A 144,179-nucleotide genomic window follows, 5' to 3' on the forward strand; every position below is an offset into this window, starting at 1 on the left:
TTGTTGATTTCTTTTTTTTCGTGTACTGACCAGGCCGAAGGAACGTGCGAGAGATAATATAGACGTGGTGTAGTGTTATATTGATCTGTGCGTTCGGTGCGCTGGTAGCCCAGACAGGTGACGAAGATATTCAGCCTGAGCTATACACAAAACAAAATTCAACAGAGAACTTAATCTTTTGGTTTTGTCATATTTTTAATTTTTGACTGATTTCTTTCCACGCTCTTTGCCACGTACGGTCTATAGTGAAGAAGATCATCATATCACGTCGTTGGCAAACCATCAAGGGTCGGGTCATCGAAGGAATCCAGCTGGTCGGAAAATAAGGCGATCCGGTGTTGGACCTGTTTTCAAGCAGAGGAAAAGGGACTAAGGAAGCAATGACACTGCAAAAGATGGCCGAACGAGTGAGTATGAATTTCACCACACTTAAACACCTAAGTGAAAACAGCACATTTAACCCTGTAATTCCCAACACATACAAGTCAACGGAGATTCTCTGGTCACTCTGCTGGTCCAGGCATATGCTTATGATAAGTTATGCATAGAAGTGTTTTCAAAAAAACAAAAAAACGCTTAGTAATGCTAGCAAAATTAGTGTCTACATTTGAGGAGAGCATTTCAAAGTCAGAGCACTTGGAAACACTTGCTAGCACAAGGAAGGCAGAGGAAGTTACCTCCCATTGCCAGTGTTATGTGGAAAATATGAAACAAATCCACACACTGGAAACAGAATTACGAGATAGGGTTGAGTGCTCAGCTGAGAGGGGCAAGCAGATATGTATGTTGGAATCTAGGATCTCGGAGAAGGAGACCTATTATTCCGATATGGACAAAGAGCTCCTCTATCTGTACACAGAGATCAATCAATTTAAGAATAGAGTCGCATCCACAGATGTGTTGGTATCAACACTTAAAGGCCCCGTCACACTAAGCAACATCGCTAGCAACATCGCTGGTAACGAACAACTTTTGTGACGTTGCTAGCGATGTTGCTGTGTGTGACATCCAGCAACAACCTGGCCCCTGCTGTGAGGTCCTTGGTTGTTGCTGAATGTCCTGGGCCATTTTTTAGTTGTTGCTGTCCTGCTGTGAAGCACAGATCGCTGTGTGTGACAGCGAGACAGCAACAACTAATGTGCAGTGAGCAGGGAGCCAGCTTCTGCTGAGGCTGGTAACTAATGTAAACATCGGGTAACCAAGAAGCCCTGTCCTTGGTTACCCGATATTTACCTTTGATACCAGCCTCCTCCGCTCTCACTGCCTGTGCTGCCGGCTCCTAATCTGTGCACAGATAGCTGCAGCACACATCAGGCAATTAACCCGATGTGTGCTGTAACTAGGAGAGCAAGGAGCCAGCGCTCAGTGTGCGCTGCTCCCTGCTCTGTGCACATTTAGCTGCAGCACACATCGGGTTAATTAACCTGATGTGTGCTGTAACTAGGAGACTGGGGGCTGGTCACTGGTTGCTGGTGAGCTCACCAGCAACTCGTGTAGCCACGCTCCAGCGATCCCTGCCAGGTCAGGTTGCTGGTGGGATCGCTGGAGCGTCGCAGTGTGACAGCTCACCAGCAACCTCCTAGCAACTTACCAGCGATCCCTATCGTTGTTGGGATCGCTGGTAAGTTGCTTAGTGTGACTGGACCTTTAGGCCCCGTCACACTAAGCAACATCGCTAGCAACATCGCTGGTAACGAACAACTTTTGTGACGTTGCTAGCGATGTTGCTGTGTGTGACATCCAGCAACAACCTGGCCCCTGCTGTGAGGTCGTTGGTTGTTGCTGAATGTCCTGGGCCATTTTTTAGTTGTTGCTGTCCTGCTGTGAAGCACAGATCGCTGTGTGTGACAGCGAGACAGCAACAACTAATGTGCAGTGAGCAGGGAGCCAGCTTCTGCGGAGGCTGGTAACCAATGTAAACATCGGGTAACCAAGAAGCCCTGTCCTTGGTTACCCGATATTTACCTTTGATACCAGCCTCCGCCGCTCTCACTGCCTGTGCTGCCGGCTCCTGCTCTGTGCACATGTAGCTGCAGCACACATCAGGTAATTAACCCGATGTGTGCTGTAGCCAGGAGAGCAAGGAGCCAGCACTAAGCAGTGTGCGCTGCTCCCTGCTCTGTGCACATTTAGCTGCAGCACACATCGGGTTAATTAACCTGATGTGTGCTGTAACTAGGAGACTGGGGGCTGGTCACTGGTTGCTGGTGAGCTCACCAGCAACTCGTGTAGCCACGCTCCAGCGATCCCTGCCAGGTCAGGTTGCTGGTGGGATCGCTGGAGCGTCGCAGTGTGACAGCTCACCAGCAACCTCCTAGCAACTTACCAGCGATCCCTATCGTTGTTGGGATCGCTGGTAAGTTGCTTAGTGTGACTGGACCTTTAGAGAAGATCTGGCTGCAAAAAGCAATTCATTGCGGATTTGCAACAGGTTATCTCTAATCTGTCACGGCCTGATATGAATAGCATGTCACCCGTGCCCACGAAACAGGTTTGTGTTTTGGGAACGGCACAGGAGGAGACAGTGTCCACGCCTCCTAGGGATCATAGATTCAGAGACCAGGGGACAGGTGGAACGGTCACTACAGTTTACTCCAACAACAATGGAGGACAGACGTAGCAGCCGATTCCAGGGTCAGGACTACAGTTGGAGATGTGAAAGTAGGTGGGATGCAAATCCCACCACTTCCATTCTACCAAATTGTTCAAAAAGACAGGAGGAATTTTATCCGAACCATAAAAGTATGGAAAGGATACATTTCCTGTTCCGGATTTGCAAGGAGATCCCAAAATACGATCCCAATGTAGACCCGTTTACCTCATGCGATATCTTTGAGGGTCATTGCAATAAATATTCGGTGGCCCCTGAATATCGCATGGAATTGTTCAAATTGTGGTTGCCTACACATCTCAAATCAGAGGTATGAGGCAACGTGTAAAGCACATCCCAGAAATGGTCAGTACCATAGTGAGGAAGAGCACCTTTCTTTACTTATGACACTGACTACGGGACACCAGGACGTTACTCCGGATATCCTGACAAAGTTCAAGCCAACAATAAACGATGAGCCTTTGTCTCTGTGTAGTCGGTTTGAAGCTATGTACAGGAAAGTCACAATGGATCAAGGAATCGTGATTCCACAAGGCATGATCCACATGTTTGTGGAGAAATTCCCATACCTTGATACCACAATTCGGCTGAGTGCAGCGAGGGAACTGTCGCTCACTGATGCAGCCATGATTATTGAGCAGTGTAGACAAGATCTATTGCACAATAAAAAGTCCATCAAAATTAGGCAGTAGTGCCTGTATATGTTAAATCGCAAGATGAACGTGCACACCATGCTAAAAGCTCCAGAGTTTTGCCCTATATCGGGCAAAGAGGGGGAATACATGGTCCTATTAACGAATGTAAAAGTAAAGTAGTGAAAAGTACATCACTACTAATAGAAGAATTTAAAATTTCTAAAGAAAACAAACCAGGCCCAAAATATAGCATGGCATGTGTAAGATGCTATGCTTGTAATGGATTAGGTCACATAGCCAGGTTTTGTAAATGGTCAGGGAGTAAACTAGAGAGGAAACATGGTTCTGTTCAGTGTTTTAAATGTCATCTTTTTGGACATATTGCGAGGAACTGTAAGTCCAGCAATATCGTCAGGGGGAGTAGACATGTAAAGCATCAGAATAGGCAGAAAGGTGTGTTTTTCTCATGTGTGGTCCCACAAATACAACAATATGCCTGTGTGACAAACAGGGAAGACATATGCAACTGAAGACCCTGTCGCACACACAGATCTGCCATGGATTTGTCTGTGTGTGTGTGACAGGGCCTTAAGGCCTTGATTTGAGATAACAGGCCCATAGTTATTATTTTGGGCTATACAATATTGTGTGTATACAGTTGTTTTTTTTAATAGTTTATAGGTTTGAATATATTAAGTTGTCTTGTATTTAGGTATTTTATTTTTGCTTGGTCATTATCATTAGCTTTTGATAACAAATAATAGTTAGATTTGTGAGGTCTAGACAAGCTGGAAGAATAGTGTAATGTGTAATCTTAAGGTGGTGTCACACACAGCGACGGCGACAACGACGTCGCTGCTACGTCACCATTTTCTGTGACGTAGCAGCGACGTCCCGTCGCTGTCGCTGTGTGTGACATCCAGCAATGACCTGGCCCCTGCTGTAAGGTCGCCGCTCGTTGCTGAATGTCCTGCTTCATTTTTTGCTCGTTGCTCTCCCGCTGTGAAGCAGACATCGCTGTGTGTGACAGCGAGAGAGCGACGAACTGAAGCGTGCAGGGAGCAGGAGTCGGCTTCTGGCAGCCTGCGGTAAGCTGTAGCGAAGGTAAACAATGGGTAACCATGAAGCCCTTTCCTTGGTTACCCGATATTTCCATTAGTTACTAGCACTGCCGCTCTCACTCTGCCAGTGCCGGCTCCCTGTTCCCTGCTTTCCTAGCCAGGGTGCACATCGGGTTAATTACCCATTGTGTACTCCTTCTACGTGAGCAGGGAGCAGGCATGGCAGCGTGAGAGCACACCGCTTAGCGCTGGCTCCCTGCACACATAGCTGGAGTACATGTGGCGCCCTAGACTAGCCAGGTAGCCACATGAATAACACTCACACCCCCACCCCCCTGGCAGAAACACCAGAGTCAGACACAAAATCCTTGTTGCCTCCCTCCAGGGGCTGATGTCCACACCAGGTGGGGTGGAGCCAAGCGGTTGGCCCCACCCACTGAGGAGTTCACAGGCCTGGAGGCGGGAAAAGGAAGCAGTTAGTTTAGTTGTGGCAGTGAAAGTGAGAGGAGCTACTGCTGGAGCCCAGGCACTGACAGTAAGGTTGGCAGACGGTGGTGGCCGTCTGCAGGAGTGGTGGATCGACGCGGAACCGTAGGACCGGGGTCGGGCGGTGGCCCGCCGGTACCGAACCGGGGAGCGAAGTGAAGCCAGCACACACAGGCAGGGCCTGCAGACCCCGACCAGGCTTGGAGCCGCCGACAAAGGTCAAATCCGTTAGTGACCGGTACCACAGGGTTTCCTAACAACCAAAGACCCGTTAGAAGGCAACCGTCCGCACCAGAGGATATACAGCTACCGCCAGAAGCTAGAGATCCAAGGGCCAGCGCCTGCGGGCAAAACGGGCTCCTCTGGCACCTATACGCCAGGGGGCGGGCTACCGTTGGGAAGCCATCGGAGCCAAAACACTACACAGGTGCAGGAAAAGACAGCCGCCATCACCTGTCCGGGGAGAGACACTGCAGCCGGCTGCGGAACCCGTCCATCCAGCCGTTTGGTTTACCGGAGACTTTGTGTATTGATTGCTGAGTGAGTACACCAGTGCCATCTGGCACTGCGCCGCGCTGTCCCAGCAACCCTGCACCTCACCAGCCCTGCCTCCCTGTCATCTCACCGGGCCCCGGGACCACCAACCCCTACCCACGGAGGGGGAGAACAACATCCCAGCTGCTCCCTAACACCACTCCCGGGACCCCCGTCACCAACAGCAGTGGTGCTCATCTTCACCACAACCCGTGGGTGGCGTCACGGACTCAATCCCCAATTAAAACTATCCCCTTTTCACTCACAGGCGAGGAGTCCCCGGATCCGGCCCACCACTCGAGCCACCGAGCAGCAGCAGCAGCAGTGCCAGACCCGAGCGTCTAGTGCGAGCACAGCGCCCCGCCGCCAGCGACAACTTGGCATCACGAACAGGATCCTTACCGTTCTACCGGCTGGTAGAAGTGTGCCATGTAGCCCCACCGGCGGTGTCCGGCCGAAAAATTTCAGATTATGCCATCTTGGGCGTGAAGATTTTCCCGCTCGAGCGTCTTCTCGAGCAGAGGAGGTGCAAAAAACAAAGTCCCGCACCTAAAGAGGGAGTGCCAAGAGAGTACCAAGGGGGGGCGGAAACAAGATGTCTGCGCCCGACGAAGCCGCGGGAGGGTCGGCGGTCGCAGCCGCAGCGGCGCCCGCAATTGGGAATGAGCCAGTCTCTGCTCCGGTCGCAAGAGCGGGAGAAGCTGCGGCCCCCGCAGTCACCCAGGTGATGCCGTTCTCCCTGCCCTATGTGCCCGGGGCTACCTGGCTACCGCAGTACGATGGGAAGCCTGATGCTCTGCAGGCCTTCCGGAAAAAGATTAGCCCGGTCCTCGAGTTGTATCCCCTGACAGACAGACAGCGGGCAGCGGTAGTGCTAGGGCAGCTGACTGGCGCGGCTGAGCAGGAGACGGAGACCTGGACCGACGGGGACCGGGCCTCAGTGGCTACCATCTTTGAAAAACTCCAAATTGCTTTCGAGACCCACACGGAAGCGGAGCTGCGGATGCAGTTTTATCAATGCCGGCAGCGTTCTACGGATAATATACGGGACTATGCCTTGCGCTTGCAAACAGCCCTCCACACGCTGAAATGGGTGGACACAATTAGTGATGTGGACAGCAATAAGATGCTAGTGGAGCAATTCCTGCAGGGGCTGGGGTCCCCAGAAGACCGTAAGCAGCTAAAGGAGCGGGTCATCAAGGCTCTGCAAGCCCCAGCCCCGGACGTCCCTCGGTTGGCCCAATGGCCGGCTCAAATGGCCCCCGTCTCGGTAGCCCCTCCTCTCCCGGCTTCTTCAGCCCCTGCAACACCTGGTGGGATGATGGAGGAGCTGGCCACCGCATGGATGGAGACCTCGCCAAGATACTCGCCGCACTCCAGCTTCCGACGAGAGTCAAGCCCCCGGAGAAGATCCAGCTCGCCGACAGCCCGGAGGACGTCCCCTGGATGCAGCGGAGAAGATCTAATGAGTCACGGTATGGACCCCCTCTTTGTTACAGGTGCAGCAAGCCTGGCCACTATTTCCGGCAATGCCCGTTTAACGGGAAACCCCTTGGGCCAAGGGCCAATCCTCAGGAGAAAAACCCAGTGGCCCCCCTGACTGGCGAGACCGGTATATTGGAGCTTGCCCTATCATCCCCCTGGTTGTGGACGGCATCCCGATCATGGCCCTCCTGGATACTGGATCACAGGTAACCACTATGCCATATACATTGTATCAGCGGTACTGGGGGACTGATGAACTCGCACCCCCGATGATAGCCTGACCCTTATTGCGGCCAACAAACTTCCTCTGACGAAGTGGGGTACAAACAAGTGGCCATGACCGTGGGACGGGCTGAACTGCAACACCAAGGGATGATTGTGGCAATGAATGAACCCAGTGACCATAACCCCAAGATAGTCCTAGGGACTAACGTGATGGAGAATTGTATGAGTGAGGTGCTGAGCCTGTTGCAGCAGTTGGCCGCCACAGCAGGAGGAGGTCGGCAGAGGGCTGTGCAGCATGAGATCCGGGCCTTACGGTACCGGCAGCAAGTAAGTTCAACTGGTGGAGAGATTGGAGGGGTGAGAGTGATGGATGCGGCCCCCTTGGTGGTGCCACCCAGAAGTGAGATGATGATTTGGTGCAGGGCAGCAGTATGTCCACAGGGACGTGACTACACAGTGACGGTAGAGCCCACACCCTCTGAGCATTGGCCCACGGTAATGGCAGCTAGAGGGGTGGTAGACGTCAAGAAGGGGAGAGTGCCTGTGAGGCTGTTGAATTGTGGAGAGGAAGAAGTCAGGCTTCCCCGGTACACTACCCTTGATAAGCTGCTTACCCTAGATCCTCACACCATCCAAGAAGCTGTTCCCCCGGTCTCAGCGCCCCCTGCCAGTAGCCATACACCCCCCGAGCAGTTGGAAGAGTGGTGCCAAGAATTACATGTAGGCACTGATGTCACCCCCATGCATCATAGGGAAGGGGTATACCGGGTGGTACAGGAGTATGAGCAGGTTTTCAGCAAACACGCACTAGATTTTGGGAGGATTAAAGAAGTTCAACACCATATCCCCACCGGCATGCACCTGCCCATTAAAGAAAGGTATAGACCCATTCCGCCAGCACATTACCAATGCGCCAAAGACATGTTGAGGAACATGAAGGAGGCAGGGGTCATTCGGGATAGCTGTAGTCCCTGGGCAGCCCCACTGGTGCTGGTGAAGAAAAAAGATGGCACCATGAGAATGTGTGTGGATTACCGGAAGATCAACCAAATCACACATAAAGATGCCTAATCTCTACCCCGTATTGAACAGTCGCTAGCCGCGCTGAGGACTGCTAACTTCTTCTCTACCCTTGACCTCACTAGCGGGTACTGGCAGGTGGCAGTTGCACCGGAGGACCGGGAGAAGACCGCCTTCACTACGCCTATGGGACTCTGTGAGTTTAACAGCATGCCGTTCGGGTTGTGCAATGCCCCTGGGACCTTCCAACGGCTTATGGAGTGTTGCCTGGGACATCTGAACTTTGAAACCATCTTGCTGTATCTGGGTGATGTGATTGTATACTCCCAGACGTACGAGGCCCACCTGGAGCACCTGGCTGAAGTGTTCGCGTCCCTTGCCAAGTATGGGATGAAACTGAAGCCCTCCAAGTGCCATCTACTGAAGCCCAGGGTGCAGTACCTCGGGCACGTGGTGGGCGCAGAAGGCGTGGCCCCAGATCCCGAAAAGATCACTGCCATTCAGGACTGGCCGAGGCCAACTACGGTGAGAGAGGTGAGACAGTTCCTCGGCCTGGTGGGCTACTACCGCTGCTTCATTAAGGGATACACGAAGATGGCTGCACCTATGCAAGATCTCCTCGTGGGACAGACCAAAGGTGGCAGAACCCCGGGATCCCCGTTGGTGGGGGAAGAGAAGCATGAAGAATCCTTCCGCCAGCTGAAGACGGCCCTGACCGGGGAAGAAATCCTAGCGTACCCCGACTACAGCCTCCCATTTGTCCTCTACACCGATGGCAGTAATGTGGGCTTGGGAGCCATCCTGTCCCAGGTCCAGAACGGAAGGGAAAAGGTGATCGCCTACGCCAGCAGAAAACTCCGGCCCACAGAAAGGAACCCTGAGAACTATAGCTCCTTCAAGCTGGAGTTCCTAGCCCTGGTGTGGGCCATTACCGAGCGGTTCCGCCATTACCTGGCAGCAGCCAAGTTCACCGCCTATACGGACAATAATCCATTAACCCATCTGGACACGGCCAAGCTGGGCACGTTGAAGCAGCGGTGGGTGGCCAGGCTGTCTAACTATGACTTCACTATCAAGTACAGAGCCGGCCGCAAGAACACCAACGCGGATGCGCTATCCCGGATGCCCCACCTGTCGGAAGAGGGGTCGGAAGACGATGACCTCGGAGAAATCGAGTTGCCCGCGTTCCACCGGCCACCGGTCGAGAAGTTGCATGTCCAGCAGCAACAGGTGAGCTTGGACCCGCTCCCCAGTCAAGGATGGCAAGAAGCCCAAGACCAATCGCCTGCTGTCCATTTGGTCAAGACCATGATTGAACAAGGCTCCTCTGGAATGGACCCTGCTGCTCCTCCCGAGGCCCAACGGCTGTGGAAGGAACGAGCCCGGCTACACCTATGTCAGGGGAAACTGTATCGGGAACTGATCAACCCGAAGACCCATAAGAAGGTTCGCCAACTGGTGATTCCTCTGGCTAACGTGCCCACGGTCCTACAGGCTTACCATGACGGTGCTGGGCACTTTGGGTGGAAGAAGCTGGAGATGCTGTTGAGAGAGCGGTTCTATTGGAGTGGGATGCGAGAGTCAGTACAGGCTTGGTGCCGAGAGTGTGGTCCCTGTGCACTGAGAAGAAGGAACGAAGCCAGCCAGAAGGCCCCTCTACGACCAATCATCACCCATCAGCCGCTGGAGCTGGTTGCCGTGGACCACATCAAGCTCACCCCTAGCCGAAGTGGGTATACCTATGCCCTGACCATCGTGGACCACTATTCAAGATTCATGGTGGTTGTCCCAGTCAAAGATCTGACCGGCCGTACTGCAGCTAGAGCATTCCAGGCTTACTTTTGCCGGCCACACGGGTACCCAGAGAGGGTGCTTACCGATCAGGGCCCGGCTTTCGAAGCGGAGGTGTTCCAAGAGTTCTGACAATTATACGGCTGCAAGAAGATTCGGACCACACCATACCATGCCCAGACTAATGGCATGTGTGAAAAGATGAACCATCTGGTCCTGGATCTCCTTAAGACGCTACTGTTAGAAGAACGGAACCTGTGGCCAGAAAATCTGCCTGACCTGGTAGACATCTACAATAACATTCCCAGTAGCTCTACCAAATGCACACCAGCGTATCTGATGAGAGCCCAACCGGGCCGATGGCCGGTGGACCTGGAAATGGACTTGGAAGCTCCAGAGGCCCTTCCTTCGACTGTTGACTGGGACACCCGACGGAGAGAGCAGTACTGACAGGTCCAAGAGTACGTGGAAAAGAACCTGTGTCGGAGCCGGGAGCAGCAAGAACAGTACTTCAACAGGCGGGCTCCAGCTGGTCCTTTTGAGCCTGGGGATGTAGTGCTAAAACGGAAAAGAAGAACCCATAAGCTTGATGACCAGTGGGAGAAAATTCTGTATGTCATACAACCCACTGGTTTTGAGAATGAGAAGGCCTACCAGATTAGTCGGGACCAGGGTAAGACTTTGGCCACGGTTTCCAGAGACCACCTGAAGAGGTGCCCACCTCCATTGAGGGTGGCAGCTGAAGTACCAGCCCCCAGACCAACCGGGGAGAAAGAAAAAGAGGTGATCCACACAGTGATGGGTGAATTCCCAGCGGACTGGCCTACGCAGAACGGCGGGGTGATTATTCCGGTGATAATGTTCCCACAACCCGTGGAGGAAAAGGAGACGGAAGTAACCGCCAGTGAACCAGTGCCCAGGGATGCACCTGTACCTAGCCCCCCTAGGTCTCCACCTGCCCCACACGATGTACGGGAAGAGGAACCGGTTGCCTTCTCTGTCCCCTCGCTTGTTACCACTGACATTGGGCCCCGTAGGTCCACACGCTCCAACCTAGGCAGGACCCCACTTAGGTACAGGGAAACCGACATTTAGGGGTGCAGTCCATTGATTGTGTAAATATGTGAGTGAATAAAAGCTAATCTAACTGAAAAATAACCTGATTTACTGTCCGAAAAGAACCGTCCCCGTTGGGACTGGAGTTGTCCCTGTTGTTCCGTTGCTTCCCATACCCACATGAGGAACTACTCATGAACAGGCCCGAGAAATTGCAGGGCACCCACGAACTTGTGGGTTTGTAAATATGTTGTGGGATGGATGCCTTGCCGCCTCCGGAGAGGCAGATTTGGAGGATGGGCCTGGAGGAAAGTGATGGCCCAGGCCCGGCACTACCGTAACCGGTGGTGATCCTCCGGGGGTCAGGGGTCCCCCTTGGACGTGGGGGCCCCTGAAGTGACAGCCGGGTGCGAGATACCGTGCCCGTTCTCGCTCGGGTGACCTGGACCTTGACTGGGGTAAAGGGGTGCTGCCCACTTCTTAGGGGTAGCATCAGGGCTAGGTTGCTTGGGTGGGAGAGCAGAAGTCCGTCCGTCCATTATTATTAAAAATGTAAATATGTTTCGCAACGTTCAAGTGACCTAAAAATATGCTTATGTTCGAAATGTTTACATGTTTTATCTTTTTCAGTTGTGAAAATAAAACTGGTGATGGACGGGCAGACCGCGGACGGTCTGCATTTTACCAAGGGGGAATGTGGCGCCCTGGACTAGCCAGGTAGCCACATGAATAACACTCACACCCCCACCCCCGGGCAGAAACACCAGAGTCAGACACAAAAATCCTTGTTGCCTCCCTCCAGGGGCTGATGTCCACACCAGGTGAGGCGGGAAAAGGAAGCAGTTAGTTTAGTTGTGGCAGTGAAAGTGAGAGGAGCTACTGCTGGTGTCTGGGAGAGAGCCCAGGCACTGACAGCAAGGTTGGCAGACGATGGTGGCCATCTGCAGGAGTGGTGGATCGACGCGGAACCGTAGGACCGGGGTCGGGCGGTGGCCCGCCGGTACTGAACCGGGGAGCGAAGTGAAGCCAGCACACACAGGCAGGGCCTGCGGACCCCGACCAGGCTTGGAGCCGCCGACAAAGGTCAAATCTGTTAGTGACCGGAACCACAGGGGTTTCCTAACAACCAAAGACCCATTAGGAGGCAACCGTCCGCACCAGAGGATATACAGCTACCGCCAGAAGCTAGAGATCCAAGGGCCAGCGCCTGCGGGCAAAACGGGCTCCTCTGGCACCTATATGCCAGGGAGCGGGCTACCGTTGGGAAGCCATCGGAGCCAAATCACTACACAGGTGCAGGGAAAGATAGCTGCCATCACCTGTCCGGGGAGAGACACTGCAGCCGGCTGCGGGACCCGTCCATCCAGCCGTTTGGTTTACCGGAGACTTTGTGTATCGATTGCTGAGTGAGTACACCAGTGCCATCCCAGCAAACCTGCACCTCACCAACCCTGCAAAGCGCAGCGTAATTACGCAATGTGCGTACATAGCCTTACAGTCTTTTACCAGATCACTGAGATGAGATAACTGAGCAGCAGTACAGGGAATGTAAATTTGCTTTGTCTCTAAGTTAAGTAGATGCGATAATTGACTGTAAAGGCCCCGTCACACTAAGCAACATCGCTAGCAACATCGCTGCTAACGAACAACTTTTGTGACGTAACAGCGATGTTGCTAGTGATGTTGCTTAGTGTGACATCCAGCAACAACCTGGCCCCTGCTGTGAGGTCGTTGGTTGTTGCTGAATGTCCTGGGCCATTTTTTAGTTGTTGCTCTCCCGCTGTGAAGCACAGATCGCTGTGTGTGACAGCGAGACAGCAACAACTAAATGTGCAGGCAGCAGGAGCCGGCTTCTGCGGAGGCTGGTAACCACGGTAAACATCGGGTAACCAAGAAGCACTGTCCTTGGTTACCCGATATTTACCTTCGTTACCAGCCTCCTTCGCTCTCACTGTCAGTGCCGGCTCCTGCTTCTTGCACGTGTAGCAGAGTACACATCGGTAATTAACCCCATGTGTACTGTAGCTAGGAGAGCAGGGAGCCAGCGCTAAGCATTGTGCGCTGCTCCCTGCTCTGTGCACATTTAGCTGCAGTACACATCGGTAATTAACCCCATGTGTACTGTAGCTAGGAGAACAGGGAGCCCGCGCTAAGCATTGTGCGCTGCTCCCTGCTCTGTGCACATTTAGCTGCAGTACACATCGAGTAATTAACCCGATGTGTGCTGTAACTAGGAGAGCAGGGAGCCAGTGCTAAGCGGTGTGCGCTGCTCCCTGCTCTCTGCACGTGTAGCTGCGTGCGCTGGTAACCAAGGTAAATATCGGGTTGGTTACCCGATATTTACCTTAGTTACCAAGCGCAGCATCTTCCACCCGGCGCTGCTGGCTGGGGGCTGGGACACTGGTTGCTGGTGAGCTCACCAGCAACTCGTGTAGCCACGCTCCAACGATCCCTGCCAGGTCAGGTTGCTGGTGGGATCGCTGGAGCGTTGCTTAGTGTGACATCTCACCAGCAACCTCCTAGCAACTTACCAGCGATCCCTATCAGGTTGGATCGTTGTTGGGATCGCTGCTAAGTTGTTTAGTGTGACTGGGCCATAAGTTCTTTTGTTCGGAATGTTAATTAAGGAACTTGTTTTTCATGTTATCCTATACATTCAGTTTGAATAGAGTTATGTTAATTGACGTGCGCTAAGACAAGACAGACAGGAGGTATGTATGGATAACGAGCGTGCACGCTGAAGTGACCTATTATCCATTATGCTTAGATCTTGAACATTGGACGGATGGCATATCGATTATTCAAATCTTGATGTAGGAAACAGATAAAACAGTGTATCTAAGTTTGTTTTTGTTGATAGAGAATGCAGTAACAATAGAAATGGGATATATTTTATTGGGCACCTTTCCAAAGGTTAACAGGGGGAGGTGGACCTGAAATAACAGCTACACTCACACTGTATAACATGGAAGGATTGAGTTTAGTGCAGTCGCTGAGCATAAAATAAAACATCGTATATTATGTTCTAACTGCACCTGACAATCCAGGAGTGTATATCCCTTTTTCGTTTTAGGTCAAACAGATTCAGCTGTGATATTCCAGAAAATCCTTTGTGGGTTTCACAAAGAATGGAAGACCTCTCCTGACAGATTTCAGCCATGAGGAGACTGGGATATAAAGATTCCAGTGTCATGGCAGGAGGGTGGGAGTGTTTGTTAATTTGCATTCCCAAAGTTACATAACTCTTCTAATATTGCCTCCTTGTCGTGGTCATTATCATTAATACTGGACTCCATCATTATATACTGGACTGTTTAAAATTTCAGGAGTACCAAAAGAGGGACTACTAGATAAGGCTGAGCACAGAGCCATATATATATATATATATATATATATATATATATATATATATATATATATATATATATATATATACATATATACAGTTAGGTCCAGAAATATTTGGACAGTGACACAATTTTCGCGCGTTGGGCTCTGCATGCCACCACATTGGATTTGAAATGAAACCTCTACAACAGAATTCAAGTGCAGATTGTAACGTTTAATTTGAAAGTTTGAACAAAAATATCTGATAGAAATTGTAGGAATTGTGCACATTTCTTTACAAACACTCCACATTTTAGGAGGTCAAAAGTAATTGGACAAATAAACCAAACCCAAACAAAATATTTTAATTTTCAATATTTTGTTGCGAATCCTTTGGAGGCAATCACTGCCTTAAGTCTGGAACCCATGGACATCACCAAACGCTGGGTTTCCTCCTTAATGCTTTGCCAGGCCTTTACAGCCGCAGCCTTCAGGTCTTGCTTGTTTGTGGGTCTTTCCGTCTTAAGTCTGGATTTGAGCAAGTGAAATGCATGCTAAATTGGGTTAAGATCTGGTGATTGACTTGGCCATTGCAGAATGTTCTACTTTTTTGCACTCCTGAACTCCTGGGTAGCTTTGGCTGTATGCTTGGGGTCATTGTCCATCTGTACTATGAAGCGCCGTCCGATCAACTTTGCGCCATTTGGCTGAATCTGGGCTGAAAGTATATCCCGGTACACTTCAGAATTCATCCGGCTACTCTTGTCTGCTGTTATGTCATCAATAAACACAAGTGACCCAGTGCCATTGAAAGCCATGCATGACCATGCCATCACGTTGCCTCCACCATGTTTTACAGAGGATGTGGTGTGCCTTGGATCATGTGCCATTCCCTTTCTTCTCCAAACTTTTTTCTTCCCATCATTCTGGTACAGGTTGATCTTGGTCTCATCTGTCCATAGAATACTTTTCCAGAACTGAGCTGGCTTCATGAGGTGTTTTTCAGCAAATTTAACTCTGGCCTGTCTATTTTTGGAATTGATGAATGGTTTGCATCTAGATGTGAACCCTTTGTATTTACTTTCATGGAGTCTTCTCTTTACTGTTGACTTAGAGACAGATACACCTACTTCACTGATTCACTGAGAGTGTTCTGGACTTCAGTTGATGTTGTGAATGGGTTCTTCTTCACCAAAGAAAGTATGCGGCGATCATCCACCACTGTTGTCATCCGTGGACGCCCAGGCCTTTTTGAGTTCCCAAGCTCACCAGTTAATTCCTTTTTTCTCAGAATGTACCCGACTGTTGATTTTGCTACTCCAAGCATGTCTGCTATCTCTCTGATGGATTTTTTCTTTTTTTTCAGCCTCAGGATGTTCTGCTTCACCTCAATTGAGAGTTCCTTAGACCGCATGTTGTCTGGTCACAGCAACAGCTTCCAAATGCAAAACCACACACCTGTAATCAACCCCAGACCTTTTAACTACTTCATTGATTACAGGTTAACGAGGGAGACGCCTTCAGAGTTAATTGCAGCCCTTAGAGTCCCTTGTCCAATTACTTTTGGTCCCTTGAAAAAGAGGAGGCAATGTATTACAGAGCTATGATTCCTAAACCCTTTCTCCGATTTGGATGTGAAAACTCTCATATTGCAGCTGGGAGTGTGCACTTTCAGCCCATATTATATATATAATTGTATTTCTGAACATGCTTTTGTAAACAGCTAAAATAACAAAACTTGTGTCACTGTCCAAATATTTCTGGACCTAACTGTATATGAACATTTTATGTATAAATATATGGTAATGTTGTGTTTGTTGTTTATGTCTGGGTATTGCACCCCTACTAAATTCATAAGCATGCATTTATCACTGGGAGATAATCCATAAACACATGGGTCAATGATCTTTATGGATGTGCTTTATGGATCAGGAGTTATTTGCTATTATTACCTTAAGTCTATATATGCGTTCGTAACAAAGGTATATATTTTGTGTAATAAAGTTCTTTATGTGTCGTGTGGTGTGAATGGGGAAATTAGATAGGGACAGTGCCCATCATTTCCACTTCAACCCTAGCAATTGGTAATATTCATAAGGGATGGATTGAAAGTCGGTTAGTTAAGACTGTGTTTCAATCCCGCAGTCAACTTAGGTATCGCTGACATCACGCCCCACCCTAAATATTCGGCTCTGCTATGCATAAACCTATGTATCTATTCATGGATGACCTCATCAATGGTAAGATAGCAGGGTAAGGGGTGTGTACATAGGATAGTTACGTGGGCGAACTATGGTCTATGTGGGTGGAGCCCTTCTAGAGTCTGACCAGCAATAACAGACCTTGGGTAGGCGGATACTATAAGATCGGCAATGATGTTGTCCATTCCCCATCAGGCCAGGATGGAAAGAGTGGCTGGGTGAGGGAGTGTAAACAGGCCATGATTATTGGTTCCCCTAAATGAGGGAGGGGCTCCACGTGGCCAGGCCCAACTACCGGTTGTGACACTAAGCAGTCCCATCATGCCAGGACACCAGGATGAAGACGGTATATTCTGTGGACGGACACGGTTACAGTACAGCAGGGAGGAGTTACCAGAATGGCTGATGTTTAGATACCTAAGTTTAATACTTCATTCCATCCTAAACTATTATCAGTTATAGGATTGAGCAGACACATATTAATCCAGCACTAAAACTTCCCTCATCATAATTGTCGTGTTCTCGATAACAGGGGGAATGTAGCAGGGAAGTAAATTGTGAATAATTTATCTTGTGCTGGATGGGGGTGGGTAACACACAGAAGATCATGTCTTTTACCCTTGGCTATACACACGCTCCCATGACATCACAGGTTACAGCCAATCATAGGGCTAAATGAATCTTGGTCACAAGCCCTATATTAAGCTGACCTCTCACCCCTCTCCTCTCTCTTCTCTTGCTCCCTGGATGGACACACAGAAGGATGGCTGAGTACCCCTCATATAGGGATAGATGGGCTGTAACTATGTGAGTGCCATAGTGGGTGGTATGTAACTGTGGGTTTTATAGTAAAGTATTTACTGGTGTTTTATTGTATTGTATGTGTATATATTAGTAAAGATGAGCGAACCGGTCGCGGTTCGGCTCGAGGTTGGTTCGCCGAACGGACCTCCCGTTCGAGTTCGGTTCGTCGAACGTTCGACGAACCGAACTCGAACTGCATAGGAAACAATGGCAGGCAATCACAAACACAGAAAAACACCTAGAAAACACCCTCAAAGGTGTCCTAAAGGTGACAAACAACTCAAACACATTGGAAAGTGACAAGGACATATACTCATGCGAAAACAAAACAGCTGGACAAGGAAAAAGAGGAGGACACACAGATATAGGCATGGCACGCCCTTCTAAAATCATGTAAAACACCGCAAGGTGACTCCAAGCGGAGTCTCCATTTTTTCCAAAAATTGGGCCACACACACACCCACCCCTTCAGTGGCAGCACTTGTGCCCCAGTTGTACACTTCACAGCTACATTTGCATCAAGCACATTCAAAAATACGCCATTCTTATCCATCCCCAGGATGACACCGGGGTAGGTAGCAAAGTCTTTGCTGACCCATGACTTGTTCATCTTGGCTTCTTTTAAAAACAATGTAAGCAAGGGTTACTCCAAGCGGAGTCTCCCTTTTTTCCAAAAATTGGGCCACACAGACACCCACCCCATCAGTGGCAGCACTTGGGCCCTAGTTGCAAACAGGATGTTTTGATTTGCATCAAGCACATTCAAAAATACGCCATTCTTATCCGTCCCCAGGATGACACCGGGGTAGGTAGCAAAGTCTTTCCTGATCCCAGCTCTGTTCATCTTGGCTTCTTTTAAAAACACATCAAGCAAGGGTTACTCCAAGCGGAGTCTCCCTTTTTTTCCAAAAATTGGGCCACACAGACACCCACCCCATCAGTGGCAGCACTTGGGCCCTAGTTGCAAACAGGATGTTTTGATTTGCATCAAGCACATTCAAAAATACGCCATTCTTATCCGTCCCCAGGATGACACCGGGGTAGGTAGCAAAGTCTTTCCTGATCCCAGCTCTGTTCATCTTGGCTTCTTTTAAAAACACATCAAGCAAGGGTTACTCCAAGCGGAGTCTCCCTTTTTTTCCAAAAATTGGGCCACACAGACACCCACCCCATCAGTGGCAGCACTTGGGCCCTAGTTGCAAACAGGATGTTTTGATTTGCATCAAGCACATTCAAAAATACGCCATTCTTATCCGTCCCCAGGATGACACCGGGGTAGGTAGCAAAGTCTTTGCTGATCCCAGCTCTGTTCATCTTGGCTTCTTTTAAAAACACATCAAGCAAGGGTTACTCCAAGCGGAGTCTCCCTTTTTTTCCAAAAATTGGGCCACACAGACACCCACCCCATCAGTGGCAGCACTTGGGCCCTAGTTGCAAACAGGATGTTTTGATTTGCATCAAGCACATTCAAAAATACGCCATTCTTATCCGTCCCCAGGATGACACCGGGGTAGGTAGCAAAGTCTTTCCTGATCCCAGCTCTGTTCATCTTGGCTTCTTTTAAAAACACATCAAGCAAGGGTTACTCCAAGCGGAGTCTCCCTTTTTTTCCAAAAATTGGGCCACACAGACACCCACCCCATCAGTGGCAGCACTTGGGCCCTAGTTGCAAACAGGATGTTTTGATTTGCATCAAGCACATTCAAAAATACGCCATTCTTATCCGTCCCCAGGATGACACCGGGGTAGGTAGCAAAGTCTTTGCTGATCCCAGCTCTGTTCATCTTGGCTTCTTTTAAAAACACATCAAGTAAGGGTTACTCCAAGCGGAGTCTCCCTTTTTTTCCAAAAATTGGGCCACACAGACACCCACCCCATCAGTGGCAGCACTTGGGCCCTAGTTGCAAACAGGATGTTTTGATTTGCATCAAGCACATTCAAAAATACGCCATTCTTATCCGTCCCCAGGATGACACCGGGGTAGGTAGCAAAGTCTTTCCTGATCCCAGCTCTGTTCATCTTGGCTTCTTTTAAAAACACATCAAGCAAGGGTTACTCCAAGCGGAGTCTCCCTTTTTTTCCAAAAATTGGGCCACACAGACACCCACCCCATCAGTGGCAGCACTTGGGCCCTAGTTGCAAACAGGATGTTTTGATTTGCATCAAGCACATTCAAAAATACGCCATTCTTATCCGTCCCCAGGATGACACCGGGGTAGGTAGCAAAGTCTTTGCTGATCCCAGCTCTGTTCATCTTGGCTTCTTTTAAAAACACATCAAGCAAGGGTTACTCCAAGCGGAGTCTCCCTTTTTTTCCAAAAATTGGGCCACACAGACACCCACCCCATCAGTGGCAGCACTTGGGCCCTAGTTGCAAACAGGATGTTTTGATTTGCATCAAGCACATTCAAAAATACGCCATTCTTATCCGTCCCCAGGATGACACCGGGGTAGGTAGCAAAGTCTTTGCTGATCCCAGCTCTGTTCATCTTGGCTTCTTTTAAAAACACATCAAGCAAGGGTTACTCCAAGCGGAGTCTCCCTTTTTTTCCAAAAATTGGGCCACACAGACACCCACCCCATCAGTGGCAGCACTTGGGCCCTAGTTGCAAACAGGATGTTTTGATTTGCATCAAGCACATTCCAAATCCACAAGCATTTACTCTCCCCAGGATGACACAGGGGTAGTAAATTCCTTCTGGATCCATGACTTGTTCATTTTGATGAACGTCAGTCTGTCCACATTGTCACTGGACAGACGCGTGCGCTTATCTGTCAGCACACACCCAGCAGCACTGAATACACGTTCAGAGACAACGCTGGCAGCTGGACACGACAAAATCTCCAAGGCGTAACTTAACTGGAGAGCTCTGGCCATTTTTCTATGTTTGAAGCCCAAAAGGAGCAAGGCTCCAGTTGCACAGTCATGGCATCGATGTTCATTTGGAGATACTCCTGTATCATCCTCTCCAGCCGTTGAGTATGTGTCAGACTTGTTGTCTCTGGTGGCCTTGCAAAAGAGGGTCTAAAAAAATTATGAAAAGATTCCATAAAATTGCTGTTACCGGCACCAGATACGGTCCTACTGGTACGGGTAGACTGGTGAAGATGACGAGACCGTCCCATGTTTGTCAAGTTACAACTGGGAGATTCCCTCCCTGCACCTGCACGGTTGTTTGGTGGAAAAGCCGAGCTAAGATCGAGTAACAGCTTCTGCTGATACTCCTGCATACGTGCGTCCCTTTCTATGGCTGGAATTATGTCACAAAATTTGGACTTGTACCGGGGATCTAATAGTGTGGCAATCCAGTAGTCATCATCACTTCTAATTTTGACAATACGACTGTCATGTTGGAGGTAGTGCAACAAAAAGGCACTCATGTGTCTTGCGCAGCCATGCGGACCAAGTCCACGCTGTGTTTGTGGCATAGAGGTGCTACCCGTTCTTTCTTCCTCTGACATCTCCCCCCAACCTCTTTCAACTGAAATTTGACCAAGGTCTCCCTCATCCGCTGAGTCTTCCATGTCCATGGACAGTTCGTCCTCCATTTCTTCATGTTCTCCTGCACCTTGCTCAACATTTCGCCTGCTACTATGCGCCCTTGTCGATCCCTGTTCCCCATGGTCCCATGCCTGCTGCGTTGGTGATGATGAACGTCTGGACCTTGGTGATGTTGTTGTCCCTTGCACATATGAATCCTCCTGTAGTTCCTCCCCTTCATGTTGTCCCACCCCCTGACTCCGAATAGTGTTTAGCGTGTGCTCCAGCATGTAAATGACTGGAATCGTCATGCTGATAATGGCATTGTCAGAGCTAAACATATTCGTCGCCATGTCGAAACTGTGCAGAAGGGTGCATAGGTCCTTGATCTGAGACCACTCCATCAGGGTGATCTGCCCCACCTCTGCATCTCGTTGGCCCAGGCTATACGTCATGACGTATTGCACCAGGGCTCTGCGGTGCTGCCACAGTCGCTGTAACATGTGGAGAGTTGAATTCCAGCGTGTCGCCACATCGCATTTCAGGCGATGAACCGGCAGGCCGAAAGACTTCTGTAGCGATGCAAGTCGCTCAGCTGCGGCGCTTGAACGCCGGAAGTGAGCAGACAGTTTTCGTGCCCTGTTCAGAAGGCCATCTAGGCCGGGATAGTGTGTTAAAAATTGCTGCACGACAAGGTTCAACACGTGAGCCATACAAGGTACGTGTGTCACCTTGCCCAGGCGAAGGGCCGCACCCAGGTTTGCAGCATTGTCGCACACGGCCTTACCAGGCTGCAGGTTGAGTGGAGACAACCATTTATTAAACTCGGACCGCAGAGCTGACCACAACTCCTCAGCTGTGTGACTCTTATTACCAAGACATGTCAAGCTAAAGACCGCCTGATGCCGTTGCGCTCGGCTGCCAGCATAGTAATGAGGCGTGCGTGATTCCTTCTGCGCAGTGAGAACGCTGGTGGCCTGACCAGGCAGGCTTGGGGCGGAGGTGGAGGACCCAGATGAGGTGGAGGATGCAGAAGCTGTGGCGGAACTTGGACAGACAGAGGATTGACACACAAGTCGTGGGGACGGCAAGACTTGTGCAGCAGACCCTTCACCATCTATCACCATAGTTACCCAGTGCCCAGTCAGCGACATGTAACGTCCCTGTCCATGCTTACTGGTCCAAGTATCGGTGGTGAAATGCACCCGTTCACACACAGAGTTTCTCAAGGAAGCGGTGATGTTGTGTGCGACATGCTGGTGTAGCGCGGGCACACCTTTCTTAGAGAAGTAGTGGCGACTAGGCATCTGGTACTGGGGCACAGCGACAGACATAAGGTCTCTAAAATCCTGTGTGTCCACTAGGCGGAAAGGCAGCATTTCGGTAGCCAACAGCTTACAGAGGGATAGAGTCAACCTCTTAGCTTTGTCATGGGTCGGAGGAAGTGGCCTTTTATTTGACCACATCTGAGGGACAGAGATCTGGCTGCTGTGTGTAGACGGTGTTGAGTAGGGTGTCCCTGGAAAAATGCAGGTTTGTGAGGAAAGTGCAGGCGGAGACATGATGTTGCCTTCATCCAACGTTGGTGCTATCGATGTCTGAGAGAGCTGTACACACTCACTTGTTTCCCCTTCCAAACCAACTGACGACCTTACAAGCAAACTGCCTGTTGCGGTTACAGTGGTGGAAGTTTTGCGTGGAAAAACAGGTGTGACAGCTGTCCCCACAGTCCTAGAAGATGAAGAGCGCGCGGATGCACTGGAAGGGGCGGGCGGTGGATGGTTCGCTCCGCTAGCCGGCATTGCAGCACGGTGAGCTTCCCACCGGGACTTATGATATTTATTCATGTGACGATTCATGGAAGAAGTTGTCAAACTGCTGAGGTTTTGACCTCTACTAACAGAATCATGACAAATGTTACATATCACATGAGTTGGGCGATCTTTCTCGATGTGAAAAAAGGCCCAGGCTAGGCAAGGCTTAGAGGCCATGCGACCTGTTGATCCACCCCGAATAATGCTCATAGGCAGAGTGGTGGCTGAGGATGCAGTTGTAGACGTGCTACCAGTGCTCCGACTCTGTCCAGGAAGGCGCAAGGTAACTTCGTCGTCGGTTGCATCCTCCTCCACCGCCTCTGTTGACCTCCTCGAGTGCCTGACTGGGGGTTGACAGTAGGTGGGATCTAGAACGTCATCATCAATTGTTGTGTTCGCACTCCCCTCCCCCTCAGACCGAGCCTCTTCTTGCCCTGACCGAATATTTAAGTTGTCATCCCAATCGGGTATCCGCGTCTCATCTTCATCAGTATGTTCCTCATTGTCTATAACCACAGGTGTTACAGTTTGTGACAAAGGGTCAACATTATGCTCAGAAACTTGGTCCTCACGGCCTGAATCTGAGTCACAAAGGTTCTGGGCATCACTGCAGACCATTTCCTGTTCTGTACTCACTGTAGCTTGGGAGCAGACCTCTGATTCCCAGGCTATAGTGTGACTGAACAGCTCTGCAGACTAAGCCATCTCAGTTCCACCATACTGTGCAGGGCTGATGGAGACTTCAGAGCTGGGAGAAATCAAGTGTGATTGGGATGACAACTCAGAGGAATGGTGTTTTTTGGATGCGGTACTTGAAGTGGCTGAGAGGGCACTTGTTGGACCACTTGAGATCCATTCAAGCATTTTCCTTTTTTGCCCATCATCTACCTTTGTTCCTCTTGTTCGTGTCCGTAAAAAAGGGAGCACATCGGATTGTCCACAATAAGTAGTAGACATCTTACTTTTGCTAGTAGATGGTCTATCTTCAGCAGATGATAATGGAGCTTTGGCACCTTCCCCACTGACAAAACCTTTTTTGCCTTTTCCACCACGCCTCTTCCCCTTTCCACCAGCATCTGTCATTTTGCCACTCATGTTGATTGCGACAAGATTGTGGACTGAAAATGTGGTAGTAAAAATTGAGAGGTGGTGAAGATTGCAGTGGTGGTCTAGCTTTATTAACAGCAGAATAATAAAGAATAAATATCCCTGACAATGTAACTTAGTTATAATTCGTTGGAGTGTGCAACGCAGGCAGACGTGCTGCAAATGTCTTGGCACTAGTGGGACTATAGCAAAGTCCAATAGCCACGTATAGGATGCCACTAGGTACACTGAGTGTGTGCTAGTATAATGGCTTAGTTATAATTAGTTGGAGTGTGCAACGCAGGCAGACGTGCTGCAAATGTCTTGGCACTAGTGGGACTATAGCAAAGTCCAATAGCCACGTATAGGATGCCACTAGGTACACTGAGTGTGTGCTAGTATAATGGCTTAGTTATAATTAGTTGGAGTGTGCAACGCAGGCAGACGTGCTGCAAATGTCTTGGCACTAGTGGGACTATAGCAAAGTCCAATAGCCATGTATAGGATGCCACTAGGTACACTGAGTGTGTGCTAGTATAATGGCTTAGTTATAATTAGTTGGAGTGTGCAACGCAGGCAGACGTGCTGCAAATGTCTTGGCACTAGTGGGACTATAGCAAAGTCCAATAGCCACGTATAGGATGCCACTAGGTACACTGAGTGTGTGCTAGTATAATGGCTTAGTTATAATTAGTTGGAGTGTGCAACGCAGGCAGATGCGCTCTGCAAATGTCTTGGCACTAGTAGGACTATAGCAAAGTCCAATAGCCACGTATAGGATGCCACTAGGTACACTGAGTGTGTGCTAGTATAATGGCTTAGTTATAATTAGTTGGAGTGTGCAACGCAGGCAGACGTGCTGCAAATGTCTTGGCACTAGTGGGACTATAGCAAAGTCCAATAGCCACGTATAGGATGCCACTAGGTACACTGAGTGTGTGCTAGTATAATGGCTTAGTTATAATTAGTTGGAGTGTGCAACGCAGGCAGACGTGCTGCAAATGTCTTGGCACTAGTGGGACTATAGCAAAGTCCAATAGCCACGTATAGGATGCCACTAGGTACACTGAGTGTGTGCTAGTATAATGGCTTAGTTATAATTAGTTGGAGTGTGCAACGCAGGCAGACGTGCTGCAAATGTCTTGGCACTAGTGGGACTATAGCAAAGTCCAATAGCCACGTATAGGATGCCACTAGGTACACTGAGTGTGTGCTAGTATAATGGCTTAGTTATAATTAGTTGGAGTGTGCAACGCAGGCAGACGTGCTGCAAATGTCTTGGCACTAGTGGGACTATAGCAAAGTCCAATAGCCACGTATAGGATGCCACTAGGTACACTGAGTGTGTGCTAGTATAATGGCTTAGTTATAATTAGTTGGAGTGTGCAACGCAGGCAGACGTGCTGCAAATGTCTTGGCACTAGTGGGACTATAGCAAAGTCCAATAGCCACGTATAGGATGCCACTAGGTACACTGAGTGTGTGCTAGTATAATGGCTTAGTTATAATTAGTTGGAGTATGCAACGCAGGCAGACGTGCTGCAAATGTCTTGGCACTAGTGGGACTATAGCAAAGTCCAATAGCCACGTATAGGATGCCACTAGGTACACTGAGTGTGTGCTAGTATAATGGCTTAGTTATAATTAGTTGGAGTGTGCAACGCAGGCAGACGTGCTGCAAATGTCTTGGCACTAGTGGGACTATAGCAAAGTCCAATAGCCACGTATAGGATGCCACTAGGTACACTGAGTGTGTGCTAGTATAATGGCTTAGTTATAATTAGTTGGAGTGTGCAACGCAGGCAGACGTGCTGCAAATGTCTTGGTACTAGTGGGACTATAGCAAAGTCCAATAGCCACGTATAGGATGCCACTAGGTACACTGAGTGTGTGCTAGTATAATGGCTTAGTTATAATTAGTTGGAGTGTGCAACGCAGGCAGACGTGCTGCAAATGTCTTGGCACTAGTGGGACTATAGCAAAGTCCAATAGCCACGTATAGGATGCCACTAGGTACACTGAGTGTGTGCTAGTATAATGGCTTAGTTATAATTAGTTGGAGTGTGCAACGCAGGCAGACGTGCTGCAAATGTCTTGGCACTAGTGGGACTATAGCAAAGTCCAATAGCCACGTATAGGATGCCACTAGGTACACTGAGTGTGTGCTAGTATAATGGCTTAGTTATAATTAGTTGGAGTGTGCAACGCAGGCAGACGTGCTGCAAATGTCTTGGCACTAGTGGGACTATAGCAAAGTCCAATAGCCACGTATAGGATGCCACTAGGTTCACTGAGTGTGTGCTAGTATAATGGCTTAGTTATAATTAGTTGGAGTGTGCAACGCAGGCAGATGCGCTCTGCAAATGTCTTGGCACTAGTAGGACTATAGCAAAGTCCAATAGCCACGTATAGGATGCCACTAGGTACACTGAGTGTTTGCTAGTAAAATTGCTTAGTTTAAAAAAGTTGTAGTGTGCAATGCAGGCAGACGTGCTCTGCAAATGTCTTTGCACTAGTGGGACTATAGCAAAGTCCAATAGCCACGTATAGGATGCCACTAGGTACACTGAGTGTGTGCTAGTATAATGGCTTAGTTATAATTAGTTGGAGTGTGCAACGCAGGCAGACGTGCTGCAAATGTCTTGGCACTAGTGGGACTATAGCAAAGTCCAATAGCCACGTATAGGATGCCACTAGGTACACTGAGTGTGTGCTAGTATAATGGCTTAGTTATAATTAGTTGGAGTGTGCAACGCAGGCAGACGTGCTGCAAATGTCTTGGCACTAGTGGGACTATAGCAAAGTCCAATAGCCACGTATAGGATGCCACTAGGTACACTGAGTGTGTGCTAGTATAATGGCTTAGTTATAATTAGTTGGAGTGTGCAACGCAGGCAGACGTGCTGCAAATGTCTTGGCACTAGTGGGGCTATAGCAAAGTCCAATAGCCACGTATAGGATGCCACTAGGTACACTGAGTGTGTGCTAGTATAATGGCTTAGTTATAATTAGTTGGAGTGTGCAACGCAGGCAGACGTGCTGCAAATGTCTTGGCACTAGTGGGACTATAGCAAAGTCCAATAGCCACGTATAGGATGCCACTAGGTACACTGAGTGTGTGCTAGTATAATGGCTTAGTTATAATTAGTTGGAGTGTGCAACGCAGGCAGACGTGCTGCAAATGTCTTGGCACTAGTGGGACTATAGCAAAGTCCAATAGCCACGTATAGGATGCCACTAGGTTCACTGAGTGTGTGCTAGTATAATGGCTTAGTTATAATTAGTTGGAGTGTGCAACGCAGGCAGATGCGCTCTGCAAATGTCTTGGCACTAGTAGGACTATAGCAAAGTCCAATAGCCACGTATAGGATGCCACTAAAAAACACTTAGTGTGTGCAAGTATAATGGCTTAGTTATAATTAGTTGGAGTGTGCAACGCAGGCAGATGCACTCTGCAAATGTCTTGGCACTAGTGGGACTATAGCAAAGTCCAATAGCCACGTATAGGATGCCACTAGGTACACTGAGTGTTTGCTAGTAAAATTGCTTAGTTTAAAAAAGTTGTAGTGTGCAATGCAGGCAGACGTGCTCTGCAAATGTCTTTGCACTAGTGGGACTATAGCAAAGTCCAATAGCCACGTATAGGATGCCACTAGGTACACTGAGTGTTTGCTAGTAAAATTGCTTAGTTTAAAAAACTTGGAGTGTGCAATGCAGGCAGATGTGCTCTGCTAATGTCTTTGCACTAGTGGGACTATAGCAAAGTCCAATAGCCACGTATAGGATGCCACTAGGTACACTGAGTGTGTGCTAGTATAATGGCTTAGTTATAATTCGTTGGAGTGTGCAACGCAGGCAGATGCGCTCTGCAAATGTCTTGGCACTAGTGGGACTATAGCAAAGTCCAATAGCCACGTATAGGATGCCACTAGGTACACTGAGTGTTTGCTAGTAAAATTGCTTAGTTTAAAAAAGTTGTAGTGTGCAATGCAGGCAGACGTGCTCTGCAAATGTCTTTGCACTAGTGGGACTATAGCAAAGTCCAATAGCCACGTATAGGATGCCACTAGGTACACTGAATGTTTGCTAGTATAATGGCTTAGTTATAATGAGTTGGAGTGTGCAGAGGACAAGAGGGTACAGTGGCAGGATTGTGGTGCTCTGGGTAGAGGAATGGAAGCCTGCCTTTCTATTCCCTCCTAATGGTGAAATGCAGGTAGGAAATCCCTGACCTGGGCTACACAGACGCTGTTGCTGTTTTCAGGACCTGTCACTTATGGCTCTCTGACCCTGCCGCTTTGAGCCCTTAAAAGGACTGCTAGAAAGTGCTCTCCCTAAGCTGTCTAACACTGTGTATGCAACGCATACAGCTGTATCGGCTATAGGACTCAGGAGGACGGAGCTGCGACACTGATGTCTGACACCAAAGACGCAGAAGGCAGATAATGGCGTCCGTGAAGAAAATGTCCGGTTTTATAATGCAGGGACATGTGACATGCAGATCCTATCACACATGCCGTTGCTTCTCTGGCTCAAAGTCCACTTAGCTGTGTGTGTGTCTGTGATTGGCTGACATGCTGGCCCGCCCCACAAGACGCGCGCGCTTAGGGAAGGAAGACAAGAAAAAAAAAAAAAAAAATGGCGATCGCCATTATAGAAACAGCAGTGATCTGAAGGCGCTGTTCCCGCACACTATACACTGAAATGTGATAATAGTTTGATTCACAGAGTGACTTACACTATTACAGCAGAAACCAAGCTAGGATTTAGCTGTTTTTTGGCTGCTAGAACCGTTCTCGAACGTTTCTAGAACTATCGAGCTTTTGCAAAAAGCTCGAGTTCTAGTTCGATCTAGAACATGCCCCAAAATCACTCGAGCCGCGAACTGGAGAACCACGAACCACGAACCGCGCTCAACTCTATATATTAGTATATGCTTTTCATAGTGATTACATGTGCTTGAATTATATAGTGTATAAAGTGTAGTCTTGTTAGTTAATAATAAACCTGTTATATTTTATTATTACAACAAAGTCACTCTGAGTATATGCTTATTTGGGATGTACCAGGTATATAGGGCAAAGCAGAATAAGGCAATAGGAACAGAGAAATTATTGCCCTTGAGAATATATACAGTATATTTGTGATATTGGGAATAGATAATTTGTGATAGTAAAGAGACGAAGGTCTTTTACACCATTTGCACAATAATAGTTAGGGTGGTGTGCTTTTATCCCCCTTTTACAGAGGTGCTCTATTTCCCTTTTACATCACTGCATGTGCGTCTCAGAACGCAGTCGAAAAGCTGCGTTCTGAGACGCATTGTGACTTCAGAATTTCTGCTGAATTCATGCGTTCTGGATGCTTTCAGAACGCACATTTTTGACAGTGCGGTCCCTCTCGGCTCTGCTGCATACCAATAGACTTGTTGCAGAGCCGAGTGGGACCGCACTATTAAAAAGAGCATGGCTGGCTGCGGGAGACAGTCGCACGATCAGAATGAACTCGGATGAACTTCACCCGACTTCATTGTGATCGCGCGGCTCTGTCTGTGTGCCGCGGCTTGATTTGCGGTCACACGTGAAGGACTCAACGGTGACCGCAAATCCCCTGAGTGACTGCAGTGAGCCGCGCGATCACCGGTGCCATCACTCAGGTTACCCGCGGCCAGCTGGAGTCCTCCACCCCGAGACCTGAGGCCGTGGGTAACCTGAGTGATGTCTCCGCTGACAGCCCGGATCACCTCAGTTGCTGCGTGGAGCTGACAGGAGCGGCGGTGTTATACTGCCGCTCCTGTCCGCTTCATGTAGCAGAGCTGGATGCGTCACGGCACCTCGTGAGGATTACGTCGGACCTGGAGGGGTATTTGGGGATTTTAATAAACTGGTGAAAGAGGGTGTTTTTTTTGCCTTTTATTTCAAATAAAGGATTTTTCGGGTGTTTGTGTTTATTTACTTTCACTTACCAGTTAATCATTGCGGTTGTCTCATAGACGCCTGCAATGATTAATGTAGGACTTAGTGGCAGCTATGGGCTGCCATTAACTCCTTATTACCCAGTTTGTCACCGCACCAGGGCAATTCTGGATGAGCCGGGTAGAGTCCCGGGACTGTCGCATATAATCGATGCGGCAATTCCGGGCGGCTGCTGGCTGATATTTTTAGGTTGGGGGGCTCCCCATAATGTGGGGCTCCCCATCCTGAGAATACCAGCCTTCAGCCGTGTGGCTTTATCTTGGCTTGTATCAAAATGGGGGGGACCGCACGTCGTTTTTTTTAAATTATTTATTTATTTTACTGCACTACATAGACCCGCCCACCGGGGGCTGTGATTGGTTGCAGTGAGACATCTGTCACTCAGCGTGTGGGCGTCTCTGACTGCAACCAATCATAGGCGCCGGTGGGCGGGGGAAGCAGGGAATACGAGATTGAATAATAAGCGGCCGGCATTTTCAAAAGCAGGAAAAGCTGCCGGAGGAGTGTGATAGCTGTGCAGCGCTGCGCCGGTGTTCAGTCAGTGATCGGTGAGTATGAGAGAGTGGGGAGAGGGATAGACCGACAGATAGAAAGACAGATCGACAGGGAGACAGAGAGACCGACAGACAGACAGAGAGAGAGACTGACATTGCAACCAAAACACACAAAAGAAGAGACATGTTGCTTTTTAGAACGCAGTGTCTTGGCAGCAGCCAAAACGCTGCGTTCTAAAATGCAACATGGGGATGGAATTTGCACAATCTTTATAGATTGTACTGGGGACGCAGGACGCATGCAGTTACGCTGCGGTGCAGATCGCAGCGTAACTGCATGAAAATACGCAACATGCGCACATAGCATAAGCCACCAGAATATTTTACAGTGAGGCTGTCGCGGGCGGCGGGGCGCTGCGCTCACCAACACTCGGGTCCGGCGCTGCTGCTGCTGCTCGGTGGCTCTAGCGGTGGTCCGGATCCGGGGACTCGAGCGGCGCTCCTTGCCCGTGAGTGAAAGGGGGATGATTGGTTTGGGGAGATTGTCCGTGATGCCACCCACGGTGTGTGGTGATGGTGGCACCACCGCTGCCGGTGACGGGGATCCCGGTAGAGATGACAGGAGGCAGCGAGGATGTTATCCGTGGGTAGGGGGTTTGATGCTCCTGGGGCCTGATGGTGTGACGGGGAGGCTTGGTTGGTGGGGTGCAGGGTTGCAGGGACAGCGCGGCGCGGTGCTGGACGGCACTGGTGTACTCACTCAGACAACTGATGACAAAGTCTTTGGTAAACCAAATGGCCGGATGGACGGGTCCCGCAGGCGGCTGCAGTGCTGATGTTGTGCTCTCCCTGGACAGCTGATGGTGGCTGTCTTTCCCTGCACCTCTGTGTACTGTAATGACTCCGATGAATTCCCACATGGTAGTCCACTCCCCGGTGTATAGATACCGGAGGAGCCCTTTTTGCCCGCAGGCGCTGGCCCTTGGATCTCTAGCCTATGGCGGTAGATGTATATCCTCTGGTGTGGACGGTTGCCTTATAACGGGACTTGGGTTGTTAGGGAACCCCTGGGGTTCCGGTCACACTCGGTATTTGACCGTTGCTGGCGGCTCCAAGCCTGGTCTGGGTCCGATGGCCCTGCCTGTGTGCTAACTTCACTCCGGTCCCTGGTTCGGTACCGGTGGACCACCGCCCAGCCCCGGTCCTATGGTTCTGCAGAGATCCATCACTCCTGCAGACGGCCACCACCATCTGCCAACCTTGCTGTAGGTGCCTGGGCTCCGACCCAGACACCGCAGTAGTTTACTCCTTCCACTTTCACCTCCAAAACTAATCTGCCTTCCTTTTCCCGCCTCCAGGACTGTGAACTCCTCGATGGGCGGGGCCAACCGCCTGGCTCCGCCCCACCTGGTGTGGACATCAGCCCCTGGAGGGAGGCAACAAGGATTTTTGTTTGACTAATGTTACTGTCTGAGGGTGGGGGTGTGTAAGGTGCAATTGTGGCGCCCCAGGACCTGGTCGCCACAACAGCATTGCCCTCCCAAAAGGGTTAATGCTGAGCCTGGAGGTAATGGGGAGGTCCATTGGCCAGCAAGTTTAACATCCAACGCAGTTCTCCCTCCGGCCAGCAGGGGGAGCTCTGAACCTGGGATTCCAGGGAGGATCCCTTAAGTCTGATCTGAGGGAGGAAGTAGTGTTCAGTCTGTAGAGAGCAGTAGAAGTGAACAGACGCAGAGTGAGCTGTCCTGTGAATCTGGGGCCTAGAGCTAGAGTAGCTTGGCCCAGAGAAGCAGGAGTAGCTGAGAGGCAGCGGAGAGACTCGGACATCGGAGTCTATGGCCACCAGGGCTTAAACATACTCCCTGGTAGCCGAATCCGAAGGGCAGGAGAGCTGCAAGCACCTGGCCCAAAAACATCCCAAAGGTACAGCTGCAGCATCAAGGCCCGGTGTGGACTCCAGCAGAGAAGCACCAGAGAGAGGGCCTGCGCAGCCTGCTACAGAGGGAAAGAGACGTACCATCAGTCCCAGCAGCAAAGAGGGCCATTGCTGGATTCAGAGAAGCAGGGTCCTATCATAACAAAAGAAAAGTACAGGAGTAGGCCTCATACTCAGCTGGCCAGAAAGATCACCCCAAGTACTTCCAGGCCGACCGGATCCCCATCCCATCACCACCTGTAACGGTCTCCCAGGACTGGACTGTTTCCAAAGTAAAGAGGAAAAGGTAAAGAGACTGTTGTTTGTGCCTGGTTCTTTCATTGCCTGTCGGCCCTGCACCGTGTTAGCCACACAACCTCATAGACTTCCACGAGCACTAACAGTGTCCCCGGGGCTCCGCTCCACCTGTGGGGAGCAGTACCACCATTGCTGCTATAACATCACCCCGGAGGCCTCACACAGCAGCGGCGGCTTAATAGCCGCAGACCACAGGTGGCGTCACGAACACAAACTTTATTCACCAAGCCACATATTTTACTGACACCCACCAGGGCCACGGAGCCGGGCCCAGCCACCACTGACTACCTCCGGACTAGTCCGGCCCGGCACCGGGTGTCCCATAGCCTTGGGGTGGGCGATTCACAATGTCTGTGACGACCTGGCTAGTCCAGGGCGCCACATGGCAATTCTCCTAAATCTATCTGGATTGATTGATCTGCTCATCTCTAAAAGATCCAGGTCCCCTGATTCCCTTCACTTATTCATAGAATAACAGCATACCATTCTGTAACTATTAGTGGGAGGCTCCCTAAGTAGTGATTTTTTTTTTTTAAAGGTGTAAGGGGTGGGCAGACCCCTTACAAGGAGGTGCAGTTTCCCCCTGAAGATACCTCACTCTGGGGTAGTTACTGTTGATGTTATTAATAAACATGTTTTTACTGTGCAGTGGGTTTTCCCCTAGAGCCCGGGTGGGACGGCTGTCCCCATAGAAACAGGGCAGGAGAGAGGAGGAGCCGGCAGCTTAGAGAGAGATGTGTGTGTGTGTTGAAGTCAGTTGATTCGGGACAGGGGAGAAGGAACAGCCAGGGGCAGAGTGTGGAGCTGAGTGGGCAGAAAGAAAGAAAGAAAGAAGGGAAGAAGAGAAGAAGTGTCCTCAAGGGTGAAGCAGAATTGGTGTGGGTCCAGTATGTGTTAGCCGGAGTGGGAGCCTAGGTGAAGTGGAGTAGCCGGGCACATCCCCACTAGAGGAGACAACAAGGAAAGATTTCCCCGGACAGGAATTGTGACCGTGCGCTACAAAATCCGTGCATTGAGCTGTCTGTGAAACTCTGTGCAATAAAGATGTTGTCTGGTTTATCTGATCCCTGCCTGAAGAGTCTTCCTGCGGCTGAAAGTATGCTCTTTTACACCACACTCTGCCCAACAGAACAATCCCCTGTCCCAGTAGTGACGGCGGAGCCGGGGGTTGGCCTGAGAGAAAAGGGGGCCACGACTACAAGCCCCGAGGCACCCCTGGCACCCCGTTACATGTGGCGTAGTCGGCAGGATCCGGATTATATGCAAGGGGTCCCGATCCAAGAAGATGGAGACCAAGTGGTGCCTAAGGCGTTGGACCAGGCACAAGACGGCGGTAAGATGGCCGCCGTCTTCACGAGTACAGCGAGCGCGCGAAGAATTGGCGCCAAACGAAAGACCCTGAGTTGGCCGGCGAAGAAAAAGAAGTACAGAGTACGCCGTCCAAAGAGGGGAGGTGCTGGCCCTAAGATGTTACTGAAAACATGTGGAGAGGGTGGCAGTACAGAGAAAAAGAAGAGTCGCCTATGCTGGGTCGATTTAATGTGTGAGACTGGGGGTGGAGCGTATACAAGAGCGGGAAAAGAAGGCCCGCCTCCACCTTCCCCAGCATCTCCATCGTTCCCGGCGCCATTACAGGAAGGTCTGCAAGAGATCGGATGGGAAGAGTGTCAGTACCGGAGACGTACACAGCAGAGACCGGTGCTGGCTGAGATTTCCCGGCCGAGAAACACGCTGGCGGTGTCGCCAGAAGTCATGACAGGACTGAGTGCTGACCCAGACAAGGGGACACCGGCGGTGTTAGCGATCCACCAGAGTATGGTCACACACCCGGTGATCGTCGTGGGTAGTCCCCGTCCGTCCCGTTCAGCGACCCCGTAACCCCTGTCGGGGGTTGAAGAGGCAAAACCGGAGACAGAGGCGCCAGAACCACCAGTCAACTACGAACCGTTCCGGAGGCTGCGCCGCTGCTTACCATCCCGAGTGACCTGTAACGACCGGAGGTGATGGACATGTTCGTGTTGAAGACCGGTGTTGTTAAAGAGCCGGAAAAGTTCCACAGTTTGCAACCATGTTTAAGTTACCGAGCCCGGAAGGAGCCTGATGCTGGACTGAGCCAGGGGCTCCCTCCGTGATGTTAAGGAAGACTTTATTGTTTGTCCTCCTATCTACTAAGACCGGGAGTGCTGTAAAAGCCTCCGGGCAGAAGACCAGCAAAGACCGGGAGTGCCTGCTGAAGGCCTCCGAGCACACTGCCTACAAAGACCGGGAGCTCCCAGGAGGGACTCCGGGCGCAGAACTTGGGCGCTCAGTGGTTGACTTTGTTTATGAAGGTTTTAAAGTTTTATCCAAAGTTTGCCTTGCTGCTAAATTGTGTTTTACAGGTTCGAGCCTTGCCGGGAGGCTTAGGCTTAAAGAGGGGAGGAATGTAAGGGGTGGGCAGACCCCTTACAAGGAGGTGCAGTTTCCCCCTGAAGATACCTCACTCTGGGGTAGTTACTGTTGATGTTATTAATAAACATGTTTTTACTGTGCAGTGGGTTTTCCCCTAGAGCCCGGGTGGGACGGCTGTCCCCATAGAAACAGGGCAGGAGAGAGGAGGAGCCGGCAGATTAGAGAGAGATGTGTGTGTGTGTTGAAGTCAGTTAATTCGGGACAGGGGAGAAGGAACAGCCAGGGGCAGAGTGTGGAGCTGAGTGGGCAGAAAGAAAGAAAGAAGGGAAGAAGAGAAGAAGTGTCCTCAAGGGTGAAGCAGAATTGGTGTGGGTCCAGTCTGTGTTAGCCGGAGTGGGAGCCTAGGTGAAGTGGAGTAGCCGGGCACATCCCCACTAGAGGAGACAACAAGGAAAGATTTCCCCGGACAGGAATTGTGACCGTGCGCTACAAAATCTGTGCATTGAGCTGTCTGTGAAACTCTGTGCAATAAAGATGTTGTCTGGTTTATCTGATCCCTGCCTGAAGAGTCTTCCTGCGGCTGAAAGTATGCTCTTTTACACCATACTCTGCCCCACAGAACAATCCCCTGTCCCAGTAGTGACGGCGGAGCCGGGGGTTGGCCTGAGAGAAAAGGGGGCCACGACTACAAGCCCCGAGGCACCCCTGGCACCCCGTTACAAAGGTTTACATGAATGTAATAATAAATTCATATGCCACCTATTGGTGGCAGAGATAATTACAATTTTTATCTGTATTTTTTTCCTCTAAAAAATACCTTCAAGTGGGTAGTCATGCTCTGTTTCGGGTCGCTCCTTGGCAGGTCAGGGCTTAAATATCACTACACTACATTGGCAACAAAATGTTGGTAATCATGTTATTTTGCCTAAAATTGCATAATGACAGTTTTCTCCTGTATGTTCTACAACTTTAAATTGAATTAAAAAAGTAAAATGCACATAGGGACACTTATTAGCAACACCCTTGATACAGTTTACACTAATCCAATCACAATCAAGTGCCATGTATATCTTAAGACCTTTCAAAGTTACAACAGTAGATCTCAGGATGTCCGAGGCTTGGTGAATACTGCGTCTGTGTGCCTAGCCGTCAGTGTAGGTGTAAGAAGTTTTTCCAGATACCATAAGTAACCATTCACCAGATCTCAGGCTGAGGGTATGTTTCCACTTGCGTATTGCATGAAGAAGTGCAATCCGATAAAACATCGGATTGCTCTCAAAACTATGGGGCAGTGGCCATCTGCGATTGAGTTTTCATGCCATATCGGCCTGAGAAATGAATCGCAGCATGCTGCGTTTGGCAGCGAGTCTTGGCTCATGCACCCCCATACAAGTCTATGGATGCGTGTGAAATATCGCATTGCACTCACATGTCATCCGACTGCAGTGCGATGTACACAGAGACAGGCAATGGTGGAGATAGAGAGAAAGTGCTCCCTCCCCTCTTCACCACAGCTGTGACCCAATCACAAGATCACATCACAGTCGCTTGACCCTCGGCTGACGCTCACAGCAGAGGGTCATTAGCATATTTCAATGCTCGCAGCAGAGGGTCATTAGCATATCACTTTTGATGCACTCGCATCGGATGCTATGCGCAAGTGGAACTGTACCCTGACAATAAGTACGGTTGTTAGAAAACACACAAATACTTAGATTTCCAAATGATTTATTGATTGAATGAAACATAAGATTTATAGAAAGTTTTCATCAATAATTAAATTATTTCATTCTTTTCTTTTCTTTTTTATAGCATGCTTTCTTCTAGTCTACGGTTTGCGTCCAATGACCCTAAAAAAATGATTGAAATACTTACATCATTGTAGTAAAAATTATTTAGAAAGACAAGTTCTAATACTAATTAGCTTAGGCTGCTTTCACACATCAGTTTTTGCCGTAGGCACAATCCGGGAAATTCCGGGTAAAACGGATCCGGTGTCGGATCCGTTTTATTCCCCATAGACTTGTATTAGCCCCCGATTGTGCCTGATGGCTTCGCGTTGCATCGGGCGTCGGCCGGATCTGGCGAAATTTCTTCGTCCAGAGGCCGGAAAGGACACAGCATGTAATGATTTTTGACAACAGCAAAAAAACGGACCACACCGGATCTGGCCCGGCATGTTGTATAATGAAAGCCTATGGGCACTGGATCCGGAGTCATCCGTCATATACCGGAAACCAATGACGGATTGTGTTTTTTAATACTGAGCATGCTCAGTAGCACAATGAATCCGTCCAAAAACTGAAGGAACTGATGGAAAAAACTAATGCAACCTATCTGTTTTTTTCGCCTGATCTGTTGCATCAGTTTTTACACCGGATTGTGCCTGATGCCAAAAAACGGATATGCGAAGTGAAAGCAGCCTTAGACCCGCAACACACATCCGTGTAATTTGTACGTGTGCGGTACGTATTTGCACGTACCGGAGACACGTACTCACGGAGACCCATGTTATTCAATGGAAGATGGCACACGTACGTAAATTCACACGGAACGTGTGTCCGTGTCGTATTTACGTGTGTGTGCTTTTCAACACGGATGACATGTCCGTTTTTTGCCGGCAACACGCAGGCACGGACCCGCTTTAGTCTATGGGTCCGTACCTTCACGGACCGCACACGGAGTATGTCCGTGTTCAGCACGTATCGTCCGTGTCCGTATTTCATCACAAAATCTGAAACACTTGTTACCAATCTATCAGGTCAATTGATGGCCATCAATTCTGGCGCCAAACATACATTTCCTGTCTCATTTGCACGCCAGACAGCAGCTGGGCACCTGTCCTCTCACTGCAGGGGAACTTTGAGCACAGAGAACAACACAGGTACTGAGCATGGCGCCCAGAATCGATACTGAGAGGCTGTTTGGAGAAGTAGAGAGGCATCCAGAGCTGTGGGACACACGTGTTGATGGCTATCATGACAGGTTAATGGTGGAACGAGCATGGATGGCTGTGGCAGAGATAGTCTACCCTAGGAATGGATGGTCTCAATGTACCCCTGGAAAGAAAAATAGATATGGTGAGTACAGATATTTGCCTTGCTTCTGTCTTTACCTACATGTGCACATTCTGTAGGCAAGTTCCTTGGTGTCACCATGTCTGGAATGGTAACAATTAATTTGTAGTGTGTAATGGTAAATATACTGTATGTGGAACATATGGCACTTCATGGGTTTGTAGACTTTTTTTGTCATGGCTTTCTGTAAGTTATTTTTTTTTTTCCAATTATAAGGAGATGAATGATTAATAAGTGGTTGAAGATGTTTACTGGTGAACTTGTTTTTTCTCCCATGCTTATTGTGTTATTATGTCACTATATGTAATGAGTGTAATGGGTTGTTGTTGTCATACACATGGATGTGTGTTCCCATTTCATACAATTGATGCAATCCAAGACTAATGTCTAATTTTTTAACATCTACAATTGTTTGAATTAGTGACCTTATTTTACATTTTTTAATGTTTTTTAACAGTGGATCTTGTCAAACGGTGATGGCGCTCAGCCCGTGACCAGTTCCGCAGAGAGTATAACCCTGTGGCCACCACAGCTGCCGCTGCAAAGAAGAAAAAATATGTCCATTATGAAAAACTGAGCTTCCTTATGCCCATTATGGAAGTACCAAAGTAAGTTTCAAGCATTACATCACATGGTGGTTTAATTTAAAAGGCACACAGTAATTTTTTTTTTTTTCATCAAAGTACAGAGGATAACCTGGAAGATAGTGAGGAAGCCCAGTCAGCAGTATTAACAGCGACCTCTGCTTCTGAGATGGAGTCCACCTCATATCAACCTCCACCAATCCCCAACACCAGCCAGCCAGACGCAGAAGAAATGTCCTCTGATTTGGGTTTGGGCACAAGTCAATCCACTAATGTAATTGCAGGCCAGTCTACAGGGCAACAAAGTGGCCCTTCACCAGTTATTGTAGAGAGTAGTCCACAGCAACATGCAGGCACACAGCCAAGAATATCAAGTAATACCATGCGCACAGTAGCACAATCTATCCGTGGTCGCAGACATAGGCGTTATGAAGATTTACGTTCCCTGCCAGATATCATTGATACCAGAATTATTCACATGATAAATTCACTGATACCAGAGAGTGATGGAGAGAGATTTTGCCGCTCCCTTTCTCCCTCTCTTGCATTGGTTGCACCTGATAGGCAGGACAGATTGAGGGCGTCCTTAATAACACTAATATCTGCTACCCAACGTGAGCCAGAACCCATATATTGCTTTGAAGCGATAGAGCAATGGAGAGCCAATCCATGTGGCCCACACACAAACACAACCCAACAAACTGTGGGAACCCAAACTGAAGAACATGTCTCTAATTTTTAACTTAATCCTGTAGTGCAACAAACACATATACAGTGTCCATCTTCTTCTATGGTAACTGATGTACAAATTAGGCCAACATTTGTCCCACAACAAACAAGTACATTAATGACACAAAGGCCATCTCAACAGCCAACATTTGTCCCACAAGTAGCCCAACAAACACCAATGTAAACCTCTTTTAACTATCCTAGTATTGTTAGTAATGTTCATAGACTACCTCAAATGTTTCAACACTGAAAAACAATACCTGCCTGTTAGAATGATCCAATTGTATATATCAGCTCACCGTGTAAAAGCTCAATCCCGGTTTCGTCCTGGAGCACGGACAGGCACTGCCACAGCCCAGTATAATATAGAAAAAGGAGAGGATGTCCAGCTCTTCAGGCAAAGAAACCACATCTTTATTTCATCATGCAGACACAAAGAATGACATGACCAGCACTACGCGTTTCAGGTGAAACACTCACCCTTAATCATGATGCTGGAGAGACGGCGCTACAAAGTTTATATGCAAATGCCAATTAGTGAAATAGATGTTTAAATCACTTGAGCACCTCACATACTTGAAAATAAAGTTTCCATGAAAGTTGTTACATAAATAAAAATATAATACAGATTTTCACATTTCTGGACTAGGTTAAAAATATATATAAACTCTGGCGCGCTAATTATAGTGCGCCAATATACATGTGCAAATATAACATTTAAAAGTGCATGCACATAAAATATGTGCAAACATGATCATACATAAATAAATCTGCACATGTAAAAGTGCACATAAGAATTTTATATACACATATACACATATATATGTATATATGTATATATATATATATATATATATATGTTTCCTTTCTTTGTTCATACTCAATTGTAATGCAATATGCAAGTTTTCAATTTAAACGTAAGTGTTTTTGTTTCCCCTCCCCCCCATATGCAATTGATTAATCATATTTCTTTTGAACATAATTCTGTGCAAAATGACCAAAGTTACCTAAATAACCCATTTGTTGTGCAAATTCTATATTCCAATGAATTTATATTTTAGGTAGAGAGACCAATTCTCAGTTTTTATAAAGATGATTTCTTTGGTAGGCTGTATCAATATAAATAAGGTGTAAATGTATTTTGTTCTGAGCAAAGACTACTAAGATCATGTGATGAGTTATGATTAACTGTATTCATAGTATCATAGTTTTTAAGGTTGAAGGGAGACTCTAAGTCCATCTAGTTCAACCCGTAGCCTAACATGTTGATCCAGAGGAAGGCAAAAAAAACCCCAATGTGGCAAACAAGTTCCAATGGGGAAAAAATTTCCTTCCTTCGTCCACATCCGGCAATCAGACTAGTTCCCTGGATCAATACCCTGTCATAAAATCTAATATACATAACTGGTAATATTAAATTTTTCAAGAAAGGCGTCCAGGCTCTGCTTAAATGTTAGTAGTGAATCACTCATTACAACATCATGCGGCAGAGAGTTCCATAGTCTCACTGCTCGTACAGTAAAGAATCCTCGTCTGTGATTATGATTAAACCTTCTTTCCTCAAGACGTAGCGGATGCCCCCGTGTTCCAGTCGCAGGCCTAGGTGTAAAAAGATCTTTGGAAAGGTCTCTGTACTGTCCCCTCATATATTTATACATTGTGATTAGATCCCCCCTAAGCCTTCGTTTTTCCAAACTAAATAACCCCAAGTTTAATAACCTGTCTTGGTATTGCAGCCCACCCATTCCTCTAATAATCTTGGTCGCTCTTCTCTGCACCCTCTCCAGTTCAGCTATGTCCTTCTTATATATCGGTGACCAGAATTGTACACAGTATTCTAAGTGCGGTCGCACTAGTGACTTGTACAGAGGTAGAACTATATTTTTTTCATGAACACTTATACCTCTTTTAATACATCCCATTATTTTATTAGCCCTGGCAGCAGCTGCCTGACACTGGCCACTAAAGTGAAGTTTACCATCCACCCATACACCCAAGTCTTTTTCTGTGTCTGTTTTACCCAGTGTTCTACAATTAAGTACATAATCATAAATGTTATTTCCTCTACCCAAGTGCATGACCTTACATTTATCTACATTAAACTTTAATTGCCACTTCTCAGCCCAATCCTCCAATTTACATAAATCTCCCTGTAATATAAAATTATCCTCCTCTGTATTGATTACCCTGCAGAGTTTAGTATCATCTGCAAATATTGAAATTCTACTCCGCATGCCCCCAACAAGGTCATTTATAAATATGTTGAAAAGAAGCGGGCCCAATACTGACCCCTGTGGTACCCCACTATGAACTGAGACCCAGTCCGAGTACGTACCATTAATAACCACCCTTTGTTTCCTATCACTGAGCCAGTTTTTAACCCAGTTACACATATTTTCCCCTATCCCCATTATTCTCATTTTATGTACCAACCTTTTGTGTGGCACCGTATCAAAAGCTTTTGAAAAGTCCATATACACAACATCCACTGCATTTCCCTGGTCCAGGCTTGAACTTACCTCTTCATAGAAGCTGATCAAATTAGTTTTGACAGGATCGATCCCTCATAAACCCATGTTGATACTCTGTCATAAAGTTATTTTTCTTGAGATACTCCAGTATAGCATCTCTCAAGAAACCCTCAAGGATTTTACCAACTGTAGAGGTTAAACTTACCGGCCTATAATTTCCCGGCTCAGTTTTTGTCCCCTTTTTGAATATTGGCACCACATTTGTTATGCGCCAGTCCTGCGGTACCGACCCTGTTATTAAGGAATCTGAGAAGATTAAAAATAATGGTCTATCACAGAACTCAATTCCTGTAGTACTCTGGGGTGTATGCCATCCGGGCCCGGAGATTTGTCAACCTTAGTGATTTCGAGACGGCGGCGTACTTCCTGCTGGGTTAAGCAGGTAATATACAAGGGTGAATTTATGGTATCACTGGTCATGTCATCTGCCATGGCATTTTCTTGTATAAAAACCGTAGAAAAAAAGTCATTCAGCAGGTTGGCTTTACCCTCATCCCCTTCCACCATTTCACCAAGACTATTTTTAAGGGGGCCAACTCTATCGCTTTTCAGTTTTTTACTGTTTATGTAGTTAAAGAATATTTTAGGATTATTTTTACTTTCTCTCGCAATGAGTCTCTCTGTCTCAAACTTAGCTAACTTAATTTGCTTTTTACATATTTTATTTAATTTTCTATAATTATATAATGCCTCATCACTACCTACCCTCTTTAATTCTTTTAAGGCTTTCTGTTTTTCTTTTATTGCTTCCCTTACAGCTCTATTTAGCCATAGGGGTTTCCTCCTATTTCTAGCATGTTTGTTCCCATAGGGTATATTTTCTGCACAAGCCCTATTCAGGATGCTCATAAAAGTCTCCCATTTGCTTTGTGTACTTTTATTACTTTGTACATCATCCCAGTTTATTGCACTAAGATCATCTCTCAATCGTTTAAAATTTGCTTTCCTGAAGTTTAGTGTCCTTGTAGCCCCTCTACTAGACATCTTACTAAAGAATACATGAAAACTTATTATTTTGTGATCACTATTCCCCAAGTAACCCCCAACTTGTATATTTGATATGCGGTCTGGCCTATTGGTTAGTACAAGGTCTAGTAGTGCTCCCCCTCTTGTGGGGGCCTGTACCATTTGTGACAGGTAATTATCTTTCATTGTTATCAAAAATCTATTTCCTTTGCTAGAACTGCAAGTTTCTGTTCCCCAATTTATATCAGGATAGTTAAAGTCCCCCATAATAATTACCTCTCCGAGACTCGCTGCTTTATCAATTTGCTTTATGAGGAGATTCTCTACCTCTTCCATAATATTCGGCGTCTTATAACACACCCCTATCAGTATTTTATTATTCATTCTCCCCACCCTTATCTCCACCCATAGGGACTCTACATTCTCAGTACCCTCACATATGTTGTCACGCAGGATGGGTTTTAAGGATGATTTTACATATAGACACACACCTCCCCCTCGCTTATTTGTACGGTCATTCCTGAATAGGCTATAACCCTGTAAATTAACAGCCCAGTCATAGCTCTCATCCAGCCATGTCTCTGATATCCCCACTATATCATAATTTTCTTCCAACAATATTAATTCTAATTCCTCCACCTTATTTGTGAGGCTTCGGGCATTAGTGTACATGCACGTTACGTATGACTCTGTACCTGTATTCCTGCTTACTGTATTAACTGTTCTAACCCTTCCCCCCGTACCACCCCCAATTTCATTACTTGTGCCCTTGTCACTATCTGCACTACATTCCCCTTCTATAAAGTGAATACCCTCGCCCCCCATTCCTAGTTTAAACACTCCTCCAACCTTCTAGCCATTTTCTGCCCCAGCAGAGCTGCACCTTCCCCATTAAGATGCAGCCCATCCCTAGCATAGAATCTGTAGCCAACTGAAAAGTCGGCCCAATTCTCCAGGAACCCAAAACCCTCTTTCCTACACCAATTCCTGAGCCACCTGTTAACCTCCCTGATCTCTCTTTGCCTCTCTGGTGTGGCTCGTGGCACAGGTAGTATTTCCGAAAATACCACCTTTGAGGTCCATGCTTTAAGCTTACAACCTAATTCCCTGAAATCATCTTTAAAGGACCTTCCACCTACCTCTAACTTTGTCATTTGTGCCAATGTGTACAATGACCGCTGGGTCCTCCCCAGCCCCTCCCAGTAATCTGTCAACCCGATCAGCGATGTGCCGAACTCGAGCGCCAGGAAGACAACACACTGTTCGGCGATCCCTGTCTTTGTGACAGATTGCCCTATCTGTCCCCCTAATAATTGAGTCCCCCACTACCAGTACCTGTCTTGCCTGCCCTGCACTCCTATTCCCCCCCTTACTTGAGCAGACACTCCTCACTGGAGCAGACACTCCTCCTATTAAATTATCTATAGTATATTCATTTCTTTAATTATGCTCAGTATGTAGCAAAGCCGACTATATACATTTGCTGCGATGGTGGGCTAGTAAGTTGCCACTGATAGAGTGAACCACACTCTGTGAATGCTACAACTGAGTCTGCGGTGCGGCCATTCATAGATTGAGCAGAGTGATTAATGCTACGGTCATTGGAGATTGAATCTCAAGTTTTTTAAGGGAGCAAAAACAAACCCTGCGGCTCGCATACACTCCAACCGGCATGGAAAAAACTATGCACCATAGGCAAAACAAGAGGGATCGTGCCATGACCACACAAGTGTACCACACAGGAGTCACACAAGCCGCAGGTAATGTGAATTAGAATCATGGATAAATTTTTATATTGTAAATGATTGGTTAGCAATAGACATTTTAGGACCCAATATTCGTACACCAAGTCAATATTCGTGATATTAATGATATTAATGATTGATAAATCAATGATTAGCAGTTAGTTTATAGAGTGCAGGGATTTTTTAGCCACAATATAGCAACATGACGAACTTTCATTATTTATTATTCAATAAAAAATCATGAGGTCTCTGCGGAGATTCAAACCATGAGGGAAAGTAGTTCCCAGTTTGAATATCCACCAGGCCTCTCTTTTGCGCAAGAATTTTTCTATGTCGCCCCCTCTGTGTGACCTATGTATTTTTTCTATACCGTATACCTGTAAGGTGTCAATTTTACCCTGATGTTTATTAATAAAATGTTTTGATAACTGGGAGGTGCCTCTAGAGGTTTTTTTATGTGTTATATCATATAGATGTTCTTTTATACGTATGTAAAGTTCCCGTTTTGTACTTCCAATGTATTTTAATTTGCAGGTTGTGCATTCTGCCAAGTACACTATGTATGTACTTCTGCAATTTATGAAAGTTTTGATTGCATAGCTGCTGCTGGCATTGTTGTTGTCAAAAGATACAGTTTTTTTGGGAGTCAGTCAATAGACATAGCTTGCACTGTCTTCTCGCACATTGGTAAAAACCTTTCAGTGACAACCAATTAGTGCCTAACAGATTCGATTTTTTATCATTAATGTCACTAGGGGATAGTTTATCACCCAGTGATTTTGCTTTTTTAGCAACCACTCTGCAGTTATTGTCAAGAATTTTTTTCAAGGTTGTGTCTGCTTTCAATGTATTTAAATTACGGAAAAAGATTTTTCGTATATCTGCAAATTGATTGCTATATTGTAATGCTAAAGTAATAACTGAATTGGCAATCGATTGATTTCTGGATAAAATCTGGATGGGAGCTTTTGTTGAGATATTTTTTGATTTTACAATTTTTTGTGCTCTACTAAGCATCCAGTTCTTATAACCTCTTTTTTTGAGTCTTGAATTGATTGTATTTACTTCAGTTTGTAAAGTTATTTGTGAATTACAATTTCTATATGCTCGTTGGGTTTCCCCTACTGGTATGGCCTTAATAGTATGTGAAGGGTGATGGCTTGCTGCATGTAAGATTGTATTTCCTGATACTTTTTTTTTATGGGTGCATGTTTCGATATGCCCAGTGTTTGAGCCCGTCATTCGCAAATCAAGGAAATCTACAGTGCGTTGTTGAAAATCCACCTTAAATTTTAGGTTGAAAGGATTGTTATTCATGTAAGTAGTGAGGTCCGATACGAGAGATCCACCGCCCGCCCACACTAGGAGGACGTCATCGATGAATCTCCCGTACCAGACCACACACTCCACAAATGGATTATCATCACTATAGATGTATATCTCTTCCCACCAACTCATGACTAGATTTGCGACTGACGGGGAATATTTAGCGCCCATGGACACTCCAGTCTTTTGAATGAAAAATTGAGAGTCAAATAAAAAATAATTATTTGCCATAAGAAACCTGATGGTTTCTAATATGAACAAAATTTTTTCATTATCAAAATTTGAATATTTTGTTAAGTGATGTTGAACTGCCATTATTGCTACTTGCTGAGGTATTGAAGTATAAAGGGAGATGACGTCTGCTGTTATCCAGCCATAACCATTTCGCCACTTGATGTTATTGATTTCATTCAAAACACTGATAGTGTCTCTAAGATATCCTGGGACACGACGGGCCAGAGGCTGCAACACAGAATCAATCCATTGCCCCAGCCTTTCACCCGCCGAGCCAATGCCCGACACTATGGGCCGCATGGGGGGTGGATTTTCCCCTTTGTGCGTTTTAGGTAGCCCATAGAGAATGGGTATTTTAGGAGTATTAATTTTGACATGCTCTGCATACTTTTTACCATAGCAGTTGAGGGAGGCCCCCTCATTTATTAATTTATGAATTTTTTTATTGATGGTAGTGGTGGGATCAGTGGCAACAGGGATATATGTGTTAATGTCTGATAATAAAAGACGCATCCAGTTGATATAATCAACCCTGTCCATTATTACCACCGATCCCCCTTTGTCGGATTTTTTGAAAATGATGTTAAGATTTTTTTCTAATTGACAAAGTGCCTCCCTCTGCTGGGCATTCAGGTTACTAAGATTGTTATTTTTACCGGAGTCCTACAGCAGTCTTAGGTCCCTCTCCATATTTTTTTGAAAGTCTATTATGGCTTCACATCTTTCATTTAATGGATAAAAATCCGGATTGGGAATATGGACTGCAATGTCACTGCTAATGGGGAACTCTAGTTTGTATTTATTACCCAATTCTTCTAGTGTTAGTAATGCAAGTTGTTCTTTGAATTTAAAATTTCCATACACATTTTCATGCTTAACCGTGTTAGTATTTAATTGTGCACTAACGCCCTCACAGAAATGTTTTTTTACTACAACATTACGAACAAATTTGTTAATGTCACATAATGTACCAAACAAGTCAAAATTATTAGTTGGTGCAAAATTTAAACCTAGGGCAAGAAGTGCTTTCCGTGTTTCCGATACATCATATGAGGACAAATTGATGACATCAAAATTCACATTAGAGTCTAAGTCCTTTTGGGACGCAGGGTATAACCTTTTGGATTTGTGCTTCCTACCTCCTCTTCTACATTTCTTTTGAAGTTTTTCTGTTTTTTGTAGTAGTTTTTTGAAGGTTGAAATGTTGGTTCAGCAGATGATTCATCTGTTGTATAGCCCATGGAAGTATCCAGATCAGAGGAGCCAAATGAGACTTTGAATTTCATTCTGGGCGTTTTTAGTATGGAGCGCGGACTTTTCCATCTGTTGGCATTTTCCCATCTGCCCCATTCATACACTTGGTTAGATGAGTAATCGTGTAAGTCCCTGTTTAACTTGCGTTTTCATATCCATGATACTTGATTCGATTTTGTCAACCGATGCTTGTATGCGATTAATAGTTTCCAAATAATTTTCTTCAGAAATAATGGATTTAAATGTGGATTTTGCTTCATCCAAATTTGTCTGGGTTTCTTTGAGTGTGATTTCCTCGTGTTCAATGATTAAGCCCATAAGTTTCAGGGAGCACGAGGATAGTGTGTCATTCCATTTAGAGACAAAGGTTTCAGAGTAAATTGTATTAGGAATTTTTTTCAGGCGTAAGCCCCTTGGAATAATGGATTTTTCAATATAATTTTTTAAGGTGGTTACATTCCACCAAATTCTATTTTCTTTTTTTGCTAATTTTTGCAGTATTTTTACAGATTCATCACTTGGTGTAAAAATGGCAGGTGCATTCGTGTCTGTGGCACCAAAGAGTAGTTTTGCTTTATTCAAGCGTTGACTACAGCCATTCATCTTGTTGGTTGGGTGAACGCAATGGGTTAAGTCCAGAAAACTAATACATTGTCTGCTAATTTAGTATGGAGAGCAGAGCCACGGGAGTCCCGAAAGGCAGTAGTAAATATCCAATTGTATATATCAGCTCACCGTGTAAAAGCTCAATCCCGGTTTCGTCCTGGAGCACGGACAGGCACTGCCACAGCCCGGTATAATATAGAAAAAGGAGAGGATGTCCAGCTCTTCAGGCAAAGAAACCACGTCTTTATTTCATCATGCAGACACAAAGAATGACATGACCACCACTACGCATTTCAGGTGAAACACTCACCCTTAATCATGATGCTGGAGAGACGGCGCTACAAAGTTTATATGCAAATGCCAATTAGTGAAACATATATATGTGTATATGTGTATATAAAATTCTTATGTGCACTTTTACATGTGCAGATTTATTTATGTATGATCATGTGTTTGCACATATTTTATGTGCATGCACTTTTAAATGTTATATTTGCACATGTATATTGGTGCACTATAATTAGCGCGCCAGAGTTTATATATATTTTTAACCTAGTCCAGAAATGTGAAAATCTGTATTATATTTTTATTTATGTAACAACTTTCATGGAAACTTTATTTTCAAGTATGTGAGGTGCTCAAGTGATTTAAACATCTATTTCACTAATTGGCATTTGCATATAAACTTTGTAGCGCCGTCTCTCCAGCATCATGATTAAGGGTGAGTGTTTCACCTGAAACACGTAGTGCTGGTCATGTCATTCTTTGTGTCTGCATGATGAAATAAAGATGTGGTTTCTTTGCCTGAAGAGCTGGACATCCTCTCCTTTTTCTATGTTAGAATGATGCCTTGCTCTGGACATGTTGTTTGGCCCATCCATTAGAATAAACTGGGTTTAGGGATAAGATGCACGCACATAAACTACTACACTAACATTCAGACACCTTTATTATTAAAAATCCAGCCACTATGCAGTATCTGCATATTATCTGGTCCCATACTTGTATTCCAATAGTATCAAACAAATTATGTTTGCGTGACATTATTGCATAGTAAAGGATGGTGTTTTGTATGGGCTAAAGTCCCTGATAAAATTGTATATAAAAAAAAATACAGGGTGTTTTGCAAAAGAGAACATACATACATAGGTAAAATAATAATTCTGGACTTTTTCTAAACAAATTTGGCATAATTTTATTAGTCATGTACATTCAGTAGTACTGTTTTTAGAATAATAAAAAATCCTGATGTCATAACAATTTTAGTATATCACAATAGCTTATGGGGACCACAAACACAACCAACCAACCAAAAAAACCACAAATCATACCTATGTATGGTCATTTTCTCTTTTGTATTACATATGTGTTTGTGCTTATGTAACCAAGTGTTAACAAACTTTATTAATGTCAAAATTATACATGACAATGGCTATTTAAACTAAAAAAAATCTTTAAACTGATTCCTCACTTGTAGACCAGAAGTGGACACAGTGGTTCTGACACTACCATTCTCTACAAATGGTGCATTTAAAGCAGGCAACTCCTTAATATCTTCGTCATTGCTTTCATGTAATCTACAGTAATTATGTAACACTACTGTCGATTTAATGACAGCCTTGACGGTGGTTGGTTGGAGTTGGATGGTGGTTTGATAAATGCGACATCTTGAGGCCAAAATGCCAAAGGAACATTCTACATAGCAACGTGCTCTTGCCAATTTGCTATTAAATAGGGCTTTTGATCTGTCCAGCCCCCTTCTGGGATATGGACGCATCAAATGCCTTGACAATGCAAACCCCTGATCTGCAACCATTACAAAAGGAACAATAGGGCCATTATTACCAGGCAATTGTCTTGGTGCAGGCAAACTTAAACTATCAGACATTAATCGTCTTGCTAAACGTGAGCTTCTGAAAATGCGTGCATCTGAGGCACTGCCATAGGCCCCAATATCCGCAAATAAAAAGCAGTAGTTTGTATCTACCATGGCCAAAATAACTACAGAAAAAAACTTATGATAATTAAAATATCTTGATGCAGAGTTCGGTGGTTTCTTCACTCTAATGTGTTTTTCGTCAATGGCACCAATACAATTAGGAAAAGCTGTTTTCTCCAAAAATTCATCTGCAATGTGCATCCATTCCTGTGTTGAAGGCAGCTGCATGTCATGATGCCTAAGGGCCTCCCATAGCACAGTGCAGGTATGCAGGATAATCTTGCCAATGGTGGACCTTCCCAATAAGAATTCGAAATGTAGACTGCTGATGGATTGGCCAGTTGCTAGGTAACTGAAATAGAATAAAAACATGACATTACTTTGACTATTAATGTAATTTATATTTCACAACAAATATTTGTAACATCCAATGACTGGCGAGATACTGTGTATGCTTTTTTATAATTTCTTTGGTTGGGAAAAGCATATGTGATCTTTACTTTCCATATTGGAAAAATATCTAATTTTGTGTTTAATAAACAAGTTTGTTTGAGTTAAGCCTCTTGTTTCTTTAATTTTGGTAAATATAGAATGGAAGAAGTGACTTCTCAGTTTTTAATTTGATGTTGCAATGTGGTTATGTGATCAATATAAGTTTTCTACAAAGACCATATTTTTACATTTAATAATGTCTACAAAATGATGCTTTTGCAACTTAACATGTATTTCAAAATGACAGATAAAGCATCAACACCTACCGTAAAGTTACCAACAGTCATTCCTCAGGGGAGATGCTGAGATGCTGAGGCACATAGAGGTATCCTGATGCTTCAAACGTTGGTACACAAGGCCAAGGATGTTGTCAAATGAATTAATGGTGAGATGGCAGTAAGCTTGGAATTTAGGTGTAAATTTCCGCATTTCCCCATATAAAATATTAAAATGGCCATGTGTTTTCCTGAGCTTCACAAGGGGGTGAATCCGCATCCTTTTCTCCAGTGGTGGCTCTTCTTCAATCATATGTCGCCTAACCCCAAATCTCCTAGATATAAACCAGAGCAAATACATGGTTGCTTCATTGGAGAGAGACATTTTGGAGTGTGTCTAATGTGAGAAAGAGCTTTGAAGCCATGTTTTTTAAGGTTATTTAAGCAAACTAACCAAATTGGGTAGTTAATTGACCAATTTAACACACCAGGAGCACATTATGAAGGTCTAACAATGTGTTTTGTGTGAAAATACGTATCTAAAAAAACGGACGGCACACGGACTGCACACGTACGTATTTCATGACACTACGGACATTCCACACGTGCACACGGCTCGCATACGCCATCACACGGATGCCATACGTACTGGAGAAACGCCCCAAAAATACGGAACACGGACCCAAAAAACGGACCGTGTCATACGGACATTTTTTTTGCGGAAGTGTGTTCTAGGCCTTAGGGAGTATACTCATGTAGGCTCATACTATGGCAATTGTTTGTTAACCCTGGTCTTTAGTTTATTATGAAGTTATTATTAATGAAATCTGAACTAAGTTGTGTGGATATAACAGCAATTTCAGCTGCAGAAATATGGATACACGGCTGACATCAATCTTTGCATTGCAAATTGTGAAATCTGTTTTCCATATCCGCAACATAAATTCACAGACTTTTGATGAGAAATCCACAGTGTCGATCAATTTACCCTACAAGTTTTCTCCACAGTATAGATGACATTTCATAAAATACTGTGATTTGCAGCATATTTTCTGTCTGACCTGTGTAGACATTCCTTAAATAATTTTTTCAAGGAGATGCAAAATCCATAGCAAGTGTTCAAAATTAGAAGAACTGGTGACATGTAGTGATGAGCAATTGTGTGATCACAATGCTCGTTACTCGATTCAGTATCGACGTGTACCGAGTATAATAGAAGTCAATGGGAAAATTTGAGCATTTTCAGAATTTGAACTTTTAGGGGTTTTTTTAATTTTAAAACTTTTTTTTTCCTTTTTTCCCTTTTTTTTTTTACTGATTTTACTATTCCTCCTATGGTACTCTATGACTCCACAGTCCAAGTGCTTGTGCTGATCAGAGCGATGCTGCAACACCGCTTTGATCAGCGAAAACGCACTGTTTCTGTGAGTGCTGTCACTCTGTTGGCGCTCACAGGAAGTGAGTCATGGTAGCATCAGAGATCCTCAGCTGACCCCGCGCTACATTGGCAAGACCATGGCGCTCCATGAACGTGTCACATGGAAGCCGATGGCGGGGGGGGAACCAGTATGATTCCCGCCGTGTCCCTTTAACTTCTTCACGACCCATGACGTACTGGGTATGTCATGGATCGTGTCAGGTTAATGCCTGCCTGATGCCACCGGCAGCAGGCAGCGATCGCTGAACATATCAGCTCATTTGAAAAGCTGACATGTGCAGCTATCAAGCACGAGTGGATTCGCTACCCACTTGCACTTGCTAGCCTATTACAGTGTGCTGTGAAAATGTCACAGCGTGCTGTACATGCCGGCCGTGGAAAACATTCACTTACCCGGCACCACTGGAAGTCACGTGATGTGATCACGTGGATCCGATGGTTGTCATGGTAGCACAGGGTCATGTGATGACCCCTGTAGCTATCATGAGTCACTTCCTCTTACACCCAGCAGACTGCTGTTTGTAATAGGAGAGTTCCTTTTCTGCAGATCTCAGCTGTGTAGCTGTGATCTGGAGAAATGGGACAGCAATCAGACTGCTGATCCTTATAGCCCCCTAGGGGGACTAGTAAAATAAAAAAAAAAAGTTTAAAAAAGTTGTAAAAAATTAAAAACCCCTAAAAGTTCAAATCACCCCCCATTCACCCCATTGAAAATTAAAGGGTTAAAAAAAGAAAAACTATACACATATTTGGTATCGCTGCATTCAGAAACACCTGATCTATCAAAATATAAGCTAAATTAATCAGATTGGTAAACGGCATAGTGGCAAAAAAATTCCAAACGCCAAAATTTAATTTTTTGGTTGTTGCGAATTTTGTGCAAAATGCGATAACAAGCGATCAAAATGGCGCTTTTGCGCATATAGGGTACCGTTAAAAACATCAGTTCAAGACGCAAAAAATAAGCCATCACTGAGCCATAGATTCCGAAAAATAAGAACGCTACGGATCACGGATATGGTGCATAAAGTGCGCTATTTTTTTTTACAAAATTCTGAATTTTTTTTAACCCTTTGGGTAAAAGTAAACCCATACATGTTTGGTATTTACAAACTCGTACCAACGTGAGGCATCACACTGAGACATCAGTTTTACCATATAGTGAATACTGTGAATAAACTATCCCAAAAACAATCACAAACAAAACAAACTTTTTTTGCAATTTTTTTGCACTTGGAATTTTTTTGCCATCTTCCAGTACACTGTATGTTAAACATTATGGTTTCATTTAACCCTCCGTCACATACAATATCAGTTCTAACGGGTTCACATACAATGTGACTGTCAGGCGCAGGCTAGAAAAATACCTATAATATCTAATGTTTGCAATTTCAGTGCTCTAAAAATGATCAGTGACCTTCATAGGGATGTAATAAAAGAGACTACACATAATCAGGTGCAAAAAAAAAAAATCTACTTAACATAAAACTAATAACTCTGAAATACAAACATTTGAAAACTCCCACCAAATAGTCCCCAGTTCGACTTTGTCAAAAAACCCTACAATGAAAATTTATGGAAACAAACTTAATTTTAAGGTACCTTAACACTAGAACTACTGGACTCGTGACACCTATATAGAAATACATAGTGCGAAGTAGTCAAAATAATTAACTCAGTAGTTCTAGTGTTAAGTACTATTAAACACATATTCAACCAGAATTAGATCCTGACGTTTCCCCAGAAAAATTACACTTGCAGAGCAAAGAGCAAGAATTACACATCATTTTTGCATGTCAGACAGATTGCATTATGACATTTGTGACATTCATAATTAGAAAGCCTTCTGATTCCACTTTCCGTGGTGCAGGTGGTGCATCTCCTTCTTTTGGGAGGTGGTGCAGGTGGTGAATTTTCACTATCATCTTCTCTGAGCAGCACACTTTCTTTTTTAACCTGCCTTATTTCTATGAAATATCCTCACACTTTGTACTATACATTCATAAAACAAGCTAAATAAACAATTGTGATAAATAAAAACATAAAATACCAAACTTATTGAGTGTGACGTGTTCACATACAATGAGCCTGAGAGATTAGCGCAGTTATATCTGTCCTCCTGAAGCTCTGCAATCCAACTGTGGTATGAGGTTTCACAGAGCTGCTAGAGACAGGAGACTACCTGGAGGGAGGGGATTTCCTCACAATCTAGTGAGGAAGGAGAAATGAAAGTAAAAGAGATGTGCCTGTCAGGCCTATTGTATGTGACGGAGGGTTAAAAGTAGAACTTGTCCTGAAAAAAATAAGCCCTTATATGGCAAGATTGACAGAAAAAAAAAGTTACGGCTCTCGAAAGAAGGGGGGCGAAAAAAAATCCTCCCGGGGATGAAAGGGTTAAATCACGCTGTCAGAGTTTGACAGGTCGATCTAAGGGGTTAAAAGGCACGAGTGGATCTCAGATCCACCTATGCCTGTTAGCCGCACATCTCTGCTGATCAGATCAGCAGACATATTTAGGGAATATTGCAAGCTCGCCACCGAAGCCGCAGTAACTTGAGGGAGGCGACCAAGGACATACCTGTACATCCTTGATCATTAAGGGGTTAATAACCTCATTGATAGCAGCAGCTGTTGTAATTGCAAGGATTTCAACAGGCGCTCATATTCAATACTGAATGAATTGAGATGTTATGATGATTTTACTTCTATTTTTTCATAGTATATAATTAACATGTCTATAAATCCTGTGATTTTTGCAATTCCACTACTTTTTCTTCTAGCTGCTGCAATTTCAATGAAGGGAATGTACTGTACACACTACACTTCAAACGTTTAGGGTCACTTAGATATTTCCTTATTTTTGAAAGAAAAACACATTTTTTTTCAATGAAGCTAACATTAAATTAAACAGCAATACACTCTATACTTTAATAATGTGGTAAATGACTATTCTAGCTGCAAACGTCTGTTTTTTAATACAATATCTACATAGGTGTATAGAGGCACAATTCCAACAACTACTTTAGTGTTCTAATGGGACATTATGTTTGATAAGTGTGTTAGAAGGTGAATGGATGTTTAGAAATCCCTTGAAAACCCTTTGGCAAGTATGTTAGCACAGCTGAAAACAGTTATGCTGATTAGAGAAAGTATAAAACTGGCCTTCCTCTGAGCTAGTTGAGAATCTGGAGCAATACATTTGTTGGTTCTATTAAAAACTCTCAAAATGGCCAGAAAAAGAAAACTTTCATGTGAAACTCGACAGTCTATTCTTGTTCTTAGAAATGAAGGATATTCCATGCGAGAAATTGCCAAGAAACTGAAGATTTCCTACAACAGTGTGTAGTACTCCCTTCAGAGGAGAGCACAAACAGGCTCTAACCAGAGTAGAAAGAGAAGTGGGAGGCCGCGCTGGACAACTGAGCAACAAGACAAGTACATTAGAGTCTCTAGTTTGAGAAATCGACTCCTTACAGGTCCTCAACTGACAGCTTAATTAAATAGTACCCGCAAAACGCCGGTGTCAACATCTATGGTGAAGAGGCAACTCTGGGAAGCTGGCCTTCAGGGCAGAGTGGCAAATAAAAAGCCATATCTGAGACTGGCTAATAAAGGAAAAAGATTAATATGGGCAAAAGAACACAGACATTGGACAGAGGAATATTGGAAAAAAGTGTTATGGACAGATGAATCGAAATTTGAGGTGTTTGGATCACACAGAAGAACATTTGTGAAATGCAGAACTACTGAAAAGATGCTGGAAGAGTGCCTGACGCCATCTGTCAAGCATGGTGGAAGTAATGTGATGGTCTGGGGTTGCTTTGGTTCACTTCTTTGCATCTGATTGGTGGGCAGGAGCCATTGGTATATTGCGGACAGCCCCTCTACGCGGCAACGCAAATGAATCAACTGTACTAAAACACGTGCCGGCGCTGATCCCTGGCATAGGGCCGCGATCATCACGAGCTCTGCAGACCGCAACATGCAGGCTCAGGGGCCGCGTGTTTGAAACCCCTGCATTACACCATTTGGAATGCAGCTGTGGTTAATAGAGTTGAGCGAGGTTCGAGGTTCGCCAAGTTCATGTTCGAGTGATTTTGGGGGGTGCTCGAGATTGAACTCGAACTCGAGCTTTTTTCTAAAAGCTCAACAGCTCGAGTTACGTTCGAGAACGGTTCGATCAGCAAAAAGCCTAGCTAGTTACTAGCTGGCTTTTCACTTTAATAGTGCGAGTCACTGTGATTCACACTATTATCAAATTTCAGCGTATAGTGTGCGGGGGGGACGCGGTTTAGATCTGTGGTGCTGAGAGAATTTTTTTTTTCCTAAGCGCGCGTGCAGTGGGGCGGGCCAGGATGTCAGCCACTCACAGACACACATACAGTTAAGTGGATTTTTGCCAAACAAGCAAGGGCATGTCATAGGCTGTGCATGTCACATGTCCTTGCCTTATAAGATACCTCCATTTTCACCGTCGCCGCCATTATCTGTCTTCTGCTAGTGGGTGACAGTCACCGCTCACGCTGCTGCTGCCGATCCTGCTGTGTGCACTATAGACATAGTGCAAGCTTTACAGCGCTGTAGGGATTAGGGACTGCTGGTTATTTCAGCCCTTTTCAGGGCTGATTTACAAGCGTTTATAGCCATAGCTGGTAGGCAGGTCCGTGCAAATGGTGTGTTTGGCTTTAGATAACAGCGTCTGTATACCTCAGCTCAGGGAATTCCTTGCTGCATTTTATCATTAGCAGGGATAGAAAGTGAGGCTTCCTTTCCTGTCCACTGACCCAAAGAACTCGGGCACTCTACCCACCTGCCCAGTTTTGCCACGCTATTTTATTTGCCCAAAGAGTTGACACTTTTTCTGCCACCCTAAAAGTGTCTGGAATACTACCTTAGTGTCCCTTTCCTGTCCACTGACCCACAGAACCCGGGCACTCTACCCACCTGGCCAGTTTTGCTACGCAATTCTAATTGCAAACTGTGCTGTCACTGTTAGGGCCATACTAAAATTGTCTGGGGTAGTTAGTGTTGTTTCTTCAGCTGTCAATAAAGCTAGACCACCTCTGCAAACTACACCACCTCGCTAATTTTGCTACCACATTTTCAGTGTCCAATCTTGTCACTAACAAAATGAGTGGCAAAAGGACAGATGCTGGTGGAAAGGGGAACCGGCGTGTTGGAAAAGGAAAAAAGTTTGTGTCCGTGGGGAAGGTGAGAAAGCTAGATTAACATCTGCTGAAGATAGGCCATCTTCCAGCAAAAGTAAGCTGTGTACTACTTTACGTGTACAATCCAATGTGCTCCCTTTTTTACGGAACCGAACAACTGTAACAAAGGTAGATGATGCACAAAAAAAGAACATGCTTGAATGGATCTCAAGTGCTCCAACAAGTGGCCTCTCCTCCACCTCAACTTCAATATCCAAAAAACACCAGTCTTCTGAGTTGTTATCCAAATCGCACTTGCTTTCTCCCAGCTCTCAAGTCTCCACCCGCCCTGCAGAGTATGGTGTAACAGAGATCGATGATTCTGCAGAGCTGTTCAGTCACACTATAGCCTCTGAATCATAGGTCTGCTCCCAAGCTACAGTGAGTACAGACCAGGAAATGGTCTGCAGTGATGCCCAGAAGCTTTGTGAATCAGATTCAGGCCCTGATGACCAAGTTTCTGAGCATAATGTAGACCCTCATTCCAAAACTGTAACACCTGTTGGTAGAAACAATGAGGAACATAGTGATGGCGATGAGACGCAGATACCAGATTGGGATGACAACTTAACTATTCAGTCAGGGCAGGAAGAGGTTAGGTCTGAGGGCGAGGGGAGTGTAAACACAACGCTTGATGATGAAGTTATAGATCCCACTTACTTTTAACCCACAGTCAGGCACTCGAGGAGGTCACCAGAAGCGGTGGAGGAGGATGCAACTGACGACGAAGTTACCTTGCGCCTTCCTGGACAGAGTCAGAGTACTGGAAGCACGTCAACAAGTGCATCCTCAGCCACCACTCTGCCTCTGAGCACAAGTGGGTATGGCTCTGCAGGTCGCGTGTCCTCTAAGCCTTGCCTAGCCTGGTCCTTTTTTGACCTTGCAATGGATCTCCCAAATCATGTGGTCTGTAAAATTTGTCAGCAATCTATAAGTAGAGGCCAAAAGCTCACCAGTTTGACAACTTCTTCCATGAATCGTCACATGAATAACAAGCATAAGTCCCAGTGGGAAGCTCACTGTGCTGCAATGCGGCCTAGTGGAGCGGGCCAACCACCGCCTTCCCCTTCCAGTGCATCCGCACGCTCTTCATCTTCTATGACTGTGGGGACAGCTGACAGACCTGTGCTTTCACGCAGCCCTTCCACCACTTTAACCGCAACAGGCAGTTTGCTTGGCAGGTCGTCAGTTTGTTTGGAAGGGGAAACAAGTGCTGGTGTAGAGCTCTCTCAGACATCAATAGCACCAAATTTGGATGAAGGCAACATCATGTCTCCCCTGCACTTTCCTCACAGACCTGCAGTTTTCCAGGGACACCCTACTCACCACCGTCTCCACACAGCAGCCAGATCTCGGTCCCTCAGATGTGGAGAAATAAAAGGCCATTTCCTCCGAGCCATGACAAAGAAAAGAGGTTGACTTTATCCCTCTAAGCTCTTGGCTACCGAAATGCTGCCTTTCCGCCTGGTGAACACAGAGGATTTTCGAGACCTTATGTCCATCGCAGTGCCCCAGTACCAGATACCCAGTCACCACTACTTCTCCAAGAAAGGTGTGCCTGTGCTACACCAGCATGTCACACACAACATCACCGCTTCCTTGAGAAACTCTGTGTGTGACAGGGTGCATTTCACCACTGATATTTGGACCAGTAAGCATGGACAGGGGCGTTACATGTCTTGGAAATAGGAGTCACACAGCGGAGGAGTTGTGGTCATCTCTTGCGAGGGAGTTTCGTAAATGGTTCTCTCCACTCAACCTGAAGCCAGGGAAGGCCATGTGCGACAATGCTGCAAACCTGTGTGCAGCCCTACGCCGGGGCAACGTGACACGTGCCTTGTATGGCTCACATGTTGAACCTTGTAGTCCAACAATTTTTATCCCACTATCCCGGCCTAGATGGGCTTCTGCACAGGGCACGGTCAGTGCCTGCTCACTTCCGCCGTTCAACCGCCGCAGCTGACCGACTTGCATCGCTCCAGAAGTCTTTCGGTCTGACGGTTCATCTGTCGACACGCTGGAATTCGACTCTCCACATGTTACAGCGACTGTGGCAGCACCGCTGGTGCAATACGTTATGACGTATAGCCTGGGCCAACGAGATGCAGAGGTGGGGCAGATCATGCTGCTGGAGTGGTCTCAGATCAAGGACCTATGCACCCTTCTGCACAGTTTCGACATTGCGACGAATATGTTTAACGCTGACAATGCCATTATCATTTACAATTCCAGTCATTTACATGCTGGAGCACAAGCTAAACACTATTCGGAGTCAGGGGGTGGGACAAGAGGAAGGGGAGGAAGTACAGGAGGATTCATATGCGCAAGGGATACCAACATCTACAAGGTCCAGACGTTCATCATCACCAAGGCGGCAGGCATGGGACGGTGGGGGAGGGGGATTAACAAGGGCGCATGGTAGCAGCCGAACTGTTGAGGAAGGTGCAGGAGACCTGAAAGAAATGGAGGACGAACTATCGATGGGCATGGAAGACTCAGCAGATGAGGGAGACCTTGGTCAAATTTCAGTTGAACGAGGTTGGGGGGAGATGTCAGAGGAAGAAAGCACGGTTATCACCTCGCCACCACAAACTCAGCGAGGACTTGGTCCACATGGATGCGCAAGACACATGAGCGCCTTCTTGCTGCACTACCTACAACATGACCCTGGGATTGTCCGAATTAGAAGTAATGATGACTACTGGGTTGCCACACTCTTAGATCCCCGGTACAAGTCCAAATTTTGTGAAATAATTCAAGCCATAGAAAGGGACGCACGCATGCAGGAGTATCAGCAGAAGCTGTTACTCAATCTTAGCTCGGCTTTTCCACCAAACACCAGTGGTGCACAGAGTGAATCTCCCAGTTGTAACTTGACAAACCTGGGACTGTCTCGTCATCAACAGTCAAACCGTACCAGCAGCACCGTATCTAGTGCTGGTAACAGCAATTTTATTGAATCGTTTCATAATATTTTTAGACCATCCTTTGCAAGGCCACAAGAGACAACAAGTCTGACACATAGTCAACGGCTGGAGAGGATGATACAGGAGTATCTCCAAATGAACATCGATGCCATGACTTTGCAACTGGAGCCTTGCTCATTTTGGGCTTCAAATCTTGAAAAATGGCCTGAACTCGCCACTTATGCCTTGGAGATCTTGTCGTGTCCTGCAGCCAGCGTTGTCTCTGAACGTGTCTTCAGTGCTGCTGGGTGTGTGCTGACAGATAAGCGCACACGTCTGTCCAGTGACAATGTGGACAGACTAACGTTCATCAAGATGAACAAGTCATGGATCCGTAAGGACTTTACTACCCCTGTGTCATCATGGGGAGAGTAAAGGCTGGCGTATTTGGAATGTGCTTGATGCAAATGTACCTGTGAAGTTTGCAACTGGAGCACAAGTGATGCCACTGAAGTGGTGTCTGTGGGGCCCAATTTTTGGAAAAAAGGGAGAGTCTGCTTGGAGTTCACTTTGCTGTGTTTTTAAAAATGAGCCAAGACAAAGAAGTCATGTATCAGCAAGGACTTTGCTACCTACCCCTGTGTCATCCCGGGGACAGTTAAGGCTGGCGTATTTTTAATGTGCCTGATGGAAATCTACCTGTGAAGTTTGTGTCGCAGGCGGAGGGGCCGCGCTCGCTACGCTCGGGTCCGGGGACTTCTGCTGCTGCTCGGTGGCTCGAGCGGTGGGCTGGACCCGGGGACTCGAGCAGCGCTCCTCGCCCACGAGTGAAAAGGAGGGTGGTTTATTTAGGGAGATAGTTCGTGACGCCACCCACGGGTCGTGGTGATAATGGCACCACCACTGCTGGTGACGGGGATTCCGGGAGCGATAGTAGGGAGCAGCTAGGATGTTTTCCCCTCCGTGGGTAGGGGTTGGTGATCCCGGGGCCCGGTGGTGATACAGGGAGGCTGGATAGCTGGGGTGCAGGGTTACAGGGGTAGCGCGGCGCAGTGCCGGATGGCACTGTTTTACTCACTCAGGCACAAATTCACAGAGTCTCTGGTAAACCAAACGGCTGGATGGATGGGTCCCGCAGCCGGCTGCAGTGTCTTTGCTCTCCCCAGACAGGTGATTGTGGCTGTCTTTCCCTGCACCTGTGTAGACTCCGATGGTTTCCCAATGGTAGTCCACTCCCCGGCGTATAGGTACCGAAGGAGCCCGTTTTGCCCGCAGGCTCTGGCCCTTGGATCTCTAGCCTGTGGCGGTGGCTGTGTATCCTCACGGTGTGGACTGTTGCCTTCTGTCGCATCTTGAGTGTTAGGAAACCCCTGGGGTTCCGGTCACTCTCAGATTTGACCTTTGTCGGCGGCTCCAAGCCTAGTCGGGGTCCGATGGCCCTGCCTGTGTGCTTAGCTTTACTCCGCTCCCCGGCTCGGTACCGGTGGGCCACCGCCCAACCCCGGTCCTACGGTTCCGCAGAAATCCACTAACTCCTGCAGATGGCCACCACCGTCTGCCGACCTTGCTGACAGTGCCTGGGCCCCTACCCAGACACTAGCAGTTCCTCCTTCTCTCACTTCCAACTCCAAACTCAATCTACTGCTTTTTCCCACCTCCAGGCCTGTGAACTCCTTGGTGGGTGGGGCCAACCACCTGGCTCCGCCCCACCTGGTGTGGACATCAGACCCTAGAGGGAGGCAACAAGGGTTTTTGGTTGACTGGTGTAACTATCCAGGGAAGGGTGTGTGTGTGGTGTTATGTCTGTGACTACCTGGCTAGTCCAGGGTGTCACATTTGCAACTTTTGCACAAGTGATGCCACTGAAGTGGTGTCTGTGGGGCCCAATTTTTGGAAAAAAGGGAGACTCTGCTTGGAGTTCCCTTTGCTGTGTTTTTAAATATAAGCCAAGATGAACAAGTCATGGATCAGCAAGGACTTTGTTACCTACCCCTGTGTCATCCCGGGGACAGTTAAGGAGTTAAGGCTGGCGTATTTTGAATGTGCTTGATGCAAATGTACCTGTGAATTTGCAACTGGGGCACAAGTGATGCCACTGAAGTGGTGTCTGTGGGGCCCTTTGTTTGGAAAAAAGTGAGACTCTGATTCCAGTAACCCTTGCTTGCTGTGTTTTTAAAAATGAGCCAAGATGAACAAGTCATGGATCAGCAAGGACTTTGCTACCTATCCCTGTGTCATCCCGGGGACAGTTAAGGCTGGCGTATTTTTGAATGTGCTTGATGCAAATCTACCTGTGAAATTTGCAACTGTGGCACAAGTGATGCCACTGAAGTGGTGTCTGTGGGGCCCATTTTTTGGAAAAAAGGGAGACTCTGCTTGGAATCCCCTTGCTGTGTTTTACATGATTTTAGAAGGGCATGACATGCCTATATCTGTGTCTCCTCCTCCTTTTCCTCGTTCAGCTGTTTTGTTTTCGCATGAGTATTTGTCCTTGTCACTTTCCCATGTGTTTGTGTTGTCTTGGGAGTTGTTTGTCACCTTTTGGACACCTTTGAAGGTGTTTCTAGGTGTTTTTATGTGTTTGTGATTGCCTCCCATTGTTTTCAATGGGGTTCGAGAGGTTCGTCGAAAGACTTACCCCAATGATGTCAGAAGCTATTATATCCATTTGTAAAATTATTAAGCGATGTATCCGAAGAGCAGAGCAGAGCAGGAAGTTAAAAAGACTGTCTGGAGATTAACAATAGAGGGAATGAGAATGGAATGTCGCCCCTCCCAGCTAGAGAAGTTTGTTTAACCCTTAAGCGGGCTTTGCACACTGAGACATCGCAGGTGCGATGTTGGTGGGGTCAAATCGAAAATGACGCGCATCCGGCGTCGCAGTCGATATCGTAGTGTGCAAATCCTTTTTGATACAATTAACGAGTGCAAAAGCGTCGTTATCGTATCATCAGTGTAGGGTCCGACATTTCCATAATGCCGGTGCAGCGACAGGTACGATGTTGTTCCTCGTTCCATCAGGCAGCACACATCGCTGTGTGTGAAGCCATTGGAGCGAGGAACATCTCCTACCTACGTCCCGGCTGCAATGCGGAAGGAAGGAGGTGGGCAGGATGTTTACATCCCGCTCATCTCCGCCCCTCCACTGCTATTGGCCTTCTGCCGTGTGACGTCGCTGTGACAACGCACGACCCGCCCCATTAGGAAGGAGGTGGTTCGCCGGCCAGAGCGACGTCGCAGGGCAGGTGAGTGCATGTGAAGCTGGCGTAGGGATAATGTTCGCTACGCCAGTAATCACAAGATATCACACCTGCGACGGGGCGGGGACTACTGCTGCAGCGTCGGTAACTTATTGTTACTGATGTCGCAGCGTGCAAAGGGCTCTTTAGAGTTCAGGATTTAACAAGAGATTATCAATAGTATTCTGTTCATACCTGAATGATTAAATTAACTTTGTAGGGAAAATTAGGTTTCATGAGATATGTGAATTAGTACCTACCTACTACCTACCCCTGTGTCATCCCGGGGATAGTTAAGGCTGGTGTGACGCCCTGGATTAGCCAGATAGTCACAGTTAGACCCTTGCACTACACCCATCCCTAAATAAGGTGACAGCAGCCAACCTATTAAACCCTAGTCACCTCCCTCTGGGTTTGATGTCCACACCAGGGGGGCAGAGCCAGGAGGTTGGCTACGCCCTCCGAGGAGTTCACATGCCCAGAGGCAGGAAAAATACAGTAGTTCAAAGCAGATCAGTTTAGGTGAGGAGAAGAGCAGTGGTGAAGTAAAAACGAGTAAATCTGTCAGTGTCCTGGGTAGGCGCCCGGGCACTTTGGCTAGGAGGCAGATGGTGGTGGCCGTCTGCAGGAGCCGGGAAGACAGCCCGGTGGAACCGTAGGTAGCCGGGACAGGGTAGTGGCCCGCCGGTACCGAACCAGGGAACCAGCTGGAAACCGGAGCCCAAGTGGGGGTACTCAGACCCTGAAACACGGTCCGAATCTACTGGACCCCGTTAATTAACTGATTGAGGTCTGGACTTTAGGTCCTTTCCCACCCAAAGTCCCGAAAGAAGGCAACAGCCCACCGATTCCGGATAACGGCCACCGCCAAGGGCCAAGAGATCCAACGGGCCAGCCCCTGCGGGCAAACGGGCTCTCCTGACGTACACGCCGGGGAGCGAGACTCCCGTCGCTGAAGCGTGGTTGTCCAATTCTACAAAAAGGTGCAGGAGAAAGACGGACACCATCAACAAATGGGGACCGAAGCAACCGGCTGTGGGCACCGACCATCCTCCGTTTGGTTTACCAGAGACTCCTGTGTGTTTGTCACAGTGAGTACTACTGGGCCCGCGGCCCACGCACCAACACTGCACCACATCAACTGGGTCCCAGGGCCACCACCCCCTGCCCACGGAGGGGTTAACATCACAAGCTGCCCCCAACATCTCCCCCGGGTTGCCCAGTAACCGGCAGCGGTGGTGCCTACATTCACCACAACCCGTAGGTGGCGTCATGAACTCTAATCTAAACAAAAACCCCTCTCAACACGCCAGCCCCCTTTCAGAGCGACGTTACCCAGGGCCCGGAGACGCTTGAGCCATCAACACACGAGCCCGGATCCGAGCGGCTCGGCGGTACACATCGACTCTTCTGGCGTCACGAACAGGATTGAACCAGTCCACTTACCAGTGGAAGTGCGCCTTGAAGTCAGCGGTGATCCGTTGCAAAAATTGCGAAGTCCGCCATCTTGCCGCCATCTTGTGGCGCACAAATTCACGCCTAAGCCGTCTTCCCCGAAAAAAGAGCGCGAAAGCGAAGCCCTGCCCCCTGGGAACAGAGAGTGTCGGAGAGTGCGCGGCAACAAAAGAAGCCGTGCAGAAGGTGTGCTGAAAAAAGTCCAAGGGGGGACGGAGAGAAGATGTCAACGCCCGACGCGGATGGTGATGGAGCGCCGGCTGCAAGAGCAGCGGCACCCGATGATGGGGACATGGCGGCCCTCACTCCGGTCGCACGAGCAGGGGAGGCCACGGGTCCGGCGGTCGCCCAGGTAATTCCGATCTCCCTGCCCTACGTGACCGGTGCTACCTGGCTACGCCAGTACGATTGGAAGCCTGACGCTTTGCAGGTATTTCGGAAAAAGATATGCACGATCCTTGATCTATATGCTATGACCGGGAGACAGCGTGCGACGGTAGTACTAGGGCAGCTGACCGGCATGGCCGAGCAGGAGGTGGAAACCTGGGCAGACACGGACCGGGCCTCAGTGGCCACCATCTTTGAGAAACTCCAGGCTGCCTTTGAAACCCGCACGGAGGCAGAATTGCGAATGCAGTTTTATCAATGTCGGCAGCGGTCGGTGGACAGTATAAGAGACTATGCTTTACGTCTGCAGACAGCTCTCCGTACCCTGAAGTGGGTAAACCCCCTCAGCTAGGCCGACAGCAACAAGATTTTAGTAGAACAGTTCTTGCAGGGACTGGGGTCTGCTGAGGACCGCAAGCAGCTGCGGTTATGGACTTTGGAGCATGCCGATTTAGACTTCGCAGTGCTGAAGGAACGGGCCATCAAGGCCCTGCAGGCCCCGACTACCGGCGCTCCTGAGTCGACACTGCCCCTGTCTCGGTAGTGCCCTCTCTCTTGGCCTTGCCGGCCCCGGCTGCACCCAGCGGGGCGATGAAGGAGCTAACCTCGCAAGTTCAACGCATGAACAAAGACGTCACCCGGATCCTCGCCGCACTCCAGCTACCGACGAGAGTCAAGCCCCTGGAGAAGATCCAGCTCGCCGACAGCCCAGAGGACGTCCTGTGGATGCAGCGGAGAAGGAACAATGACGCACGGTACGGAACACCCGTCTCCTACAAGTGCAACAAGACGGGCCACTACTCTAGGCGATGCCCGTTAAACGAGCAACGCCTGAGGCCAAGGGCCAATCCTCAGGAGTAGACCCTTGCGGCCCAACTGATTGGCGGGATCGGTACGTTGGAGGCTGCCCCATCATCTCCCTGGCAGTGGACAGGGTCCCGACCATGGCCCTGATTGACACTGGATCCCAGGTAACCACCATGCCTTATTCGTTGTACCAGCGGTATTGGGATGATAGTGAATTTGCCCCTCCAGACGACAGCCTAACTATCATTGCAGCCAATGGGCTTCCTATGGTCCAGGTGGGGTTCAAGGAGGTGACCCTGACTGTGGGACGAACGGAGCTGAGGTGTCAAGGGATGATTGTGGTGCTGAATGATTCCAGTGACCGTAACCCGAAAGTGATCCTCGGGACCAATGTGATTGAAAATTGTATGGGGGAAGTGCTGAGCTTGCTGCAGCAGTTGTCCGCCACGGCTGGAGGGGGCCGGCAGAGAGTATTGCAGTGTGAGATCCGGGCCCTCCTGCAGTAGCAGCAGGTGAACGTGACAGGCGGAGAGATTGGTGGCATGCGGGTGATGGATGCGGCGCCTTTGGTGGTGCCACCGCGGAGTGAGATGATGATCTGGTGCAGGGCAGCAATAGGTCCCCAAGGACAGGATTACCCGGCAGTGGTGGAGCCTTTGCCGTCGGAGCATTGGCCCACAGTCATGGCAGCCAGGGGAGTGATTGATGTCAAGAAAGGGAGAGTGCCCGTACGAGTGATGAATTGCGGGGAGGAAGAGGTTAGGCTCCCCCGCTACGCCACCAAAGCCAAGTTGTTCATGGTAGATGCACACGATATCCACAACACCACCCCCACGACCACTACACTCCACCCCGATGGTGATTCTCAACCCGCACACATGGAGGAGTGGTGCCGGGAGCTACATGTTGGCACTGAGGCCACGCCCATACATCACAAGGAAGGGGTGTACAGAGTAGTTCAGGAGTATGGGCAGGTCTTCAGCAAGCACCCGTTAGATTTCGGGAGGATAAAAGGGGTTCAATACCATATCCCCACGGGTGCCCATCCGCCCATTAAGGAAAGGTACAGACCCATTCCTCCAGCAAACTACCAGTGCCCCAAGGACATGTTGAGGAACATGAAGGAAGCAGGGGTCATTCGGGATAGTTTCAGTCCCTGGGCAGCTCCCTTGGTGCTGGTAAGAAAGAAGGACGGCACCATGAGGATGTGTGTGGAAGATCAATCAGATAACACATAAAGATGCTTACCCGCTCCCACGCATTGAAGAGTCACTTGCTGCGTTAAGAACTGCTAACTATTTCTCAACCCTTGACCTTACTAGTAGCTACTGGCAGGTGGCGGTCGCCTTGGAGGACCGCGAGAAGATTGCGTTTGCTACCCCCATGGGATTCTGCAAATTCAACAGTATGCCGTTCGGGCTGTGCAATGCCCCGGGAACCTTCCAGAGGCTGATGGAGTGCTGTCTGGGGTATCTGAACTTAGTGACCGTTCTACTGTACTTGGACGATGTGATTGTGTATTCTAAGACGTACGAGGCCCACCTGGAGCACCTGGCAGAAGTGTTTGCGGCCCTCGCCAAGTATGGGATGAAGCTGAAACCCTCGAAGTGCCATCTGTTGAAGTCCAAGGTGCAGTACCTCGGGCACGTGGTGGGTGCGCATGGCGTTGCCCCAGATCCTGAGAAGATCACTGCCATTAAGAGCTGGCCGCAGCCAACCTCAATGAAGGAGGTGAGGCAGTTCCTGGGCCTGGTGGGCTACTACCGCCGCTTTCTCAAAGAGTATACAAAGATGGCTGAGCCGATGCAGGATCTCCTCATGGGACAGACCAGGAATGGCAGATCTCAGGGACCCCCATTCATTTGGGATGCCAAGCACGAGGAGTCCTTCCAACAGTTGAAGGTGGCCCTAACAGGAGAAGAAATCTTAGCCTATCCTGACTACAGCCTTCCCTTCGTCTTCTATACCGACGCCAGCAACGTAGGCCTGGGTGTTGTCTTGTCCAAGGTCCAAGGCAGAAAAGAGAAGGTGATCGCCTATGCCAGTAGGAAGCTCAGGCCCACCGAGAAGAACCTCGAGAATTACAGCTCCTTTAAGCTTGAATTCCTGGCCCTTGTGTGGGCAATAACAGAAAGATTTAAACATTACCTCGCGGCGGCGAAGTTCACAGCCTATACAGATAATAACCCGTTGACCCACCTGGATACGGCCAAACTGGGCGCCCTGGAGCAGCGATGGATGGCCCGACTGTCCAACTATGACTTCACCATCAAATACAGGGCTGGCCGCAAGAATACCAACGCGGATGCGCTATCTCGAATGCCCCATTTACCCGACGAGGAGATGGAGGAAGACCATTTGGAAGAGATCGAGTTGCCTGCGTTCCACCGGCCCCATGGTGAGAAGCCTTGCACTAACCAACAACAAGCGAGCCTGGATCCGCTGTCCAGCCAGGGGTGGCAGGATGCCCAAGACCAGGAGCCTGCAGTCCAGCTGGTCAAAATGCTGTTGGCCCAGGGTTCTTCCAGGATGAGTCCCACGGGCCCCTCTGAGGCCCAGCGGTTGTGAAAGGAGAGAGACCGCCTTTATCTACACTAAGGGAAGCTGTATAGGGGATCGATCAACCCGAAGACCCATGAGAAGGTTCGCCAACTGGTGGTGCCCCAGGCATGTGTGCCTAAGGTCCTGCAGGCCTACCATGATGGTGTAGGACACTTCGGATGGAAGAAGCCTGAGATGCTGCTAAGGGAGCGGTTTTACTGTAGTGGGATGCGGGAGTCCATGGAAGCCTGGTGCCGAGAGTGTGGTTCCTGTACGTTGTGAAGACGGGACGAAGCCATCCAGAAAGCCCCGCTACAGCCAATTGTCACCCACCAGTCGCTGGAGTTGGTCGCCCTAGACCATGTTAAACTCGCACCCAGCCGGAGTGGGTATACCTATGCCCTGACCATCGTGGACCATTACTCCAGGTTCATGGTGGTTGTTCCCGTTAAGGATTTGACACGTCGCACTGCAGCCAGAGCCTTTCAGGCTTACTTCTGCCGACCACATGGCTATCAGGAGAAGGTACTCACGGACCAAGGCCCGGCCTTCGAAGCAGAGGTGTTCCAGGAGTTCTGCCAATTGTACAGGTGCAAGAAGATCCGGACCACGCCCTACCATGCCAAAACTAATGGGATGTATGAGAAAATGAACCATCAGGTCCTTAACCTCCTTACATCCCTGCCTCTGGAAGAGCGGAACTTGTGGCCTGAAAAATTGCCCGACTTGGTGGATATGTACAACAACATCCCCTGCAGTTCCACCAAGTGTACACCGGTGTATCTGATGAGAGCTTGGCCGGGACGGCTGCCTGTGGATGTCGAGATGGGCATAGAGGTGCCCGAAACCCTTCCTCCCACTGCCAACTGGGATGCTAAGCGGCAAATACAATACCGGCAGATCCAAGAGTATGTGGAGAGAAACCTGCATTAAAGCCGAGAGAAGCAGGAGCAGCGCTTCAACAAGAGAGCCCCGGCTACCCCGTTCGAACCCGGAGATGTGGTACTGAAGCGCAAGAGGAGAACGCACAAGCTCAAAGATCAATGGGAGCGAGCCCCATATGTCATCCAGCCCACTGGGTGGGAGAACGAGAAAATCTACCTAATCAGCCGCGAACAGGGGAAGACCACAGCCACCATTTCCAGGGACCACCTGAAGAGATGCCCGGATCCCCTGAATCCGGTGGGAGGAGTTCCTGTTCCTGTACCGAGTGGGGAAAAGGAGAAGAGGTGATCCATACCGTGATGGGTGACTTTCCGGCCGATTGGCCTATGCAGAATGGCACGGTGATTATTCCCGTAATAATGTTCCCACAACCCGTGGAAGAAATAGAGCCGGAAATGCCCGCCAGCGAACCACCTGAACAAGCGCCCAGGGATGCACCTACCCCACGTCCCCGCAGGTCTCTCCCTGCCACACCTGACACAAAGGAGGAGGGACTGATCGCCCCCTCTCTTCCACCACCTTCTCCTGACCCCACAGGGCCCCAAAGGTCCACACGCCCCAATCTAGGCAGGCCCCCGCTTAGGTATAGGGAGACTGCTATCTAGGGGAGCAACATGTTGATTGTGTAAATATGTGAATGAAGGAACACCAATCACCCGAGACTCTCACCTGATTAAGAAAGTTAAAGAGCGGTAGCGGTTCCCGGCTACCATGTTGAAGTCCCCGTTGGGACCATCTTGCCCATCCCCGTTGGGACTTTAAAAATGTTTTACCCCATTTTTATAGACAAGGCTGAGAACTATCAGGCTACTCAATAACTGTTGGGCCTTGTAAATAGCCCCATGGACCACCTTCTGTCCTACAGTCTCCGGAGAGGCTGGATGGAGGAAGGGCCTGCGGCAGAGGAGGCCGGGGCCCTGTCACCACTGGAACCGGTGACAACCCTCCGGGTCAGGGGTCCCCCGGACGTGAGGCCTCTGAGAGACTGCCGGGTATGGAACTTTGTACCCGGCCCGTTGTGGGCAATACCTGGGCCTGTTTCCTGGACTGGGGAAAAGGTGTGCTGACCTGGTTTTCTTAGAGGCAGCATCAAGGCTTGGTTTGCTTGGGTGGATAAGCGGAAGGAACCGTTCCCGTTAATAAAAATGTTGCAACGTTTAAGAAACTTGCCTCCCGTAAAGGGATGATTCCTAAAGTATTCTTTTGTAAATAAAGTTATTATAATTGTATTGTGTTTCTCTTTACTATCTTTTCAGTTACAAAATAAACCAGTGGTGGTCGAGCACCGACAATCCTCCGTTTGGTTTACCAGAGACTCCTGTGTGTTTGTCAGAGTGAGTACTACTGGGCCCGCGGCCAACGCACCAACACTGCACCACATCAACCGGGTCCCGGGGCCACCACCCCCTGCCCACGGAGGGGTTAACATCACAAGCTGCCCCCAACATCTCCCTCGGGGTGCCCAGTAACCGGCAGCGGTGGTGCCTACATTCACCACAACCTGTGGGTAGCATCACAAACTCTAATCTAAACAAAAACCCCTCTCAACACGCCAGCCCCCTTTCAGAGCGACGTGACCCCCGGTCCGGAGACGCTCAAGCCACGACACACGAGCCCGGATCCGAGCGGCTCGGCTGCACTGGCGTATTTTTGAATGTGCTTGATGCAAATCTACCTGTGAAGTTTGCAACTGTGGCACAAGTGATGCCACTGAAGTGGTGTCTGTGGGGCCCAATTTTTGGAAAAAAGGGAGACTCTGCTTGGAGTTCCCTTTGCTGTGTTTGTAAAAATTAGCCAAAATGAACAAGTCATGGATCAGCAAGGACTTTCCTACCTACCCTGTGTCATCCCGGGGACAGTTAAGTCTGGCGTATTTTGAATGTGCTTGATGCAAATCTACCTGTGAAGTTTGCAACTGTGGCACAAGTGATGCCACTGAAGTGGTGTCTGTGGGGCCCATTTTTTGGAAAAAAGGGAGACTCTGCTTGGAATCCCCTTGCTGTGTTTTACATGATTTTAGAAGGGCATGACATGCCTATATCTGTGTCTCCTCCTCTTTTTCCTCGTCCAGCTGTTTTGTTTTCACGAGTATTTGTCCTTGTCACTTTTCCATGTGTTTGTGTTATCTTGGGAGTTGTTTGTCACCTTTTGGACACCTTTGAAGGTGTTTTATGTGTTTCTGATTGCCTCCCATTGTTATCAATGGGGTTCGAGAGGTTCAAGAGGTTCGTCGAACGGCTCACCGAACCGAACTTGAACGTGGCCTCCATTCGACGAACCGAACCGAACTCGAGCCTCTAGAGGCTCGCTCATCTCTAATATCAACACATTTTAGGGGTTCAGATAGTCTTGATTCTGTAAATTGTAATGCTCTTGTGATTTAAAAAAGCATTGTAAGGTCAGAATATTAGTTAGAACAGAGTATGTTGCGAATTGATTATCATATTTTCAAAGTACAAGTCATATAGGTATGTTTTTATCTTATTAAAGACTGACACAATAACATATACTTACTTTGCCTTTATAGTTACAAGTAAATGTTCTAAATTTCTGCATGAGATCTGGATATTGCTAATTGAGAAGAGACAATTAATTTGAGAAATCAATGTAGGAATGCTAATGTTGATAAAATAAGACCATATGTAATTGTTGGGGATGAGAATTAAATAACCAAAAATACTTAATTTCATAGACTCAAGTATATAGTTTAGTAGATGTAAACTAACACACATATTTATGAATGGTTTTGTTTCTTACTAACACATATATATATATATATATATATATATATATATATATATACACACTGCATATTTAATGTTTTTTCCTTAATACAATATATAAAAGCACAAGTAACTTAAAGATGGCTGCCACATCCTGTCTACACCCAAGATGATGAACAAAGGAGAATTCTCAACGTATGGACTGACCAATCCAGCAGAGACTATGCAAATTCCTATATGTCCTGAGCCCCAACCTACGATACTTGATTGAACTATGCTCCTGTATACACCCTTACTATAAAAGTTTTGTCCGAGAAAAATAAAGTCCCAGTAGGAGTAGCTTGCCAGTCGTGAGAGAGAGAGTCATAATTGATTCAACCAATTGTTATTCTTTCTCGCTGTGCACACATGACAATATAATTTGAACACGGCAGTCAGATCCCGAGAGACCGCTTGAGTCTTATCCTCAACATAATGGACATGTTTATGTGAACTTGAAATAATAAGAGCACTCAACCACTGGGATAAAATAATAATCAGAACTAATATATTGTACAAAGTATAGCTTCTATTTTATAGAAATTAATTATGTCTGAATGAAAACAACTTTACATTAATGGTTGTAGATATGGGTTAGAATTTCACTGCGAGATTAGTGATATTTTTCCCTTCAAGAATTTTACCTTTAGTGCAGAAAGCAAGCGCTCCCACCTCGCATCAGGATTTGTATCAGTAATTTCTTTACAAATAGAGCAAAAAAACCCCTCAACAAGTTATCTCTCAATGCAAAAGAATAATTTAGGATTTAACAGAATGTCACAATCTACATACCGGCAGCAGTGAGGCTGAGACCGGCCAGAACCAGGAATACAATGATCTTCATTCTGCAGATAGTGGAGCTCAAGGCATGGATAGCACCAGTCAATGTCCTTCTTTATAGCCCTAAAATTGATGGCATCCATAAACAAACACTCTCTATGGCACTGTGCGCATTGGAAACTGTCCTAGACAAAGGCGACTTTGACAACTAGATCAATCAAGCTTATTAAACTAGTTATGACAGCATTTAACATTTGCCAACATTTCACATCCTGCATTAAATGTAAACATTAATATAACCTGATGTTGTTTTTAGCCTTTAGCTTTTTATGTGTGCCAGATTTTGCTATTACCAATTTTAATAATTAATACTAATAATTAATGCATTCTACAGTAGGAAGCCCCCATATCTGTCTAAGTCTTAACATAACATCCACACTCACTTAGGAAAATAAATACAGGAAAATAGTCTACCCAGGGTCTGGAGGATGTGTGGAGAACACTTCACCCCACGGATTGTGACTATTCTTATTATTCCTCCTACAGGTACATTGACCTGTTCCTACTCAGTCGACATGTTCTGACCTATAAAAAATAAGGAATAACGTTTGGAACACCATTCTAAAGCCTGCTTTACACGGTACGACCGATTGTGCGATTTCACAATCGATCGTACCCGCCCCCGTCCTTTTTGCGTCACGGGCAAATCGCTGCCCGTGTCGCACAAAGTTAGTAACCCCCGTCACACATACTTACCTCTCGTGCGACCTCGCTGTGGGCGGCGAACGTCCACTTCCTGGAGTGGGAGGGACGTTCGGCGTCACAGCGACGTCACACGGCCGCCGGCCAATAGAAGCAGAGGGGCGGAGATGAGCGGGACGTAAATATCCCGCCCACCTCCTTCCTTCCACATAGAGCCGGCGGCGGCCGCGGGAGGCAAGTGAGCTGCTCATCGTTCCCGTGGTGTCACACGGAGCGGCGTGTGCTACCACGGAAACGATGGTCAACTAAATTAAACGATATTATGGAACCTAGCGAGCAGTACCCGACTCACGATTTGTGAGCGATACTGCGTCGCTAGGAGGTGTCACACAGGCCGGCATCGCCAGCGATGCCGGATGTGCGTCACAAAATCCGTGACCCCGACGATCTATCGCACGATAGATTGTCTGGTGTAAAGCAGCCTTTAGTCTGAACTGGGTGCAAAAACCTAAAAAAACATCACTATGGGGAGATAAGGTATGCACACCAGTGACTATGTAAGGGGAATACATGAAATAGCAGAAACTGCTGTGTGAATACTGACTTGAAAAATCCAATAGCTATATGTAAGAGTGAAAATGTGAAAAAATGGAATCTGCATTACTGCCATGAACATATGAATCAAGAGAAATTTAGCTACTGAATTGATCAATGCAATAGAGCCCCAACACTACGCCAAAGTATTTCTCTACGTTGGGGTCCCTAGCTTGTGTGTGTCCTCTCATGCAGTTAAAAAATTTACCGTGTATGTGCAGATTCCATTTTTTCACATTTTCACTCTTACATATAGCTATTGGATTTTTCAAGTCAGTATTCACACAGCAGTTTCTGCTATTTCATGTATTCCCCTTACATAGTCACTGGTGTGCATACCTTATCTCCCCATATAGACATGTTCTGACCTGGCAGATACAGGCCTTCATAGGGAATATCTCTTGGTCCAATCATGCTTCTGTCACGGGCGAAGGAGGGGACGCTGCGCTCTCCCACTGCTCGGGTCCGGCCGCTGCTACTGCTGCGGCTGCCGCTGCTCGGTGGTGGCTCGAGCGGTGGGCCGGATCCCGGGGACTCGAGCGGCGTTCCCCTCCCGTGAGTGAAAAGGGGAGTTTGATTGTGGGGATTTGGTTATTGTCCGTGACGCCACCCACGGTTGTGGTGATATTGGTGACACCACCGCTGCTCTGGATGGGGATCCCGGGAGCGGTGACAGGGAGCAGCTTTGTTGTTAGTTCTCCCCTCCGTGGGTAGGGGGTTGGTTGTCCCGGGGCCCGGTGATGGGGTAGGGATGGATGACAGGCGGGTTACAGGGCCTGGTGAGGTGCAGGGTCGCGGGGGCAGCGCTTTGCCGCACGGCACGGTGGTACTCACTCAGCCAATGATGAGGACACAGTTCTCTGTAAAACACACGGCTGGATGGACGGGTCCCACAGACGGCTGCGGTGTTGTTTCTCCCGGCAGGTTGATGGTGACTGCCTTTCCCTGCACCTATGTAGTGTAACGGTTCCAATGGGTTCCCACCGGTAACCCGCTCCCCAGCTTGGACATGGGCTGGAGGAGCCCCTTTTGCCCGCAGGCTCTGGCCCTGGGAACTTTAGCCTTGGCGGTGACTGTTTCCCTCTCTCTGTTGCCTTCTGTCGGGTCTTGGCTGCTGGGAAACCCAGGATGTTCCCTTCGCTAACGAATTTGGCAAATTCACGGCGACTCCCAGCCTTGCCGGGGTCCGTAAGCCCCTGCCAGATGGTGCTGGCTTCTCTTTGCGTACCGGTCCGGTACCGCCGGGCCACCGCCCGTCCACGGTCTTTATGGTAAGCTCCGATAGGCCACTCCTGCAGACGGTCACCACCGGCTGCCAACCTTGCTGATCTGTCCGGGCCACACACCCGGACCAACTTTAGTCTGCTCAGCTGCCACTTTCCTTCCTTCCACTATCACTTCCCTAGCTAGACTGTCTGCTTTTTCCGCCTCCAGGACTGTGTACTCCTAGGTGAGCGGGGCCAACCACCTGTCCCACCCCCTGGTGTGAACATCAGCCCCTGGAGGAAGGCAACAAGGGTTTTGTGTCTGACCTCGGTGTGCCTGCTGGGAGTGTGAGGTGTGTTGGTGTTGTTCTCTGTGGCCCCTGGCTTGTCCAGGGCGCCACACTTCCATATTCCTGTGTCTTACCGTCCAGGATGGGTTTGTGAAGCCCTGGACATGCCAACTCAATGACAATCTATCGAGGGACCAGATGTGTACCACGGAAATACGGAGTACAATATCTGGGTTCTTGGGTATTCACTTTGCTGACCTCATTGCTCTCCCAACATAGTGGGAGGAGCTCAAATGTGTGTTGAGGTGGATTTTGATCAAACATGGGTCCAAATTCAAAAGAAAGCGAGCACAAAGGATTTTTTCTTTAGTGAAAAAGATCACAGACCTCGAGTGCGCCCATAAGAACTCGTTTTCAGCTCCTATCCTTTAGAACCTCATCAAAACGAGAGAACTTAAATCCTTTGTCAATCAGCAATATGCACACCAAAAGACTTGGTTTAATAGATTTCTCTGTGAATTTGCAGATAAATATGGGAGACCGCTGACTAGAGTTCTTCACTCTAGGTGGGCCCCTGCTACACTACTGTAATTGATAAATACACTGGAGAACTGGAGTTAAATGTGCAAAACTAGTACAAACTTTATTGGATAAGATAAAAAAGCAGTGAGCAAGAAATAAAACCACAATTAGTAACAAGGGGCCAGTAATGGATACATACACCAAAGTCTCTACTGAAAGGACTGCTGCTGTGAGATGTACAAAAAAAATTGCACCGATATTTATGGTGAAAACAGCAGGCATTGTATCTCCCAAATGGACATAGTCCTGCTGAGTTATAGAATAGAATCACCAATCAATATAATTACTTACATCCATACCACAGGGCCTATAAAGTGATATGTGAAAGAAAGCATTCCATCAGAGCCTTGAATAGTCATATGAGCTCCCCAGTAGCAGACCTCTAGTCCCCAAATGCATGTTTCGCCAGGAATTTATTCCAGCTTCATCAGGATCTTCACCCTGATATGTTGCTACCTTATTATGTATTCATGAATTTAAGAATTGAAGTATCCTGGTTGAAATACTCACAGTTAAAATCTTTCCTCTCTGCTTGGGGTAGAGAGAAGGACCTTATTGCCCTCTTACTCAATTTTAAAGGGTGTTTTTATTCAACTCGTCGCCAACACACTCTATGTCTTTTTTATATCAATATCTGACCCAGAGGGATAGTGCAGAAAGTCTTAAATTCACTATGAGGCGGAGGGAGGAGATCGGGGTTGACATCTCGGAGGACAAGTGGAAACGGGCATTTTTGTGGTGAGAAACTGTCAATGGCTTTTGCAGCACAGGAGAAAAATTACAAAATACTCACCTGATGGTATCACTGTCCAGCCACTTTATATGCTGTTTTCCCCTTGGTCTCGGACAGGTGTTGTCGCTGTGCTACTGAAAGAGGGTCTATTCTACATATATGGTGGAGTTGCACTAAAATCCAGCCCTTTTGGGATTCTATATTTTCAGTGTACCAATAAATGAGTGGGAACCTAAATGAGTGGGAACCGGGTGGACAAATCTCCTCAATTGGCCCTTCTCTCCATTCTCCTGGGACCTATTAAGTCACAGAAGAGTGACTTGTTGCGATTCTGTTTAACTGCTGCTCGAATGATCATTCCAAGATTGTGGAAGTTAACAGAATGTCTCTTCCTGGCTCACTGCCTGAGGGAGATCGCCAGTCTACAGAGAGTGGAGGACCTCACTAGGGAGGGTGATGGCTCTACTGACAAGTTTGTTCAAGTGTAGGTATATTGGATCATGTTCCTGGACTCCCCAGAGTTTAGGAGGTTCTTGGAAATACTTGAGAGGGAGAGGCACCCCATTTCCCTTTCCCTCATGATCCTTTTCTTTTTTTCCTTTCCCCCTTCTTTACTTTTCTTTTTATGGGGGCCTCTGGGGTTTTGCCTCCTCTTTTCTTATCTCTTCATTTTTTAAATGTGGTTAATTATTGCTTTATCTACTGTGAACGTTGCTTACCGCAACCCGGGGGTTTTACTCGCTTGCAGCGATGCAGGGTAGCTTAGGCATACACAGGCAACACAGTCTCTCTCAAAAATGCAGCAGTTTATTAGTACAACATAAACTGCCCTTCCAAAACACAATGAAGCCTCTCCTGGCTCAAAGGAAAAGTTAAACAAAACACCTTCACATACCGTGGGCTTCAAGTCCATTTAATGTCCATAGTAAAGGTATGGCTGTCTCCCCACGAGACACGGATTTCTGGTCAGTCTTTGTAGCGGACCGCCCGCTCAGGTTTGGACACTACAAGTGTCAGAGTGGAGCTCCCTCAGCCTCCACACACTCAGTTCCAGAAGGTTGAAGGCAACCCACGCTTCCTTGGGCAGGTTCCTTCCAGAGGCTCCAACCTCTCTGAGAATAGCAGCCTCTTTACCTGCCTGAGGCTGCTCATCATGCAGGGCTGCTCCACACACACTGACAGTCTCCTAAATCAGCCTGGACACACCCACAGGTGGAGGTTTGTGTGTTCAGACCTGCACAGCATACTGCCATTGTTAAAGGGAACCTGACCCTTATATGCAGAACCAAGTCTTTGTGGAACTACAAGTCCCATAGCAACTTCTTCACTTTAATATCGCAGGGACCTTCTCCATTGCGACACATAGCGACCATTTACCACATTGGTGGTCGCTACCTCACATATCCCCCCCCTCTGTTCAAACTCGTAGGGTTGAACACTTGACATCCAAAGGGGCCCCGAGACAGGGCATCAGTGTCACCTTGTCCTACCAGTTGAGAGGGCCCTCTTTGACAAACTTGAGCTTCAGCTCCTGACAAAGTCGGTCCTTGTCACCAGACTCGTCTCAGTCAACCCCCTTCTCAGATACGCCCCTCGGTCAGACCTCTCTCTCCATGACTGTCTCCAACGGCTAGTGTAGTAGCGAAACTCTCTTCCAGTCGAAACTACTGTCTGGTCCGACTCTGAGCTATCTAATCCACTAGAGAGGCTACTGTCTGGGCACCTCAGCACTGAGCTGATAGATGATGATCTGCTATATCTAGACCGTCTGCATTCTCTTTTTGCAGATTTACTATGGCTTGTTCTTCCATTGCGTCTTCGGTCGTCATCGCTCTGTTGGCGTGTTTTCTCAAGACCATCCTTCACTGTAGATATATTACTCCCTTCATCCATTCCTTTGGAGTTTAGAGTAGAGGGCTTGGACCATTCAGAGTTTATGCTATAGCCCAAAGTGTAGTTAGGTCTTCCATGACCTTGGTTCCTTTCTTTATAGGACCTACTTTCTGTGCCAACTGAGGCAACACCTTTATCAGGTGGGCAACCCTTCTCCTGGCCCCAGCCTGAAAGCTGTCTCCACCTCATACCAACTTGATGGAGTTGTTCTGCAATATTCTGCCTTTTTAGGGTCAACTGCCTAAGTTCTTCCAGGTAACCCAGGCGGTACTCTAGGAGGACTCGTACATTTCCAACACACTCTTTTGTTCCCACAATGACACATGGAACCATACCGACTTCACAGAGTATCTTGGCTTCATTATGAATATTAATTCTTACTCTCGTCACACCGGACTTGTCAACCATCTCCTGCATGACTCTTCCATTTCTTCCAATCAGTTTCTTAACCAGTTCTCTGGGCACTTGTGTGACCTCTTCCACAAACTCCAACAACCTTCGAGCTGTCTTGACTGCTTCTGCAGTTTTCCCATAGATTCGGAATGTTCCACTGTTTTTTTCCACTTCAATAGCTGTAATACCTGGAACCTTCCTGGCTTGCTGAATGTTACTTCTCAGCGCTCTTATTGCAAGCCCAATTAATGGTTTCTTCACAACCACCACTTCCTGAAACGCTGCGGTGAGCCGCTTCATATGCTCCAATCGTCTGGTGTCTTCTTCCGTCTTTGTAGAGATGAGCCACTTCGTGCGAAGACACTGTAGGTGCATGCCACTCAGGATAGACACCCGCTTCTTTGTGACATCACTTACAGAGCACACCACCAACCGACAAGACTCTGGGGCAAAGTACACTTTATAGGCTCCTACGGCAGTCTTGAATTTTTCATGTACCGCCTCACTGGCACAGGCTTTTCTCAAGTCTGCAGGGACTTCTACCATGCACGTAAAAACTGGCCGAATTTCTTTAGCTGTAAGGGCATCAGACCGTTCCTTGGGTCTTCTATATCCATCCTCTTTTCTTATCACAGGCTCCACCTTTGGAGTTGCATTCTCCTCAGGTTTTTCCATAGCCTCAGAGCCTTTGAATTTTTCCTCATCTTTGGACTCAAGATTCTCAATCTTCTGTACCAAGTCCATCTTTATGGCCTCCATCTTGGTCTTACCAGTAAGTTCAGTTAAGCTCTCAGCTGCTGATGGGACTTCTGGGCTAAATTTCCCTACTTTAAGGGTTCTCTCAATTTCTGCAGCTTCAGCCATCTCTTGGGACTCTTGATTCTCTGCAACTTCAGAGGCTTTCTTGCACTCCATACCTTCAACCTCAAATTCTCTGGGGTCTACAACAGCTTTTGTGCCGTTTGCACTATTATTCACCCCAGCACTGGGTGGATCACTGGTCTGCTCACCATGATCTTTGTGGATTTTTCCTCCACCAACAGCCTCCAGGATTTCTTCTCCTATAGTGTTATCACTCAACAGACTATCAGCTTCACATCAGGAAATCATAGGGGACATCACCACTACTGTTTTGGTCGGCTTCTTTTCTGCACTTTCACCCTGCTGATTTCTGCCGTTACAATGTGTCAGTTCCAGCTCAGACTCATCTTTCTTTTGCATGATTTTGCTGTCCAACTCTAAATTAGCGGTTGCTATTGGCAACGTGCCTTTCTCCACCTTCTCTGCACACTCAGATTCTGGAAGGAAATCCACCCTTTTGGCAGAAATACATGACACTGTCTCTACCTGGACCATATTTTCAGAGGATGTAGCTCGCTCCGCCTCTCTACGCCTGTTGCGCCTCCGGCGACGGGAGGAGGTTTACCCCTGTTCGCTCATCAGTACGTCACTGTACTCATTTGTCACTTTAGTAGAGTCAGTGTATTTACTGTAGTCATCGTCACTCAACCTGGTGTCCTGGACTGACATATTCCCACCTAACCAGGTGTTGGCTCCCTTTTCTGGAGCTCCTCCGTCACTAACGGTCATATTGTCATTTATTTTCTTACCCATCATGTCACTAAGTTGGGCATGTCCACCTTTTTCTTTGCTCCCCACTAACTTACGACAGTCACCTTTAGGGGGTGCTATCTTCACCTTACCACACATAACCACCCCACAAGGACTCTTTTTAACCTCCCGCCGTGGTGGAGCTTCCTTTGGACTGCTACAGCTCTTACAAAAACACCCGGACACTTCCCCCTGCTTCTACAAGTCCACAAATAATTTAGAGTCCCAACCGATAATAATTGGGTGCTGTAAATCTGAAACTACACCAACATCATGAGAACCAATGTCCGTTTTTGTCTTAATGACCACACTGGTCATTGGGTATTCTTTATCATTATTGTGGGTGCAGTTGGCGTGGAACTTCTTTCCAGGAATCAGGTAGACATCAGATGTGGCCCTCACCAGGGTCACCAAACTCCTTGAGTCTACAAGTCCAGTTACAGATTCCCCATCCACTTCCACGGTACACAGACGTGGCTTCTCGTCAGATGGGTGGTCTATACTGCAGACAGGACACTTGCAGCATGAACACCTTTGTGCTTGACTACTGTCCATCTGCGCCACTGCACCCTTGTCTATGGGATGCTCCATCCCCTTTTGGGCAACCACCCCTTCATGGGATTCCACCCCCTTTTGGGGTTTCTGTGGCTTCCTTGCAGTGTCTTTAGACCCCAGTTCACACAGTTCCCCTTTATCTTGCTGGGCACCCTGTGTTCGTACTGGCCCCAGAAGGGAGTTTATCAACTGGTCCACTGCTGCCACATCGGTCCGCACTGACGGCTCCTGCTGTCCACGCACAAGGAACTGGTACAGCTCGTCCATAGCATCCATTTGTGCACCCTCCATGCTGAAACAAGAAAACAAACAGCAGGGGCGCTCCAATGGGTAATACCCGGTGGTCTAAAGAGGGGGGAGGGGGTTAGAGAACCACTAACCTTTCCAGGTTGTACCGCCCGTACAACCAGGATCTCCAGCCTGTGGTGTATCACTGCTCACCAAACAGGGCCCCGCAATTCCGGGTTGGCCTGGAACCTCCAGTCACTGGTCTCTCGCCACTGCAGCACAGAACCCTGCAGACCCACTGATTCACCGCCAGCAGCTTGAGTGCGCAGACAAAATTTTCGTGGACCCGCCGATCCACCGCCAGCTGCTTGAGTGCGCCGACACGATTTTCGTGGACCCGCCGATCCACAGCAATACGTCCTAGGCAGTTGCCCTTAGCAACCAGGCTGCGTTGCCCCTAGCAACCAGACCGCATGCCCGCATTCGAGACACCATATGTGAACGTTGCTTACCGCAACCCGGGGGTTTTACTCGCTTGCAGCGATGCAGGGTAGCTTAGGCATACACAGGCAACACAGTCTCTCTCAAAAATGCAGCAGTTTATTAGTACAACATAAACTGCACTTCCAAAACACAATGAAGCCTCTCCTGGCTCAAAGGAAAAGTTAAACAAAACACCTTCACATACCGTGGGCTTCAAGTCCATTTAATGTCCATAGTAAAGGTATGGCTGTCTCCCCACGAGACACGGATTTCTGGTCAGTCTTTGTAGCGGACCGCCCGCTCAGGTTTGGACACTACAAGTGTCAGAGTGGAGCTCCCTCAGCCTCCACACACTCAGTTCCAGAAGGTTGAAGGCAACCCACGCTTCCTTGGGCAGGTTCCTTCCAGAGGCTCCAACCTCTCTGAGAATAGCAGCCTCTTTACCTGCCTGAGGCTGCTCATCATGCAGGGCTGCTCCACACACACTGACAGTCTCCTAAATCAGCCTGGACACACCCACAGGTGGAGGTTTGTGTGTTCAGACCTGCACAGCATACTGCCATTGTTAAAGGGAACCTGACCCTTATATGCAGAACCAAGTCTTTGTGGAACTACAAGTCCCATAGCAACTTCTTCACTTTAATATCGCAGGGACCTTCTCCATTGCGACACATAGCGACCATTTACCACATTGGTGGTCGCTACCTCACACTACTTAATGCCGTGTTTCCCTTTATGAGACCTGAATGTCTGCTTTGTTGTGGGTCTATGGGGAGTTGACTAGAGAAGAGCAAACCTTTGTAAGTTCATTTCACTGAGCCTTACTGAACTTGAACTATGTTCGCTGAACCGAACCTTTTCGAACCCCATTGGATTCGATGGGAGGCCAAACTTAAGCCAGAGAAAACAGGGGGGGGGGGGGGTCGAAAGCCTCCAAAACAGCAAAAATACATTTTATAGTGCAGCCTTACTATTTTGGCATAGCCATAAGCTTTTTAGACTATTGACATAAGAAATATTAAGGTGGAAGAGAGACCCCTGGTGCTTTCACACCACTGTCAGTATAAACAAGACACAACTTGGAGACTAGTACACAGCTTGGAGACCCATCTTGGAGTCTTGATAGTTAAAAACATTCCAGATAGAAAGCAGGACCATGGGATCAATTGCCCCACCATTTCCACATAGTGTCTTTGCACAGCAAGGAGATATGGTTCATGAAACACACAGGATGTGGCCTGGCATAACATAAATGACATGATTAGACCTCTTGCTCCCACAGCCCTGCCAGTACACACAAGACACAACTTGGAGACCCATCTTGGAGTCTTGATATTTAAAAACATTTCAGGCAGACAGCAGGACATTGGCATCAATTGCCCCCCTTCCCATTTCCCCATAGTGTCTTTGCACAGAAGGGAGGTATGGTCAATACAACACACAGAATGTATCCCAGCATTTACATTTTTAAAAGTGAGCACACAGCAACCGTGCCTTCCACAAAAGTGCATCCAGGCTGGAATAGTGGCTAGATATTTGTGTACAACCAGGTTGAGGACGTGAGCTATGTTAGGCACATGTGTGATGTCTGACCAGGCGTAGTGCCGCTAACAGATTTGCCCCATGATTGTACATGGCCTTCCCTGGCACCAGATTTAATGGAGACAGCCATTGATTAAACTCGGCCTGGATATTAGGCCACAACTATACAGCTGTGTGACTGCATTCTCCAATGCATATTAATTTCAGCATTGATTTATTGCATTGACTTACACACAGGATGTGGCCTGGCATTGCAATTTTAAAAATAAAAAGGGATGAGTGACAGGATTTAGCCTCTTGCCCCCACACTTCTGCTAGACCAGACAAGACACAGCATGGAGACCCATCTTAAAGTTTTGATATTTAAAAAAATGTTAGGCAGATAGCAGGACAGTGGCATCAATTGCCCCCCCCATTTCCCCATAATGTCTTTGTAAATCAGGGAGGTATGGTACATGCAACACACAGGATGTTGCTTGGCATTTCAATTTTAAAAATAAAAAGGATGAGTGACAGGATTTAGCCTCTTGCTCCCACACCTCTGCCAGTACAGGCAAGAATCAACTGGGAGACCCATCTTGGAGTCTTGAGATTTAAAAACATTTCAGGAAGATAACAGGACAGTGGCATCAATTGCCTCCTCCTCTCCTCCCAATTGCCCCAAAGTGTCTTTCCACAGCAGTGAGGAATGGTCCATGCAACACACAGGATTTGGCCTGGCATTTTAATTTTAAAAATAAAAAGTAGGATGAGTGACAGGATTTAGCCTTTTGCTCCCACAACTCTGCCAGTACACACAAGACACAGCTTGGAGACCCATCTTGGAGTTTTAAAATTTAAAAGCATTTAAGGCAGACAGCAAGACCATTGCATCAATTGCCTCCCCCTCCATTTCCCCATAATCCCATAATGTCTTTGTACAGCAGTGAGGAATGGTCGATGCAACATACAGGATGTTGCTTGGCATTTCAATTTTAAAAATCAAGAGGAGCATGAGTGACAGGATTTAGCCTCTTGCTCCCACACACCTGCCAGTACAGGCAAGGCACAACTTGGAGACTCGTCTTGGAGTCTTGATATTTAGAAACCTTTCAGGAAGGCAGCAGGACAGTTTTCATCAACTGCCCCTCCATTTCCAGGGGGGCAGTAAGATTCCCACAGTAATGCATGTTGGTTGCGCATGTGCTGGTTCATGCATGTAGTATTATTTGAATTTTTGCCTCTATTGATTCACTGTTTACAACATTGGCAGATGACGAAAGTTGGTTTTTCTTTTGTGGTCTCAATAAAAGGCCCAGGCTAGGCAACCCTTCCTGCGAACTGCAGACCCGTGACCGCTGCTGGCCACAGCCATAGTTGTGGCTGAGTATGCCGTGCTTCTCATGCTTGCATCACTTGGTGTTTGTGCGGGAATCGCCAACGTAACCTTCTTATCTTCCTCCTCAGCTGCTGAGCTACTCAGCTGCGTGCCTTTGGGTTCACACCAAGTGGAATCTACCATTTTATCGTCAGGCTCTATGTTGCCCCACACTTCCTGTTCCTGACCTGTCATCAAAGAAAATTACCCGTGCGCCTCAGGTATTTGAGTCTAATAATCATCACTTTGTGAAGGCACAGAGTATAATGAAGCCTGAGGTCTAGCGCCCAAAGTCTGAGGGGCCCGTGGCCAGTTTCCCTTGATTGTATTCAATCTTTTTCACCTCCACTAGCAGTGTACATTGCAGGCAGATTTCTGCTTAATGGCCTTCTTTAACACCCACTGCGAAGACATCATCACATCAGTTGAGTCATTAAGCAAGTACCTGTCAGGCAGAAGAGAAACAACACCATGGAAAATTATTTGGAGAGTTGTTTTTTTCTTTTTTAAAAACTAAGATAAGGGCTGTGGGAAGCATCATGCCGAGTGAGGGGCTGTGAAGGCCTTTATACTGAGTGAAGGACTGTGGAAGCCATCATGCTGAGTGAGTAGCTATGGTAGCCATCATATTTAGTGAGGGGCTGTGGAGGCCATCATACCAAGTGAGGGGCTGTGGAAGCCATCATACAGAGTAGCTGTGGAGACTATCAAACCAAGTGAGAGGCTGTAAGGGCTATCAGGCTGAGTGAGGGTCTGTTAGTGCTATCATATTGAGTAGGGGCTTTGGGAGCATTATTTTGTGGGAAGCATTATATTGTATAGAAACTATGATACGTTTTCAGGGACTGTCAAGCCATCATACTGTGTGGAGATCATCATACCATGTGGGGGCCCTCATACTGTTTGCCAAATGGTCAGCCCCTGCTTATCCGAATCTTAATGAGCTGTGTGCTCTAACCTTCTAGATTGTAAAATCCTAAAATTATCGCTGCTTTCCATGTCCTCATCAATTATAGCTAGTCCCTCCTGATTGGCTGCAGTGTTATGTGAGAAGCCTTGATGTCTTGAGACACTCTGTGGCTAATTTAATCTTCAGCAGCATGTGAAATGGCACTGGGCATGTTTTTTTTCAATCTGGGTGAATTTCATGATGTCCGAGGCTTGGTGAATACTGCCTCTGTGTGCCTAGCCGTCAGTGTAGGTGTAAGACGTTTTTCCAGGTACCATAAGTAACCATTCACCAGATCTCAGGCTGAGGGTTTGGTTCCACTTGCATATTGCATGAAGAAGTGCAATCCGATAAAACATCGGATTGCTCTCACTCTAGTGCAAAACTATGGGGCAATGGCCATCTGTGATTGAGTTCTCATGCCATATCGGCCTGAGAAATGAATCGCAGCATGCTGCGTTTGGCAGCGAGTCTCGGCTCATGCACCCCCATACAAGTCTATGGATGCGTGTGAAATATCACACTGCACTCACATGTCATCCGACTGCAGTGCGATGTACACAGAGACAGGCAGTGGTGGAGATAGGGAGAAAGTGCTCCCTCCCCTCTTCTCCACAGCTGTGACCCAATCGCAAGATCACATCACAGTCGTTTGACCCTCGGCTGACGCTCACAGCAGAGGGTCATTAGCATATTTCGATGCTCGCAGCAGAGGGTCATTAGCATATCGCTTCTGATGCACTCGCATCGGATTCTATGCGTAAGTGGAACTGTACCCTGACAATAAGTACGGTTGTTAGAAAACACACAGATACTTAGATTTCCAAATGATTTATTGATTGAATGAAACATAAGATTTATAGAAAGTTTTCATCAATAATTAAATAATTTCATTCCTTTTTTATTGCATGCTTTCTTCTAGTCTACAGTTTGCGTCCATTGACGATAAAAAACAAAATGATATGCCCGCATTAATTTAAGAAATACTTACATCATTGTAGTAAAAATTATTTAGAAAAACAAGTTCTAATACTAATTAGCTTAGGCTGCTTTCACACATCAGTTTTTGCCGTCAGGCACAATCCGGGGAATTCCGGGTAAAATGGATCCGGCGTCGGATCCGTTTTATTCCCCATAGACTTGTATTAGCGCCGGATTGTGCCTGATGGTCTCGCGTTGCATCGGGCGTCCGTCGGATCTGGCGAAATTTCTTCGTCCGGCGGCCGGAAAGGACACAGCATGTAATGATTTTTAACAACAGCAAAAAAATGGACCACGCCGGATCTGGCCCGGCATGTTGTATAATGAAAGCCTACGGGCACTGGATCCGGAGTCATCCATCATATACCGAAAACCAACGATGGATTGTGTTTTTTAATACTGAGCATGCTCAGTAGCACAATGGATCCGTCCAAAAAGTGAAGGAACTGATGGAAAAAACTGATGCAACCTATCTTTTTTTCGCCTGATCTGTTGCATCAGTTTTTACACCGGATTGTGCCTGATGCCAAAAAACTGATGTGCGAAGTGAAAGCAGCCTTAGGGAGTATACTCATGTAGGCTCATACTATGGCAATTGTCTGTTAACCCTGGTCTTTAGTTTATTATGAAGTTATTATTAATGAAATCTGAACTAAATTGTGTGGATATAACAGCAATTTCAGTTGCAGAAATATGGATACACGGCTGACATCAATCAAAAATCTTTGCATTGATGAATTGTGAAATCTCTTTTCAATATCCGCAACATAAATTCACAGACTTTTGTCGATCAATTTACCCTGCAAGTTTTCTCCACAGTATAGATGACATTTCATAAAATACTGTGATTTGCAGCATATTTTCTGTCTGACCTGTGTAGACATTCCTTAAATAATTTTTTCAAGGAGATGCAAAATTCATAGCAAGTGTTGAAAATTAGAAGAACTGGTGACATGTAGTGATGAGCAATTGTGTGATCACACTGCTCGGTACTCGATTCAGTATCGACGTGTACCGAGTATAATAGAAGTCAATGGGAAAATTTGAGCATTTTCAGAATTGAGAATTTGAACTTTTAGGTTTTTTTTTTTAATTTTAAAACTTTTTTTATGCTGCAGCACCGCTTTGATCAGCAAAAACTCACTGTTTCTGTGAGTGCTGTCACTCTGTTGGTGCTCACAGGAAGTGAGTCATGGTAGCATCAGGGATCCTCAGCTAACCCCGTGCTACACTGGCAACACCATGGCGCTCCGTGATCGCGTCACAGGGAAGCCGATGGCGGCGGGGACCGGTATGATTCTCGCCATGTCCCTTTATCCTCTTCACGACACACACCGTACTGGGTATGTCATGGATCGTGTCAGGTTAATGCCTACCTGATGCCGCCGGCAGCAGGCAGCGAACGCTGCACATGTCAGCTGATTTGAACAGCTGACATGTGCAGCTCTCAAGCTCGAGTGGATTCGCTACCCACTTGTACCTGTTAACCCATTACAGTGTGCTGTAAAAATGTCACAGCACGCTGTACATGCCGGCTGTGGTAAACATTCACTTACCCAGCGCCATTGGACGTCACGTTATGTGATCACGTGGATCCGATGGTTGTCATGGTAGCACAGGGTCATGTGATGACCCCTGTAGCTATCATGAGTCACTTCCTCTTACACCCAGCAGACTGCTGTTTGTAATAGGAGAGTTCCTTTTCTGCAGATCTCAGCTGTGTAGCTGTGATCTGGAGAAATGGGACAGTGATCAGACTGCTGATCATTATAGTCCCCTATGGGACCTAGTAAAATAAAAAAAAGTTTTAAAAAGTTATAAAAATTAAAAAAAAAAAAACCTAAAATTTCAAATCACCCCCCATTCACCCCATTGAAAATTAAAGGGTTAAAAAAAGAAAAAATATACACACATTTGGTATCGCTGCATTTAGAAACACCTGATCTATCAAAATATAAAATCAATAAATCAGATTGGTAAACGGCGTAGTGGTAAAAAAATTCCAAACGCCAAAATTAAATTTTTTGGTTGTTGCGAATTTTGTGCAAAATGCGATAACAGGCGATTAAAATGGCGCTTCTGCGCATATAGGGTACCGTTAAAACGTCAGTTCAAGATGCAAAAAATAAGCCATCACTGAGCCATAGATCCCGAAAAATAAGAACGCTATGGATCACGGATATGGCGCAAAAAGTTCGCTAATTTTTTTGACAAAATTCTGAATTTTTTTTAACCCTTTGGGTAAAAGTAAACCTATACATGTTTGGTATTTACGAACTCGTACCAACCTGAGGCATCACACTGAGACATCAGTTTTACCATATAGTGAATACTGTGAATAAACTATCCCAAAAACAATCATGCAATCGCACTTTTTTTTGCAATTTTTTTGCACTTGGAATTTTTTTGCCATCTTCCAGTACACTGTATGTTAAAAATTATGGTTTCATTTAAAAGTAGAACTTGTCCTGCAAAAAATAAGCCCTTATATGGCAAGCTTGACAGAAAAAAAAAGTTACGGCTCTCGAAAGAAGGGGAGCGAAAAAAAAACCCTCCCAGGGATGAAAGGGTTAAATCATGGGGTTAAGAGGCATGAGTGGATGTCAGATCCACCTATGCCTGTTAGCTGCACATCTCTGCTGATCAGATCATCAGACATATCCAGGGAATATTGCAAGCTCGCCGCCGAAGCAACTGGAGGGAGGCGACCAAGGACATACCAGTACATCCTTGATCATTAAGGGGTTAATAACCTCATTGATAGCAGCAGCTGTTGTAATTGCAAGGATTTCAACAGGCGCTCATATTCAATACTGAATGAATTGAGATGTGATGATGATTTCACTTCCATTTTTTCATAGTATATAATTAACATGTCTATAAATCCTGTGATTTTTGTAATTCCACTACTTTTCCTTCCAGTTGCTGCAATTTCAATGAAGGGAATGTACTGTACACACTACAGTTCAAAAGTTTAGGGTCACTTAGTTATTTCCTTATTTTTGAAAGAAAAGCACATTTTTTTTCAATGAAGCTAACATTAAATTAAACAGAAATACACTCTATACATTGTTAATGTGGTAAATAACTATTCTATCTGCAAACGTCTGTTTTTTATTACAATATCTACATAGATGTATAGAGGCACAATTTCAACAACTACTTTAGTGTTCTAATGGGACATTATGTTTGATAATGTAAGGACCAGGAGGACGGGTAGGCCCAGGAGGTGGATCCACTGGACTGAGCATCCCACCGAGGGCAAGGTGCCCGGTAGCCGGAGCACTACAGGTAGCAGGACAGTCCGTTCAGAGGAGTGGAGTGAAGAAGTCCCTGGGACCACGAAGTCTCTGAAAGTAGTCCGGGTGACGGAGCTCAGGTTCGGAGGCCGGGATGATGTCAGGCAGAGTCCGGAACCAGCTGAGCGAGGAGGTCGGTCACCACACGGATCCAGGGATCGGAGAAGGTAGGGACTGACGAGATGGCGGACAGTCACTGTTCGGGGTTCTGGAACCGTCAGGACCGGTTGGCGAGACAGGAGCGGCTCTAAAAGAGAGATAGGTGAGTACGGGACAAGGCACAGGGGTACCTGACTCCTAGCTTAGCAAACATGAAGAACAGGCCCCGCCCACTTGGAAAGGAACCCCCTATATACCCTGTACCTGAATCTTCAATATCCTGTTGGAGGACGCTGGTCCTTTAAGAGAGGGTCAATGACCGCGTGCCCTAATGCGCATGCACGAGGCCCGGGTGCCAAAAGCCAGAGCAGGAAGTGGTGCACAGGAGGCAGGAGTGCCGGGCTGGCTCAGCGTCGCAGACGGGCGCCGGGAGCGGGGACCGGGTTGGCTGGAGGACGCAGGTGAGGGAGCATGGAGGCTGTGGAGCGAGGGACCGGGGAGCATGGCATGGGAACGGGGAAGCGTGGCACGGGAGCCGGGGAGCATGACACGGGAGTGGGGAAGCGTGGCAGGGGAGCCAGGGAGCGTGGCAGGGGAGCCGGGGAGTGTGGCATGGGAGCCGTGGAGCATGGCAAGGGAGCTGGGGAGCGTGACAGATAAGTGTGTTAGAAGGCGAATGGATGTTTAGAAATCCCTTGAAAACCCTTTGGCAAGTATGTTAGCACAGCTGAAAACAGTTATGCTGATTAGAGAAGGTATAAACTGTCCTTCCTTTGAGCTAGTTGAGAATTTGGAATACATTTGTTGGTTCTATTAAAAACTCTCAAAATGGTCAGAAAAAGAGAACTTTCATGTGAAACTCGACAGTCTATTCTTGTTCTTAGAAATGAAGGATATTCCATGCGAGAAATTGCCAAGAAACTGAAGATTTCCTACAACGGTGTGTAGTACTCCCTTCAGAGGAGAGCACAAACAGGCTCTAACCAGAGTAGAAAGAGAAGTGGGAGGCCGCGCTGGACAACTGAGCAACAAGACAAGTACATTAGAGTCTCTAGTTTGAGAAATCGACTCCTCACAGGTCCTCAACTGACAGCTTAATTAAATAGTAACCGCAAAACGCCGGTGTCAACATCTATGGTGAAGAGGCAACTCTGGGAAGCTGGCCTTCAGGGCAGAGTGGCAAATAAAAAGCCATATCTGAGACTGGCTAATAAAGGAAAAAGATTAATATGGGCAAAAGAACACAGACATTGGACAGAGGAATATTGGAAAAAAGTGTTATTGACAGATGAATCGAAATTTGAGGTGTTTGGATCACACAGAAGAACATTTGTGAAATGCAGAACTACTGAAAAGATGCTGGAAGAGTGCCTGACGCCATCTGTCAAGCATGGTGGAAGTAATGTGATTGTCTGGGGTTGCTTTGGTTCACTTCTTTGCATCTGATTGGCGGGCAGAAGCTATTGGTATATTGCGAACATCTCTTCTGCGCGGCAACGCAAATGAATCAACTGTAGTAAAAAAAGTGCCGGCGCCGATCCCTGGCACAGGGCCGCGATCATCACGAGATCTGCAGGCCGCAACAAGCAGCCTCAGGGGCCGCATGTTTGAGACCCCTGCATTACACCATTTGGAATGCAGCTGTGGTTAATAGAGTTGAGCGATGTTCGAGGTTCGCCAAGTTCATGTTCGAGTGATTTTGGGGGGTGCTCGAGATCGAACTCGAACTCGAGCTTTTTGCTAAAAGCTCGACTTACGTTCGAGAACGGTTCGATCAGCAAAAAGCCTAGCTAGTTACTAGCTGGCTTTTCACTCTAATAGTGTGAGTCACTGTGATTCACACTATTATCAATTTTCAGCGTATAGTGTGCGAGGGGGACGCGGTTTAGATCTGTGGTGCTTAGAGAATGCCGATCGCCATTTATTTTTCCTAAGCACGCGTGCAGTGGGGCGGGCCAGGATGTCAGCCAATCACAGTCACAAATACAGCTAAGTGGATTTTTGCCAAACAAGCAAGGGCATGTGTCATAGGCTGTGCATGTCACATGTCCTTGCCTTATAAGATACCTCCATTTTCCCTGTCGCCGCCATTATCTGTCTTCTGCGTGTGGGGGACAGTCACCGCTCACACTGCTGCTGCCGATCCTACTGTGTGCGCTATAGACATAGTGCAAGCTACACAGCGCTGTAGGGATTAGGGACTGCTGGTTATTTCAGCCCTTTTCAGGGCTTATTTACAAGCGTTCATAGCCATAGCTGGTAGGCAGGTCCGTACAAACGCTGTGTTTGGCTTTAGATAACAGCATCTGTATACCTCAACTCAGGGAATTCCTTGCTGCATTTTATTTTTAGCAGGGATAGAAAGTGAGGCTTCCTTTCCTGTCCACTGACCCACAGAACACGGGCACTCTACACACCTGCCCAGTTTTGCCATGGTATTTTATTTGCCCAAAGAGCTGACACTTTTTCTGCCATCCTAAAAGTGTCTGGAATACTACGTTAGTGTTCCTTTCCTGCCACTTACCCACATATCCCAGGCACACTACCCACCTGCCCAGTTTTGCCACGCTATTTTATTTGCCCAAAGAGCTGACACTTTGTCTGCCATCCTAAACGTGCCTGGAATACTACGTTAATGTTTCTTTCCTGTCCACTGACCCACAGAACCCGGGCACTCTACCCACCTGCCCAGTTTTGCCATGCTATTTTATTTGCCCAAAGAGCTGACACTTTTTCTGCCATCCTAAAAGTGTCTGGAATACTACGTTAGTGTTCCTTTCCTGTCCAGTGACCCACAGAACCCGGGCACTCTACCCACCTGCCCAGTTTTGCCACACTATTTTATTTGCCCAAAGAGCTGACACTTTTTCTACCATCCTAAAAGTGTCTTGAATACTACGTTAGTGTTCCTTTCCTCTCCACTGACCCACAGAACCCGGGCACTCTACCCACCTGCCCAGTTTTGCTACTCAATTCTAAATGCAAACTGTGCTGCCGCTTTTAGGGCCATACTAAAATTGTCTGGGATAGTCAGTGTTGTTTCTTCAGCTGTCAATAAAGCTAGACCACTTCTGCAATCTACATCACCTCGCTATTTTTGCTACCACATTTTAAGTGTCCAATCTTGTCGCTAAAAAATGAGTGGCAAAAGGACAGATGCTGGTGGAAAGGGGAACAGGCGTGTTGGAAAAGGAAAAATAATGTTTGTGTCTGTAGGGAAGGTGAGAAAGCTACATTAACATCTGCTGAAGATTGGCCATCTTCCAGCAAAAGTAAGATGTCTACTACTTACGTGTACAATCCGATGTGCTCCCTTTTTTATGGAACCGAACAACTGTAACAAAGGTAGATGATGCACAAAAAAATAACATGCTTGAATGGATCTCATGTGCTGCAACAAGTGGCCTCACCTCCACTTCAACATCCAAAAAACAACAGCCCTCTGAGTTGTCATCCCAATCGCACTTGCTTTCTCCCAGCTCTCAAGTCTCCACCCGCCCTGCAGAGTATGGTGTAACAGAGATGGATGAGTCTGCAGAGCTGTTCAGTCACACTATAGCCTGTGAATCAGAGGTCTACTCCCAAGCTACAGTGAGTACAGACCAAGAAATGGTCTGCAGTGATGCCCAGAAGCTTTGTGAGTCAGATTAAGGCCCTGATGACCAAGTTTCTGAGCATAATGCAGACCCTCATTCCAAAACTGTAACACCTGTTTGTGGAGATAATGAGGAACATACTGATGATGATGAGACGCAGATACCAGATTGGGATGGCAACTTAACTATTCAATCAGGGCAGGAAGAGGTTAGGTCTGAGGGCGAGGGGAGTGCAAACACAACGCTTGATGATGAAGTTATAGATCCCTCTTACTGTCAACCCACAGTCAGGCACTCGAGGAGGTCACCAGAGGTGGTGGAGGAGGATGCAACTGATGATGAAGTTACCTTGCGCCTTCCTGGAAAGAGTCGGAGTACTGGAAGCACGATCTCCCAAATCATGTGGTCTGTAAAATTTGTCGGCAATCTATAAGTAGAGGCCAAAAGCTCACCAGTTTGACAACTTCTTCCATGAATCGTCACATGAATAGCAAGCATAAGTCCCAGTGGGAAGCTCACTGTGCTGCAATGCGGCCTAGCGGAGCGGGCCAACCACCGCCTGCCCCTTCCAGTGCATCCGCGCGGTCATCATCTTCTATGACTGTGGGGACAGCTGACAGACCTGTTCTTCCACGCAGACCTTCCACCACTTTAACCGCAACAGGCAGTTTGCTTGGCAGGTCGTCAGTTGGTTTATAAGGGGAAACAAGTGCTGGTGTAGAGCTCTCTCAGACATCAAGAGCACCAACTTTGGATGAAGGCAACATCATGTCTCTGCCTGCACTTTCCTCACAGAGCTGCAGTTTTCCAGGGACACCCTACTCACCACCGTCTCCACACAGAAGCCAGATCTCGGTCCCTCAGATGTGGAGAAATTAAAGGCCATTTCCTCCGAGCCATGACAAAGCAAAGAGGTAGACTTTATCCCTCTGTAAGCTCTTGGCTACCGAAATGCTGCCTTTCCGCCTGGTGGACACAGAGGATTTTCGAGACCATATGTCCGTCGCAGTGCCCCAGTACCAGATGCCCAGTTGCCACTACTTCTCCAAGAAAGGTGTGCCTGCGCTACACCAGCATGTCACACACAACATCACCGCTTCCTTGAGAAACTTTGTGTGTGACAGGGTGCATTTCACCACCGATACTTGGACCAGTAAGCATGGACAGGGGCGTTACATGTCACTGACTGGGCACTGGGTAACTATGGTGATAGATGGAGAAGGGTCTGCTGAACAAGTCTTGCCGTCCCCACGACTTGTGCGTCAATCCTCTGTATGTAGAAGTTCCTTCACTGCTTCTGCCTCCTCAACCTCGTCTGGGTCCTCCACCTCCACCCCAAGCCTGCCTGGTCAGGCCACCCGTGTTGTAACTGCACACAAGGAATCCCGCACACCTCCTTACTATGCTGGCAGCAGAGCTCAATGGCATCAGGCGGTCTTTACCTTGAAATTTCTTGGAAATAAGAGTCACACAGCGGAGGAGTTGTGGTCATCTCTTGCGAGTGAGTTTCGTAAATGGTTGTCTCCATTCAACCTGAAGCCAGGGAAGGCCGTGTGCGACAATGCTGCAAACCTGTGTGCGGCCCTATGCAGGGGCAAGGTGACACACGTGCCTTGTATGGCTCACGTGTTGAACCTTGTAGTCCAGCAATTTTTAACCCACTATCCTGGCCTAGATGGGCTTCTGCACAGGGCACGGTCACTGTCTGCTCACTTCCGCCATTCAACCGCCGCAGCTGACCGACTTGCATCGCTCCAGAAGTCTTTCGGCCTGCCGGTTCATCGCCTGAAATGCGATGTGTCGACATGCTGGAATTCGACTCTCCACATGTTACAGCGACTGTGGCAGCACCGTCGAGCCCTGGTGCAATACGTTAGGACGTATAGCCTGGGCCAACAAGATGCAAAGGTGTGGCAGATCACGCTGCTGGAGTGGTTTCAGATCAAGGACCTATGCACCCTTCTGCACAGTTTCGACATGGCGACGAATATGTTTAGCACTGACAATACCATTATCAGCATGACAATTCCAGTCATTTACATGCTGGAGCACACGCTAAACACTATTCGGAGTAAGGGGGTGGGACAATAGGAAGGGGAGGAAGTACAGGAGGATTCATATGCGCAAGGGATACCAACATCTACAAGGTCCAGACGTTCATCATCACAAAGCCGGCAAGCATGGGATGGTGGGGGAGAGGGATTAACAAGGGCGCATGGTAGCAGCCGAAATGTTGAGGAATGTGCAGGAGACCAGGAAGAAATGGAGGACCAACTATCGATGGGCATGTAAGACTCATCAGATGAGGGAGACCTTGGTCAAATTTCGGTTGAACGAGGTTGGGAGAGATGTCAGAGGAAGAAAACACGGTTATCACCTCGCCGCCACAAACACAGCGAGGACTTGGTCCGCATGGATGCGCAAGACACATGAGCGCCTTCTTGCTGCACTACCTACAACATGACCCTCGTATTGTCCGAATTAGAAGTAATGATGACTACTTGGTTGCCACACTCTTAGATCCCCGGTATAAGTCCAAATTTTTTTAAATAATTCCAGCCATAGAAAGGGACGCACATATGCAGGAGTATCAGCAGAAGCTGTTACTCAATCTTAGCTCGGCTTTTCCACCAAACACCAGTGGTGCACAGAGTGAATCTCCCAGATGTAACTTGACAAACATGGGACTGTCTCATCATCAACAGTCAAACCGTACCAGCAGCACCGTATGTGGTGCTGGTAACAGCAATTTTATTGAATCGTTTCATAATTTTTTAGACCATCCTTTGCAAGGCCACTGGAGACAACAAGTCTGACACATAGTCAACGGCTGGAGAGGATGATACAGGAGTATCTCCAAATGAACATCGATGCCATGACTTTGCAACTGGAGCCTTGCTCATTTTGGGCTTCAAATCTTGAAAAATGGCCTGAGCTCATCACTTACGCCTTGGAGATCTTGTCGTGTCCCGCAGCCAGCGTTGTCTCTGAACGTGTCTTCAGTGCTGCTGGGTGTGTGCTGACAGATAAGCGCACGCGTCTGTCCAGTGACAATGTGGACAGACTAACGTTCATCAAGATGAACAAGTCATGGATCCGCAAGGACTTTACTACCCCTGTGTCATCATGGGGAGAGTAAAGGCTGGCATATTTGGAATGTGCTTGATGCAAATGTACCTGTGAAGTTTGCAAACTAGGGCACAAGTGATGCCACTGAAGTGGTGTCTGTGGGGCCCATTTGTTGGAAAAAAGGGAAACTCTGCTTGGAGTCCGCTTGCTGTGTTTTTAAAAATGAGCCAAGATGAACAAGCTATGGATCAGCAAGGACTTTGCTACCTACCCCTGTGTCATCCTGGGGACAGTTCAGGCTGGCGTATTTTTGAATGTGCTTGATGCAAATCTACCTGTGAACTTTGCAACTGGGGCACAAGTGATGCCACTGAAGTGGTATCTGTGGGGCCCATTTTTTGGATAAAAGGGTGACTCTGCTTGGAGTCCGCTTGCTGTGTTTTTAAAAATGACAAAACAATCACTGATCTCGGGGAGACCAGCCAGAGAAAACACCGCCGGCAGCCAGCGAGGGCACTCAAGACAGTGAAATCCTAGGTCTATTGCCCCCTGGGAAATATGCAAATCAAAAAGATCCGTGGAGCATCTGTTAGGAGTCTCAACACAGAAACCAGCCACATATCCCTCCGGGAAGGGCCCAGCCAAGGGGTGACTCTTTTAAGGAGACCACCATAACCACCATATTAAGTGGCCCTTTTAGTCAATGTCCAACGTTTTGACAAGTTTAAAGATATGACAAGAGAAATACCTTGAGCGCCCTCGCTGGCTGCCGGTGGTGTTTTCTCTGGCTGGTCTCCCCGAGATCAGTGATTGTTTTGTCTTGTTTGTCTACTAGGCATTGCTCCCACCCGGCCAGAATCCTACTCCACACCGATGAGGGGCAATACTCCGAAACAGCTGTCTGTGGATGGATACCTGGCCTTGGTATTTCCCTTGTCATATCTTTAAACTTGTCAAAAAGTTGGACATTGACTAAAAGGGCCACTTAATATGGTGGTTATGGTGGTCTCCTAAAAAGAGTCATCCCTTGGCTGGGCCCTTCCCGGAGAGATATCTGGCTGGTTTCTGTGTTGAGACTCCTAACAGAGGTTCCACGGACCTTTTTGATTTGCATATTTCCCAGGGGGCAATGTACCTAGGATTTCACTGTCTTGAGCACCCTCGCTGGCTGCCGGCAGTGTTTTCTCTGGCTGGTCTCCCCGAGATCAGCGATTGTTTTGTCTTGTTGGTCTACTAGGCATTGCTCACACCCGGCCAGAATTCTACTCCACACTGATGAGGGGCAATACCCCGAAACAGCTGTCTGTGGATGGATACCTGGCCTTGGTATTTCCCTTATCATACCTTTAAACTTGTCAAAAAGTTGGACATTGACTAAAAAGGCCACTTAATATGGTGGTTATGGTGGTCTCCTAAAAAGAGTCACCCCTTGGCTGGGCCCTTCCCAGAGGGATATCTGGCTGGTTTCTGTGTTGAGATTCCTAACAGAGGCTCTACGGACCTTTTTGATTTGCATATTTCCTAGGGGGCAATGTACCTAGGATTTCACTGTCTTGAGTGCCCTCACTGGCTGCCGGTGGTGTTTTCTCTGGCTAGTCTCCCCGAGATCAGTGATTGTTTTGTCTTGTTGGTCTACTAGGCATTGCTCACACTCGGCCAGAATCCTACTCCACACTGATGAGGGGCAATACCCCAAAACAGCTGTCTGTGGATGGATACCTGGCCTTGGTATTTCCCTTGTCATATCTTTAAACTTGTCAAAAAGTTGGACATTGACTAAAAGGGCCACTTAATATGGTGGTTATGGTGGTCTCCTAAAAAGAGTCACCCCTTGGCTGGACCCTTCCCGGAGGAATATCTGGCTGGTTTCTGTGTTGAGACTCCTAACAGAGGCTCCACGGACCTTTTTGATTTGCGTTTTTAAAAATGAGCCAAGATGAACAAGTCATGGATCAGCAAGGACTTTGCTACCTACCCCTGTGTCATCCCGGGGACAGTTAGGGCTGGCGTATTTTTGAATGTGCTTGATGCAAATCTACCTGTGAAGTTTGCAACTGTGGCACAAGTGATGCCACTGAAGTGGTGTCTGTGGGGCCCATTTTTTGGAAAAAAGGGAGACTCTGCTTGGAATCGCCTTACTGTGTTTTACATGATTTTAGAAGGGCATGACATGCCTATATCTGTGTCTCCTCCTCTTTTTCCTCGACCAGCTGTTTTGTTTTCGCATGGTTATTTGTCCTTGTCACTTTCCCATGTGTTTGTGTTGTCTTGGGAGTTGTTTGTCACCTTTTGGACACCTTTGAAGGTGTTTTCTATGTGTTTTTATGTGTTTGTGATTGCCTCACATTGTTTTCAATGGGGTTAGAGAGGTTCGTCGAATGGCTCGCCGAACCGAACTCGAACGCGGCCTCTGTTCGACAAACCGAACCGAACTCGAGCCTCTATAGGCTCGCTCATCTCTAGTGTACATATATTGCTGTTTATTTACAATCACAGTCCAAAGAATGAATGACAGTAGTGAAATACAACTGAAATAGAGGACCTAATGACAGCAACCACTACATGTACTACCGCATTTCACACATCTAGTGGTCCAATTTAGGGTTATATCAGCAATATCAAGTATACAGTTTATATAGCCCATTAGACAGTGATTCAGAAAACTATATCAGTATATTCATGTACATTTCAAGTACAGTAAGGACAGGCAAGGAACAATCTCACTCAAATATTCATGTCCAGAAGGTAGGTTCCCTTATTTAGTGTCCGTTAAATAGTACTTTCTTGGTGACGTTGGGGACAGGCCCTATTATACCCTATCAAGCTCTCAATTTCCCTGTAATTCCTGCCCTTACAAGGGCAGTCCACACCTGTTACTCATTGGGAATGACCCTACATTTTGCCCTGTGTACCCCCCGACTCGTTTCATTATCAAGGATCATTAGGGGAGAAAGCTGCACCTTGCATATGTGACGCCCTGGGCAAGCCAGGGGTCACAGGTCACAACATCACCACACACCCCACATTCCCTGCAAGAACACCGTAGTCAGAACACAAACCCTTGTTGCCTTCCCCAGGGGCTGATGTCCACACCAGGGGGTGGAGCTAGGTGGTTGGTCTCCACCCACCAAGGAGTTCACAGTCCTGGAGGAGGGAAACACAGGCAGTTTTTAGTTGGAGTGTTGAGTGGAGAGGAGTGGAGGAGTGGAGGTGAGAGCAGTGAAGTGGCAGTAGAGCAACCAAAACTGACTGAGAGCGTTCGGGTGTGCGCCCCGGACGAGACAGCAAGGTTGACAGACGGCGGTGACCGTCTGCAGTGGAGGCTGATCGGAGTTGCCGAAAGGACCGTGGACGGGTGGTGGCCCGGCGGTACCGGAGCCGTACACAAAGTGAGGCCAGCACCATTGGCAGGGGCTTTTCGGATCCCGGCAAGGCTTGGAGTCGCCGTACAATTTGCCAAATCCGTCAGTGAAGGGGACCTCCTGGGTCTCTAAACAGCAAAGTCCCGATTGAAGGCAAAGGTCCAACCGTGAGAGAGGGACACCGCCACCGCCAAGGCACCAGTACCTCAGGGCCAGCGCCTGCGGGCAAAGAGGGGCTCCTCCGGCCCATATCCAAGCCGGGGAACGGGTTACCGGTGGGAACCCATCGCTACCAACAACCGTATTTAGGTGCAGGGAAGAGACAGTCACCGCTAACTTGCAGGGAACATCAACACCGCAGCTGTCCGAGGGACCTGTCCAACCAGCCGCTTGTTTACCGTGAACTGTGTCATCATCCTTGGGCTGAGTGAGTACCTCTGTGCCGTGCGGCACCACGCTGCCCCTGCGTCCCTGCACCTCAACAGGCCCCATAACCCGCCTGTCAACCATCCCAACTCCATCCTTGGGCCCCGGGACAACCAACCCCTACCCACGGAGGGGGAAACTAACATCTAGCTGCTCCATACCATCACTCCCGGGATCCCCGTCCAGAGCAGCGGTGGTGTCCACACAATCACCACAACCGTGGGTGGCGTCACGGACAATATAAATCCCCAAAACCAATCCCCTTTTCACTCACGGGCGAGGAGCGCCGCTCGAGTCCCCGGGATCCGGCCCATCGCTCGAGCCACCGAGCAGCAGCAGGCCGCAGCAGCAGCGGTGGCCGGACCCGAGCAGTAGGGAGAGCGCGGCGTCCCCTCCTCCGTCCGCGACAACTTGGCGTCACGAACGGGATCTTACCGCTCTGCCGTTGGGTGGAGGTGCGCTATGTTACCGCCGGAGGTGTCCGGCCAGAAAATTTCAGAAGCCACCATCTTTGGCGCGAAAAGTTCCCGCTCGAGCGTCTTCTCAAATAGTGGAGGCGCGAAGGCCAAAACCCTGCCCCGATAGAGGAGGGGCCGGAAAGAGGCTAAGGGGTACGCGGATGGAGGAATGGCGGCGTCCTCGAATTGGAGCGCGGGAATACCCGCTACCGGGGCATCCAAGCTCTGGGGAAAAAGAGGAGGAGTAGCCTTTGAAGACTGCGGCCTGGGTGAGCTCCCCGCCGGGACCGCTGAGTGGCTGGAGCGGGAATTGGGTCGATTCTGCTTGAAGGTGAGGGCGCAGAGCCTGCAGCAGTTGATGGATTGGAAGGCGGAGATGCGCAGAATGGTTGCCGTAGTGGGGGCCCGTGAGCAAGGGGCCGCTGCGGCCGTGCCGCATCGCGATCAGTCCACCCAAACCCCAGAACCAGCCCTGATTGAGTGGGAGACGGATATCAGCGCCGCGGCCGGGGGTCCGGAGAAAATGCCGTTGATGGAAGAAGAGGACCCAAGTATGCTGCCTCCGCCGCCGTTCCTAACGGCTGTCAGTGGTTCGGGGTTGAACTGCCGATGGAGGGAGAACTCCATGTACCGTTCGGTCCCTGAGTGGGCCGACCCCCTGCGGTGGTAGCCGCCTCAAGGTCAGCGGAGGCCCGCTGCAGTTGTCCCCGTTGGGACCACTATGTGTGTTGAAAAGATTTAAAAGTTTGAAAATGAAAGTGAATGATTACCGAACAGTAACCTGATTATCCAACCGTGATTTGCAACCGGCCGTTGCCGGCACCGTTGTCCCCGTGGGGACCGTCTAGAAAGTTTTGCATAGGAACTCCTATGGACAAGCCCGAGAACTTGCAGGGCAACCACAAACTCAGTGGCTTGTAAATAAGTTCCGTTACCGTTTCCGCAATTGCCGCCTCCGGAGAGGCAGATTGGAGGGAGGGCCCGCAGTGGAGCAGGCTGGGGCCCAGCCACCACAGGAACCGGTGGTTACCCTCTGGGGGTTCCAGGGGTTCCCCATGGACGTGGGTCCCCTGGAAAGGACAGATCCCGCTTGGGTAACTTGGTGCAGGACTGGGGTCAAGGGGTGCTGCCTGTTTCTTAGGGGCAGCATCAGGGCCAGGTTACTTGGGTGGGTGAGAGCGGAAGCCGTAACCTTTAACCGTTTGAAACCGTTTAAGAAAAGTGCCTCCCGATGTGGGATGAAGTTAGTATATTTGTAAACCTGTTTACCGTTTTTTTATCTTTTTCAGAAAAATAAAACCGGTGTGGGACGGGCAGCCCGAGGACGGTCTGCGTTTTGCTAAGGAGGAATGTGATGCCCTGGGCAAGCCAGGGGTCACAGGTCACAACATCACCACACACCCCAAATTCCCTGCAAGAACACCGTAGTCAGAACACAAACCCTTGTTGCCTTCCCCAGGGGCTGATGTCCACACCAGGGGGTGGAGCTAGGCGGTTGGTCTCCACCCACCAAGGAGTTCACAGTCCTGGAGGAGGGAAACACAGGCAGTTTTTAGTTGGAGTGTTGAGTGGAGAGGAGTGGAGGAGTGGAGGTGAGAGCAGTGAAGTGGCAGTAGAGCAACCAAAAGTGACTGAGAGCGTCTGGGTGTGCGCCCCAGACGAGACAGCAAGGTTGACAGACGGCGGTGACCGTCTGCAGTGGAGGCTGATCGGAGTTGCCGAAAGGACCGTGGACGGGTGGTGGCCCGGCGGTACCGGAGTGGTACACAAAGTGAGGCCAGCACAATTGGTAGGGGCCTTTCGGATCCCGGCAAGGCTTGGAGTCGCCGTACAATTTGCCAAATCCGTCAGTGAAGGGGACCTCCCGGGTCTCTAAACAGCAAAGTCCCAATTGAAGGCAAAGGTCCAACCGTGAGAGAGGGACACCGCCACCGCCAAGGCACCAGTACCTCAGGGCTAGCGCCTGCGGGCAAAGAGGGGCTCCTCCGGCCCATATCCAAGCCGGGGAGCGGGTTACCGGTGGGAACCCATCGCTACCAACAACCGTATTTAGGTGCAGGGAAGAGACAGTCACCGCTAACTTGCAGGGAACATCAACACCGCAGCCGTCCGAGGGACCCATCCAACCAGCCGCTTGTTTACCGTGAACTGTGTCATCATCCTTGGGCTGAGTGAGTACCTCTGTGCCGTGCGGCACCGTGCTGCCCCTGCGTCCCTGCACCTCAACAGGTCCCATAACCTGCCTGTCAACCATCCCAACTCCATCCTTGGGCCCCGGGACAACCAACCCCTACCCACGGAGGGGGAAACTAACATCTAGCTGCTCCATACCATCACTCCCAGGATCCCCGTCCAGAGCAGCGGTGGTGTCCACACAATCACCACAACCGTGGGTGGCGTCACGGACAATATAAATCCCCAAAACCAATCCCCTTTTCTCTCACGGGCGAGGAGCGCCGCTCGAGTCCCCGGGATCCGGCCCATCGCTCGAGCCACCGAGCAGCAGCAGGCCGCTGCGGCCGGACCCGAGCAGTAGGGAGAGCGCGGCGTCCCCTCCTCTGCCCGCGACACATATATTTAGGGCTAATAAACCAGTATTCTAATACTGAGCCTGGTGTATAGTAGACTGGTATAAATGAAAACTCCCAAAAGTAGGAAGTAACTGGAATGTAGTACACTTCAACTATATTAAGGACAGGTCCTGTTAGCCCATTCTCAGAGTTTTAAAGTTCCGATCTTGGGATCACTGTAGGTCCCAGCAGTCATTCCCTTAGCAATCCGCAAGTTATCCCCAATACCATGAACAAGGGAATAATGTGCTTTTTGGGAATAACCACTTAACACTGCGGTTTACGACAACATTGACTGCTATGGTTTACCCCATACTTGCTCAGCTCTCAAAATTGTTTTCTGAGAGATGGGGGGACTGTGGTGATTAAATTTTTATTTGCATGACCACATCTATGCCAAGTAGACCTCATTTAATACTCAGCCGATTTCTCCTTTGCTGAATGTGCCTTTAGATGCTTGCACTCTGAATAATGGCAAAGAAGAAACATTGGGAAACAGTTGCTTTCCACAAGATTGCCGAAGATTTTTGTGGCAACCAAGTTATTGGCCAACTCTTCTGAGAACAATGATATCTCCCCTTCTTTTGGGAGCCCAAATATTGAAAAAAAAATCTGTTGAACTATGGCTAACCTATGAACAGTATACAAGGCTTTCCAGCATTTCTTTCAAAACACTGATCCAGGATCCTTTTTTGTAAAAACCAGTGGCCTTCAACCTTTGGCTCTGTAGTTACTACTACATGTTCCAAATTATTATGCAAATTGGGTTTAAGTGTCATAAAGATTCAATCTTTTATTTTTCAAATAAACTTATGTGTTTAAAATATTTTTTATTTTGAAAATTTGTGGGGAAGTACAAATTTGAAGGAGTTGTATTGTCATTGCATTAATAATTCTTATGTTCTATAATCTTACCATTTAAGTACTATAAAAATGGGAAAGGGAGTAAGGATAGGAAGAGGAGTATGGGGTTGAGGAGAGAAGTGAAATTTTTATTGGGGAAACTGGGAAGAGGGGGAAGGAAAAAGGGAGGGAAACTGGGAAAGGGAGAACATCTAATAAGTTGGTTGCAATATGAGAGAGAATATGAGGATTAAACATATACAACAGTTATAATTGAGAACTATGAAATATATCACATTTGTCAACGTCTAGAGGATTTCAATATTATAAGAAAACACGAGCTGAAGGCTAAATAAAAAGATGAACACAAAGACAACCACATGTTAGAACTCAATTAGTAGGATCATCTGATCTCATGTAACGCCTTGGCGGTATTGATTCCATGGATTCCACTGCCGGAAATATTTAGGGAAATTATTATTAAGAGTGGCATAATGTTTCTCAAAATTGTTGTGTTGGGCTAATGCTTCAATAAGTTGTGTAATAGGTGGAGGGAGGGGATTTTTCCAGTTGGCTGCAATAAGGGATCTGGTGGTGAGGAAGATGTGGATAATAACAAATTTGAAGGATGGATCAATCTGGTCAAGGTCTAGAGAGAGGAGAGCTAATTGGGGGGTAATGTTGGAATGGGTGATTTGATTAATTAGTTTGGATATTTCTATCCAGAGGTTTTTTAATATTGGGCAATCCCAGAAAATGTGCAGTAGGCTACCGGTGCCGTTACAGTTCCTCCAGCATGAGGAGGAGGAGTTTTTATTTGGTGGAGCCTGAGTGGAGTAAAATACCATCGGGTGAGAAGTTTGTAGTGGGATTCTAAAAGAGAAGAGCAAATAGTTGAGGAATTTGTTGCTTTTAAACCGATCTGCCAATTCTCTTCAGAAAAGGATTGTTTTAGGTCCTTCTCCTAATCCAGCATGTATTTCAGTTTCTTGAAATTTAGATCTTCTATTAAATGTTGATATATTTTTTGTTTTTTCCAAATAGGCACTCTATTTGGGTTGCAGAATAATGTATCAATTATCTCTGGGAGGGGATTGTTATTATTAAGGATTTTACGCAGGGATTCTCTGATGGAAATAAGAGTTTTAAAATCTGAGTCGGGTATTTTATGCTTAATTTTAATATTCAAAAAAGAGATAAAATCCAAACCATCATGAATGTCGCTAATTTTGTTTAGTTTTGAGTTGTGCCATGAGGTTGGTATCTTCTGGTTTGCGATAATAGCTAGGAAGTTGAGACTAAAGTTTCTAATTTGGTTATATTTGTTTATTTTAGGAGTTTTGTTAGCAAAGTGTTTCCATGCCTGTATAGAGGCTCTCAACGTGGGGGGATCAGGTGAAGAGAGAGATGGGTTGAAAAGATGGGATAAAAAAAGATGTTTAAGGGGACGATAGTTGTTAAAAAATAATTCCAAATCCACCCAGGGAAATGTGTATGAGTCTCCCACCCAACGTTGGCTTTGTTTGATTAAATTAGCATTGTAATATCCCAATAAATTTGGAACACCAATCCCACCCCTCACCTTATGTTTGGTTAGAATTAGTGATGAGCGAGTACTAAAAAGCTCGGGTGCTCGAAGCTCGGGCCGAGCCTCCCAAGATACTCGTGTACTCGGCCCGAGCAACGAGCCCAATGTTATCCTATGGGAGACCCGAGTATTTTTGTGAAATGACCACCGGCAGCATGTAGAAACCCTAAAAATGGCACAAAAGTCTCCGAAGAGTGCTCAAATGACATGGCAACAGCATGGGGAAGACCCCTTGAAGCATTTATCACTCAAAAGTCACAGCTGTGAACAATTTTGTCCGCGTTTTACGCCATTTTTACGGACTCACCAGAAAACCTTCCAAAATGACACCAAAATGAATTTTCATGGCGGAAATGTTAAGGGCACATACCCAATAGTGAGATAGAGCTAATGTATGTTACTTTTTGAGATCAATACATGAAAGATTTTACGTAAAACATTGTGTGGCACTCCGATGTCCCTGAGAAGAGGCGTACATAAAGGCCTCTGAGTCTAATGTGCCCATTTTGAGGAACTGAGTCTTTGTAGTATTTTCCTTTGCCAGGGCAGTCCAAAATTGTGAGGTTCACCAATGCCCCTGCATACAGACGTGCATGAGGGCCTGTAAACCTGAAGTGCCCATTGGAAGGAAGTGGGTCTATTGTAGTATAGCCCTTTGGCAGGGCAGCCAAAAATTGGGAGGCTCCACGTTGTCCCTGGATAGAGACGTGCATGAGGGCCTGTAAACCTGAAGTGCCCATTGGAAGGAAGTGGGTGTATTATAGTATAGCCCTTAGGCAGGGCAGCCAAAAATTGGGAGGCTCCACGTTGTCCCTGGATAGAGACGTGCATGAGGGCCTGTAAACCTGAAGTGCCCATTGGAAGGAAGTGGGTCTTTTGTAGTATAGCCCTTTGGCAGGGCAGCCAAAAATTGGGAGGCTCCACGTTGTCCCTGCATAGAGACGTGCATGAGGGCCTCAAAACATTGTTCCCATTGCAAAGGAGCGGGTCTCCTGTCGTTGTAATGTCCATTCTGCAAAGAATGGGCGAAAAAATTTACCACTGGGGGTATACCTGAAACAAAGGCCTAACTCTTGTAACGGTCATCATGGTGGCGCATGAGGAGAAGGAGGAGCAGTCCAGCGATTATCCAAAGTCCAGAAGTGTGTACCCATGGGTGACTGGAGGTACATGACAAATTCCCGTTACAAACTTTAAATTCCGCTCTCATTTGCTGGTGGTGTGGTGAAGTCTGGCCCAATCCAACCCTTGTTCATCTTGATCAGAGTCAGCCTATCAGCATTTTCAGTTGACAGGCGGGTGCGTTTATCTGTAATGATTCCACCTGCGGCACTAAAAACACGCTCTGACAAAACGCTAGCGGCAGGGTAGGCCAGGACTTCCAAGGCGTAGAGAGCCAATTCATGCCACGTGTCCACCTTGGATACCCAATAATTGTAAGGCACAGAGGAATGTCGGAGTACAGTTGTTCGATCTGCAAGGTACTCCTTGAGCATCTGGGTAAACTTAGGATTTCTTGTGGCACTACCCCGCACCTCAGGGGCTGTGGTACGTGAGGGGCTGAGAAAACTGTCCCACATCTTAAAGACTGTTCCCCTACCTCTGGCGGATTGGACTTGTGCCTCTCTCGGCTGTACGCCTTGGTTGTCCACTGATTCCTGACCTATGCCGCTAGCGTTTTGTGAGGGGAATGCTTTGCCTACTTCCGTGACTATGGCCTTCCGGAACTGCTGCATTTTGGTTGACCTCTCCGCCTCGGGAATAAGAGACATAAAGTTCTCCTTATAGCGTGGGTCTAACAGTGTTACCAACCAGTAATGATTGTCGGCCAAGATGTTCTTAACGCGAGGGTCACGAGACAGGCAGCTTACCATAAAGTCAGCCATGTGCGCCAGACTCTTAACAGCCAGGACTTCAGTAGCCTGACCAACACGTTGACTGAACATGCTGCCCTCCTCCTCCTCCTCCTCCTCATCTACCCTGTCCTCTGGCCAGCCACGCTGAACCGAGGATATGACTGGTGTGCATGTCATATCCTCAATTTGGCCGGACATTTGCTCCATGTCTTCATCCTCCTCCTCGTCATAGTCCTCCACTGCACGTTGTGATGAGACGAGGCTGGGCTGTGTGTTATCACCCACACCCACTACTGTTTCTTGCTGCAACTCATCGCGCTCCGCCTGCAATGCATCATGTTTGGTTTTGAGCAGAGACCGTTTTAGAAGGCAGAGTAGCGGTATGGTGACGCTAATAATGGCGTCATCACCACTCACCATCTTGGTGGAGTCCTCAAAGTTTTGGAGGATGGAACATAGGTCGGACATCCATCTCCACTCCTCAGGTGTTATGTGTGGAGTTTGACCCATTTCCCGACGGCTTAGGTGATGCAGGTACTCAACAACTGCCCTCTTCTGCTCACATATCCTGACCAACATGTGCAGAGTTGAATTCCAACGCGTGGGGACATCACACACCAGTCTGTGAGCCGGAAGATGCAAACTGCGCTGAAAGCCGGCAAGGCCGGCTGAAGCAGTAGGTGACGTTCGAAAATGTGCAGACAGGCGGCGAACTTTTACCAGCAGATCAGACAGCTCTGGGTATGACTTTAGAAACTGCTGAACCACGAGGTTGAGCACATGGGCCACGCATGGAACATGTGTCAGCTGGCCTCGCCTCAAAGCCGCCACCAGGTTCCGGCCATTGTCACACACGACCTTTCCTGGCTTTAGGTTCAGAGGTGTGAGCCAGTGATCTGCCTGCTGTTTCAGAGCTGTCCACAGCTCTTCTGCATTGTGGGGTTTGTCACCTATGCAGATTAGCTTCAGCACAGCCTGTTGCCGCTTCGCCGAGGCAGTGCTGCAGTGCTTCCAGCTTGGGACTGGTGTGGAGGGTACAGTGGATGAGGATGCGCAGGAGGAGGAGGAGGCTGAAGAGCATGACATTCCGGAGCTGTAGAGTGTGGGTGAAGCACTGACTGAGGTAGGGCCTGCAAACCTTGGTGTGGGAAGGACGTGTTCCGTCCCTCGCTCAGACTGGGTCCCAGCTTCCACAATATTAACCCAGTGTGCCGTCAACGAGATGTAGCGGCCTTGCCCACAAGCACTTGTCCACGTGTCTGTGGTTAGGTGGACTTTGGGTGAAACAGCGTTGTTCAGGGCACGTGTGATGTTTTGTGACACGTGGTTATGCAACGCTGGGACGGCACACCGGGAGAAATAGTGGCGGCTGGGGACCGAGTAACGTGGGACAGCTGCCGCCATCAGGTCGTGGAATGCTTCTGTCTCCACCAGCCTAAAAGGCAACATTTCCAGCGCAAGCAGTCGCGAAATGTTAGCATTTAGAACTGTGGCATGTGGGGTGTTGGCAGTGTATTTGCGCCTGCGTTCAAAGGTTTGCTGAATGGATAACTGAACGCTGCGCTGGGACAAGGACGTGCTTGATGATGGTGTTATTTCTGCGTAGGCAACTGCAGGTGCAGGACCGGAGGAGGCTTGTTCGCAGGCAGCATGGACAGGGGATTGGCTCGCATGCACAACCAGCGAAGACGTAGCAGTGACATTAGCAAGCACTGCTCCTCGACTCTGTTGTACTTCCCACAAAGTCGGGTGCTTGGCTGACATGTGCCTGATCATGCTGGTGGTGGTCAGGCTGCTAGTTTTGGTACCCCTGCTGATGCTGGCATGGCAGGTGTTGCAAATGGCCTTTTTAGAATCATCTGGATCCAACTTAAAAAACTGCCAGACTCGGGAAGACCTAACATTTGTACAGGCACCTTGTGTCGTGTTGTTGTTCCGGGGAACGGTTGCCTGACTTCTGCCTGGAGCCACCACCCTGCTTCTTACTGCCTGTTGGGATGCTACGCCTCCCTCCCCCTGTGCACTGCTGTCCTCGCTCTGCATATCCTCCTGCCAGGTTGGGTCAGTTACTGGATCATCCACCACGTCGTCTTCCTCTTCCGCACCCTGCTCCTCCTCCTGACTTCCTGACAATTGTGTCTCATCATCGTCCACCCCTTGTTGAGACACGTTGCCAACTTCGTGAGAACGTGGCTGCTCAAATATTTGGCCATCTGTACATACGATCTCCTCATGACCCACTTCAACATGAGCTGGCGAGAGGCCAGAATGTGCGAATGGAAACGTGAACAGCTCTTCCGAGTGTCCAAGTGTGGGATCAGTAATGTCCGAGGACGTGTACTCAGCCTTATGGTAGGAAGGAGGATCAGGTTCTGAAATGTGCGGTGCAGTATCACGGCTACTGACACTTGACCGTGTGGAAGACAGAGTGTTTGTGGTGGTGCCAATCTGACTGGAAGCATTATCCGCTATCCAACTAACAACCTGTTGACACTGGTCTTGGTTCAAGAGCGGTGTACTGCTGCGGTCCCCAAGAATTTGGGACAGGACGTGCGAGCGACTAGATGTGGCCCTTTGTTGTGGCAAAATTAGAGCTTGCCCACGACCTCGGCCTCTGCCTGCACCACCATCACGTCCACTTCCTTGTTCCTTGCCAACGCCCTTGCGCATTTTGCAATACTGTGCTGACGTGTATTCACTAGACTTGGGCGTTATATCAAAGTTTGTGCAAATCGTGCACCTGTACGCTGCCACCGACAGGCACACACATGCGGTTTTTAAATGCAAGCACGGACGCACTAAGAACCTAACACAGGTTTTAAGAGCAAAAATTAAGAACTCTGACACTATCAGCCACTGCTGACTGACGTGTATTATACACTACACTTGTGCGTTATATAATAGTTTGGTAAAAACGCACACAAGTGCACCTGTACGCTGCCACCGACAGGCACACACGTGCGGTTTTTAAATGCAAGCACGGACGCACTAAGAACCTAACACAGGTTTGAGGAGCAAAAATTAAGAACTCTGACACTATCAGCCACTGCTGACTGACGTGTATTATACACTACACTTGTGCGTTATATAATAGTTTGGTAAAAACGCACACAAGTGCACCTGTACGCTGCCACCGACAGGCACACACGTGCGGTTTTTAAATGCAAGCACGGACGCACTTGTAATAACCTGCAGGTAACGGGATACGCAAGGACTGCACGGAACCACGGGGGTTAATCAATGCAAATTTAATAATGTATTGCACAACACAGGTAGAGGAAAAGTGTGGGAAGGGGAGAAAAGCGGGAATGTGCACAGCAGTAGATATAATGCAATATACATACAACCACTTTGAATAACTTGTCAAGGGTAGGAAGCCTCAGATTGTACTCCCAAAAGCAAAACACAGAAATCCTTATTAAACAAAAAAACCGCAGAGTCCTTGTTACCTTACTCGTATAACACAGTGCAGAGTCTTTTCCTATCTGTCCCTAACTAAAAGTAGTGTGCACACTTAACTGCAGGTTTCAGCGTGGGATACCTCGTCACCGTTGGGGCCCGTATTCCGCTGGCAGACACCTCTAAAGTTCAGTCTTTGTCCCGGGTCTGTAACTTGCACGTGCTGCCTGGCTCCTCGCTCCACATCCAGCCTCTTTGGATCTGTAATTTTGTAATTTGCACGTGCTGCCTGGCTCCTCGCTCCACATCCAGCCTCTTTGGATCTGTTTCTTGGGGGGGGACACCACGCAACACTCTGAGGTACTTGGACCTCGGAAAAACAGGGCAGACTCAGGCCTTCTATCTTACAGCCCACTCCAGCACACTCCTCTCTGCCAAAAACACAGCCACATGTAGACTCCTCCTCCTCCTGTTCCAGACTCTATCTAGTCACTTGAGCAGCAGGTGGCAGCATAACACAAGGAAGTCCACCAAACAGTCTTTTAACCTATATGTATATATATATACATATAAATGTTAACAGGTCTTACATTTCCCCCCCTCTTTAACCTCGGCCGTCCCGGCCGATACACTCCTGAGGCACTCTGCAAAGGGGCACACGGTGGCAACTCCTGCCCTGCTTCACAACCTGTTGCTTGGGAGCCAATGTCGCAAAACAGGATTCAGTGACAGAACACACAAATTCATCTGCCAAGTACCGATCAGGGGGAATACCAGCATTAGCCCGCTCAGTCCGGCGTGGCACCACAGCTAACTCGCCAGACGTCGGCGCCGTATCAGGGAATACAGTATTCTCGTCCCCATCTCTGGAGATTAGTGACTCCTGCTCTGCAGGGGTGGCACCTGTGTCTTGAACGGATGGGGGTGTGGATCTCTCCCAGTCTGTTGGGTTGGTCAGGGCCCGCCACCATTCTTCATCATCAGAGCCCTCTTCGAAGGTAACAGGAACAGGCACAGGCACCGTCTCCAGGGTACTTTGTCTGGTCCTGTCTTCTGAATAGCAGGGCCTCAGCATATTACGATGCAGGATGAGGGTGCCGCCTCTTTGCTCGCCTCTCACTTCGTATACTGATCCATGGGGCGAGATTCTTCTGATCACAATGTACGGCTCTGTTTTCCAGCGCTCGCTCAACTTGTGTCTCGGGTGTTTCTCTGCAACTAGTACTCTGTCTCCTGGTAAGAACGGGGTTTCACACACAGGTTTCCGCTGCGGGTGTGTCTTTTCTTGCAACCGCTTGGTGACAATTCGATGGATAGTCTCCAGCCGTCGACGGTGACAATCAACCCAGGAACCTACGCTCTGACCTTCACTGATCTCGGGGGGAGCTAGGTTCAGCTCTTCAATGCCTCTTCCGGCTCTTCCAAACAGTAGCACGTATGGGGTGTACCCAGTGGTGGAGTGGACACGATTATTGTACGCCCACACGAGTTCTGCGAGATAGCCGGGCCAGTGATTCTTACGATCATCCTCCAACGTGCGTAGCATTTGTAGGAGGGTCCGGTTAAATCTCTCGCAGGCTCCGTTGCCCTGTGGATGATAAGGCGTAGTCCTTGACTTCTGCATTCCGTAAATCCTTTGCAGCTCTCTCATGACACTGCCCTGAAAGCAAGCTCCTTGGTCAGAATGTATTCTTTTGGGGCAGCCGTACACCTGGATAAAGTCATCACTGATGGCTCGAGCAGCTGATTCAGCCGTCTGATCTCTGGTGGGCGTCACCACCGCAAATTTGGAGAAGTGATCTGTCATCACAAGGCAGAACTGATAGCCCCGGTGGGAGTGGCCAATCTTGAGATAATCGATCATGAGTACTTCCAACGGCTCTTTGGTTACAATAGTCTGTACTGGTGCTTGCTGTGGAGGAGCCTTACTTAACTCGCAGGAACGGCACAGTTTACAGGCCTTCTCTACTGCCCGAAGCATCTGAGGACAGTATACTATTCTTTGCAACCACTGGTAAGTCTTGTCCGGTCCGAAATGGGCTCCCTTCTCATGCGCCTCTCGGACCAATGGTACTGCCATCTTCTGGGGTATCACTACTTGCCACCGTACTTCCAACTCTGTAGCTAGGTGCACCTTCCGATACAGCATCCCTTCTTGCACCGACAGCTTATCCCACTGGCTGAGAATCTGGAGGGCCACGTGCGACAGCGTGGCCCGTATTTCCTTTCTAGGCTTGCGCTGCTGGATCACCCACTCTTTCACTTGAAGCAGTTCTGGGTCAGATGCCTGGATTTCCACCCATTCCTCTCTGGTTTGGCCAAGCAGGCGTGATGTCGTGCCCGACGTAATTTCCAGCATACGAGCCTCTACCACTTGAGCGGTGAATTTACTAAAGTCCGGAATTTCGTCTTCCTCCAACTGTTCATCTCTCTCCCCCACTGGGGCTTCGGTGGTAACACGAGAAAGGGCATCCGTATTCTGATTTTCATGCTTAGAGCGGTACTGCACATGATAATTGTATCTGGACAGTCGTGCCAGCCACCTCTGTTCCATTGCTCCCAGTTTGGCGGTGGAGATGTGAGCCAGGGGGTTATTATCCGTATAGACTTCAATTTGAGCTCCCGTGAGATATTCCGAGAACCTTTCGGTTATTGCCCATACTAGTGCCAGTAATTCCAACCGAAAGGAACTGTAATTCTCGGGGTTGCGCTCGGCTTCTCGCAACGTCCGACTTCCATATGCAATCACCCGTTCAGTACCATTCTGAACCTGGGCCAGTACTGCACCCAGGCCGTAGAGGCTCGCGTCTGTATACAACCGAAAGGGGAGGTTATAGTCTGCATAGGCAAGCACAGGGGCGCTAACCAAGGCCTCTTTCAATCGGTGTAAGGCTTCTGCTTGTCTTGGTCCCCAGCAAATTTTCTGTGCTTTTGGTCCTTTCGCAGTGCCTCGGAGCAATTCGTGCAAAGGTTCTGCCTCCTTCGCGAAATCTTTGATAAAGCGACGGTAATATCCGGCTAGCCCCAGGAAAGCTCGAACCTCCCGCACTGTGCTGGGTGTGGGCCATTCTAGCACTGCTCTCACTTTCCCATCGGAGGGCTGTACGCCGGCTTCCGACACCTTGTGTCCGAGATATTCAATCTCTTCCTGAAAGATCCGACATTTTTTTGGTTTTAGTTTAAGCCCATGGGCCCGTAACCGCTGAAACACTTGGCCCAGGTTTTCTAGATGTTTCTCAAAGGTTGCAGAATACACTACTATGTCGTCCAGGTAAATCAATGTGGCCTCGAAGTTCATGTCTCCAAGGCAACTTTCCATGAGGCGCTGAAAAGTTCCTGGGGCATTATTTAGTCCAAACGGCATGCGATTGAACTCGAAGAGTCCCATGGGTACAATAAATGCGGTCTTGGCCTTGTCTTTCTCTGCCACAGGGACCTGCCAATATCCGCTGGCCAGATCGAGGGAGGAGAAGTAACGTGCCTTTCCCAACGCCGACAGGGACTCCTCTATCCGGGGCAGAGGGTAGGAATCACGAACCGTGCATCCATTAAGCTTGCGGTAGTCAACACAGAAGCGGGTAGACCCATCCTTTTTCTTGACCAGCACGATTGGGGCAGCCCATGGACTCTGACTTTCTCTTACCACCCCGCTCTTCAGCATCTGCGCCAAAAGCTCTTTTACCTCTTGGTAGTACTTTGGGGGTATTTGCCTGTACCTTTCCCTGATCGGTGGGGCATCTCCTGTGGGTATTTCATGCTGAATCTTGTCAGTACAGCCGAAATCTTCTGCGTGACGGGAGAACGTGGCTTGATTCTCCCAAATAAAGCCCTCTATGGCTTGGGCTTGCTCCGAATCGAAGGGACTCAGGTCCACTCCCATCTGCCCTAAGATGACGCGACTGTTCCATTGATCAGTGGGTTTCTCTTTTCTTTCCATAGAAAGAGCCCAAGTCCAGGCTTCCCCTGCCATGGGCTGCAATTCAATCGATTCTGCAGCCGCCACCTCTTCAGGCGCCAGGTAGACATGGGCCAGAACAACTCCCGAGGTCAAGGTGTAGGCCTGTTCACCAGTGTTCACGCAACGGAAAGGGACCCTTCCATTTCTTACTGTTGCTAAAGTGCGAGCCACCAACGGTTCGTCTCCGTTCTCTTCACCACGGTAAGGCTCCACCAACACCTCCATCCCCTCGAGTGTACGGTGGGCCCCGACTGGCAAGGTGAGGACTGTCTCACGATTTGGAGGTAGAGTAATTGTTGTCTGTCTTGGGACTCGAACCCTCCCCACCGGGTAGCGGCTCCCACCATTCTTCCACAGTCCTCGGGCACGGATAAGGTGTTGGAAGACCTTTTTGGGCAGGCCTGTTAGCAACTGTCGTCTTCCAGTAATCACAGCCCCCCTTGTTGAAGAGCAACTGGTCTAATTCTTTCAGGACGTTCATGCCCACGATAGCTGGCACCTCTCTGTCGTACCGGCCCTCCGTTAACACAATCCCTTTTTTGCCTAAGTTCTGGCCACAGGCACGTATGTTCATCCACACGACCCCTACAACCGGAATGGGAAGATTGTTTGCAGCCCTCAGTTTGATATGTGCCCCTTTGTCAATGGATACAGTTTGTCCAAAATGTTGGTAGAAGAACTGTTCTGGCATGGTGGTCACTTGGGACCCAGTATCTGTCACGCTCCCCGGGTCCTCGGCTCCCCTCCCCGGGTCCTCTGCTCCGCTCCCCGGGTCCTCAGCTCCGCTCCCCGGCTCACCTGCCATGCTCCCCGCTCTCCAACCTCCGGTGCCCGTCCTTCCCAGGCCCCCTGGTCTCCGCTCCCGGCGCCCGACGGCTTCCCAGGTCCTGGCCGGCTCCCCTGCGTCCTCCTCTCAGCTTCCTTCCCTGGCTTCTGGCACCCGGGCCGCGCGCATGCGCATTAGGGCGCGCGCGCGGTCACTGACCCTTTCTTAAAGGGCCAGTGTCAAATTACAGGAAATGATGCACATAGGTACAGGGTATATAGGGGGTTAATGTCCAAGGGAGCGGGGCCTGTTCTTCGTGTTTTCCCAAGCTAGGAGTCAGGTCTCCTTGTGTTTTGTGAGATACTTACCTCTCTATCTTCTAGAGCCGATCCTGCATCGCCATCCGGTCCTGCGGTACCTCGAACCCCGAACGCTGCCCATCTGCCATCCTGACAGTCCGTACCATCTCGGATCCCTGCGGTGACCTGTCATCTCGCTCCAACGGTTCCGGACCCCGCCTGACACTATCACGGCTTCCGAACCTGAGCTCCGTCACCCGGACCACCATCAGTGACCTCGTGGTCCCAGGGACTTCTCCATTTTCTCCCAGTGCACGGACTGTCCTGCTACCTACAGTGCTCCGGCTACCGGACTCCTTTCCCTCATCCGGGAGTTCGGCCCAGTGGATCCACCTCCAGGGTCTACCCGTCCATCTGGCCCTAACAGTAAGAACAGGCCATGGATCCCGCCGAAGCACTAGCGGCCTTGCATGAGGAACTCCAACGCCAGCGTGAAGTTCAGACCCGCATGCTGAACTTTATGACTTCCGTGGACACGCGCCTGACCACGCTACAAGCGGCAGTCACGTCTTCAACATCCCGAGCCTCCACTAGTCAAGCCACGACCCCCGCTCCCGTGGCTGCCTCTTCGGATGCTTCCAGACTGCGTTTGGCCTCACCACCCCGGTACGCCGGAGATCCCAAGACCTGCAGGGGGTTTATAAACCAATGCTCCCTCCATTTCACGCAGCTGCCACATCTGTTTGCCTCCGACCAAGCCAAGGTCGCCTTCATCATGTCTCACCTAGAGGGCGAGGCACTGGCGTGGATGAACCCCTTGTGGGAGAAGGAGGAACCTATGACCAAGAACCTCCAGGAGTTCCTGCAGGTCTTTCGCAGCACCTTTGACGAACCCGGACGCGCCTCCGCGTCTGCGTCATCACTTCTCCGGTTACGTCAGGGAACACTGACGGTGGGTCAATACGCCATCCGTTTCCGCACCTTGGCTTCAGAACTCGGGTGGAATAACAAGGCCCTAACCGCCGCCTTCTGGGAAGGACTATCGGGTCGAATCAAAGATGAGCTGGCTGGACGTGATGTACCGTCCACCCTGGACGCCCTGATTACCCTAGCGACTCGAGTGGACATACGCTTTCAGGAGCGGTCCAAAGAGGTATCCCGTGAGAGACGTCCGGTACGGCATTCCTCTCCTCCACGGAAGCCCGCCGTACTCCAGTCAACGGCCTCTGGTGTCTCCGTCCATGAGCCCATGCAGATCGACCGTGTGCGACAGTCTGAACAACGTCGAGCAGAGCGGCTCGCCAAGGGTCTCTGCTTTTACTGCGGAGAGGGCACACACCTGCTACGCGCCTGTCCAGAGAGGCCGGGAAACTCCAAAGCCTAGGGTTGGTAGGAGAGGCCACCCTAGGTGCTGGGACTCTCTCAGACCCAGTTACATGGACTGTGCAAGTAACAACGGGAGAGACGCGGTTTACGGCTGAGGCGTACCTCGATTCTGGGGCAGCAGGCAATTTCATCCAGCAGGCCACGGTGGACAAGTACCAGGTGCCTGTTACTCCACTCGACAAGCCCCTCGTGATTGCCTCTGTGGATGGGAGACCTCTCTCTGACACCATCTCCTGGATCACCAAGCCGCTTGAACTGCGTATCGGTGCTCTGCACACCGAGAACATCGCTCTCTACGTCCTCCCACATATGTCACATCAAATTCTGCTGGGTCTTCCCTGGTTGCGGACACACGAGCCTTCAGTCAGCTGGGGCACTGGCGATATTACTCGATGGGGGCCTTCTTGCCATGAGAGGTGTCTGAAGACCATACAACCCATCCGGCGACCTCCGGTTCCCGAGTCCCTACCGGGACTGCCCTCAGCCTATTGGTCCTTCGTGTACGTCTTTGACAAGAAGGAGTCCGAAGTACTTCCACCACATCGTCCTTACGATTGTGCCATTGACCTGCTCCCGGGAACTACACCACCTCGAGGACGGATATATCCACTGTCTCCAGCCGAAACAAGGGCCATGTCTACGTACATCACAGAGAGCCTGGCTAAGGGATTCATCCGGAGATCCTCCTCTCCTGCTGGAGCAGGCTTCTTCTTCGTAAAGAAGAAAGAGGGTGACCTACGCCCATGTATAGACTACCGGGGATTGAACCTGATCACCGTGAAAAACAAGTACCCCCTGCCGCTCATCCCCGAATTGTTTGATCGGCTCAGAGGAGCTCGTGTGTTCACCAAGTTGGATCTTCGGGGTGCCTACAACCTGGTCCGTATCCGCTCAGGGGATGAATGGAAGACCGCGTTCAACACTCGCGATGGGCACTATGAATACTGCGTGATGCCCTTCGGCCTGTGTAACGCACCAGCTGTCTTCCAAGAATTAGTGAACGATGTGTTTCGGGACCTTCTCTACGTCTGTGTGGTGGTATATCTGGACGACATCCTTGTCTTCTCTCCGGACCTCCAGACCCACCGAGAGAACGTGCAACTGGTTCTACAACGACTGAGAGAGAATCGTCTGTACGCCAAGTACGAGAAGTGCGTCTTCGAACAGTCTTCTCTCCCCTTCCTGGGGTACCTCATCACCGATACCGGACTGCAGATGGATCCCAAGAAGGTCTCCTCCATTCTCAACTGGCCTCCTCCTTCTGGACTGAAGGCAATCCAACGCTTTCTGGGATTCGCTAACTATTACCGCCAGTTCATTCCTCACTTCTCGGCTCTGACTGCTCCTCTCTCCGCCTTGACCAAGAAGGGGGCTAATCCAAAGGACTGGTCACCTGCGGCCGACGCCGCGTTTGGCGCTCTAAAGCGAGCCTTTGCCTCCTCTCCTGTACTCCACCGTCCAGAGTTAAACCGCCAGTTCACCTTGGAGGTGGATGCCTCCTCCTCGGGAGCCGGAGCAGTGCTCATGCAGAAGTCCTCCTCCGGGAAGATGGTGACGTGCGGTTTCTTCTCCAAGAGCTTCTCCGCGCCTGAACGCAATTACACCATCGGTGACCGAGAGCTATTGGCGGTCAAACTGGCTCTGGAGGAATGGCGCTATCTTCTGGAAGGAGCAGTGTACCCTGTCATTGTTTACACGGACCACAAAAACCTGGAATACCTGCGGACTGCTCAGCGACTGAACCCACGGCAAGCCAGGTGGTCCTTGTTCTTTGCCCGGTTCGACTTCCAGCTTCATTTCCGACCCGCAAACAAGAATGTACGCGCTGATGCCTTGTCTAGGTCTTTCGTGCCCATGGAACAGGAGGAAGAGACATCTCAACCCATCATCTGTCCAAGCAAGATTATTCCGGTGACTCCTGTCACCCTGGCCCAGATACCGCCCGGGAAGACCTATGTCTCTGAGACTGACAGGCAAAAAGTGTTACACTGGGGCCATGCCTCGAAAACAGCCGGTCATGCAGGTCAGAAGAAAACATGGAGCGCTATTGTACGTCATTACTGGTGGCCATCCCTGCGCACGGACGTCGCCTCTTTTGTCTCTGCCTGCTCCTCCTGTGCCAGGAACAAGACACCCAAACACCTGCCATACGGCCGTCTTCTGCCTCTGCCCATACCCTCAGTTCCCTGGCAACACATAGCGATGGACTTTATTACGGACTTGCCATTGTCCTCCGGACACACAGTCATATGGGTCGTGGTGGATCGATTCTCTAAAATGGCCCATTTCGTTCCTATGGCTGGATTGCCCTCTGCTCAGGAACTCGCGGACGCCTATATACATCACATCTTCCGCTTGCATGGCTTTCCATCACACATCGTGTCCGACAGAGGAACTCAGTTCACCTCCCGCTTCTGGAGGGCTCTCTGCAAACATCTGGGAGTGACTCTAGACTTTTCATCTGCCTACCATCCTCAGTCTAATGGCCAAGTGGAGAGGGTCAATCAGATATTGACCTCTTTCTTACGTCACTACGTGAACGCCCATCATGACGATTGGTCCACGCTTCTTCCTTGGGCAGAATTCTCCCATAATCACCACGTCAGTGAGTCCTCCTCCAGTTCTCCCTTCCATGTCGTCTACGGACTTCAGCCGTCTGTCCCATTGCCTGTATCCTCGTCCTCGGACATCCCTGCTGCAGATGCAGTACTCCGTGACTTTACTACCATTTGGGACTCAGTTAAGGCGTCCCTTGCACGGGCAACCCTGCGGATGAAGAGACACGTGGACCAGAGACGCCTAGATCCTCCGTGTTTCTCTCCGGGAGATCTCGTCTGGCTTGCTTCCAAGTACATCCGACTGAAGATACCATCCTACAAGCTGGGACCTCGCTACATCGGGCCGTTTAAAGTCCTCGGCAAGATCAATGAGGTTTCCTACAAACTACAGCTCCCGGCCACAATGAGAATACCCAACTCCTTCCACGTCTCTCTGCTCAAGCCGGTTGTCCTTGGTCCCTTCTCCGCTGTCGCCAGCCCGGCTCCTCCTCCTATTGCTGAGGACGACATCTATGCGGTAAGAGATATCGTGGCCATGAAGACCGTACGTGGTCGGCAGTTCTTCCTGGTGGACTGGGAGGGGTATGGTCGTGAGGATAGGTCCTGGGAGCCCAGGGAGAACGTGGGCACTCCTCTGATCCGTGCCTTCATGTCCCGGTTGCGGGGAGGGGGGCGTGGGGGGGGTACTGTCACGCTCCCCGGGTCCTCGGCTCCCCTCCCCGCGTCCTCTGCTCCGCTCCCCGGGTCCTCAGCTCCGCTCCCCGGCTCACCTGCCATGCTCCCCGCTCTCCAACCTCCGGTGCCCGTCCTTCCCAGGCCCCCTGGTCTCCGCTCCCGGCGCCCGACGGCTTCCCAGGTCCTGGCCGGCTCCCCTGCGTCCTCCTCTCAGCTTCCTTCCCTGGCTTCTGGCACCCGGGCCGCGCGCATGCGCATTAGGGCGCGCGCGCGGTCACTGACCCTTTCTTAAAGGGCCAGTGTCAAATTACAGGAAATGATGCACATAGGTACAGGGTATATAGGGGGTTAATGTCCAAGGGAGCGGGGCCTGTTCTTCGTGTTTTCCCAAGCTAGGAGTCAGGTCTCCTTGTGTTTTGTGAGATACTTACCTCTCTATCTTCTAGAGCCGATCCTGCATCGCCATCCGGTCCTGCGGTACCTCGAACCCCGAACGCTGCCCATCTGCCATCTTGACAGTCCGTACCATCTCGGATCCCTGCGGTGACCCGTCATCTCGCTCCAACGGTTCCGGACCCCGCCTGACACCATCACGGCTTCCGAACCTGAGCTCTGTCACCCGGACCACCATCAGTGACCTCGTGGTCCCAGGGACTTCTCCATTTTCTCCCAGTGCACGGACTGTCCTGCTACCTACAGTGCTCCGGCTACCGGACTCCTTTCCCTCATCCGGGAGTTCGGCCCAGTGGATCCACCTCCAGGGTCTACCCGTCCATCTGGCCCTAACAGTATCCATCAGGCATTTTACTTCTTTCCCTTCAAATACGTCCGTGATCGTCGGCGTGCAGGCTGCTATATCTTCAGGGCGTTGGTTTTCTCTAAGCTCAGTTGGTCTCCCCACCATGTGCCCATCCATGGAGGGAGGCACTAGTTTAACGGCGGTCTTTCTTGAGAAGTCTTCCTCTCCGGACAGTGTCGAAATAAATGGTTCCGATTTCCACAGTTCCAACACTGGTAGTCTTCAGCGGGTCTCGGTCGTCTCTGCTCGATCTGTCCCCTCTCTTCTTGATAGGTATGCGTGCGGGTATTTGGCCGCGGTGCTGTCGTTCTTACTTCTGACGCCGGGGCTTGCATATTCTTCAGCAACTCTTGTAGAGCAGTAACAGTCTCTTGTAACTGATCCACTTTAGGCTCAAGTTGGCTCGGTTCTCGGTTTTTCTCACTCGGGACTACCTTATGCATACAAACTTCACCCCAGGCGTTCTGCGGGTCGCAATTTTCAGTTTGTGTGCGGGAGACTGCTTCTTCCAATATTTCCTGGAAAGTTAGTTTTTTTTCTACCCTGAGCCGTTCACGGAGGGCACCTTTGATCTTGGGGTTATGTAATCCGCGGAGGAATTGATCTCGCAGGGTACGGTCAGCATAACCGGGGGTTTGTGCTAGCTCTGGCTCTGCTGTAAGCATTTGTCTCATTATTCTCTGGAGTGCATTTGCATACTGTGGCAGACCTTCCTCTTCACCCTGCAGCCTGTAGAACAGTTGCGCCTGTAAATCTCCTGCTTCTGGTTTCCCGCCATACACCCTATCAAGAATCTTCACCACCTGCTCTAACGTCTTTCGTTCACTCTCAGGGCGCAATAAAATAGTCTCTTGAGCATGGCCTTCAAGGGCAATCAACAATATCTCCCCTTGATTTTCTGCAGTCACTCCTGCTACTCTCAACATGCCCCTCACTCTCTGCGCCAAGTCATGGAGAGGTACATTGCTGCCAGTAAATTTTGGTATATGGGTCAGCATAGCCCCCAGGGACAGCTGCCTTGCTGGTATTCCCCCATCAGGTTGTATTAGAACACCTCCATCAGCGACACCCCCCTGTCCGTCCATTGTTCCGTACCAGCCTGCGTATCCTGCCGACTACGCCAAATGTAATAACCTGCAGGTAACGGGATACGCAAGGACTGCACGGAACCACGGGGGTTAATCAATGCAAATTTAATAATGTATTGCACAACACAGGTAGAGGAAAAGTGTGGGAAGGGGAGAAAAGCGGGAATATGCACAGCAGTAGATATAATGCAATATACATACAACCACTTTGAATAACTTGTCAAGGGTAGGAAGCCTCAGATTGTACTCCCAAAAGCAAAACACAGAAATCCTTATTAAACAAAAAAACCGCAGAGTCCTTGTTACCTTACTCGTATAACACAGTGCAGAGTCTTTTCCTATCTGCCCCTAACTAAAAGTAGTGTGCACACTTAACTGCAGGTTTCAGCGTGGGGTACCTCGTCACCGTTGGGGCCCGTATTCCGCTGGCAGACACCTCTAAAGTTCAGTCTTTGTCCCGGGTCTGTAACTTGCACGTGCTGCCTGGCTCCTCGCTCCACATCCAGCCTCTTTGGATCTGTAATTTTGTAATTTGCACGTGCTGCCTGGCTCCTCGCTCCACATCCAGCCTCTTTGGATCTGTAATTTTGTAATTTGCACGTGCTGTCTGGCTCCTCACTCCACATCCAGCCTCTTTGGATCTGTGTCTTGGGGGGGACACCACGCAACACTCTAAGGTACTTGGACCTCGGAAAAACAGGGCAGACTCAGGCCTTCTATCTTACAGCCCACTCCAGCACACTCCTCTCTGCAAAAACACAGCCACATGTAGACTCCTCCTCCTCCTATTCCAGACTCAATCTAGTCACTTGAGCAGCAGGTGGCAGCATAACACAAGGAAGTCCACCAAACAGTCTTTTAACCTATATGTATATATATACATATAAATGTTAACAGGTCTTACACACTAAGAACCTAACACAGGTTTTAGGAGCAAAAATTAAGAACTCTGACACTATCAGCCACTGCTGACTGACGTGTATTATACACTACACTTGTGCGTTATATAATAGTTTGGTAAAAACGCACACAAGTGCACCTGTACGCTGCCACCGACAGGCACACACGTGCGGTTTTTAAATGCAAGCACGGACGCACTAAGAACCTAACACAGGTTTTAGGAGCAAAAATTAAGAACTCTGACACTATCAGCCACTGCTGACTGACGTGTATTATACACTACATTTGTGCGTTATATAATAGTTTGGTAAAAATGCACACAAGTGCACCTGTACGCTGCCACCGACAGGCACACACGTGCGGTTTTTAAATGCAAGCACGGACGCACTAAGAACCTAACACAGGTTTTAGGAGCAAAAATTAAGAACTCTGACACTATCAGCCACTGCTGACTGACGTGTATTATACACTACACTTGTGCGTTATATAATAGTTTGGTAAAAACGCACACAAGTGCACCTGTACGCTGCCACCGACAGGCACACACGTGCGGTTTTTAAATGCAAGCACGGACGCACTAAGAACCTAACAGGTTTTAGGAGCGACAATTGCTGAGAAGTCTGCACTATCAGGACTGTTTTAGACTGTGTACACCAGCCCCAGATATGATGAAGGCTGATATACGGTCACCACTAGGAATGGCTATATACCCTGCCTGCCTGCCTGCCTGTATACTGCTACAATAGTCCTGACAAGGACTCTTTTGGTCACTACTAGCCTGTATTCCAACCTGGCTATACCCTGCCTGTATACAGCAACAATGGTCCTGAGAAGGACTCTTCTACTGTACTCCGACTTGGCTATACCCTGCCTGCCTGTATACAACTAGAATAGTCCTGAGAAGGACTTTTGGTCACACTGTTTGCAGCCCTGCTACGGAAATAGCTATAAAGGGCCGCAAACCTTTCCCTGAAGCAGCGACCATCCCCCTGCACTGACTGTCTGGATAGCTGTGAGCAGAGCACAGCGCGCCCGCCGGTATAAAGGCTCGGTCACGCTGTGCAGGCCGGCCAATCACTGCAATTCCACAACTAACAGGGCTCTGGCATTGCAGTGGTCTGCCAGCCAATCCCTGCATGAGGGCTGGCTCTCAAAAGAGCGCCAACATGCAGGGATGAAGACCACGAGTACAGCACGAGTATCGCGAGATTACTCGGTCCCCGCCGAGTAGACCGAGTACAGTGATACTCGTGCGAGTACCGAGTAGTAACAAGCATGCTCGCTCATCACTAGTTAGAATAGTTTTGGAGACCCTTGCCCTCTTACCACCCCAAATGAAGTCGTTTATTGTTTTTTGTAGCTTGTTTATGATCTTGATAGGGATATGTAGAGGGATGGATCTAAATAAGTAGAGTATTTTGGGTAGGATAATCATTTTAAGAGTAACTATTCTCCCCAGCCATGAGAGTTCTGATCTTAAGAAAGTTTTAAAGTCTATTGTAATGCTATTAATTAGTCGATCAGTGTTGACATCTACTATGTTCTGTAAATTTTTGGTAATCTGTATTCCTAAATAAGTAATAGGCTATGTGCGCACAGTGCGTTTTTCGCGGCGTTTTTGCGCGTTTTTCGGGTGCGTTTTTGGCCTTAAAACTGCAGGACTTTGCTTCCCCAGCAAAGTCTATGAGTTTTCATTTTTGCTGTCCGCACACATCTGTTTTTTTTACCTGCGTTTTTGAGTTAAAAAAAAAAAATGGACATGTCAGTTCTTTCCTGCGTTTTTCTGCGTTTTCCCCTCATGCAATGCATTGGAAAAACGCAGCAAAACGCAGAGATCAAAAACGCAGCAAAACGCAGCCAAAAACGCACCAAATCGGGGCAAAAACGCATGCGTTTTTTTATGCGTTTTTTCGACGCAGGTGCATTTTTGTGCGTTTTAGCGGCCAAAAACGCACAAAAACGCAGCGTCAAAAAGACGCAGTGTGCGAACCTAGCCATAGAGGAGTCTTCCCATGAAAAGGCAGAGCATGTCTTGATTAGACTAATAGTGGGGTCATCGAGGTGAAATTGGAGGATTTGGGATTTTTTGGCGTTTAGGTTGTAATATGAGATTTTTGTGAAATTATCTAGGGCCTTAATCAATTCCAGAGCAGAGGGAGCTGGGTCTGAAAGGGAGAGGATAATGTCATCTGCAAAAAGTCCAATTTTATGATGTTTGGTTTTTGTAGGGATTCCTTTGATTTCATCATTGGTTCTGATAAATTCAGCTAGGGGTTCAATTGCAAGGACAAACAGGAGAGGGGAGAGAGGACAGCCTTGACGGGTACCGTTGGTGATACCAAAGGGGGCAGATAACTGGTTATTGGCATATACTCTTGCAGACGGTTTAGAGTATAATGCCATAACCGTACTGATAAAACTGTCCTCGAAGCAAAATTTGGACAGAGTTGCCCTCAGATACTGCCAGTTTATGCGATCAAATGCCTTTTCAGCATCTAGCGCCAGCAGTATGGATGGCGTTTTGCTTTTTTCCATCTGATGAACAAGGTTGATAGTCCTCCTTGTACCATCGGAGGTTTGCCTCCCTTCGACAAAACCAAGTTGATCTTTATCAATAATTTCTTGTCACTTTTCCATGTGCTTGTGGTGTCTTGTGAGTTGTTTGTCACCTTTTGGACACCTTAGAAGGTGTTTTCTATGTGTTTGTATGTGTTTGTGTTTGCCTGCCTTTGTTTTCAATGGGGTTGGAAGGGTTTGTTGAACGGTTCGTCGAAACTTCGCCGAACTTGCCCACCGTTCGACAAACCGAACTCGAACACTAAGGGGTTCGCTCATCTCTAATAGCGACACAGATCTTCCCATAAAGATTATGAAATAACAGTTTAACATAAGGGTTAACTCCATACTTCTAAGTAGTTCTAAATGTGCATTGCAGTTTGTAAGTACTAAAATGGCATTCTTCATCCACGTAGGCGACAGCCACAGTCCCTTGTATTATAAAAAGTGATGGAATAGGGACCTTGATAAACCTTGGACTGAGGGGGAAGTTATTGCCTGTTCTTTGCGGGTAGCCAGGGGAAGTGTCAAAAGGATGTTAAAACCTTCATTCTCAGCATCAGAGGGGCTCAGACACTTGCGTGCAGTAATATATTACGCCATATTAAAATTACATTACAAGGTAGACTACCCCTTTATTACTGATGTACAACTGTGACTAATATTTAAATCCAGTCAACACTTCCTTAGAGTATATACTGTATGTTTCCATCATATTACTCTGCTACATAGAAGTTATCACTCACTGCCTGAATTCTGTATAAAAGCACATGGAGAACATACAAACTCCATGTACATATTGACCTTAGTTGGTTTCTACTACGAGGCAGAAGATCTAACCACTAAGGGGCACTTTGCACACTACGATATCGCACGTGCGATGTCGGTGGGGTCAAATCGAAAGTGACGCACATCCGGCGTCGCAGTTGATATTGTAGTGTGTAAAGCCTTTATGATACGATTAACGAGCACAAAATCATCGTTATTGTATCATTGGTGTAGCGTCGCTCATTTCCATAATTGTGGAAAGACCGATGTTACAATGTTGTTCCCCGTTCCTGCGGCGGCACACATCGCTGTGTGTGAAGCCGCAGGAGCGAGGAACATCTCTTACCTGCGTCCTGCGGCTCCCGCCGGCTATGCGGAAGGAAGGAGGTGGGCGGGATGTTTATGTCCCGCTCATCTCCTCCCCTCCGCTTCTATTGGCCGCCTGCCGTGTGACGTCGCTATGACGCCGCACGGCCCGCCCCTTAATAAGGAGGCGGTTTGCCGGCTATAGCGACGTCGCAGGGCAGGTGAGTGCATGTGAAGCTGGTGTAGCGATAATGTTCGCTACGCCAGCTATCACCAGATATCGCTGCTGCGACGGGGGCGGGGACTATCGCACTCGGCATCGCAAACATTGGCTTGCGATGTCATAGTGTGCAAAGTGCCCCTAAGCCACTCTGGTGGACATTTTAACAAATAAAACATACTGTACATAAGATAATTAAAAATGAATAAAAAAATTGAATTATCTACCATGAAGTTTGATATTCAAAGATTCAAAATTGAAAAAAGAAATCTTTGTATCATCACCTGGGTGGTTAAAATGTGTTTATTAAACAAATGTCCTAAAATATAATGTGGCGCCCTGGACAAGCCAGGTCGTCACAGAACTACAACAACACACCCCACACCCCGGTTAGGCACACCAAAGTCAAACACAAAAATCCTTGTTGCCTCCCTCCAGGGGCTGATGTCCACACCAGGGGGTGGGCCAGGCAGTTGGTCCCGCCCACCGAGGAGTTCACAGTCCTGGAGGCGGGAAAAGGAGTCAGAGTAGTTTTGAGAGTGAAGTGAAGTGGCAGTAGAGGAGCAGTCTGACGGCGTCCGGGTGTGTGGCCCAGACGGAACAGCAAGGTTGGCAGACGGTGGTGACCGTCTGCAGGAGAGGCTGATTGGAGCGAACCGTAAGGACCGTGGACGGGCGGTGGCCCGACGGTACCGGATCGGGGAGCAAAGAGAAGCCAGCACCATCCGGCAGGGCTTACGGACCCTGACCAGACTAGGAGTCGCCGTAAAACTGGTCAAATCCGTTAGCGAAGGGAACCTTCGGGGTTTCCCAGCAGTCAAGACCCGATTGAAGGCAACAGCTCACACCGTAAAGGGAAACACAGTCACCGCCAAGGCTACAGTTCCCAGGGCCAAAGCCTGCGGGCAAAAGGGGCTCCTTCAGCATCCATCCAAGCTGGGGAGCGGGTTACCGGTGGGAAGCCATTGGAACCGTAACACAACACAGGTGCAGGGAAAGGCAGTCACCATCAACCTACCGGGAGGAGAACAACCGCAGCCGTCTGTAGGACCCGTCCATCCAGCCGATTGTTTGACCAGAGAGTCCGTGTGAATTACTGGCTGAGTGAGTACCACCGTGCCATGCGGCACAGCGCTGCCCCCGCGACCCTGCACCTCACCAGGCCCCGTAACCCGCCTGTCCTCCCTAACCCTCACTGGGCCCCGGGACAACCAAACCCCCTACCCACGGAGGGGAGAACCAACATCCAAGCTGCTCCCTGTCATCGCTTCTGGGATCCCCGTCCAGAGCAGCGGTGGTGTCACCAATCTCACCACAACCGTGGGTAGCGTCACGGACAATATCCCTAAACCACACACCAAACCACCCCCTTTCACTCACGGGCGAGGAGCACCGCTCGAGTCCCCGGGATCTTGCCCACCGCTCGAGCCACCACCGAGTAGCAGCAGCAACAGTAGCCAGACCCGAGCAGTGGGTGAGCGCAGCGTCCCCTCCTCTGCCTGCGACAACTTGGCGTCATGAACAGAATCTTACCACTCTGCCGTCTGGTAGAGGTGCGCCTTGTGACCACCGGAGGTGTCCGGCCGAAAATCTTGAGAAGCTGCCATTTTGGGCGCGAAAAGTCCCAGCTCGAGCGTCTTCTCGAGTAGTGGAGGCGCTAAAGCCGAAACCCTGCCCCTGTAGAGGAGGAGCCGGAAAAAGACTAAGGGGGACGGAAACAATATGTCTGCGCCCGACGGAGCCGCTGGAGGAGCGGTGGTCGCAGCCGCATGTAACTAGCGCTGCAGCGTGCAGGGACGCCAGGACTCTGCTGAAACACGTTCCTGGATCCAGAAGCAAGATGTGCCAGGAGTTCCCGGCCCAAGTCCACTTCATGCTAGCGAAGTGGACGTCGGAGATGAAGGGCCTGGCCGCAACCGTTTGGGCATCCGAAGTGGAGGTGGTCTCAGAGGAGCGGGTAAGCGACCCACGCCCCTATATCCCCGAGGGATCGGTCGATACGACTGAGGGGCCCGGCCTGCTGCCGTCCACCACGCTACCTCCCTCACTGCCCATGCCCGCGGCCGACGCCCCGACTGACCCGTTACCCCTGCCACCGGTAGCGGAGCCCGCAGCGTCTGTGGGAGAGGGCCCAGACCTGCGGCCTCCGGGCCCTACCTTTACCACCACCCTAACACCCGTCCCGGCTTCTATCCCAGCCGCAACGGAGAGGACGATGGCCCTGTCAGCCCGCCCGGCCGCAACGGAGGCGACCCTCGCCCAGAAGCCAGCACCGCGAGTCTCGCTGACCGCTCCAGGACACCCGGCCTCGGCTGAGGCACGGCGGGGATGCAGCTGCCAGGAGGCAGAGCAGGCCATGTCACAGCGGGGTCCCTCATTACCGAAGGTACCGGTCGTAGCCGGCACAGGAGGACTCCGGCTGGGCCCATCCCCCACCCCGCCTGAACCGGAGCAAGCAGAAAGTGCTCCGCACCGGGAGCGGCAGCAAAGGCAGCTGCCCCGCGGGATTGCTGATTAAGAAAGAAAAGTTAGAGCATGGTAGCGGTTCCCGGTTACCTTGCTATCAGTCCCCATTGGGACTCTGCAGACATTCCAGACGGCCCTCAGGGCTAAGGAGTCCGGTTGGAGGAGCAGTCGTACCCACATCATCGGCAGCTGAAAATGGAGTCCTGTGGGACAGTGTCACCCTTGTGTGAGGGTGGCGTTGGGGGCTCGTGCTGTTCGATGGTGGACTGTGGGAAAGCTGCAGGAGGAAGCTGTACCGGAGCCAGGTGTTGTGGATGGACCCAGCTGTCAGTCCCCGTTGGGACCCTACGGCAAGTCTCCGTTAGGACCCTACAGTTTTGTTTGTGGTAGCCCGTTGGCTACGAAGCACTGTTGTCCCCGTGGGGACTGTCTGCAATCCTTGCATAAGGAACTGCTTACGGACAAGCCCGAGAACTGGCAGGGCAACCACAAACTAGTGGAATGTAAATAAAAATGTTGTTGGCTTGAAACCGTTACCGCCTCCGGAGAGGCTGATTTGGGAGGATGGGCCTGGAGGAAAGTGATGGCCCAGGCCTGCCACTACCGTAACCGGTGGCGATCCTCCAGGGGTTCAGGGGTTCCCCATGGACGTGGGTCCCCTGAAAGAGACAGAACCCGTTCGGGCAACCTGGTGCTGGACTGGGGTCAAGGGGTGCTGCCCGCTTCTTAGGGGCAGCATCAGGGCCAGGTTGTTTGGGTGGGAGAAGAGCGGAAGCCGTACTGTTCAAAATGTTTATGATGTTTTTACATGTTTTACCGTTTTTACTCTTTTGCAGTTAAACAAAAATAAAACCGGTGATGGACGGGAAGCCCGCGGACGGTCTGCATTTTACTAAGGGGGAATGTGGCGCCCTGGACAAGCCAGGTCATCACAGAACTACAACAACACACCCCACACCCCGGTTAGGCACACTAAAGTCAAACACAAAAATCCTTGTTGCCTCCCTCCAGGGGCTGATGTCCACACCAGGGGGTGGGCCAGGCGGTTGGTCCCGCCCACCGAGGAGTTCACAGTCCTGGAGATGGGAAAAGGAGTCAGAGTAGTTTTGAGAGTGAAGTGAAGTGGCAGTACAGGAGCAGTCTGACGGCTTTCGGGTGTGTGGCCCAGACGTAACAGCAAGTTTGGCAGACGGTGGTAACCGTCTGCAGGAGAGGCTGATTGAAGCGAACCGTAAGGACCGTGGACGGGCGGTGGCCTGACGGTACCGGATCGGCGAGCAAAGAGAAGCCAGCACCATCCGGCAGGGCTTACGGACCCCGACCAGGCTAGGAGTCGCCGTAAAACTGGTCAAATCCGTTAGTGAAGGGAACCTCCGGGGTTTCCCAGCAGTCAAGACCCGATTGAAGGCAACAGCTCACACCGTAAAGGGAAACACAGTCACCGCCAAGGCTACAGTTCCCAGGGCCAGAGTCTGCGGGCAAAAGGGGCTCCTTCAGCATCCATCCAAGCTGGGGAGCGGGTTACCGGTGGGAAGCCATTGGAACCGTAACTGGTTATTGGCATATACTCTTGCAGACGGTTTAGAGTATAATGCCATAACCGTATTGATAAAACTGTCCTCGAAGCAAAATTTGGACAGAGTTGCCCTCAGATACTGCCAGTTTATGCGATCAAATGCCTTTTCAGCATCTAGCGCCAGCAGTATGGATGGCGTTTTGCTTTTTTCCATCTGATGAACAAGGTTGATAGTCCTCCTTGTACCATCGGAGGTTTGCCTCCCTTCGACAAAACCAAGTTGATCTTTATTAGTGATGAGCGAGTACTAAAAAGCTCGGGTGCTCGAAGCTCGGGCCGAACCTCCCAAGATACTCGTGTACTCGGCCCGAGCAACGAGCCCAATGTTATCCTATGGGAGACCCGAGTATTTTTGTGAAATGACCCCCCGGCAGCATGTAGAAACCCTAAAAATGTCACAAAAGTCTCAGAAGAGTGCTCAAATGACATGGCAACAGCATGGGGAAGACCCCTTGAAGCATTTATCACTCAAAAGTCACAGCTGTGAACAATTTTGTCCGCGTTTCACGCCATTTTTACGGACTCACCAGAAAACCTTCCAAAATGACCCCAAAATGATTTTTCATGGCAGAAATGTTAAGGGCACATACCCAATAGTGAGATAGAGCTGGTGTATGTTACTTTTTGAGATTAATACATGAAAGATTTTACGTGAAAACATTGTGTGGCACTCCGATGTCCCTGAGAAGAGACGTACATGAAGGCCTCTTGAGTCTAATGTGCCCATTTTGAGGAAGTGAGTCTTTGTAGTATTTTCCTTTGCCAGGGCAGTCCAAAATTGTGAGGTTCACCAATGCCCCTGCATACAGACGTGCATGAGGGCCTGTAAACCTGAAGTGCCCATTGTAAGGAAGTGGGTCTATTGTAGTATAGCCCTTAGGCAGGGCAGCCAAAAATTGGGAGGCTCCACATTGTCCCTGGATAGAGACGTGCATGATGGCCTGTAAACCTGAAGTGCCCATTGGAAGGAAGTGGGTCTATTGTAGTATAGCCCTTAGGCAGGGCAGCCAAAAATTGGGAGGCTCCACGTTGTCCCTGGATAGAGACGTGCATGAGGGTCTGTAAACCTGAAGTGCCCATTGGAAGGAAGTGGGTCTATTGTAGTATAGCCCTTAGGCAGGGCAGCCAAAAATTGGGAGGCTTCACGTTGTCCCTGGATAGAGACGTGCATGAGGGCCTGTAAACCTGAAGTGCCCATTGTCAGGAAGTGGGTGTATTATAGTATAGCCCTTAGGCAGGGCAGCCAAAAATTGGGAGGCTCCACATTGTCCCTGGATAGAGACGTGCATGATGGCCTGTAAACCTGAAGTGCCCATTGTAAGGAAGTGGGTCTATTGTAGTATAGCCCTTAGGCAGGGCAGCCAAAAATTGGGAGGCTCCACGTTGTCCCTGGATAGAGACGTGCATGAGGGCCTGTAAACCTGAAGTGCCCATTGGAAGGAAGTGGGTCTATTGTAGTATAGCCCTTAGGCAGGGCAGCCAAAAATTGGGAGGCTCCACGTTGTCCCTGGATAGAGACCTGTTAGGTTCTTAGTGCCTCCGTGCTTGCATTTAAAAACCGCACGTGTGTGCCTGTTGGTGGCAGCTTTCCGCTGCATTTGTGTGAGTTTTGCAAAAACTTGGATATAACGCACAAGTCTAGTGAATACACATCAGCACAGCATTGCAAAATGCGCAAGGGCGTTGTCAACGAACAAGGAAGTGGACGTGATGGTGGTGCAGGCAGAGACCGAGGTTGTGTGCAAGCTCTAATTTCGCCACAACAAAGGGCCACATCTAGTCGCTCGCACGTCCTGTCCCAAATTCTTGGGGACCGCAGCAGTACACCGCTCTTGAACCAAGACCAGTGTCAACAGGTTGTTAGTTGGATAGCGGATAATGCTTCCAGTCAGATTGGCACCACCACAAACACTCTGTCTTCCACACGGTCAAGTGTCAGTAGCCGTGATACTGCACCGCACATTTCAGAACCTGATCCTCCTTCCTACCACCAGGCCGAGTACACGTCCACGGACATTACTGATCCCACACTTGGACACTCGGAAGAGCTGTTCGTTCACGTTTCCATTCACAAATTCTGGCCTCTCGCCAGCTCCTGTTGAAGTGGGCCATGACGAGATTGTATGTACAGATGCCCAAATATTTGAGCAGCCACGTTCTCACGAAGTTGGCAACGTGTCTCAACAAGGGGTGGACGATGATGAGACACAATTGTCAGGAAGTCAGGAGGAGGAGCAGGGTGCGGAAGAGGAAGACGACGTGGTGGATGATCCAGTAACTGACCCAACCTGGCAGGAGGATATGCAGAGCGAGGACAGCAGTGCACAGGGGGAGGGAGGCGTAGCATCACAACAGGCAGTAAGAAGCAGAGTGGTGGCCACAGGCAGACGTCAGGCAACTGTTCCCCGGAACAACACGACACAAGGTGCCTGTACAAATGTTAGGTCTTCCCGAGTCTGGCTGTAATACTATTGTATGTATTGAGGATTTCGATTGCGTTAGGGCAATGACAACCAGAGACGAGTTCTTGGTGCAAGACGTTTATAATATGCAACCAGCAAATATGTACATAAACGGAACAAAAACACAGTAGAACATAAATACAGGAAATACCTTCCAGGGACGGAGCGAAAGGGAATTCCCGGGACCGCGCACCGGACTCCCCCAGGGAGACCACCAAGAGCGAACCCCTATACAGGGACTGTCTGGCAATCACCCCAGAAGCCCTAAATGCGCAGCAGCCGGGACACAAAAGGGCAATAGGTAAGTCCAAAAATGTCCGTACGTGATGTGAGTCCAGAGTGGTATTAAACGGAAGGAACCGGGCAGAAGTGCCGACCAAAGACGGCAAACGGAGTCCGGGCACAGCTAGATGATACCAGATGAAGTCCAGAGTCGGTGTCGGTTGTTTTCCAAGAGGATCCGAATAACAATCAGGAACCAAAAGCAGCAGGGCAGGAGCACACAGGAAGCAGTATACTCAGGCACTGGACTAAGCTTTTGGGGCGGCTTTTAAACAGATGGACAGGAAGTAGGGCAACAGAACAGAAAACTCCATGTTAACAAAGGGCAAGCTCTTTCAAAAGAAAACTGGAAAACCCGGAACTCTGACACTGGCAGTTTTTTAAGTTGGCTCCAGATGATTCTAAAAAGGCCATTTGCAACACCTGCCATGCCAGCATCAGCAGGGGTACCAAAACTAGCAGCCTGACCACCACCAGCATGATCAGGCACATGTCAGCCAAGCACCCGACTTTGTGGGAAGTACAACAGAGTCGAGGAGCAGTGCTTGCTGATGTCACTGCTACGTCTTCGCTGGTTGTGCATGCGAGCCAATCCCCTGTCCATGCTGCCTGCGAACAAGCCTCCTCCACTCCTGCACCTGCAGTTGCCTACGCAGAAAGAACACCATCATCAAGCACGTCCTTGTCCCAGCGCAGCGTTCAGTTATCCATTCAGCAAACCTTTGAACGCAGGCGCAAATACACTGCCAACACCCCACATGCCACAGTTCTAAATGCTAACATTTCGCGACTGCTTGCGCTGGAAATGTTGCCTTTTAGGCTGGTTGAGACAGAAGCATTCCGCGACCTGATGGTGGCAGCTGTCCCACGTTACTCGGTCCACAGCCGCCACTATTTCTCCCGGTGTGCCGTCCCCGCATTGCATAACCACGTGTCACAAAACATCACACGTGCCCTGAACAACGCTGTTTCAGCCAAAGTCCACCTAACCACAGACACGTGGACAAGTGCATGTGGGCAAGGCCGCTACATCTCGTTGACGTCACACTGGGTTAATATTGTGCAAGCTGGGACCCAGTCTGAGCGAGGGACGGAACACGTCCTTCACACACCAAGTTTTGCAGGCCCTACCTCAGTCAGGGTTTCACACACACTCTACAGCTCCGGAATGTCATGCTCCTCAGCCTCCTCCTCCTCCTGCGCATCCTGATCCACTTTACCCTCCACACCAGTCCCAAGCTGGAAGTGTCGCGGGCGGAGGAGGGGACGGTGCGCTCTCCCACTGCTCGGGTCCGGCTGACGCTGCTCTACGGCTGCTGCTGCTCGTTGGCTCGAGCGATGGCCGGATCCCGGGGACTCGAGCGGCGCTACTCGCCCGTGAGTGAAAAGGGGTGGTTTGGATTTTGGGGATATTGTCCGTGACGCCACCCACGGTTGTGGTGATTGTGTGGACACCACCGCTGCTCTGGACGGGGATCCCGGGAGCCTGTGACAGGGAGCAGCTTTGTTGTTATTTCTCCCCTCCGTGGGTAGGGGGGTTGGTTGTCCCAGGGCCTGGTGATGGGGTAGAGATGGATGACAGGCGGGTTGCGGGGCCTGATGAGGTGCAGGGTCGCAGGGGCAGCGCTGTGCCGCACGGCACGGAGGTACTCACTCAGCCCAATGATGATGACACAGTTCACGGTAAAACAAGTGGCTGGATGGACGGGTCACTCGGACGGCTGCGGTTGTTCCTCCCTGCAGGTTAGTGATGACTGTCTCTCCCTGCACCTAAGTTAAGTGTTGGTAGTGATGGTTTCCCAACGGTAACCCGCTCCCCGACCTGGATATGGGCCGGAGGAGCCCCTTTTGCCCACAGGCGCTGGCCCTGGGAGACGGTTGCCCTTGGCGGTGGCGGTGTCTCCCCTTCACGGTTGTACGGTTGCCTTCTATCTGGACTTGGCTGTTTGGAAACCCTGAGGTTCCCTTCACTAACGGATTTGGCAAATTCACGGCGACACCAAGCCTTGCCGGGATCCGAAAGTCCTCTGCCAATGGTGCTGGCTTCTCTTTGTATACCGGTCCGGTACGGCCGGGTCACCACCCGTCCACGGTCCTTACGACAGACTCCAATCGGCCTCCACTGCAGACGGTCACCACATCCTGCCAACCTTGCTGTCCTGTCCGGGCCACACACCCGGACCAACTTCAGGCTCTTTGCTGTCACTTTTCTCCTCTCTACTACTTTCCTCCTTCCACTTCCTTAGCTTAACTCTCACTGCCTGTGTTTTCCCTCCTCCTCGGTGGGTGGAGACCAACCGCCTGGCTCCACACCCTGGTGTGGACAACAGCCCCTGGGGAAGGCAACAAGGATTTTGTGTTTTGACTATGATATGCCTGCAGGGAGTGTGGGGTGTTTAAGTGTTGTGCTCTGTGGCCCCTGGCTTGTCCAGGGCGACACAGAAGCACTGCAGCACTGCCTCGGCGAAGCGGCAACAGGCAGTGCTGAAGCTAATCTGCATAGGTGACAAACCCCACAATGCAGAAGAGGTGTGGACAGCTCTGAAACAGCAGGCAGATCACTGGCTCACAACTCTGAACCTAAAGCCAGGAAAGGTCGTGTGTGACAATGGCCGGAACCTGGTGGCGGCTTTGAGGCGAGGCCAGCTGACACATGTTCCATGCGTGGCCCATGTGCTCAACCTCGTGGTTCAGCGGTTTCTAAAGTCATACTCAGAGCTGTCTGATCTGCTGGTAAAAGTTCGCCGCCTGTCTGCACATTTTCGAAAGTCACCTACTGCTTCAGCCGGCCTTGCCGGCTTAAGACGCCGTTTGCATCTTCCGGCACACAGACTGGTGTGTGATGTCCCCACGCGTTGGAATTCAACTCTGCACAAGTTGGTCAGGATATGTGAGCAGAAGAGGGCAGTTGTTGAGTACCTGCATCACCTAAGCCGTCGGGAAATGGGTCAAACTCCACACATAACACCTGAGGAGTGGAGATGGATGTCCGACCTATGCACCATCCGCCAAAACTTTGAGGACTCCACCAAGATGGTGAGCGGCGATGACGACATTATTAGCGTCACCATACCGCTTCTCTGCCTTCTAAAATGGTCTCTGCTCAAAAAACAACCATGATGCATTGCAGGCGGAGCGCGATGAGTTTGAGCAAGAAACAGTAGTGGGTGTGGGTGATGATAACACACAGCCCAGCCTCGTCTCATCACAACGTGCAGTGGAGGACTATGACGAGGAGGAGGATGAAGACATGGAGCAACTCTCTGGCCAAATTGAGGATATGACATGCAGTCATATCCTCGGTTCAGCGTGGCTGGCCAGAGGACAGGGTAGATGATGAGGAGGAGGAGGAGGAGGACAGCATGTTCAGTCATCGTGTTGGTCAGGATACTGAAGTGATGGCTGTTAAGAGTCTGGCACACATGGCTGACTTTATGGTAAGCTGCCTGTCTCGTGACCCTCGCGTTAAGAACATCTTGGCCGACAATCATTACTGGTTGGTAACACTGTTAGGCCCACGCTAAAAGGAGAACTTTATGTCTCTTATTCCCGAGGCGGAGAGGTCAGGCAAAATGCAGCAGTTCCAGAAGGCCATAGTCACGGAAGTAGGCAAAGCATTCCCCTCACAAAACGCTAGCGGCATAGGTCAGGAATCAGTGGACAACCAAGGCGTACAGCCGAGAGGGGCACAAGTCCAATCCGCCAGAGGTAGGGGAACAGTCTTTAAGATGTGGGACAGTTTTCTCAGCCCCTCACATACCACAGCCCCTGAGGTGAGGGGTAGTGCCACAAGAAATCCTAAGTTTGGCCAGATGCTCAAGGAGAACCTTGCAGATCAAACAACTGTACTCCGACATTCCTCTGTGCCTTACAATTAATGTGTATCCAAGCTGGACACGTGGCATGAATTGGCTCTCTACGCCTTGGAAGTCCTGGCCTGCCCTGCCGCTAGCGTTTTGTCAGAGCGTGTTTTTAGTGCCGCAGGTGGAATCATTACAGATAAACGCACCCGCCTGTCAACTGTAAATGCTGACAGGCTGACTCTGATCAAGATGAACAAGGGTTGGATTTGGCCAGACTTCACCACACCAACAGCAAATTACAGCGGAATTTAAAGTTTGTAACGGGAATTTGCCATGTACCTCCACTCACCCATGGTAACACACTTCTGGACTTTGGCTAATCGCTGGACTGCTCCTCCTTCTCCTCATGCGCCATCATGGTGACCGTTACAATAGTTAAGCCGTTGTTTCAGGTATACCCCCAGTGGTAAATTTTTTCGCCCATTCTTTCTGAATGGGCATTACAACGACAGGAGACCCGCTCCTTTGCAATGGGAACAATGTTTTGAGGCCCTCATGCACATCTCTATCCAGGGACAATGTGGAGCCTCCAAATTTTTGGCTGCCCTGCCTAAGGGCTATACTACAATAGACCCACTTCCTTACAATGGGCACTTCATGTTTACAGGCCATCATGCACGTCTCTATCCAGGGACAATATGGAGCCTGACGCTGCCACCGATTGCCACACACATGCTGTTTTTAAATGCAAGCACGGACGCAATAAGAACCTAACTGGTTTTTAGGAGCGACAATTACTGAGAAGTCTGACACTATCAGACACTGCTGACTGACGTGTATTATACACTAGACTTGTGCGTTATATAATAGTTTGTGCAAAACGCGCACCTGTACGCTGCCACCGACAGACACACACGTGCTGTTTTTAAATGCAAGCACGGACGCAATAAGAACCTAACTGGTTTTTAGGAGCGACAATTACTGAGAAGTCTGACACTATCAGACACTGCTGACTGACGTGTATTATACACTAGACTTGTGCGTTATATAATAGTTTGTGCAAAACGCGCACCTGTACGCTGCCACCGACAGACACACACGTGCTGTTTTTAAATGCAAGCACGGACGCAATAAGAACCTAACTGGTTTTTAGGAGCGACAATTACTGAGAAGTCTGACACTATCAGACACTGCTGACTGACGTGTATTATACACTAGACTTGTGCGTTATATAATAGTTTGTGCAAAACGTGCACCTGTACGCTGCCACCGACAGACACACACGTGCTGTTTTTAAATGCAAGCACGGACGCAATAAGAACCTAACTGGTTTTTAGGAGCGACAATTACTGAGAAGTCTGACACTATCAGACACTGCTGACTGACGTGTATTATACACTAGACTTGTGCGTTATATAATAGTTTGTGCAAAACGCGCACCTGTACCCTGCCACCGACTGCCACACACGTGCTGTTTTTAAATGCAAGCACGGACGCAATAAGAACCTAACTGGTTTTTAGGAGCGACAATTACTGAGAAGTCTGACACTATCAGACACTGCTGACTGACGTGTATTATACACTAGACTTGTGCGTTATATAATAGTTTGTGCAAAACGCGCACCTGTACCCTGCCACCGACTGCCACACACGTGCTGTTTTTAAATGCAAGCACGGACGCAATAAGAACCTAACTGGTTTTTAGGAGCGACAATTACTGAGAAGTCTGACACTATCAGACACTGCTGACTGACGTGTATTATACACTAGACTTGTGCGTTATATAATAGTTTGTGCAAAACGCGCACCTGTACGCTGCCACCGACAGACACACACGTGCTGTTTTTAAATGCAAGCACGGACGCAATAAGAACCTAACTGGTTTTTAGGAGCGACAATTACTGAGAAGTCTGACACTATCAGACACTGCTGACTGGCGTGTATTATACACTAGACTTGTGCGTTATATAATAGTTTGTGCAAAACGCGCACCTGTACGCTGCCACCGACAGACACACACGTGCTGTTTTTAAATGCAAGCACGGACGCAATAAGAACCTAACTGGTTTTTAGGAGCGACAATTACTGAGAAGTCTGACACTATCAGACACTGCTGACTGACGTGTATTATACACTAGACTTGTGCGTTATATAATAGTTTGTGCAAAACGCGCACCTGTACCCTGCCACCGACTGCCACACACGTGCTGTTTTTAAATGCAAGCACGGACGCAATAAGAACCTAACTGGTTTTTAGGAGCGACAATTACTGAGAAGTCTGACACTATCTGGACTGTTTTAGACTGTGTACACCAGCCCCAGATATGATGAAGGCTGGTATACGGTCACCACTAGGAATGGCTATATACCCTGCCTGCCTGCCTGTATACTGCTACAATAGTCCTGACAAGGACTCTTCTGGTCACTAGCCTGTATTCCGACCTGGCTATACCCTGCCTGTATATAGCAACAATAGTCCTGAGAAGGACTCTGCTACTGTACTCCGACCTGGCTATACCCTGCCTGCCTGTATACAACTAGAATAGTCCTGAGAAGGACTTTTGGTCACACTGTTTGCAGCCCTGCAACTGAAAAAGCTATAAAGGGCCGCAAAGCTTTCCCTGAATCAGCGACACTCTCCCTGCACTGACTGTCTGGATAGCTGTGAGCAGAGCACAGCGCGCCGGCCGGTATAAAGGCTCGGTCACGCTGTGCAGGCCGGCCAATCACTGCAATTCCACAACTAACAGGGCTGTGGCATTGCAGTGGTCTGCCAGCCAATCCCTGCATGAGGGCTGGCTCTCAAAAGAGCGCCAACATGCAGAAATGAAGACCACGAGTACAGCACGAGTATCGCGAGATTACTCGGTCCCCGCCGAGCAGCCCGAGTACAGCGATACTCGTGCGAGTACCGAGTAGTTACAAGCATGCTCGCTCATCACTAATCTTTATCAATAATTTCTTGTCACTTTTCCATGTGCTTGTGGTGTCTTGTGAGTTGTTTGTCACCTTTGGGACACCTTAGAAGGTGTTTTCTATGTGTTTGTATGTGTTTGTGTTTGCCTGCCTTTGTTTTCAATGGGGTTGGAAGGGTGGTTCGTCGAACGTTCGCCGAATTTGCCCACCGTTCGACAAACCGAACTCGAACACTAAGGGGTTCGCTCATCTCTAATAGCGACACAGATCTTCCCATAAAGATTATGAAATAACAGTTTAACATAAGGGTTAACTCCATACTTCAAAGTAGTTCTAAATGTGCATTGCAGTTTGTAAGTACTAAAATGGCATTCTTCATCCACGTAGGCGACAGCCACAGTCCCTTGTATTATAAAAAGTGATGGAATAGGGACCTTGATAAACCTTGGACTGAGGGGGACGTTATTGCCTGTTCTTTGCGGGTAGCCAGGGGAAGTGTCAAAAGGATGTTAAAACCTTCAATCTCAGCATCAGAGGGGCTCAGACACTTGCGTGCAGTAATATATTACGCCATATTAAAATTACATTACAAGGTAGAATACCACTTTATTACTGATGTACAACTGTGACTAATATTTAAATCCAGTCAACACTTCCTTAGGGTATGTGCACACGTTGCTTTTTTTTCCGCGCAGAAAAAACGCACCCTCTGGCAGAGGGGAGAATAGTAAACAATGCTTTTTGAGAAACAACGCATCGAAAACGCATGCGTTTTTCATGCGTTTTTCATGCGTTTTTCATGCTTTTTTTAGGTGCGTTTTTTAAGACTTGGGTACCTATACGTCAGAAAACCCCCACAAGTGACCCCATTTTGGAATCTGCACCCCTCAAGGATTTTAATCAGGAGTATATTAAACATTTTGAATCCACAGTTACTTCCCCCAAAATGTAGCTGTAGCAACAATATTCTCACTGTTGGGCTATGTGGCCATGATCCAGCGACACAGCGTCTAGTACCCAGTGTCAGCCTTCCTGCAGAGATGTGAGTGTTTCCCACGGGAGAACGCAGCTGCCCATGCCCACGATTTGGGTTCAGGCTGCTGTGGAGCTCTATGCTACCTGCAGAGAACACTCATCTACGCAGCATAAATTGACATGCTGAGGCTCGGGAAGCTGCGCCACCGGTCGGTTTATGCTGCGGAGAAAGAAGCACAGTGGGCATGAGATTTCTAAAAATCCTTCCACTGTGCTTCTACTGCACAACGCAGCGTCATGGACGCAGGGAAAACAATCTGCGCCCAAAATGCTGCAAACCCCGATTGTGGGCATCCAGCCTAAAAAGCGTCAATGGAGGTCAAATATATATACAACGTCCCACCCCCCCCCTGCATATTCTAAGCTGGCACCTTTAGTACCTTTCATGTGGCACTAAAGGGTGCCTAGCCTAGTTTATATCACAAAAACAAAAAAAAAATGGCGTGGGGTCCCCCCTATTTTTGATAGCCAGTCAGGGTAAAGCAGACAGCTGTAGCCTGCAAACCACAGCTGGCAGCTTCATCTTGTCTGGTGATCAATTTGGAGGGCTCCCCAGGTTTTTTTTTTTTATTTATAAATAAAAATAATAAAAAAAAAATAACGTGGGGTCCCCCCTGTGAGGTAAATCCGGAGATATGACGATAAATCATGATATTCAAGTATGTCAGGAAGCCCTCTCCTGGTGTCACCCCCCCTTTCCTTCACACAACTGGTTTAGCAACAAATCCCATGGCCATGTCCTGTGATATGGAAATTAGGTGGCTTTAGGACAATGGACACAGGATGACTCCCTGCCGTCACCCTGTAGTAGGAGCTGCTAGCTAGTTAGCAAGGCTATGGAAATAGCCAGACAGAACGACTCCAGTAAAAAATGGTTCATATCTCGCAAGCCATATTTCCGATAAATATGGCAACCATAAAAATGGTGTCTCCGCATGTGGACGATGCCGGCACCCCCTTTTTATGGGAGCAGGACATTGGGAAATGCCCCAGGCGTGATATCAGCCAATGGGGAACTGGCAGACAGGTCATGAGTCCCCTCGTTCTGTAGCTAAATTCATAACTGTCACAATGAGAGCATTGGCGTCCGCCTACGACGCTCCCAGGCCAAGTTATGGCCATATTCCATGTTGTGGATTTTGTCCATAACTCCAGCCAGGGGTGGAGCAGTGCTTCCCTGTGAGGTCACTAAGGTAGGAGGGGACCTGGATTGCCCAGGTTGATAACCCTACTTCGGCCATTTTCCAGTGTTCTTCTGCTCGGGGGCCTGGTTGGGAAAGACCTGTGAGGGAGTTCCTGGAAACCTGGTCTACAGCGCCCCCCTGTGGCCAGACGCAACAAGGTAACTGCTGGAACTGTGTATGCCTGTTTGTAACCCATGCTTTGATTGTAACTGTACTCTGACATATGTATATTCTGTAGATTCCCTATTGTATATATTGTAGTTTCTAGTGTGCTTTAGGCTGATTAAATTATATAATTAATCTTGGGCTGTTCTGTTATCTCGATCTTGAATCCCACGTCTGTGTGTTCGGCTAATAGTTACCGTGAAGCGGTTGGTGGCAGCGAGTTGTGCCAAGGATTATTGTGGGGAGGCCAGTGAGACTCGGGAAGATATTATATATTCCGCCCGCGGAGGTCGGGGGAATATATACCCTACTCTCACCGGGGACCCTTCAATAATCGGCATAAGTAGTATAGCGGCCTCCTTGCTTATTGTCGGGCAATTCCATAATTGGCCTGACTATAAGAGGGGCGCTAGAGAGCGCGTCACGTGCTCTGTCTGTCGGTCGGGAGGTATAAAGGAGGGGTGACCCCCCAC

The sequence above is a fragment of the Anomaloglossus baeobatrachus genome, chromosome 5 (assembly GCF_048569485.1).
Source record: "Anomaloglossus baeobatrachus isolate aAnoBae1 chromosome 5, aAnoBae1.hap1, whole genome shotgun sequence".
Classification (NCBI taxonomy): domain Eukaryota; kingdom Metazoa; phylum Chordata; class Amphibia; order Anura; family Aromobatidae; genus Anomaloglossus; species Anomaloglossus baeobatrachus.